Source organism: Oncorhynchus masou, chromosome 3 (genome assembly GCF_036934945.1).
Source record: "Oncorhynchus masou masou isolate Uvic2021 chromosome 3, UVic_Omas_1.1, whole genome shotgun sequence".
Lineage (NCBI taxonomy): Eukaryota > Metazoa > Chordata > Actinopteri > Salmoniformes > Salmonidae > Oncorhynchus > Oncorhynchus masou.
The window spans coordinates 16,675,980-16,820,158 of record NC_088214.1 but is presented as its reverse complement, the minus strand read 5'-3'; the positions used below and the strand labels follow the sequence as shown (position 1 = coordinate 16,820,158).

General features: G+C 45.0%; 1 protein-coding gene across 1 annotated transcript; it reads left to right on the top strand.

The window, feature by feature from the left end:
• The first annotated feature begins 27,889 nt into the window (after window positions 1-27,889).
• LOC135506809 (cadherin-24-like) lies at window positions 27,890-138,162 on the top strand. Its single transcript, XM_064926192.1, has 13 exons — window positions 27,890-27,967; window positions 65,100-65,394; window positions 67,447-67,566; window positions 69,286-69,453; window positions 103,178-103,359; window positions 121,493-121,749; window positions 122,321-122,457; window positions 132,553-132,674; window positions 133,602-133,719; window positions 134,327-134,650; window positions 135,023-135,227; window positions 135,564-136,032; window positions 137,057-138,162. Exons 2-13 carry the CDS (start codon window positions 65,112-65,114, stop codon window positions 138,029-138,031), a joined length of 3,360 nt encoding a protein of 1,119 aa, XP_064782264.1. The 5' UTR covers window positions 27,890-27,967; window positions 65,100-65,111; the 3' UTR covers window positions 138,032-138,162.
• Window positions 138,163-144,179: the final 6,017 nt, after the last annotated feature.

The following is a 144,179-nucleotide window of genomic DNA, read 5'->3' as shown; positions in this document are numbered from 1 at the left end:
GATCACAGCAGTGATTGAATGAGGATATGAGGCATGAGTTGAGGTGTTCAGAGGCTTGACTTCAGTGCAGAACAGGCTCATCATGCATGGATGGTGTTGGAGAAGAGCTCAACTCTCACACTGAGGGCAGCACAGGATTTGCCTTGGAAGATAAAAAACAATAACACTACACAGTTAGACAAAAGAGATCAGAATGAGTTAGTCCAAGAAAGGAGTAAAATCATTGATGTGTATTAATGTGATTGTGTATGTGATGGACTCTACATACAATAAGGAGAGAAAATGTGCAGGGGTACTCCCAGTGCTAGGAGAGCAAACCTTCAATGTGCCAGTGGATGAGAGGGCACATGAGACATGGCTTCAGTTCATGTCAGGAGAGAGTTGACTCTGGTAGTGCGGTGGAGTTGTCATCACCCCTTAATCAGGGAACAGGAGGGGACTTAGCTGTAAATACAAATAGCAGGTACATTCCATTACAGCAGCGCCATCATAGGCTTTCCCAAGTTCCTCTCAGACATCTCAGAATTTAAAGTCAAACACAGACTGCGCATCTTGCCCACTTGACACTGAAAGTAGCCCAAGAAACATTCCTGAATAAAGCCAAGATCATCCACATATCTGATGATAATCGTCAATTGTGAGCAGACTGATGGCACCATAGGTCCCAGCGTGGTGGTAAAACTCCGGACCCTATAGGGTATGACAGTGATGAATCAGTTGTAAAAAGGTTAAAAGGTTTTATATGGGCTATGATGGGACCAGTGATGATGGGACCACTTTTCCTAAATCAAGTCTTTTTGTTTACTACTGGAGAAACTCCTGGCCCTGGGGAGGATGAAAACCCTGGCAAACAGCAGCAACCTTGCACGTTTTTCCATTTTAATTTGTAATTTGGACTTGTTCATCTGAATTATATTCAACTAGTCAAACAGGGGGGTGTCCTCTACACAGACACAGAGGCAACAACTGATGGACAAGAGAAGTCACAGGGCTGAGCTTGCTTTATACGTGTTTGCATCATGCAGGCCTTTGCAACTGTAACCCTAATAAAAAATGGACTCACAGTCTATGTCATCGCTATTGTGTTAATTGATTAATTCCAGTTAATAATTTTGGATTGAAAAGGTCTATGCAGCCTATCCAGCTCAAATTAAAAAATACATTCAAATTTGATTACATTCACATTTTCTCCTGACAAAAACAAATGGACTATAATTACATACCGTTACCAATTTGCTTACCCTGACCAGATGGACAGGGCACATAGGCTGTTTGCAGCTACTGTTGTTAGTAGCCTACATTTAATCAGACAGAAGAATTGTCTTGTTTTCATCCCATACTGCATGTCAGATCGCTAATGTTTAAGTGTAGCCTAGGTTGCTGCAACATTTATGTAAAGAGTTTTTGTTGGTGTCTGTTGGGAGTGATGATGCGTTATCACATTTGCTAAATAAATACCTGAGGAAAGTGGAAAGCGTAGCCTACTTGAGCGCGTTGTGCTAATAAATTGCTGTGTCATCTCACTGTTAATGGATGATGTGATGGAAGCTATCAAATCACTCTGAATTGAATTTGACATCCCAGAGAAGACAGTAGAAACATCCATATGCTCAACAAGTAAAGCATTGTAACGTGCAATTAACTCTGCATGCTCCTTGTAGTTCCCTCTAATTGTGTCCCTAAGTAAAAGTCAACTCTTGCATGCCCAAAAATGCAGTAGTGTCAATAAGCTGCTTGAGACCCTGTTTCTTCTTACCTTCTTGTTGTGTTACACAGTTTGAATACACAGATCTTCATCCATTAAATGATTGATGAGGATTTTCCCCAGAAGTTTGAATCTGATGTGGGCAATGAAAGGGGTTCTTCAACAAAAAATCCACTACATTGTCATTAGCGTTAGACATTCTGGCAGAGAAAATTGCACTCAGCTAGCTAACTAACTACCTGCGAGTGTAATTTATTTAAATTTGCCTTGCTAACTAACTTGACACAAAAAAGTTATAAAACCAAGAAAACAATATGCAATCTACCTCCTCCATCTCCCAAAGTTTGAAGAAACTAATTTGAAATTAATTATTAAAAAAATGCTCAACTATCAGTATTCACTCCCAGTCTCAGTTTATCCAACAATGTCACCAACTTACCAAGCTTCGAAATCACACGTGTCATACTACGTTCATTCTTTGATCCTTTGATTGGATGGACAACATGTCAGTTCATACTGCAACATCTTTTATTGGTGGGAAGATGTCCTCCGGAAGTCGTCATAATTACCATGTAGGTCTATGGAAGGGGGTGAGAACCATGAGCCTTCTCGGTTTTGTATTGAAGTCAATGTAGAGGAAGATGGAAAATAGCCGTCCTCCGGCTACACCATGGCGCTACACTAGAGGGTGCTGTTGAGACTACTGTAGACATTCATTGGAAAATAGTGTGTTTTATTCAGGTATTTGGTGATGAAAACATTAGGGATGCACATATAATCGGTGAACATATCGGAATTGGCCAATATTAGCTAAAAATGGCAACATCGGTATCGGTCCGATGTCTAGTAAAGGCCGATGTTAAAAACCGTGTCAAAGCTACCGTGCATAACTATATAACGTATAACATGGTGTAATGACTCCACTTAAAATTTTGCGCTAGACTTGCAACACAGCATTCCTAACCTAGCCCACAATGTCTGCTGTGTGGATCGAGCAGTCAACAAGTCGAGCAGTCATTTGAAAGAGTAAGAACATTTCAGCGAGACAACTCAAAGGCTAATCCATTAAAGCCAAGATAATGGAATTCATTGACCTTGACAAACAACCATTCTCTGTCGTGGGTGATGTTGGCTTTCGCCGACGGGTCGAGCACCGGTAAACACTACCAAGTGCGCTATTTTTCAGATGTTGCCCTACCGGAGTTACACAGTATAGCATCAATGCTATTATCTTCACGACATACATACTATGGAACACTGTTTGGGTCTTTGTCAAAGAAGATACAGTAGCACTGTTAAAGCTGTACAAAAAAGTCTGCAAATAAGCAAACATCGCCACGAACAATGTGCTTACAATACCGCGTTGGTAATAAAGCATCATTTGTTCGACTGCAACTTCTGGGGTAGCTAGCTTTAGCTTGGTACCTAGCTAGCACCAATACAACCAGCCTGAAAACAATGACCAGTAGAAACTGCAGTCATTTTCATTATTCTTAGCAATGATTTAGGAATCCTTGTGAGTAAGTATTAGCTAGGTTGCCACTTGTTGTTCGCCTATTGAAACTGAACTTCCGATCATAAAAATAAATAGCTAGCCAGCTACTTAACCCTGTTGCCCAAAGCTAATGTTAAAGCAGCCAGCTAGCTTCATCTGGCTAGTGAGGCTCGACCGGACCGGGTTATGTGTTGTGAAGCTAGGCACAATAGTGGAATTTGCGGTTTGCTTTCAAAATAAAGTATGCCATTGACAGTGATGCAAATGAATACAAATAGCAGAATTATGCCAAACCTTTATTTTGAAGGCTAAACGCAAAGTCCACGATTGTGGCTAATCCTTATTGTGGCTAGCTTCACATAGATGATTCCGACCACCATTAATCAAATAAGAACTGTCTTATGCATGAGGGTTATTTTAGATGATAACACCTAGCTATATAGTTAGCTAGCTAACTATAGCTACTGAAACAGATTATGCGTTAAATTATTATGAGACGTGCAGTCGTATTCAGGTCCTGATTGGTCATCAAGCTAATTTGACACGTCAAATAGTGTTATTTGACATGTATCTTTTTTGACACGCAAAGGCCCAAACGGCGTTCCATAGAAAACCTGTTGAGAATGAAACAACTGAACAAATGAACAAAGAAACAGCACAGCAAGTAAGTGAAATAAATAGGTTTTGATTCTGTTTTACTGATAATGGGGACATACGTAAATGCCAATATGGTATGTGTGTGTAAGCTTTATTTGATTATGCAAGTCAGTTAAAGAACAAATTCTTATTTACAATGACGGCCTGGATGACGCTAGGCCAATTGTACGCCTCCCTGTGGAACGCCCAATCACATCCGGATGGGATACAGCCTGGATTCGAACCAGGGACTGTAGTGACGCTCTTACACTGAGATGCAGGGCCTTAGACCGCTGCGTCCATGTGTGTGTGTGTTAACTATTTATGTCACGACTCCCACCGAAGGTGGCTCCCTGCCTGTTGGGGCGGCGCTCGGTGGTCGTTGTCGCCCGGTCTACTAGCCGCCACCGATCCCTTTTCCCTTTCTGTTTGTTTGGTCTTATTAGTTGCACCTGTCTCTTATTTTGTTTCTTGATTTATGTCTATTTAAGCCTGTTAGGCCCGCCTATTTTTGTGCAGGATGTTTTTCTGTTAGTCAGGTTGTGCGTGTTGTGTTCCTGCCCATTTGTGCCCTGTGGGCTATTTTCTGTCGATTTGTCACCCGTTGTTTTGGGCGTTCGTTTTGGGAATCCTAATCCTAAATTTGTTTCCCCAGTATCCTCTGCTCTCTGCATTTGACTCTGCACCCACCACTCCAGGCATTTGTGGCAATTTAGCTGTACTAGAACACTTAAAACGCTGCTAAAATCATAAATATCCATTATTGGTATAATTTTTTGGGCAAGGAAATATCGGACATCAGTATTGGCCAAAATGTCGTATCTGTGCATCACTAGTAAATATATATAAAAAAGATAACTTGTTTTAATGTTTCATTATTTATTTATTTTCTGAAATTCACTGAGTTGGATGGTCCTCCCCTTCCTTCTCTGAGGAGCCTCCACTGCTCAATATATACTCTATTACCACTGAAAACAATCTGCCGAGCAAATCCAATCATGATTAAACTACCTGACCCAGCATTCATCCACTACCTAATCAGCACCAAGCAGTTGATCCCCCTCTTCCTCTCCACTTATCCATCCTTCTCCTTCTTATCATTTAATTTTCTCTTCCTCCTGCAAGTGCAGCACATTCTGTACATTCCTTACTATAGCTGTATATTTTATACAATACAAACCTTGATTGAGGCCTCACTTCGGTCAATCTCAGAAAAAGGGAAAACCATGCTTGAGTATTTATGCTGTGTAGGAAGTGTTAACGGTGTTAAAACCAACACCTTCTGCAAGCTGTTCCTTCTTGGACACGTTGTCAGTGGATAATGACGCAAAACTACACCTGTCCTTGACATACAGCATAAACATTATCAGTGAACCTGTGATTTATGTTTTTTTTCTATTAAAAGCAATTAAATTGGGGTCAAAGTCTGAAAAAAAACAGTGCCGTGTTACAATTGCCCAATACAGTGACAGGTTTTAGTTGGAGAGCCTGGCATATTGTAAAAAACAGTATTTCCTGTGTGTGTGTCTCTGTCGTCTAAAGGCCCTCTGGAGTGGACATTATCTGGTTAGGACTTCTATTATTATTCTGTTCATTCTCTTTCATCACTGCTCCCTGGTAGCCTGGCAACAGAGGGTTTGTTTTGAGGACAGGTTAGCCCTTCCTAGTGCTTTTGTTCCTGTGCAGTGATTCACAATGGTGAATGGATGGAAGTCATCATGTCTTTACCCTCTGACTGGCTGGGGTCACACAACGGATGTGGATGGGTGACAGAGAAAGACACACTGCAGGGTTAACTGACTGGGTTAACACACTGATCAACTCTGCAGGGAGAAAGAGATGGAAGAAGAGAGAGAGACTGATAGAGAGAAGGAGGGGTGGAGATGGGAGAGAAGGAGAGGGGGAGGAATAGGGAGCGAGAGAGAGGTGTTGAGAGAATACGGGGAGAGAGAGAAGAAGTAAATGGAGACGAGAAATGGAATGAGCAAGAAAGATGAGGAGAGATTAGATGTGGGAGGGGGACAAGAAGAGAAAGAGGGAGATGGAGGAAGGGAGGGGAGGGTGCAAGAGATTGATGAGAGAGAGTGAGAAACAAATTCTCACTTCACTCTGAACTGGAAGATTAAGGAAGATTAGAGAGTTAGAGGGAGGGAGAGATGGACTGATAACTTCTACCACATGCCAGCCAGAGAGATATCTTTGAATGCCTCATACCCTGAGAGGGATAGAGAAACAGAGGGGGGGGGAGAATGGCGTTAGGGAGGGAGAGAATGGAAGATACAGAATGTGTGTCTGTGAAAGAGACAGAATTGGAGTGATAAAGGGATGGATGGATCAAAAGAAAGAGAGAAAAGCTGTCTCAGAGGAGTCCCTGTCTCAGAGGAGTCCCTGTCTCAGAGGAGTCCCTGTCTCAGAGGAGTCCCTGTCTCAGAGGAGTCCCTGTCTCAGAGGAGTCCCTGTCTCAGAGGAGTCCCTGTCTCAGAGGAGTCCCTGTCTCAGAGGAGTCTTAATGGTAGTGGTCCGTGAGAGTAATGTCCCTGTCTCAGAGGAGTCTTAATGGTAGTGGTCCGTGAGAGTAATGTCCCTGTCTCAGAGGAGTCTTAATGGTAGTTGTCCGTGAGAGTAATGTCCCTGTCTCAGAGGAGTCTTAATGGTAGTGGTCCGTGAGAGTAATGTCCCTGTCTCAGAGGAGTCTTAATGGTAGTGGTCCGTGAGAGTAATGTGCTTATATTAGTAGCCATTTATATGAGTGTGCAGTAATCCTGGCTTGTCTGAAGGGTGGAGATAATAACAGAGCTACAGTACCCATGTCCTCTATAGCTTCAGACCTCCCCACCCTCTCAGTCTAATACTATCTTCCAGTCCAGAGAATGCACACACACACACACACACTTGTCCAGTCAGATAGTGGACATTTCAACACCTACCTACGCCAAGAACCGACTGACCGTTCTCTTCTGTTGTCCTCTCCTCGTCTCCTCTTCACCATGCCCAAACAATTTCAAATTTATCGACACCGATAATCTGTACCAATCGCAGGCATTTTGCTGATATTGTTCATTATGATAAGTAGCCTACACTAGAGAAATGTGAAGTTTGAAATGAAACAAGTTGCTAATATGGGTGATTGTTAATGGGACAATTCATTGCTACAACCATCAAACTGGTAGTAGTGGTTAAAGGATAATAAAAAAAAAAACTTATACAGATTAATATTATAAATGTATCATTCTATTTATTGTTATGGCATTCATTCAGATATGGATTTTTATCCACATCGTCCAGCTCTACACCCATTCATGGGCTCCCTCTTACTGTCTCTTATTGTCTCCAGCTCCAGGTCAATCCCCAAGCTTAGACCTGGGCCCAATATTAGGGAAAGGGTTATACTGCACGCACACACATACTCCCAACTTTGTATCAGAGGGGAGCCTCAGAGAGGCCACTGCAGCAGACTCAATCCGTCATGGAGGATTACAACGTAAGCTTCTCCACGGAGAAGGATGCGGTTTTATGGAAAAACACCGGGCTTTCTAGAAGAGCGGCTCTGTACATTAGCAGAAAGGGGATTCTCCGGCTCTGCAGTATCCTCATTGCCTAGACCGTCATGATTTCTCTCCTATAAGTGCTGACCGTGGGCTACCGTTGGTCTTTGACCTTCCCACCCTACCCTCAGCCCCCTTGTCAATTGTCCCCTGGCCCCTGCCCTCGCAGTGTGTGGTTGGATGATTTCAACTGTGATGAGCAAGTTACCTCGGGGTAGAGGAGGGATTGGTGGTGGTGTATGTGTGTATGTACAGTATGTGTGTGTGTTTGGACATCTTGAGCGGAGTTACAGCTGCTTGCTGGAAGCGAGCCAGATAACCCACACAACATCACCCAGCATGACAACACTCCCTGAAATACAACACCCAACAAACTGTGATGTCAGGAATCTCCACATAACGCAACACTGAGAAAACACAACTTGGAAATCTACTCTGACATTCAGCCCCACAACTCTGAACTAAAAACACAATATAAAACCGAATTCAACAACTAAAACAAAACCCAAGCCACAGAGGAAAGTGAAGTAGAACACACTGAACAAAGGTCATTCATCATTGTCACATTACATTTGAAATTTAGCAGACGCTCTAGCTATCTCTCCTTGGTTGCCTATCTGTTGGCACACAGTGCACATTCACTCCATATTACATACAGTAGAGAGGCTCACAGAGCCACCTGGCTGGCAGACAGCACAAGAACATACTTAACCGCTCCCTTCGTGAAAAGATAGAGAAAATAAACAAACAAACTGACCCATACAAAAACAAAATCAAAGTCATTAAAATTACAAAAATAACTGTCACCAGCAAAATAAAGTGGAAGAGGAGGGGAGATATATGCTAATAAGTTTGGGGCTTTGTGACTCCAAAATGGGGATTAAAAAGTGTGGCAGCAGAGAGAAAGAGGGAGAGAAGAGAGAGAGAAGAGAGAGGAGAGAGAGAGAAGAGAGAGAGAAGAGAGAGAGAAGAGAGAGAGAGAGAAGAGAGAGAGAGAAGAGAGAGAGAAGAGAGAGAAGAGAGAGAGAGGGAAGAGAGAGAGAGGGGAGAGAGAGAAGAGAGAGAGAGAAGAGAGAGAGAGAAGAGGGAGAGAGAGAAGAGAGAGAGAGAAGAGAGCGAGAGAGAAGAGAGAGAAAGAGAGAAGAGAGAGAGAAGAGAGAGAGAGAGAGAAGAGAGAGAGAGAGAAGAGAGAGAAGAGAGAGAGAGGGAAGAGAGAGAGAGAGAAGAGAGAGAGAGAAGAGAGAGAGAGAGAGAGAGAGAGATGGAAGAGAGAGAGAGAGAGAGAGAAGAGAGAGAGATATAGAGAGAGAGAGAGGGAAGAGAGAGAGAGAGAGAAGAGAGAGAGAGAGAGAGAGAGAGCGAGAGAGAGAGAGCGAGAGAGTGAGAGAAGAGAGAGAGAGAGAGAGAGAGAGTGACAGCGAGAGAGAAGAGAGATAGAGAGAGAGAGTGAGAGAGAGAGAGAGAGAGAGAGAGAGGGAAGAGAGAGAGAGAGGGAAGAGAGAGAGAGAGAGGGAAGAGAGAGAGAGAGAGAGAGAGAGAGAGAGAGAGAGAGAGGAAGAGAGAGAGAGAGAGAGATCGAGCGAGAGAGAGAGAGGCTCCAGGGCCTGAAGCACAACACAAAACTAGCTCAACTCAACATTACCATGCAAATAAAAGAACATAGTGCTACAGTAATATAGTATGACAACACCACAACCCTCCAGGCCTACTATAGCCTACTGACCACCACCAAACTAATTATACATTATACATCAGTTGTTCCTGTCACGACTTCCGCCGAAGTTGAACTCTCCTTGTTCGGGCGGCGTTCGGCGGTCGACGTCACCGGCTTTCTAGCCACCTCCGATCCACTTTTCATTTTCCATTTGTTCTGTCTTTGTCTTACACACCTGGCTTCACTCAACCAATTACTTTTTATTATTGAACCCTCTGTTCCCCATGTTGTGTTTGTGAGTAATTGTTTATTATGATTTGGTCCATCTTTGTGGGCTTGTGATGTTACTTTGTAAATGTAGTCTTTTTGAGTAAAATACATTGATTACTCGTATCTGCTGTCCTGCGCCTGACACTCTACACCAGCTACGCACAGGACCCTTAAAGTTACACTTTTAAAAAAAGTACCAAAGTAGGCCCTACATAGATCTCAAAGCTTACTACATGATATACAATTCATATCATGCTCAAGTCTAGATTGATGTAACATCACACACGATGTACAGACTGACATCAAACACTACCACTGAGCACAAGGCTCATTTGACCCCATGTCAGAGTAGCAATACATTATTATGTTACAAACCACCACTGTTTAACAATCAAAAAGACTAGCAGCTGAGGGAGTTCTTGAAGAAACCACCTATTGAACAGCGGTGGAAGACTATCGATCTGGATCAGGCGTCAGAAAACATTTCACTGTGCTGCCTGTGGAGATGAGCGTTTAGGGGTTTTAATGAAAGTGAGTTCTACCAAAAATTGATTTGAGCATTCGGAGCAATTAAAGAGAAGCAATAATATTGCCTCCTTCACGGCTGTAGCCTCGTCATCTTCTCTTTGTTTAGTGTCGTCTCCTGTCTGTATGTGCGGGATATATTCTCATTCCAACCTTGGGCATTTAAGTGTTTATTCATCTTGGAAATGTTCCCCCTCGAACAGCGTGGCCCACATGCTCCCCGGTAACTCCCTTGAAAGGTAAACAGGCGAGGAGGAAGCAGAGGGCATCAGTCTGTCAGGGTCTTGTCTATTTCTTAATAAAACTAAAATACATTGTAAGGGCCTCCCTTTTCCATGAGGAAGAACAAACTTTAATGTACATGTGTTTTAAAGTCAGAAGGTGGAGAGCTTCCTATTGCCTGAGCTATGTTGTTAGAAAGATTTAGGGAGTCCCATTGCTTTAGGACTTGGTCAGGTGGTTTAAGCATGTACCAGTTTAGGTCACCAAGCAGGACAAATTCAGACTTAGTGTAAGGGGCCAGGCGAGAGCTTGGGGCAGGTAGGGTACAGGCCGGTGATGATGGAGGACGATAGCACCCAGCAACAGTCAACAAAGAGGTATTTGAAAGTTTAATGCTTAAAACCAGCAAATCAAATTGTTTGGGGACAGACTTGGTGGAGACAACCGGGCACTGAAGGTGATCCATGGTAAAGATTGCCACTCTCCCACCTTTGGAAGATCCGTCTTGCCAAAAAAGGTTATAACCAGAAAGGTTAACAGTATTAAACAGTACAGGGAATTTAAAAGCCAATCCAATGTATCATTCCCATCCAAGTATTTTAAACGATACCCAACACATGCAAAGAAGTCGGGGTGACATAGAGGCAGGTATCCTAGCGTTAAGCGTGTTAACTGAAAGGTCGCTGGTTCGAATCCCTGAGCCGACTAGGTGAAAAATTGTCTGTACCCTTGTGTGTGTGTCTCCCTGTGTGTGTTATAGATGATACGTAATGGGTTGGAGATGCATCGAGGGGATTGTTAGACACATTCTCTGGTGCATTAGTAATATGCTGCTCGCACGCACACCCACACATGCACACGCACAACACTTCGCTGCAGGGAGTGTGTTCATGGATTCCGGGGGACGTTCTCTAAAATGTCAGGCAGCGTCTTGAGAAGATCAGATAGCTTTTTGATGTAGGAAGTCAGCCAGGCAGAAGAGCAAGAAAGGCCGTTTTGATGGGCATAAGGTGGTTTTCTCTAAGTGCCTCTGCAGACTGAATGACTCAACACTCCTCTGTGTCCATGGGGAGCATTTCTACCCAGGAGACCTTTACACAGACCAGCAGAGCTGTCTGTTACAAAAACACCCTCTCACCTTAGGTTATCATTGTGCCTGTGCTTAGTGAAGCAACTTTTGTTATTGAAAGTCAGGAGTGTGTTAAACTATGATGCCCAGTTGAAATGCTTGTCACTCAGTGTTTGTGTATAATGCTTGGTAAAAGCTTGGTAGCACATTCTACTGTGCAAACTACATATTTTCTCTATGTGTTAGAAACATAGAACTCGAGTCATACAGATTAATTAAGCTCGATAACACCACTTTTTTATTGAAATGTTTTAAGGAGCGTGTTAAGGTATGATATTCAGGCGTAATGCTTGTTAGTTGGCATCTGTATATACAGTGGGGCAAAAAAGTATTTAGTCAGCCACCAGTAGTGCAAATTCTCCCACTTAAAAAGATGTGAGAGGCCTGTAATTTTAATCATAGGTACACTTCAACTATGACAGACAAAATGAGAGAAGAAAATCAAGAAAATCACATTGTAGGATTGATTTTTAATGAATTTATTTGCAAATTATGGTGGAAAATAAGTATTTGGTCAATAACAAAAGTTTATCTCAATACTTTGTTATATACGCTTTGTTGGCAATGACAGAGGCCAAACGTTTTCTGTAAGTCTTCACAAGGTTTTCACACACTGTTGCTGGTATTTTGTCCCATTCCTCCATGCAGATCTCCTCTAGAGCAGTGATGTTTTGGGGCTGTTGCTGGGCAACACTGACTTTCAACTCCCTCCAAAGCTTTTCTATGGGGTTGAGATCTTGAGACTGGCTAGGCCACTCCAGGACCTTGAAATGCTTCTTACGAAGCCACTCCTTCGTTGCCCGGGCAGTGTGTTTGGGATCATTGTCATGCTGAAAGACCTAGCCACGTTTAATTGTCAATGCCCTTGCTGATGGAAGGAGGTTTTCACTCAAAATTTCACGATACATGGCCCCATTCATTCTTTCCTTTACACGAATCAGACGTCCTGGTCCATTTGCAGAAAAACAGCCCCAAAGCATGATGTTTCCACCCCCATGCTTCACAGTAGGTATGGTGTTCTTTGGATGCAACTCAGCATTCTTTGTCCAACAAACACGACGAGTTGAGTTTTTACCAAAAAGTTCTATTTTGATTTCATCTGACCATATGACATTCTCCCAATCTTCTTCTGGATCATCCAAATGCTCTCTAGCAAACTTCAGACGGGCCTGGACATGTACTGGCTTAAGCAGGGGGACACGTCTGGCACTGCAGGATTTGAGTCTCTGGCGGCGTAGTGTGTTACTGATGGTAGGCTTTGTTACTTTGGTCCCAGCTCTCTGCAGGTCATTCTCTAGGTCCCCCCGTGTGGTTCTGGGATTTTTGCTCACCGTTCCTGTGATCATTTTGACCCCATGGGGTGAGATCTTGCGTGGAGCCCCAGATCAAGGGAGATTATCAGTGGTCTTGTATGTCTTCCATTTCCTAATAATTGCTCCCACAGTTGATTTCTTCAAACCAAGCTGCTTACCTATTGCAGATTCAGTCTTCCCAGCCTGGTGCAGGTCTACAATTTTGTTTCTGGTTTCCTTTGACAGCTCTTTGGTCTTGGCAATAGTGGAGTTTGGAGTGTGACTATAGTGGAGTTTGGAGTCTGACTGTTTGATGTTGTGGACAGGTGTCTTTTGTACTGATAACAAGTTCAAACAGGTGCCATTAATGCAGGTAACGAGTGGAGGACAGAGGAGCCTCTTAAAGAAGAAGTCAGGTCTGTGAGAGCCAGAAATCTTGCTTGTTTGTAGGTGACCAAATACTTATTTTCCACCACAATTTGCAAATACATTTATTAAAATTCCTACAATGTGATTTTCTAGATTTTTTTTCTCATTTTGTCTGTCATAGTTGAAGTGTACCTATGATGAAAATTACAGGCCTCCCTCATCTTTTTAAGTGGGAGAACTTGCACAATTGGTGGCTGACTAAATACTTTTTTGCCCCACTGTTGAGGTATATTATGAGCGGTAAAAGCTTGGTAGCACGTTCTACCTTGCAAATTCCATATTTTCTGTTAAATCAAATCACATTTATTTATATAGCCCTTCGTACATCAGCTGATATCTCAAAGTGCTGTACAGAAACCCAGCCTAAAACCCCAAACAGCAAGCAATGCAGGTGTGAAAAACTCCCTAGAAAAGCCAAAACCTAGAGAGGAACCAGGCTATGAGGGGTGGCCAGTCCTCTTCTGGCTGTGCCGGGTGGAGATTATAACAGAACATGGCCAAGATGTTCAAATGTTCATAAATTACCAGCATGGTCAAATAATAATAATCACAGTAGTTGTCGAGGGTGCAGCAAGTCAGCACCTCAGAAGTAAATGTCAGTTGGCTTTTCATAGCCGATCATTAAGAGCATCTCTACCACTCCTGCTGTCTCTAGAGAGTTGAAAACAGCAGGTCTGGGACAGGTAGTACGTCCGGTGAACAGGTCAGGATTCCATAGCCGCAGGCAGAACAGTTGAAACTGGAGCAGCAGCACGGCCAGTTGGACTGGGAACAGCAAGGAGTCATCATGCCAGGTAGTCCTGAGGCATTGTCCTAGGGCTCAGGTCCTCCGAGAGAAAGAGAGAATTAGAGAGAGCATACATAAATTCACACAGGACACCGGATAAGACAGGACAAGTACTCCAGATATAATAAACTAACCGTAGCCCCGACACAGAAACTACTGCAGCATAAATACTGGAGGCTGAGACAGGAGGGGACAGGAGACACCGTGGCCCCATCCGATGATACCCCCGGACAGGGCCAAACAGGAAGGATATAACCCCACCCACTTTGCCAAAGCACAGCCCCCACACCACTAGAGGGATATCTTAAACCACCAACTTACCATCCTGAGACAAGGCCGAGTATAGCCCACAAATATCTCCGCCACGGCACAACCAAAGGGGGGGCGCCAACCGAGACAGGAAGATCACGTCAGTGACTCAACCCACTCAAGTGACGCACCCCTCCTAGAGACGGCATGAAAGAGCACCAGTAAGCCAGTGACTCAGCCCCTGTAATAGGGTTAGAGGCAGAGAATCCCAGTGGAGAGAGGGGAACCGGCCAGGGAGAGACAGCAAGGGCGGTTCGTTGCTCCAGAGCCTTTCCGTTCACCTTCACACTCCTGGGCCAGACTACACTAAATCATATGACCCACTGAAGAGATGAGTCTTCAGTAAAGACTGCCGGGCGGCCGTATTTAGCACGAACTGAAGTTTTATTTAGTGCTTTATCCGGGTAGCCGGAAAGTAGAGCATTGCAGTAGTCTAACCTGGAAGTAACAAAAGAATGGATTAATTTTTCTGCATCGTTTTTCGTCAGAAAGTTTCTGATTTTGCAATGTTATGTAGATGGAAAAAAGCTGTCCTTGAAACAGTCTTGATATGTTCATCAAAAAAAGAGATCAGGGTCCAGAGTAACGCCAAGGTCCTTCACAGTTTTATTTGAGACGACTGTACAACCATCAAGATTGTCAGATTCAACAGAAGATCTCTTTGTTTCTTGGGACCTAGAACAAGCATCTCTGTTTTGTCCTAGTTTAAAAGTAGAAATTTGCAGCCATCCACTTCCTTATGTCTGAAACACAGGCTTCTAGCGAGGGTAATTTTGGGGCTTCACCATATTTCATTGAAATGTACAGCTGTGTGTTATCCGCATAGCAGTGAAAGTTAACATTATGTTTTCGAATGACATTCCCAAGAGTTAAATATATAGTGAAAACAATAGTGGTCCTAAAACGGAACCTTGAGGAACACTGAAATTTACAGTTGATTTGTCAGATGACAAACCATTCACAGAGACAAACTGATATCTTTCCGACAGATAAGATCTAAACCAGGCAAGAACTTGTCCGTGTAGACCAATTTCGGTTTCCAATCTCTCCAAGGTGGTGATCAATGGTATCAAAAGCAGCACTAAGGTCTAGGAGCACGAGGACAGATGCAGTCTCGGTCTGATGCCATTAAAGGTCATTTACCACCTTCACAAGTGCAGTCTCAGTGCTATGATGGGGTCTAAAACCAGACTGAAGCATTTCGTATACATTGTTTGTCTTCAGGAAGGCAGTGAGTTGCTGCGCAACAGCTTTTTCTCTAATGTTTGAGAGGAATGGAAGATTCGATATAGGCCGATAGTGTTTTATATTTTCTGGGTCAAGGTTTGGCTTTTTCAAGAGAGGCTTTATTACTGACACTTTTAATGAGTTTGGGACACATCTGGTGGATAGAGAGCCGTTTATTATGTTCAACATAGGATGGCCAAGCACAGGAAGTAGCTCTTTCAGTAGTTTAGTTGAAATAGGGTCCAGTATGCAGATTGAAGGTTTAGAGGCCATGATTATTTTCATCATTGTGTCAAAAGATATAGTACTAAAACACTTGAGTGTCTCTGTTGATCCTCAGTCCTGGCAGTGTTGTGCAGACTCAGGACAACTGAGCCTTGAAGGAATACGCAGATATAAAGAGGAGTCTGTAATTTGCTTTCTAATGATCATGATCTTTTCCTCAAAGAAGTTCATGAATTTATTACTGCTGAAGTGAAAGCCATCCTCACTTGGGAAATGCTGCTTTTTAGTTAGCTGTGCGACAGTATCAAAAATACATTTAGGATTGTTCTTATTTTCCTCAATTAAGTTGGAAAAATAGGATGATCGAGCAGCAGTGAGGGCTCTTCGATACTGCATGGTACCGTCTTTCCAAGCTCGTCGGAAGACTTCCAGTTTGGTATGGCTCCATTTCCGTTCCAATTTTCTGGAATCTTGCTTCAGAGTATGGGTATTTTCTGTATATCAGGGAGCTAGTGTCTTATGACAAATGTTTTTAGTTTTTAGGGTTGCAACTACATCTAGGTTATTGCGCAAGGTTAAATTGAGTTAGTTAGGTGGTTAACTGATTTTTGTCCTCTTACGTCCTTGGGTAGGCAGAGGGAGTCTGGAAGGTTATCAAGGAATTTTTGTATTGTCTGGGAATTTATAGTACGACTTTTGATGCTCCTTGGTTGGGGTCTGAGCAGATTCTTTGTTGCATTTGCAAACGTAATAAAATGGTGGTCCGATAGTCCAGGATTATGAGGAAAAACATTAAGATCCACAACATTTATTCCATGGGACAAAACGAGGTCCAGAATACTCTGGCAGTGAGTCGGTCCAGAGACATGTTGGACAAAACCCACTGAGTCGATGATGGCTCCGAAAGCCTTTTGGAGTGGTTCTGTGGACTTTTCCATGTGAATATTAAAGTCACCAAAAATGAGAATATACTCTGCTATGACTACAAGGTCCAATAGGATTTCAGGGAACTCAATGAGGAACGCTGTATATGGCCCAGGAGGCCTGTAAACAGTAGCTATAAAAAGTGATTGAGTAGGCTGCATAGATTTCATGACTAGAAGCTCAAAAGACTAAACGTTTTTGTTTTTTTGTAAATTGATATTTGCTATCGTAAATGTTAGCAACATCTCTGCCTTTGCGGGATACACATGGGATATGGTCACTAGTGTAACCAGGAGGTGAGGCCTCATTTTAACACAGTAAATTCATCAGGCTTAAGCCATGTTTCAGTCAGGCCAATCACATCAAGATTATGATCAGTGATTAGTTCATTGACTATAACTGCCTTTGAAGTAAGGGATCTAACATTAAGTAGCCCTATTTTGAGATGTGAGGTATCACGATCTCTTTCAATAATGGCAGGAATGCAGGAGGTCTTTATCTTAGTGAGAGTGCTAAGGCGAACACCGCCATGTTTAGTATTGCCCAACCTAGGTCGAGGCACAGATAAGGACGGTTTCAATGGGGATAGCTGAGCTGACTACACTGACTGTGCTAGTGGCAGATTCCACTAAGCAGGCAGAGTGACTAACAGCCTGCTGCCTGGCCTGCACTCTATCTCATTGTGAAGCTAGAGGAGTTAGAGCCCTGTCTATGTTGGTATATAAGATGAGACCCCTCCAGCTAGGATGGAGTTCGTCACTCCTCAGCAGGTCAGGCTTGGTCCTGTTTGTGGGTGAGTCCCAGAAAAAGGGACAATTATCTACAAATTCTATCTTTTGGGAGGGGCAGAAAACAGTTTTCAACCAGCGATTGGGTTGTGAGACTCTTTTGTAGAGCTCATCACTCCCCTAACTGGGAGGGGGCCAGAGACAATTACTCGATGCCGACACATCTTTCTAGCTGATTTACACGCTGAAGCTATGTTGCGCTTGGTGACCTCTGACTGTTTCATCGTTGGTGCCGACGTGGATAACAATATCTCTATACACTCGCCAGTTTTAGCCTTAGCCAGCACCATCTTCAGATTAGCCTTAACGCCGGTAGCGATGCCCCCTGGTAAACAGTGTATGATCGCTGGATGATTTGTTTTAAGTCTAATACTGTGGGGTGTTAGAGTCACCAATGACTAGGGTTTTCAATTTGTCAGAGCTACACCGGTTGAGCGTTCCTACAGCATTTCCCTCCAGAAGCCATGAGAAAATTGTCCGGCTGCGGGAACTGTGCATTGGGATTTATACTAATGTTACTATCTGTACTTACTGGTGGCACAGACGCTGTTTCATCCTTTCCTACACTGAAATTACCCTGCCTAACGATTGTGTCTGAAGATGGGCTTGCAGCACAGCTATCCTCGCCATAAGGCGATCGTTCTCCTGTATATTATGAGAACAGCGACTGCAATTAGAAGGCATCATGTTAATGTTACTACGTAGCTTCGGCTGTTGGAGGTCCTGACAAACCATGTCCAGATAAAGCGTCTGGAGTGAAACAGTTGAATGAAAAAAAAGTGGAATGAGGGAAAAACTAAAAATATAAACGGTAATTAAAAAGTATAAACCGTAAAGTTGTCAGGTAGCAAAGTAAGGTTGGCAACAAAACGCACAGCAACACGTAAACAAGTCTGCACGTTGTGACCGGGAAATATGAGTCAAGTCGTTGCCTTGTTTCTAACAAAATGGCCGTAGAACCTTCACCACTGGTATCCTAATGTTAGGTGCTGTTAAAAACATAGCTCTCTGATGGTTTCCAGTGAGAATGAACTTGAGCAGTGCAGGGAGGGAATCAGTCTATGAATGATTTAACACTTGAGTGGATGTGAATGCCGAGAGGGGTCAGGGTTATAGTAGTAGTATATCCCTATACTTACACACTCAGCGCTAAACATGTTCAATTCATAGTAATCAGATTGGTCGTTTTTTGATTGTGCCATTGGGCTGTAGTAGTGAAGGAATGGATGGTGAATGAATTATATTTTCCCTTGAGGAAATGATGATTACATTGTGATGATTGTTAGACATGTTCTCTGGTGCATAAACAACATGCTGCTTGTACTCACCCCCCCCCCCCCCTCCTCCTCCCCTGCGCACACACCTAGGCACACACACACCCGCTATTCCTTGTACTGTATACCGTCTCCACAAACAGTTTCACTTGAACCCAGGACACTCTGACCTTTAACCCAGCTATAGACCACTCTGACCTTTAACCCAGCTACTGTATAGACCCCTCTGACCTTTAACCCAGCCATAGACCCCTCTGACCTGTATCCCAGCCATAGACCCCTCTGACCTTTAACCCAGCCATAGACCCCTCTGACCTTTAACCCAGCCATAGACCCCTCTGACCTTTATCCCAGCCATAGACCCCTCTGACCTTTAACCCAGCTATAGACCACTGAGGTTCAATCCAGCTACAAACCACTCTGACTGATCTGGGACCCTGTGGATCATTAGGCCCTGTTTGTCTTTGTGTTACAATGATCCTTTTTTATTCTAAGCTCTTGGAAGGGTGCTGCCCTGAAGTGGTCTTATCCTTCTGCACTAGAACAAGGATTACATCCCTCTTCCTGGTTCTCTCCTTTTGTTTGTTCTCTGTCTTTCTGTGCTGACAGACCCTCCCATCTCAGGGTATGTACCTCTTCAGGCCTGGCAGGGAATGGCAGGTGACTGGTGCCCAATGCCCATGCAGCCATATTCCTCACCGCTTACATTACCGTCTTCTGACGGGTTTCACCTGCAGCCCAGACTCAGTCAGTGTGAGGATGTATGAATTCCATCTGATTTATCCTAAAGGTCTTCAGTGAGAAGAAGCGAGGAGGAATGACCACTCATCCTCCAGGTCTGCTGATACAGTTGAAGTCAGAAGTTTACTTACACTTAGGTTGGAGTCATAAAAAATGTGTTTTTCAACCACTCCACAAATTTCTTGTTAACAAACTATAGTTTTGGCAAGTCGGTTAGGACTTCTACTTTGTGCATGACACAAGTAATTTTTACAGAGAGATTATTTTACATGCGGGTCAGATGTTTACATACACTAAGTTGACTGTGCCTTTAAACAGCTTGGAAAATTCCAGAAAATTATGTCATGGCTTTAGAAGCTTCTGATGGGCTAATTAACATAATTTCAGGCAATTGGAAATGTACCTGTGGATGTATTTCAAGGCCTACCTTCAAACTCAGTGCCTCTTTGCTTGACATCATGGGAAAATACAAAGAATTCAGCCAAGACCTCAGAAAAAATGTATACCTCCACAAGTCTAGTTCATCCTTGGGAGCAATTTCCAAACACCTGAAGGTACCACGTTCATCTGTACAAACAATAGTACACAAGTATAAACACCATGGAACCACACAGCCGTCATACCGCTCAGGAAGGAGACGTGTTCTGTCTCTTAGAGATGAATGTACTTTGGTGCGAAAAGTGCCAATTAATCCCAGAACTGCAGAAAATGACCTTGTGAAGATGCTGGAGGAAACCGGTACAAAATTATCTATATCGACAGTAAAACGAGTCCTATAATCGACATAACCTGAAAGGCCGCTCTGCAAGGAAGAAGCCACTGCTCCAAAACCGCCATAAAAAAGCCAGACTACAGTTTGCAACTGCACATGGGGACAAAGTTGGTACTTTTTGGAGAAATGTTCTCTGGTCTGATGAAACAAAAATAGAACTGTTTGGCCATAATGACCATCGTTATGTTTGGAGGAAAAAGGGGGTGGCTTGCAAGCCGAAGAACAACATCCCAACCATGACTCACGGGGGTGGCAGTATCATGTTGTGGGGGTGGCAGTATCATGTTGTGGGGGTGCTTTGCTGCAGGAGGGACTGGTGCACTTCACAAAGTAGATGGCATCATGAGAATGGAAAATGATGTGGATATATTGACGCATCATCTCAAGACATCAAGACATCAAGCATTTGCGACCAAGCTTGGTTGCAAATGGTTCTTCCAAATGGACAATGACCACAAGCATACTTCCAAAGGTGTGACAAATGGCTTTAGGACAACAAGTCAAGGTATTGGAGTCGCCATCACAAAGCACTGACCTCAATCCTATAGAACATTTGTGGGCAGAACTAAAAAAGCATGTGCGAGGAAGGAAGCTTACAAACCTGACTCAGTTACACCAGCTCTGTCAGGAGGACTGGGCCACAATTCACCCAATTTATTGTGGGAAGCTTGTGGAAGGCTACCCAAAACTTTGACCCAAGATCAACAATTTAACGGCAATGCTACCAAATACTAATTGAGTGTATGTAAACTTCTGACCCACTGGGAATGTGATGAAAGAAATAAAAGCTGAAATAAATCTCTCTACTGTTATTATGACATTTCAAATACTTAAAATAAAGTGTTGATCCTGACTGACCTAAGACAGGGAATTTTTACTAGGACTCAATATCAGGAATTGTGAAAAACTGAATTTATATGTATTTGGCTAAGGTGAATGTAAACTTCCGACTTCAACTGTGTCTGCTGAGGTTCAAGACGAGGACTGGGCTGTGTGTTCAATGGCTTTACGCTATTAAAGCGTAGTGAGGGTCTCCCAAGACGGACTGGTTCTGTTTGTGGCCGCCTCTTCTCTCTGTTCTTTGTTTCTCCATGCAGAATTCTAAGGACGACTGTTCTTTCACTGCCTTTACTGTTCTTTCACTGCCTTTACTGTTCTTTCACTGCCTTCCTTAGAAGGGAACGTTTTCTTTTTCTTCTTTTTGACTTTTGTGGGACCGGAGGCGGTCCCCTGAGCTTTTTACCAGGAATCGTTCAACAGGAAAACATACACATTAGTGTCATGAAGAGGTTGTATTTGTGTTTTTTGTGTGGGGGTGTAGGCGGGGTGTGTCGGGGTGATGCACTGTAACATTGCTATAAAAATATGCGTGTGTGTGTCTGAGTTGAGAGAGTGTGTTTGTATGTATTTTATACAAGGGGTCTAATCCTGAATGCTTATTAATGGTAAAAAAACACATTCCAGTTATTACCTGCGAAATCTTTGACTTTGAAATGCCTATTTACTCTGTTCCATCTGACTGCGCAACCCCCTGTCTCATCAGCCCAGCCAGGCAATTTATAAACTTGATCTCCACTATAAAATCTCCTCACATTTCTTTTAGACGAACAGCTGTAGTCCCATCTGACCTTTAACCCAGCTACAGACCCCTCCTCTAAAAGAAATGTGAGATAATGTCTCAATACTTTTTACAGTGGAGATCTCTCCGACATTTGCATCATTGTTTCAATACCCAAATTTGATCTCCAGCTGTCCCATAGTAATCAACATGTCCGGAGTCGGGACGAGACAGGCAGGCAGCACTTCTCAGCCAGTCGAATTCATGAATCAGCTGGCATAAGTTTTATAGATACATACAAAGAAATGTCAATTGAAAAAAGGTAAAATGAAACAAATTGCAGCTACTTTGCAGTCTTTCCAGCTTCAGTTTGAAATGATTGCTAGCCGATAACACAGCTTACACACTCTAACAACAGTGTCTTGATGAGAGCACATTTTCTATGCCAGGTGAAATCGCGCTTCATTAGCTCATTGTTATGGATGTATCTAAGTAAATGTCACTAGAAAAGATGCTTATACAAATGCAGCTACTTTGCTGTTATTTTGGCTGCACTATTCTGTCTGCACGTGATTCTTTTTGACGTGACTAAGTTAGCCATAGTTGGCAAGCTAGCAAGCAAGGGATAAGAACGCTGCCAGCCAGTATGGCAATAGAACATTTAGAATGAATGACTGGGTCGCGTCCATAGATACAGAACAAAAAGACTGACCAACTGGGTCGCGTCTCTGGCAACCAGACCGATGGAACGAATGACCAGTCGGCTTGGGTAGCAACCCTAGATTTGTGTCGTGACTATTTTGAGGAAGGATGAAATAGTATGACTAAATTCATCAAAATAATGTTCTTAATGAAAATATGTCAATCATTATTTGAATACGTTGGTAACACGTTGTATAAAAGAGATAATGACCTTGAAGTTGGTGTTTGGATGATATATTGGCACGGTTTGCCAGCACTCGACATTGTCTCGGGCCTAACACCTGTGCCAATATATCCTCCAAACACCGGCTTCTCGGGCATTATCACTTAAATGAATTTGGACTAAAACATGTTGTACACAGTGTCTTGAATAATGAAAGAATGGCTGTTTTAGTTTTTTGATTTTGTTTGTGTTTTGGAGACTGTCTGTCCTGGTGTACTGCTGTGATAATATGTTTGTGTAAGAGAGGAAGGAGAGACAGACAGTGCGGATGGAGGTGAATCGTAATTTTAATTTTCAGTCTCGTTAAGTTGGCGACAGCCTTCACTGCACCGCGGCTCCTTGCGATCGATGGTGGAGATCTGCCTCTAATACTAACGAACCAAAAGATCATTTGAGTTTGGTGCCCAAGGAAGGGAAAAATGTATTAAGATATTTATGGCTCCAATTAATCAGTTCAGTGAGAAACTCACCCGGGGGGTGAACACGGCAGGAAGCAGAGGGAAGTTAAAAGATGAGGGGGTGTTCCACCGTCCACGTACCATATGCCCCTTAATCACCTTTACCCCACAGTGAGGAGCCTCCTGGGGATAGGATAGCTCATCAGTTTCTGGATGAGGAAGCCTAGAGGAGACAGGGCTGGTTGTCACACAGGTTGGTTGTCACAATGCTTATAACTAAAAACCTGGACAGTGCTCTGAATTGAGTTGAATGTACAAATGTGTGACAAATTAAGGGAATTGTTCACAAACATTGGCACATCCTAAAATCCGATGATAGTCTTGGTAATGTGTTTTCGGACCTTCCCTTGGTCGTATTCTCGCGGGGCAGAAATCTCAGAGACCAATTGGTAAACTCTGATTTACCACCCCAAGATATTCCTGAGCAACGTCTATTTGCGCCCCTACTGGATGGAAATTACAAATGTAATGGCTGTGCTCAATGCAATGGCACTTATAAATGTAGATCCTTCAAACACCCACAAACAGGGAAATCGATCCCAATAAAAGGTGTTATTACGTGCTCCACTAAGGCAGTTATTTATCTTATAACTTGTCCTTGTGGTAAAAATTATGTAGGTAAAACAAAGCGCGAATTAAAAGTACGTATCTCAGAGCACCGTAGCACCATTAGGTGTAAAAACTTGACTTATCCAGTTGCGGCCCACTTCTTGGAGGCAGGCCACTCGATTTCGTCACTGCGTTATATTGGCATCGAACATGTCACCCTCCCTAGGAGAGGGGGTGACCTTGATAATTTATTGTTAAAACGAGAGGCTGCCTGGATCTTTAATTTAAAGACCCTTGCGCCCTTCGGTCTCAACGTAGACTTTGATCTGAAGCCATTCTTGTGATTATTGTGATTTTGCCATTGTAATTGTGTGTAAACTTGTATAGTCAAATTAATCTATGATCATATGCTATCCATTTGTTTGTATGCTGTTCTTTGTATGACATTTTAATATTTGATTATTAACCAATGATATTAGGCCACTCCTGGCCATGATTACAGACACCTGTGTCCTTTGACACTATATAAACGAGTCATCCCGCAGTGTTTGTGATTATACCCTGATGAAGACAGCTTGGCTGTCGAAACGTTGGTATTAAATTTTTGCATCTGAGCTCCAAGAGTGTGCGGCTCTCTTTTATTTTTATTGTCACAATGCTTATAACTAAAAACCTGGACAGTGCTCTGAATTGAGTTGAATGTACAAATGTGTTTATTAGAGATTAGTTTAGTAGAGATCCATGTTGTTCACACATGTCAACATCACAAAACATTAAGATTAGGAAAATACCATTTCTATGCTCCAGATTAGTAGTTATGAGCAATGTGATAACCAACCCGTCTCCTCTACCTTATATCATGTGGGATCTAAAGCTCGTCACCAGAGGCAGAATGAGGACAATTATTGACTGGTATATTTCAATAGACACAGCATGTGTAACACATGCAACCTGTTACCAACCTGCCATGTTCCCAACCCTACCAATGTATGGTCCTATAGGTTACATCATCCTCTCATTAAAACATAGAGTCACACCCTCTAGACCAGTCTAAGCCACTCTGTTCAACAGCAGAATACAGTCCAGGTACCTACCTGGATCAGCTGAAGGACTGCACTGACCCTGTTAAATCACTGGGAAAAAACAGTCTCTGACACAATATCACAAATTGACACCAGTAATGAACCCCTCATCCAACCACACGTCCATATTCCGACCGGTTTAACGTTACCCTGGAAATTTGTGTTGTGGTACCTTAGTCAGTAAATGTTCCACTTGATATAAGAGTACTGTATAGGTTTTATAGTGGTATCGTGTGTCATTTTCAATGTCACTGGGCTGTCAATAGGAAGGGATTGGCTGATTGATTACGGAGAGCATAGAGTGTGACGGACGCTACGACAGCACCTTGATTGACACGGAAGGAGGAAAGGAGATGAAAGACGAGCAGAGGAAGGGATAGAATATGAAAACATACCTGAGGCAGAGAAAGATAGTGAGACAGCCATGGACAGATAGAGAGAGGTGGTGAGACAGCCATGGATAGATAGGCTGAGATAGAGAGAGGTGGTGAGACAGCCATGGATAGATAGGCTGAGATAGAGAGAGGTGGTGAGACAGCCATGGATAGATAGGCTGAGATAGAGAGGTGGTGAGACAGCCATGGATAGATAGGCTGAGATAGAGAGAGGTGGTGAGACAGCCATGGATAGATAGGCTGAGATAGAGAGAGGTGGTGAGACAGCCATGGATAGATAGGCTGAGATAGAGAGAGGTGGTGAGACAGCCATGGATAGATAGGCTGAGATAGAGAGAGGTGGTGAGACAGCCATGGATAGATAGGCTGAGATAGAGAGAGGTGGTGAGACAGCCATGGATAGATAGGCTGAGATAGAGAGAGGTGGTGAGACAGCCATGGATAGATAGGCTGAGATAGAGAGAGGTGGTGAGACAGCCATGGATAGATAGGCTGAGATAGAGAGAGGTGGTGAGACAGCCATGGATAGATAGGCTGAGATAGAGAGAGGTGGTGAGACAGCCATGGATAGATAGGCTGAGATAGAGAGAGGTGGTGAGACAGCCATGGATAGATAGGCTGAGATAGAGAGAGGTGGTGAGACAGCCATGGATAGATAGGCTGAGATAGAGAGAGGTGGTGAGTGGGAGAGGTGGGAAGAGAAAAAGACAAGGAGGAGGAGGGGGAGGAGGAGGTGGCGGGGGTAGTGCAAGGTTTTTTCTAAGAAAACTAGTTGTTTAAATGGAGAGTGAAGTAAGGAAAGAATCAAGATGGGGAGGGAGTAGGACAAAGGGTGAAGGAGGAATCTTTTGGGAATATTCAGACCTCAGCCATGCCCCAATGACTGTACTGACAGGGCCGGTCTGTAACACAACACTGCTCAAATGTTACACACCAACACACTACACTGCACAAGACAAGACAGCACATAGTTAAACAAAAACACTACACAACTCACAAAGTAACTGCAAATACTACAAGAAAGTACACACAATTAAGAGCATGGATCAGTATTGCGAGTGACAACACAGGGCGACCTACTGAATACTATGGTCACAGCGTGTAACAACAGCCATCTGACTTCACCGGGCAATGCACCAGTGCTTGTGTTAATGTGATTGCCGCTCCATTAGTGGATCTGTCCTGCTTGTTCATCTGTCAGTTCTCCTACTTACCTTGCTGTGTTTCTCCGCTTTTAATTAACATTAAAGTTTTAACTTAATTATCTTTATCTTTTCTCTCAGGTTGTTCAACCCTACGTGGAACACTGAATGAGACGTTCTGCAAGAGGGGAAAAAACAGCAGAGAGGAGCCGTGAATAGATAGAGATTTTTTTGTGGGAAGGGCACCTGCCCTCCAGCTTAGTGTGAAGGGCATGTAATGGAAGAGTGAGAGGAGGATACAAGGAAAGAGAAATAGAGGAGAGAATGAAGACAACTGGAAAACAAGTACTTCCTCACAGCAAGTGTCACTTAAATTAGCTCTTCTCACCACAAGCCAAGATGATTACCAGGAATCTGCTCCTATTGGTCTCCCTATGTCTGTGGGAGGGGCTTATGAGAGAAGGTTCAGCCACTAAGATCATCAGGAGAAGAGGGGTGGGCGGGGTTCACTTGCTGAAGTTCGGGGAGAACAGAGTAGCCGACCAATGGGATTCAAGTGTGGATTCAAATGTGATGCCAATGGTGACTCTTAGAAACTTGATTGGTCATGACCATGGTGTTGAGAGTGGCTCCAAAATACCCCAGAATAATGCAGCCATAACAGCTAATAAGAAGAGGGAGACTTTAAAACCTAATCCCGTGTTAGACTTGGAAGAAGACCCTGTCAAAAAAGGGGAGTCAACTTTGTCTGTGTCACTCAATGACAGGGAAGCCATCCAGGAGAAAGGGCTTAGAAAGAGTAGGAACAGCACCAAAAATGCTGAAAATCCCACCAAGACAGGGAAGATGGAGAAAGTATTCTTAGTCCACCACAGGCTAGACATGCACTCCAATAAAACCAGATTCAAATCCCTTCCCCGATCCAGAGTCAGATCAGATCTGAGCGTTCACACCACAGGGCTGCCAGGCAGAGGACTCACTAAGGATTCAACAAGGAACTTAAACCCAACCGGCAGCTACGGTGTCCTGAAACTACTGTCAAAAGAGAACCTGGTGAGGATTGTGAACTCACAGATTCAGAGCAAGAGCAAGAGCAGCCGAAGCAGAAAGAGAGATTTGATTGATGTGGATCGCAGCCAGTTGGAGGCCCTGAAATTACCGAAGCAAGATATGGCTGTCACTCAAAACCATTTCACATTGGATAACCAAACTGCTCTGCCACATGTAAGCGCTATCACAAATGCTGATTTCAGTCCAGAAGAGGCTGTTCACACTTTAAGTGTAGCCACTCCAGATTCTGGTGTGGGAAACAACTCTGAGATGATGGGTTCAGATAGCACAGACACCTGGATGAACAAGCACATCTCTCACCCTCTGTCACTGCCTATGAATGAGGTCAGTCACAACACTGAGAGGGAGGTGACCAACAGTCAGACTGACCCTCCAGCCACAACCAAGCATCTCCCCTCAAACGTCCCTTCTCAGACAGATGCTGGCCATCCATCAGTGTTCACCCTGCAGCCCCAGAGAAAGGGGACTCAAGATTTCGAGGAGAGCCTTCTTCACACAGCCGGACCACGACTCAAGATCCTGAGTCCAAGTGCCACTCAAGACCCTGTAGTTGGCGCTTCAGAGTTAATTAACAGCAGCCATGTCCTCAAACTCCGCCCAGACCCATACTGGGGGGTCAGCCAGGACAAGGCAGCCAGTGGGGTGATGACAATCGAGTCCGAGCCCAGTAATGGCTGGGGCCTGGTGTTCCAAGAGGCGGGGTCAGATGAGGAGGAGGAAGAGGGGCCTGGTCAGACGGGGGGAGGGGACTCGGTCCCGCAGCAGAAGGAGTTGGATCTGGAACCAGTTCTTTGTAATTGAGGAGTACAGCGGGCCGGAACCTGTGCTCATCGGAAGGGTAAGAGGAAACATTATTAACTTGTTCATTAGTTCTATGAAGCATTTTTTGTGTCTTATTCTGTACCAGGGGTCTTCAACTCCAACCCTGAACCCTACAACTGGCAAACCTGATCCAAGTAACCTTGGTCAAGATGGAAGACCATGATTAGTTGAATCAGGTTTACTGCACCATAAACAGTATACAGTCTATTGGGAAAGTATTCAGACTCCTTGACTTTTTCCACATTTTGTTATGTTACAGCCTTATTCTAAAATGGATTACATTTTTCTCATCAATCTACACACAATACCTCATAATGACAAAGCAAAAACAGGTTTACATTTTTTTTGCAAATGTATTAAAAATAAAAACCTGCAATATGCCTAGTTAAATTAAGGTTAAAAAAAATGTTATTTCGTTGTTGTGATGTCTTCACTATTATTCTACAATGTAGAAAATAGTAAAAATAAAGAAAAACCCTGGAATGAGTAGGTGTGTCCAAACTTTTGACTGGTACTTGCTTAATTAATTTCATTAATGGTTATGGTGTTCCTATTCCAAGAAAAATGAAAAACCCTCTGCGTCTCCGTTAGGATGGAACAGAAAATATGGCTTTGTACAACGTGACGGTTGGGAGTACAGTATAGTGCTATTTAGCTAAAGTATCCCCGTGTCATGCAGGAACGTGGGAGACCTGGGTTCAATTCCCCAACAGGGAGGAAGGAGTTGGCTGTCCTTGTAAATAAGAATTTGTTCTTGACTTGCCCAGTAAAATAAAGGTTACACTAAGAGCATAACATTTCTACAATTCTAGTCTAACCAATACCCAAATGGAGATTCAGTGAAAATAAAAATCTCATTAATTTATCAAGACCAGTCCCCATGCTTGTCTCAGAGCAGTGCGAAATGGTGCTAAAATAGTTGTAGACTATTGCTTCTAACTTCAATGTGCTCTTTAAATACATAAAACCTACACCCATTTTAACAGCACATTACTCAGTACTTGTGAGACTCATGTCGCCTACGGTAGGCCTACAGTATATAAAAAAATATGACGTGACTCTCAGCCAATAATTACATACAGAGGATTGGAGGATATTTCTGTAATTCAGTGAAATTTATTCCCATAGTAATTCATTATGGATCCACAACTAAATAAACATCAGCATTTTGAAAGAGTATTTTTATCATTATTTTATTAATGAAAGCATAAAGATGCCATTATTAGTTACATTGTTTTAGTTTGAATGTATAGACTGGCACTAAGAACAGAACAATGGGAACATCTCCCTAGTCAGTGCCATTATTAATGCAATTCCCCTTAAAGTGTTGCCAGCATGACTGGGTGGGGGTCCACCCCCCCTCCTCCTTCCTGGTCCTCCCTTCCCCATGGGCTAGGACAGTCTTCTGTGTGCGGCTCTGCGGCCCATCCCGTGCCCCCTGTCCTCGTGCCTTGTACCTCACGCACTTTCAGTGGATACAGCTGGAAAACTGCAAGGCAATCCCATTGTGCGCCACTCGGGATCCATGACCAATAAGACCAATATATATTGTCCTGCTAATAACAGGGTTAATAATATATCTGTGAGAATATCCAATGGGCTTTTCTATAATTCTAAAAAGAATAATAGCTTTGTTTAAAAAATAACAATATTTTGGAGATCATTTTGTTTTCAAATAACGTAAAATGAGCAAGAAAAAGGCCATTCTTGAACATGGGTGAGACATTGTTACTAATTTGTAAATAAAGCCAGTTTGTTATTTAGAATGATTTATTTCTGTTTTTAGAGGGAGAGAAACCAAAAACCTGCAATAATTTCATGGGTCCCCCAGTCGAGGCCGGCACAAGTATTGAACCAGCATCTGTAGCAACAAAGCTTGCACTGCTGTGCAGTGTCTTAGAACGTTGCGCCACTCAGGCGCTGTACAACGTGACTGGCCGGGAGTGGGCTACAGTACTACAGTAAGAGCAAAATAATCCTAATAAAATGAAATAATAAAAACCTTAGTGTAACAACAGTTTTAGTAAGTAATACTGAAGTCGTGCACAATTATCAGTTTATGTCGCCCATTCATTGTCAATTAGAGACACAGTAGGACCCAAAAGCATAATCAGTGATCTAACTCCTCCTTGCGCTGGTCTGACGCAATGAAGTGGTGACGCAGGGTACCGTACTAAACCACAAATGACCTCTAAATACCACAGCATAATCACAAAACCTTTAGTGGAGCAACCATAGTACTTTGCTATGAACATAGTACTTTGCTATGTTCATCTTTCCCTCGATCTCCCAGTCCCTGCTGCTGAAAAACATCCAGACAGCATGCCACCACCATGCCTCACAGTAGGGATGGTGCCAGGTTTCCTCCAGATGTGACGCTTGGCTTTCAGGCCAAAGAGTTCGATCTTAGTTTCAGCAGAGCAGAGAAGATTGTTTCTCATGGTCTGAGAGTCCTTTAGGTGCCTTTTGGCAAAATCCAAGCGGGCTGTTATGTTCCTTACTGTGAAGTGACTTCCGTCTGGCCACTCTACCTTAAAGGCCTGATTGATGGAGCGCAGCAGAGATGGTTGTCCTTCTGGAAGGTTCTCCCTTCTCCACAGAGAAACTCTATCAGAGTGACCATCGGGTTCTTGGTCACCTCCCTGACAAAGGCTCTTCTCCCCCAATTGCTCAGTTTGGCTGGGCGGTCAGCTCTAGGAAGAGTCTTGGTGGCATTGAAGAGTCTTGGTGGTTCCAAATTCTTCTTAAGAATGAGGGAGTCCACTGTGTACTTGGGGACCTTCAATGCTTCAGAATGTTTTGGTACCCTTTCCCAGATCTGTGCCTCAACAAAGAAGACACAAACCGACCGTGAAGCTTACGAGGGCTATAGTGCCACTAACAAAGATAACTACCCACAACTAAGGTGGAAAAACAGGCTGCCTAAGTATGACTCCCAATCAGAGACAATGATAGACAGCTGTCCCTGATTGAGAACCATACCTGGCCAAAACATAGAAACAAAAAAACATAGAAATAAAGAAACAAGAATGCCCACCCTAGTCACACCCTGGCCTAACCAAAATAGAGAATAAAAGCCTCTCTATGGCCAGGGCGTGACAAAAATAAACAATTGTATGGGGTCATTATGAGGAATTGTGTGTAGACAACCTCTTCTTAATCCATTTTAGAATAAGGCTGTAATGTAACAAAATGTGGAAAAGGTCAAAGGGTCTGAGTACTTTCCAATGCACTGTAGCTCCCCAGGAACACAGTTGGAGACCCCTGTACTAAACTGTCCTAATTCAACCCTAACCTGTATTCCCTTTATATATACCAGTGGTACTATTTCATTGTCATTAGGAGCTGCGGGTTTGTATTGTATGTGAAATAAATCTTCAATTGGAATTGATTTACATCAGCCCAGTCTACTCTGGTGCCTTCCAATCCCCATGAACACTTATATTAATCAATGAGGCACTGAGGCTCAACTAAAGCTCTTGAACCATACAGGCCCCTGGGACCAGTCATAACTAGCACCAATCCACACACCAATGGGAATTGACATCTTCATGAGAATGAATGTAGTCAAAGTTATATCTCATTTCACTCCAGGTCAGGACCTGTCAATGTCCACTGTCTCGTGGCCAGCATTCCAGTAGGTCCGGTAGAATGATATTGCAATCTGGGTGATTTACATCTTACGAGCATAAATTTATCACTATTACATTTACCACCTCAAAACACTAACAGCGGCTATATTTCTCCCCCTTCACTCTGATAATTCATTATAGCAGTCGTGTAGCCTTATTCATCCTGCTCCTTTGGTTTTCAGAGACTTACTGTGGATGTGTGGGTTAGGTCACGTTGACTAGACATGAGCGTACTCAAGCTCTCCCTCTACTTAGCCTTAGAGTAGTGTGTTGTATACGCTGCTGTGTGTAGATGGCTACTGTTTAAGTCAGTGTGGCCAGTCTGCTGAGTAAATGAATAGTAATGATCCTGTGTGAGTGCTGCGGACTGTCAGACAGCACTGCGAGAAAAAGATATATGGGGAAAAAAGCCCCGCTCTGTAGGAAATGTCTCACTGTCTGCAGATCCTATTTTATAAACGCTTAGGCCAAATTGCTTCACGTTTTATATCCAGCTGAACAGACAGCCAGGCATGGGGCCCTCTCCGACCGAGAGAAGTCTGTAAGTAGCCTACTGACTATTAGGAAATGCTTAATTTGGGCACTTCAGGCAGGCCTTATAGGTACATGATGTATGATAGATGAAAAATTGCCCAAATTGATGCAGAATGGGCAAGGACAAGATGCATGAACTGAGCTGAATGTCCAGTGGTACAGATGGCCAGCATTGTAAGTCATTAGTGCAAACATGCACTGGGGAGCAGGTATTTATGCCTGCAGATTGTATTGAGCTCTATGAGGGAACACAGCCAGACCACACACACGCCATATGATATTGCTGACACTTGGAGTCCTCCCAGAACACCAATTGTGTTTGTGTGCGTACTGGTGTGTGTGTGTGTGCACGGGTGTGGGTATGTGTGTGTGCGTAATTTGTATCAGAGTGTATCAGCGATGTACATACATGGATAATGCTCTTGTACATCTTAATGCTCTTATGCATTTTTAATCTTCCGTCTCTGGCCCAGTACAGGCTACAGGCTACAGGCTACAGGCTACAGGCTACAGGCTACAGGCTACAGGCTACAGGCTACAGGCTTAGCTGGAACACACTGAAGATCAATGGGAACATGATGTTTTGCTTCTCCTTATTAGAGACATGATTATGGATAGAGAGAACTCAGATGGAGGAGCATGATGAATACTATACAGACTCCCCGTGCTTGTACACTGCAGTTCAAGGTCTTAGCCAACAGACACAGAGACATGGACACGCACATGAACACACGCACACGGACACACACACACACACACACACACACACATGACACACACGCACACGGACACACACACACACACACACACACACACACACACACACACACACACACACACACACACACACACACACACACACACACACACACACACACACACACACACACACACAGACACACACACACACACACACACACACACACACACGCACACAGATTACAACGCTATAAATAACCCTGACCCTAAACATTGATTGTACATTAAACATGGTTAATACCAAAGTTCCCTGGTGGAAGACAGTCTGTGCCCAGCACTGTACTGGATGTCTATGTTATCTACTGATGGAGCCAGCATCTCAGCCTGGTGATAATTATGAATGTAACTTCTGTTGTTATCACATGTTCTGTAATGGGGCTTTCAGATTCTAACAGAGACAGTGTGAAATGGAATACTGATAGAATACAGAGTAGAGAGGAGAGGAGCTGGAGTAAACGCACGACTCCAGCCGCAGGGGACGCCGGCAAGGGGGATGGCTCCGAGGGTGAGGAGGGGCCGGGCTGCGAAGGTGGAAATCACGGATCATGTTGGGATCCAGAATGGGCTGCGAAGGTGGAAATCACGGATCATGTTGGGATCCAGAATGGGCTGCGAAGGTGGAAATGGGCTGCGAAGGTGGAAATCCCAGATGATTTTGGGATCCAGAATGTCCTCCACCGGATCCCAACACCGCTCCTCTGGACCGTAACCCTCTCAGTCCACTACGTATTGGAGCCGCCCCCCACGATATCGGGAGTCCAGTAGGGATCTGACGGTATAGGCGTGCCACCTTTGCCATCCAGGGGATGAGGAGTGGTGTCGTGGGGGACAGCCTCAGCCAGGGGACCAGGAACCACTGGCCTGAGAAGGGAGACATGAAAGGAAGGTGAGATACGGTAGTCACTGGGGAGCTGTAATCTATATGTCACCTTGTTGACCCTCCGGAGATCCTTGAACGGCCCCACAAACCCGGGCTCAGCTTCTTGCAGGGCAGGTGGACTGGGAAGTTTCTGGTGGAGAGCCAGACGCGATCACCAGGATGGAACACGGGAGCCTCCCTTGGTGGCGATCTGCCTGCTCCTTCTGTTGGTGGATGGCACGCTGGAGTCTTACATGGGCATCGCCCCACACTTCTTATGTGTGCCTGAAACACTCATCCACTGCAGGAGCTTTGGTCTGGCCAGGGGTCCAGGGCCGAGTGATGACCCAGAACACACTGGAAGGGAGTCAGCCTGGTTGGGGAGTGACGTAACAAATTCTGGGCGTACTCCGCCCAGGGAAGGAATTGGGCCCACTCTCCCTGCCGGTCCTGCAGTGGCTCCTCAGGAACCTCCCCAGCTCCTGGTTCATTCTCTAAATCAATCAAATGTATTTATAAAGCCCTTTTTACATCAGCCAATGTCACAAAATGCTATTCAGAAACCCAGCCTGGAGAGGAACCAGGCTCTGAGGGGTGGCCAGTCCTCTTCTGGCTGTGGCTGGTGGAGAAGAACCAGGCTCTGAGGGGTGGCCAGTCCTCTTCTGGCTGTGGCCGGTGTAGAGGAACCAGGCTATGAGGGGTGGCCAGTCCTCTTCTGGCTGTGGCTGGTGGAGAAGAACCAGGCTCTGAGGGGTGGCCAGTCCTCTTCTGGCTGTGCCGGGTGGAGATGATAACAGTACATGGCCAAGATGTTTAAACGTTCATAGATGACCAGGCAGGGTCAAATACTAATAAACACAGTGGTTGTTGAGGTTGCAACAGGTCAGCACCTCAGGAGTAAATATCAATTGGCTTTTCATAGCCAATCATTCAGAGACAGCAGGTGCGGTAGAGAGAGAGAGTCGAAAACAGCAGGTCCGGGACAAGGTAACACGTCCAGTGAACAGGTTAGGGTTCCATAGCCGCAGGCAGAACAGTTGAAACTGAAGCAGCAGCAGGTGGACTGGGGATAGCAGGTGGACTGGGGACAACAAGGAGTCATCAGCCCAGGTAGTCCTGAGGCATGGTCCTGTGGCTCAGGTCCTCCGGGAGAAGAGAGAAAAGAGAAATAGAGAGAGAGAGTTAGAGGGAGCATACTTAAATTCACACAGGACACTGGATAAGACAGGAGAAATACTCCAGATATAACAGACTGATCCTAGCCCCCCGACACATGAACTATTGCAGCATAATTTCTGGAGGCTGAGACAGGAGGGGTCGGGAGACACTGTTGCCCTGTCCGACGATGCCCACGGACAGGGCCAACTAGGCAGGATATAACCCCACCCACTTTGCCAAAGCAAAGCCCCAACACCATTAAAGGGATATCTTCAAACCATCAACTAACTTCCCTGAGAGAGTATAGCCCACAAAGATCTCCCCCACAGCATGAACCCGATGGGGGTGCCAACCCGGACAAGCCCAAATCAAGTGACGCACCCCTCCTAGGGATGGCATGGAAGAGCACCAGTAAGCCAGTGACTCAGACCCCGTAATAGGGTTAGAGGCCCAGTGGAGAGGGGAACCGGCCAGGGAGAGACAGCAACGGCGGTTTGTCACTCCAGTGCCTTTCCGTTCACCTTCACACCCCTGGGCCAGACTACACTCAATCATATGACCCACTGAAGAGATGAGTCTTCAATAAAGACTTAAAGGTCAAGACCGAGTCTGCGTCTCTCAAATGGATAGGCAGACCATTCCATAAAATGGAGCTCTCTAGGAGAAAGCCCTTTCTCCAGCTGTTTGCTTAGAAATTCTAGGGACAATAAGGAGGCCTACGTCTTGTGACCGTAGCGTACGTGTAGGTATGTACGGCAGGACCAAATCGGATTGATAGGTAGGAGCAAGCCCATGTAATGCCTTATAGGTTTGTAGTAAAACCTTGAAATCAGCCCTGGCAATATGATACAATGTTTTGGTTCTTGTCAAGATTCTAGCAGCCGTGTTTAGCACTAACTGGTGTTTATTTAATGTTTTATCCGGGTAGCCGGAAAGTAGAGCATTGCAGTAGTCTATTCCAGAAGTGACTAAAGCATGGATACATTTTTCTGCATAATTTTTGGTCAGAAAGTTTCAGATTTTTTAAATGTTATGCAGATGGAAAAAAGCTGTACTTGAAATGTTAGTCAAAAGAGAGTGCAGGGTCCAGAGTAACGCCGAGGTCCTTCACAGTTTTATTTGAGACAACTGTACAATCATTGAGATTAACTGTCATATCCAACATAAGATCTCTTTGTTTCTTGGGACCTAGAACGAGCATCTCTGTTTTGTCCGAGTTTAAAAGTAAAACATTTCCCGACATCCACTTCCTTATGTCTGAAACACAGGCTTCCAGGGACGGCAATTTTGGAGCTTCACCATGTTTCATCGGAATGTACAGCTGTGTATCATCCGCATAGCAGTACAAGTTAACATTATGTTTCTGAATGACATCACCAAGAGGCAGAATATATAGTGAAAACACTAGTTGTTCAAAAATGGAACCTTTAGGAACACCGAAATGTACAGTTGATTTGTCAGAGGACAAACCATCCACAGAGACAAAAGAATCTCTCCAAAAGAATGTGGTGATCGATGGTAACAAAAGCACTTTTACTGAGTTTGGTACACATCCGGTGGATAGGGAGGCGTTTATTATGTTCAACATAGGAGGGCGGAGCGCAGGAAGCAGCTCTTTCAGTAGTTTGTTTGGAATAGGGTCCAGTATGCAGCTTGAAGGTTTAGAGGCCGGGACTATTTTCATCTCTGTGTCAAGATATATAGTATTAAAAAACTTGGTCCTCGCAGTGTTGTGCAGAATCAGGACAACTGAGATTTGGAGAAATACACAGATGTAATTTGCTTTCTAATGATCATGATCTTTTTTCAAAAAAGTTAATGAATTCATAACTGCTGAAGTGAAAGACATCCTCTCTTGGGGAATGCTGCTTTTTAGTTAGCTTTGCGATAGTATCAAAAATAAATGTTGGATTGTTCTCATTCTCCTCAATTAAGTTGGAGAAATAGGATGATTGAGCAGCAGTGAGGGCTCTTCGATACTGCACGGTGTTGTCTTTCCAAGCTAATTGGAAGACTTCCAGTTTGGTGTAGCGCCACTTCCGTTCCAATTTTCTGGAAGTTTGCTTCATTGCTCAGGTATTTTCTGTATACCAGGGAGCTCGTTTCTTATGAGAAGTGTTTTTTGATTTTAGGGGTGTGACTGCATCTAGGGTATTACGCAATGTTACATTTATTTCCTCAGTTAGGTGGTTAACTGATTTTTGCACTCTGACATCCTTGGGTAGGTGGAGGGAGTCTGGAGGGGTATTTAGGAATCTTTGAGTTGTCAGAGAATTTATAGCGCAGCTTTTGATGGTCCTTGGTTGGGGTTTGAGCAGATTATTTGTTGCGATTGCAAACGTAATAAAACGGTGGTCTGATAGTCCAGGATTAGGAGAAACAACATTAAGATCCACAATATTTATTGCACGGGACAAAACTAGGTCCAGAGTATGACTGTGGCAGTGAGTAGGTCCGGAAACATTATTATCTGCCATGACTACAAGGTCCGATAGGAATTTAGGGAACTCAGCGAGGAAAGCTGTATATGGCCTAGGAGGTCTGTAAACAGTAGCTATAAAAAGTGATTGAGTAGGCTGCATAGAGTTAATGACTAGAAGCTCAAAAGACGAAAATGCAGTCCTTTTTTTATTGAAATTTGCTATCATAGATGTTAGCAACACCTCCGCCTCATTTAACACAGTAAATTCAGTTTAGACACCTGTCTATTTTCGTATATAAGTTGAGACCCCTCCAGCTAGGATGGAGTTCGTCACTCCTCAGCAGGCCAGGCTTGGTCCCAGAAAGAGGGCCAATTATCAACAAATTGTATCTTTTGGTAGGGGCAGAAAACAACCAGTTTTCAACCAGCGATTGAGTTGTGAGAGACCACTGTAGAGCTCATCACTCCCCTGAACTGGGAGGGGGCCAGAGACAATTACTTGATGCCGACACATCTTTCTAGCTGATTTACACGCTGAAGCTTTGTTGCGCTTGGTGACATCTGACTGTTTCATCCAACATCGTTGGTGCCGACGTGGATAACAAAATCTCTATACTCTCTACACTCGCCAGTTTTAGCCTTAGCCAGCACCGTCTTCAGATTAGCCTTAACGTCGGTAGCCCTGCCCCCTGGTAAACAGTGTATGATCGCTGGATGATTCGTTTTAAGTCTAATACTGCGGGTAATGGAGTCGCCAATGACTAGGGTTTTCAATTTGTCAGAGCTAATGGTGGGAGACTTCCGCATCTCAGACCCTGTAACGGGTGGATGAGAGACCAGAGAAGGCTCGGCCTCTGACTCCAACCCGCTGCTTAATGGGGAGAACCGGTTGAATGTTTCTGTCGGCTGAATGAGCGACACCGGTTGAGAATTCCTACAATATTTCCTTCCAGAAGCCATGAGAAAACTGTCCAGCTGCGGTGACTGTGCAAAGGGGATTTATACTACTAAACTCAGCAAAAAAAAAACGTCCTCTCTCTGTCAGCTGCGTTTATTTTCAGCAAACTTAACGTGTAAATATTTGTATGAACTTAACAAGATTCAACAACTGAGACATAAACTGAACAAGTTCCACAGACATGTGACTAACATAAATTGAATAATGTGTCCCTGAACAAAAGGGGGTCAAAATTAAAAGTAATAGTCATTATCTGGTGTCACCACCAGCTGCGTTATGTCCTCATGGACTGTACCAGATTTTACAGTTCTTGCTGTGAGATGTTACCCCACTCTTCCACCAAGGCACTTGCAAGTTCCCGGACATTTCTGTGGGAAATGGCCCTAGCCCTCACCCTCCAATCCAACAGGTCCCAGGCCTGCTCAATGGGATTGAGATCTGGGCTCTTTGCTGGCCATGGCAGAACACTGACATTCCTGTCTTGCAGGAAGTCATGCACAGAATGAGCAGTATGGCTGGTGGCATTGTCATGCTGGAGGATCATGTCTGGATGAGCCTGCAGGAAGGGTACCACATGAGGGAGGAGGATGTCTTCCCTGTAACGCACAGTGTTGAGATGGCCTGCAATGACAACAAGCTCAGTCTGATGATGTTGTGACACACCGCCCCAGGACCATGACAGACCCTCCACCTCCAAATCGATCCCGCTCCAGAGTACAGGCCTTGGTGTAACGCTCTTTCCTTCGATGATAAACGCGAATCCGACCATCACCCCTGGTGAAACAAAACTGCGACTCGTCAGTGAAGAGCACTTTTTACAAGTCCTTTCTGGTCCAGCAAGGGTGGGTTTGTGCCCATAGCTAATGTTGTTGCCGGTGATGTCTGGTGAGGACCTGCCTTACAACAGGCCTACAAGTCCTCAGTCTAGATTCTCTCAGCCTATTTTGGACAGTCTGGGCACTGATGGAGGGAATGTGCGTTCCTGGTGTAACTCTGGCAGTTGTTGTTGACATCCAGTACCTGTCCCGCAGGTGTGATGTTCGGATGTACCAATCCTGTGCAGGTGTTGTTACACGTGGTCTGCAAATGCGAGGACGATCAGCTGTCCACCCTGTCTCCCTGTAGCACTGTCTTAGGCGTCTCACAGTACGGACATTGCAATTTATTGCCCTGGTCACATCTGCAGTCCTCATGCCTCCTTGCAGCATGCCTAAGGCACGTTCACACAGATGAGCAGGGACCCTGGGCATATTTCTTTTGGTGTTTTTCAGAGTCAGTAGAAAGGCCTCTTTAGTGTCTTAAGTTTTCATAACTGTGACCTTAATTGCCTACCGTCTGTAAGCTGTTAGTGTTCGGCCGTTCCACAGGTGCATGTTCATTAATTGCTTATGGTTCATTGAACAAGCATGGGAAACAGTGTTTAAACCCTTTACAATGAAGATCTGTTAAAGTTATTTTGATTTTTACGAATTATCATTGAAAGACAGAGTCCTGAAAAAAGGTCTGTTTCTTTTTTTGCTGAGTTTATCATGTCATTCCTCCTTCCAAAACATGATTTCACTGCCAAATTCACAGAATAATTTATAGAAATTGAGCAGAGGGTAATGCTCCTAGTCTTACTACCACTTTATTCTAAATAAATTGGCAGCGAAACAATGTTGTGGGAAGGGAGCAGGATTGAGAATAGACTTGAGTCACCGTGTAACACCTGGGGGTCTTTAAGGTTGTCACTGATACTGGGGGCCTTTAAGGTTGTCAAGAATACTGCACTTATAGTACACCCTGTATTAGTTATTTTGGGAGTCTTGATGATGGTTATTTTAGCTTGGAGTTATTCTACCTCCATCCTGGATGTTTTGGTTTGGCCTAATTGGCTTGCACAGTCAGCTGGCCAAGATCACCAGAAGAGAAGATTCCTCACTCAGGATTCTTAACCAAGGGTCATTAATGACCGATCCTTAATGACGTGGCTTAACGGGGGGATTTAACGAGGCCCTTAATGAAGCTCCTGCCACCATTACCACAGTGCTGTCTGACATGATGAAAGGCCAGCCAATCTCTGGGCTGGGAGGTCCTTGTCTGAGGAGAAGTGTCCTCTCAAGACATGCGTTGTAACCTGGCCATCACTGATCAGCACACAGTATATCGTACAACACAGGGACCTCCATAACATCCTGTAACCTGGCCGCCGCTGATCAACACCAATGAATGTGATCAACACAAAACCAAGAGGTAAAGTGTATCCTACTACAACACTGGGAAGCTTCATATTTTTGAACATTAGCACATTTTATATGACCTCACTTTTAACACACACATTTCACCAATAACATCATCAGATAACTGCAGTAGTTTATATACAACCAATGGCTAGTGTCGGTAAACGTCTGCCAAAAAAGCGTAATGAAATTGTATCCAGCAGCACAGTTTTAGTCACCACCGCTCTGGATAACATGAAAACAGCCTAACCAGCTCTGCTAGTGCAGTAAAATGGTCAGAGTGAGGTGTTCTCTCAATTGTGTCTGGAAGTAGCTAGCAAGCTAGCCAATGTTAGCCAGTTAGCTTGGGTGCTTGACTGCCGTTGTGAGGTTAGAACGCTTGGATCAACCCTTCTCCTCGGCCAGAGCGTCCAGTGTGCGCTCTGAACACTAGGAATGTCCAGAGAGCACTCTGAGCACACTCTGGCACTCCAGATTGAATTGACGAACACACCCATAATGAATTCACATTTACCACAAATATGGTAATACGGTTTCCCTTAACTATACCAACAGCCTATAACAGTCAGATACATCATCAAATCCATTGAACAAAGACCATTCACCACAGACCACAATAAATGACCAACTTTACCACAGTACTGCCACCTCCCCTTTCTCTCCAGCCAGTCAGAGTGATGGGACTCAGACCTCAGCAGTGGCAGTCTACTCTGCTAGAGTATTGTCACCCTACCCCCCTTCTCTCTCTCTCTCTCTCTCTCTCCAGCCAGTCAGAGTGATGGGACTCAGACCTCAGCTGTGGCAGTCTGCTCTGCTACAGTATTGTCACCCTACCCCCCCTTCTCTCTCTCTCTCCAGCCAGTCAGAGTGATGGGACTCAGACCTCAGCAGTGGCAGTCTGCTCTGCTACAGTATTGTCACCCTACCCCCCTTCTCTCTCTCTCTCCAGCCAGTCAGAGTGATGGGACTCACACCTCAGCAGTGGCAGTCTGCTCTGCTACAGTATTGTCACCCTACCCCCTTCTCTCTCTCTCCAGCCAGTCAGAGTGATGGGACTCAGACCTCAGCTGTGGCAGTCTGCTCTGCTAGAGTATTGTCACCCTACCCCCCTAGGGTATTGTCACCCTACCCCCCTAGGGTATTGTCACCCTCTTCTCTCTCTCCAGCCAGTCAGAGTGATGGGACTCAGACCTCAGCAGTGGCAGTCTGCTCTGCTAGAGTATTGTCACCCTACCCCCCTAGAGTATTTCACCCTCTCTCTCTCTCCAGCCAGTCAGAGTGATGGGACTCAGACCTCAGCTGTGGCAGTCTGCTCTGCTAGAGTATTGTCACCCTACCCCCCCTTCTCTCTCTCTCTCCAGCCAGTCAGAGTGATGGGACTCAGACCTCAGCAGTGGCAGTCTGCTCTGCTACAGTGCTGAACCTGAGGAGCCTGCTACTGTGTATGCAAGCATTGGCTTCCAGATCCCTACATCACTTAAATTACTTATATTATCATAAGGTAATATGCTTATACTCATATAATCAATTTCACATAAATCATAAACCACAAAAAAATCAGTCTGTGTCAACCTCTAAATCACTTAAATAACGTATAGCCATATACTCAATTTCACATTTGTGCCGCGCTATAAATCATAAAAACACGAAGTAAGAAAATACATTTTGCATCTGTGCATTAGGCTAATGAATATGTTTTCCTTAGCACATATTCTGGAGGGCCTGGAATATAAGGGGAAAACATGGTTATGGGAAAGGATACTTTGAAATTGATGTTTACTGAAGTAAAAGAGCAATAGCCTGCAGTGGCATTAGGGACCAAAGGCATCGTTCCACCACACAGGGACTACTGTGCTGTGACTGAGCTTCAATCCCATCACACCAGGGAGAAGTATCAAAGGCTTTGGAGACGGCTTGAGGGAGGATATCCCTTGATCTCTAACTCCCCTGTGGAGAATGGTCTCCTCGTGCTCTGTTTGGTGGACTACCACTGTACACATCATGACTTCAAAGAGCCAGGGTCACATGATCAATGTATACCATGGCTTCACAGAATGAGTGTCTAAAGGTCTAGGGCTGTTTCCATACCCTTCATACCAACCCACTGCTTTCATGTCTGCGGGGGGGAGTCAACAAGGGCATAGGGGAGGAGGAGAGAAGGGCATAGTATTGATTTGGAATGGGGCCAACAACAATTTCACTTCAGAACCAACTTTATAAACTAGCCTTGTGGCTAAATACAGTATGTGCTCAGAGACATGTTTTAGACAGCCTCTCAGTGTGTCTTTCTTAGCCCAACAGCAGCATACCTCCCTGCATCCCACTGCTGCCTTGCTTCTGAAGCTAAGCAAGGTTAGTCCCTGGTTGGGAGGCCAGATGCTGCTGGAAGTAATGTTGGAGGGCCAGTAGGAGGCACTCTTTCCACTGGTCTAAAAAATATCCCAATGCCACAGGTCAGTGATTGGGGACATTGCCCTGTGTAGGGTGCTGTCTTTCAGATTAGATGTTAAACGGGATGTTAAACGAGATGAGATGTAAGAGTAGGGGTGTTAACACCAGTGTCCTAGCTAAATTCACAATCTGGTCCTCATATGGTCACTTACCTGGCAAAATAAGGGTTAAATAAAACTTCATGCCAGGAAGGAAACACTGTGTTCCTGCTCCAGTGTGTTGTGTGACCTGACTGGCAAGAGCACTCATCTTGAAGACAGTTGTCTAATGACAGAGGGTTGTGTGGGTCTTCACCCAGACTCACCCTCCAGTTGGAAAGGGCTGGGACTGGGAGCCATGTCTGTGACCAGAGCCTCCCCCTCCACTCCCCAGCACCTGCAGCCTGAGGAAACAGCTGAGAGCAGGTCAGGGCTCTTGAGCCGTGACAGGGGCTTAGACAGAAGGGGCCTAATCTACTCAGTGACATAATTACAGTCAACACGATGAGAGAGTCTGATCATCATCAAATGCTTAATTGAAGTATTTGAGAACCAAACTTTTACCTATGGTCTAATAATATCATATTGTAGTTTTGGGTTCAGTAAAAATACCAAGCAGACTCCCCCGAGTTACACTTGGCTTCTGTGATTGTTTGGTCCAAATAAAGATCTGTTTTTTTTCTGTTTGGTCCAGGTTAAGATCTGGTTTCTATTTGGTCCAGGTAAAGATCTGGTTTCTATATATTGTTTCTCTATGAGTGTAAACAGAACAGCAGGTATGGGTCAGTCATGTACTTCGTATCGATCCAACAGCCAGATGGATTCAAGGGCCTGTGTTTGGGCTCTATTGGTGCCCTTCTATAATGCAGTTGTCACGCCCTGACCTTAGAGAGTCTTTTTATTCTCTATTTGGTTAGGTCAGGGTGTTGGCCGGGTATGTTTCCCAATCAGAGGCAGCTGTCTATCGTTGTCTCTGATTGGGGATCATACTTAGGCAGCCTTTTTCCACCTGTAGTTTGTGGGATCTTGATTTGGTACTGTGCTGTTTAGCCCTACTAGACATTACGTTTTGTATTTGTTGTTTTTTCAGTGTTCATTTAATAAATTAAAATGTACGCCTACCACGCTGCACCTTGGTCCGATCCTTCCATCGACAAGCGCAACAGCAGTTGTGTTGTGGAAAGTCCTGATCTCTTGTGATCTAATTCAGACATGTTTCAGTAGGTTTAGACCCACTTGTCCCCCGCCTGACAACCTCCTCCCGACCCCGCAAATATATTATACATCAGTATTATTGCCAGGCCTTATCAACACAAGGCTCTTTAATATATACCAGTACTATTCCATTCCTCCATGATACATTATTCAGAACAAAACTGCTGCTTTTAGCCCGAGAGTATGCAAATCCTGCTTTTGATGATCGTAATCAGCTGATGTTTAATAGGGGACCGTGTGTTGCTTAGTGGAGCTTGTTGTTTTTTTATTCCTAATTCCCACTCTGATGATGTCTACTTCACATCATATTTTTAGCAGCAGGGCAGGTGGCAACATGGGAAAAGGCCACCGGAGGCCTACTGTAATTCACGTCTGTACATTTAAAGGGTAAATCGATCACATGCCACCGTGTGTCACTGCCAAGAGGACTGCTCCTTGCCAATGGGATTTTAGAGAGAGAGAGTGGAGAGAAATAAAAAAGTGGATTCCGAAGCAACGTTTGAATGTTTCCCTGTTCATTTTGCATGAATTTGTTTGTGTGCGTTTGAGCATTTGTGTATTTTTTCCGTGTGTATTCCATGTGTGTGTGTGTGTACGTGTGTGTCTGTATGTGTGTGTCTGCGTATGCATTTCACTACACTTGCGATAACATCTGCTAAACACATGTGTGACCAAAAACACTTGATTTGATTTGATGCGCGTGTGCATATGTGTGTTTGTGTTTACCTGTGTGCGTGTGCATGCGTGTGCATGTGTGTGTTCCTGTAGAGAGGGGCACAGCGCCGTACCCTCATCCCTCTCCCTTCCATCCCTGACTCACTTTGTCCTCCTTCAGGGCCACTGGGGGAAGTGGAGCGGACGGCCATGCAATCTCAGCTTAGAGACCAGTGAATAAATATTAGCTCAAGGTCACGAGCTGTACTCACACTGGGCTATGCATAATCATGAGTTCACCCCAGCTAGGACAGTCACTTCATATAATCAGGACTTTACCCATGTGGAGTGTTTCACTTGATAAACTCATTGGGTTTAACCTGTATATCTTTTAGCTCCAGAATAGCACAATTAACCCCTGTGTGGGTTCAACTGGATAATAGCACGATTCACCTGGGTAATAAACCAGATCCTACTGTAGGGATATTGTATACATCTGTTTTACATAATAATATTCAATTATAATATATGCCATTTATTAGATGCTTTTATCCAAAGTGACTTAAGGTCGTCTCATACTATCCAGTTGAAACGTGTACCGCCATTTCATGTATATATTATGACGACATTTGGGGCCGTTTTGTTTGTTTGGTAGACAAAGTCAAAGTTTGGAAGCAAGGTTCAGCTAAATAACTAGCTAGCTATTATTATGCAAGTGTGTGAGCACAGTTGTGAGCTTAACTTAAGCCTAGCCGATTTCTGCTAGAAGCAAACAGAACCTAGTCTGCAAGTTGCCTTTACAGTCATTTGTGCATTACATGTGGGTGGCCCTAGTAGGAGCAATTTACATGTGGGTGGCCCCAGTAGTAGCAATTTGCATGTGAGTGGCCCCAGTAGGGACAATTTAAATGTGGGTGGCCCGGGTGGGTACATATATTTCATACTGTACATTTTGTAATGGTACAAAATTCTGGTCATAGATTAAATGTATGTAATCAGTGGGTTATCTTGGGGTAGAATAGTGGTACACCATGACTGGTACCATTGTGAGTTTCGGCAAGTAAAACACTCCCTCTCCACATTGGCAACGTATCTATGGTAATGCTTTAAATTCATACAGTCACATTTCAGATTTGCTCGACATTATTCTGAGATTAAAGCAGAAAGGAAGGCAGGAGAAAGTGAGAGAAAGAATTTCACCTTTAATATACTCGTTTTTCCTCACTCCCTCTCTCTTTCTTCTTCTCTCACACACTCCTCTCTCTCTCCCTCTCTCTTTCTCTCTGTCTCTCGCTTTCTGTCTTGCTCTTACACACACTCCTCTCTCTCCCTCCCTATCTCTTTTTCTCTGTCTCTCACTTTCTGTCTCTCTCTCTTACACACACTCCTCTCTCTCTCCTTCTCTCTTTCTCCCTCTCTCTTTCTCTCTCTCTTACACACACTCATCTCCCTCTCACACACTCTCTCTCTCTCTTTCTCCCTCTCTCTTTCTCTCTGTCTTTTCTCACACACTCCTCTTTATCTCCCTCTCTTTCTCCCTCTCTCACACTCTTCTCTCTCTTTCTCCCTCTCTCTCACACACACTCCTCTTTATCTCCCTCTCTCTTTCTCCCTCTCTCTGTCTCTTTCTCACAGTCTTCTCTCTCTTACACACACTCCTCTCTCTCAGCTCCCACTCAGCACAGAAACACGTTTGAATTTGCTTTCCATAGGGGTCTGGAATAAAATGGTATCCACACTCTCTCTCTCATTTGCTCCAGTCCCTCTTCCCTCTCAACCTTCTTCCTTCCTTTTGTTTCTCCACTGCCTCTTTCTCCACCACCCTCTCTCTCTCTTTTTCTGCATCCCTCCTTGCACACCAATCTCCCTCCCTCACTCTCTTCTCTGGTCTCTCCTCTCTCTCTCTCCTTGCTGTCCTTCCTCTCTCTGTATCTCTCCCCCTCCCTCTCTGTATCTCTCCCCTCCCTCTCTTTATCCCCCCTCCCTCTCTTTATCCCCCCCCCGCCCTCTCTCCCTCCCCTCTCTTCTCTGGTCTCCTCTCTCTTCGTTTTGCTGAGTAGGCTTGATGGACTCTGAGGTCAACTCTAAAATGTACGTTCTCCTCCACATTACCTCTCTCTTTTACCATCACATTCTCTTCTGCTCTGTTAGTTGTAAGACATTAACCTTTACCCTCTTTCTTCCCTCATTTTCCTTCTCTGCATCTACTCCGACCATAAACGCTTCCCCTGTTCCCTCCTATCTAGCCCTCTTCTTTCCTTCTACTCATCCCATTTCACCTCTTCTGCTCTCCTTTAAATCTGTCTTCACCCCAGCCTCAATCCATCGTCCCTTGATCCCCCCCTCCTTTCTCTATCTCTCTCAGCTATCGCTCTCTCCTTCCCTCCTTCCTTGCTCCGTCTCTCTCCTCTGTCTCTAATTGCTCTCTCGCCCCTGCTGTACTCCAGCCCGGAGGCCAAATGACTTTCCCAGGGAGAGAGGAAACGTAAGAAAACACAAAGCAGTTTGGAATTAGACATGTTCGGATTAATATTGATGAGCTTCCTGCCAGCAGGTGTGTGTGTAACTGTTGTCTCCCTTCAAGCTCCTCTTGTTTTTAACTCCCCTGTTTTCTCTCTGTATTTTTCTTGCTCTTTCAGCCTCATGACTTCCTGGTACATGTGTATATTGGTGTTTCGTGATTTTGTGGGGTCATTCGTAACTTTGTTGTTTGTGGATGTTTGTGTGTGTGTGTGTGTGTGTGTGCCCGTGTAACAGTATAATTTTAAACCGTCCCTTCACCCATACCCGGGCGAGAACCAGGGACCTTCTGCACACATCAACAACAGTCACCCACGAAGCATCGTTACCCATCGCTCCACAAAAGCCGCGGCTTTTATAATTATACTGTTACACCCGCATTTGCATTTGAGCAGGAGTCAATCTGTGTGTGTGTGAGTGAGTGTGTTTGTGTACACAGTGGACACTGAGTTAAAACAACATGTCAGTTTTCATTTAAGAGACAAGGAGGAGTTGCTCCTCTCTTCACAGCCAAGGAGCTGTGGAACACTTAGGTCCATAGAAACACACAGCCCTGTGACAGCCACGTACTACCCCTGCCAACACAACAAACACTATTACCCCTGCCAACACAACGAACACTACTACCCCTGCCAACACAACGAACACTATTACCCCTGCCAACACAACAAACACTATTACCCCTGCCAACACAACAAACACTATTACCCCTGCCAACACAACGAACACTATTACCCCTGCCAACACAACGAACACTATTACCCCTGCCAACACAACGAACACTATTACCCCTGCCAACACAACGAACACTATTACCCCTGCCAACACAACGAACACTATTACCCCTGCCAACACAACGAACACTATTACCCCTGCCAACACAACGAACACTATTACCCCTGCCAACACAACGAACACTATTACCCCTGCCAACACAACGAACACTATTACCCCTGCCAACACAACAAACACTATTACCCCTGCCAACACAACGAACACTATTACCCCTGCCAACACAACGAACACTATTACCCCTGCCAACACACAACACTATTACCCCTGCCAACACAAAACACTATTACCCCTGCCAACACAACGAACACTATTACCCCTGCCAACACAACAAACACTATTACCCCTGCCAACACAACGAACACTATTACCCCTGCCAACACAACGAACACTATTACCCCTGCCAACACAACGAACACTATTACCCCTGCCAACACAACAAACACTATTACCCCTGCCAACACAACGAACACATTACCCCTGCCAACACAACGAACACTATTACCCCTGCCAACACAACAAACACTATTACCCCTGCCAACACAACGAACACTACTACCCCTGCCAACACAACGAACACTATTACCCCTGCCAACACAACAAACACTATTACCCCTGCCAACACAACGAACACTATTACCCCTGCCAACACAACAAACACTATTACCCCTGCCAACACAACAAACACTATTACCCCTGCCAACACAACAAACACTATTACCCCTGCCAACACAACGAACACTATTACCCCTGCCAACACAACGAACACTATTACCCCTGCCAACACAACGAACACTATTACCCCTGCCAACACAACGAACACTATTACCCCTGCCAACACAACAAACACTATTACCCCTGCCAACACAACGAACACTATTACCCCTGCCAACACAACGAACACTATTACCCCTGCCAACACAACGAACACTATTACCCCTGCCAACACAACAAACACTATTACCCCTGCCAACACAACGAACACTATTACCCCTGCCAACACAACGAACACTATTACCCCTGCCAACACAACAAACACTATTACCCCTGCCAACACAACGAACACTATTACCCCTGCCAACACAACAAACACTATTACCCCTGCCAACACAACGAACACTATTACCCCTGCCAACACAACGAACACTATTACCCCTGCCAACACAACGAACACTATTACCCCTGCCAACACAACAAACACTATTACCCCTGCCAACACAATAAACACTATTACCACTGCCAACACAACCAACACAATATATTACCCCTGCCAACACAACAAAACACTACTACCAGCAAAAACACAAAATATACTAAACACTACAACTACCACAATACATACTAAACACTACTACCACCACCAACACCACAATATATACTAAACACTACTACCAGTACACTAAACACTACTACTACCACAAACACAATACATACTAAATACTACGACCACCACCAACACAAGATATACTAAACACTACTACCACCACCAACACAAGATATACTAAACACTACCACCACCACCAACACAAGATATACTAAACACTACCATCAACACAAGGTATACTAAACACTAAAACCACTGCCAACACAAGATATACTAAACACTACCACCAACACAAGATATACTAAACACTACTACCACCACCAACACAAGATATACTAAACACTACCACCAACACAATATATACTAAACACCACCACCAACACAAGATATACTAAACACTACCACCACCACCAACACAAGATATACTAAACACTACCACCACCACAATATATACTAAACACTACCACCACCAACACAAGATATACTAAACACTGCCACCACCAACACAAGATATACTAAACACTACCACCAACACAAGATATACTAAACACTACCACCACCACCAACACAAGATACACTAAACACTACTACCACCACCAACACAAGATATACTAAACACTACCACCACCACCAACACAATATATACAAAACACAACTACAACTATACTAAACCCTGCCACCAACACACTATATACTAAACACTACTACCACCGCCAACACAATATATACTAAACACTACCACCACCACAAGATATACTAAACACTACCACCACCACCAACACAAGATATACTAAACACTACTTCCAAAGTCAACACAATATGTACAAAACACAACTACAACTATACTAAACACTTCTACCACCACCAACACACTATATACTAAACACTACCACCACCACAAACACAAGATATACTAAACACTACCAACACACTATATACTAAACACTACTACCAGCACCCCCACCACCATATATACTAAACACTTCTACCACCACCAACACACTATATACTAAACACTACTTCTACCGTCAAAACAAGATATACTAAACACTGCTACCAGTGTACTAAACACTACTTCCACCTCAACACAAGATATACTAAACACTACTACCAAAACCAACACAATATATACTATACACTACAACCACAGCCAACACAATATATACTAAATACTACTACCACCGCCAACACAAGACATACTAAACACTACTAACACTGCCAACACAAGATACACTAAACACTATCAGTATACTAAACACTACTGCCACCACCAACACAATATATACTAAACACTACTACCGCCACCAACACAAGATACACTAAACACTACCAGCACCCCCAAACAATATACTACACACTACTTCCACCGCCAACACAATATATACAAAACACTACAACCACTATACTAAACACTACTAACACCGTCAATACAAGATATACTAAACTCTACTACCACCACCAACACAAGATATACTAAACTCTACTAACAACAACACATTCTAAACACTACTACCACCACCAACCCAACAAATACATTACACTACTACCACAGCCAACACAATATTAAACACTACTACCACCACCAACACAAGATTTACTGAGCATTACTACCACCACCAACACAAGATATACTAAACACTAATACCACCAACACAAGATTTACTGAATATTAGTATCACCACCAACACAAGATATACTAAACTCTACTACCACCGCCAACACACGATATACTAAACACAACTACCACCAAAACCACAATATACACTAAACTCTGCTACCAGTATGCTAAACACAACTACCACCACCACCACAATATATATATACTAAACACTACTTCCAACACAAGACATACTAAATGCTACTACCACCACCAACACAAGACATACTAAACACTACTAACACCGCCAACACAAGATATACTAAACACTATCAGTATACTAAACACTACTACCACCACCATCACAACACATACTTTACACTACTACCACAGCCAACACAATATATACTAAACACTACTTCCACCACCAACACAAGATATTCTAAACATAACTACCACTATACTAAACACTACTACCATCATAAACACAAGAAATACTAAACACTACAACCACCACCAACACAATATATGCTAAACACTACTACCACCACCACAATATATACTAAAGTCTGCTACTGTCACGCCCTGGCCTTAGTTGTCTTTGTTTTCAAGGGTGTGACATGGGTGATATGTCTCATCTAGGGTGGTTCTAAAGGCAGCTGTCTATCGTTGTCTCTGGGAACCACCATATTCTTTGGGTATTTTGTGGGTGACTGTGTCAGTATTTGTTCCACAAGGGACTGTTTTGTTGCCAGTTCACTTTATTATTTTGTGTATGTGTTCATGTTCAGATTCTCTAATTAAAAACCATGGACACCGACCACGCTGCATATTGGTCCGATCCTTGTTTCAAGAGGAGGACACTACTACAGCACCAGCATGCTACACAACTACCACCACCACCACAGTATATACTAAACACTACTACCACCACCAACACAAGACATGCTAAATGCTACTACCAACACAAGATATACTAAACACTACAACCAACGCCAACACACGATATACTAAACACTACTACCACCACCAACACAATATATACCAAACTCTACTACCAGTATAGTAAACACAACTACCACCACCACCACAATATATACTAAGCTCAACTACCAGTATGCTAAACACAACTACCACCACGACCACAATATATAATATATACTAAACTCTACTACCAGTATGCTCAACACAACTACGACCAACAGAACCACAATATATACTATACACTACTACCACCACCAACACAAGATATACTAAACACTACTACCATCATAAACACAAGAAATACTAAACACTACTACCAGTATACTAAACACTACTTCCACCACCAACACAATATATACTAATCACTACTACCATTATACTAAACACTACTTCCACAGCCAACACAATATATACTAAACGCTACTACCACCACCAACACACGATATAAGATACACTACTTCCACAGCCAACACAATATATACTAAACACTACTACCACCACCAACACAATATATACTAATCACTACTACCATTATACTAAACACTACTTCCACAGCCAACACAATATATACTAAACACCACTAACCACCACACACTACCACTTCCACAGCCAGCACAATATATACTAAATGCTACTACCAGTAGACTTAACAGTACTACCACCACAAACACAAGACATACTAAACACTACAACCACTATACTAAACACTACCACAATATATACTAAACACTACTTCCACAATATATTTTTATTTTATAGTCAGTTACGAACACTATTTTCTACTAGGAACAGTTATGCCTTGTTAACAGATTTACTTGTCAGCTCGGGGATTACCAACCTTCCGGTTATAGGTCCAACACTCTAACCACTAGGCTACCCTGCTGATAAGACACACTACTTCCACAGCCAACACAATATATACTAAATGCTACTACCAGTATACTAAACAGTACTACCACCGTAAACACAAGACATACTAAACACTACAACCACTATAGTAAACACTTCTACCACCACCAACACAAGATTTACTAAACATTTCTACCACCACCAACCCAATATATAGTGTACAATACTTTCACAACCATCACAAGATATACTAAACACTACTACCAGTATACTAAACATTACTACAACCGCCAGCACAAGATATACTATACACTACTTCCACAGCCAACACAATATCTACTAAACTCTACCAGTATACTAAACACTACTACCCCCGCCAACACAAGCTATACTAAACACTACAACCACTATAGTGGTTGTATAACAATATTTACTAAACATTTCTTTCACCACAAACCCAATAGATACTTAAACACTTTCACAACCATCACAAGATATATGAAACACTACTTCCAGTATACTAATCAACTATTCCACCACCAGCACATGATATACTAAACACTACTTCCACCACCAACACAATATGTATTAAACACCACTACCACCACCAACACAATATGTATTACTACCACCACCAACACAATATATACTATACACTGCTACCACCACCATCACAATATATACTATACACTACTACCAGTATACTAAACACTACTACCACCACCAACAGAAGATATGCTAAACACTACTACCACCACCAACAGAAGATATACTATACACTGCTACCACCACCATCACAATATATACTATACACTACTACCAGTATACTAAACACTACTACCACCACCAACAGAAGATATGCTAAACACTACTACCACCACCAACAGAAGATATACTATACACTGCTACCACCACCATCAAAATATATACTATACACTACTACCAGTATACTAAACACTACTACCAGTATACCAACAGAACCATATGCTAAACACTACTACCACCACCAACAGAAGATATACTATACACTGCTACCACCACCATCACAATATATACTATACACTACTACCAGTATACTAAACACTACTACCACCACCAACAGAAGATATGCTAAACACTACTACCATCTCCAACACAAAATATTATAAACACCACTACCACTATACTAAACACTACTACCAGTATAATTAACACTACTACCAGTATACTTAACACCACTACCACTATACTAAACACTACTACCAGTATAATTAACATTACTACCAGCATACTTAACACTACTACCAGTATACTTAACACTACTACCACCACCAACACAATATATACTAAACACTACTACCAGTATACTAAACACTACTACCAGTATACTTAACACTACTACCACCACCAACACAATATATACTAAACACTACTACCACTATACTTAACACGACTACCACCACCAACACAATATATACTAAACACTACTACCAGTATACTAAACACTACTACCAGTATACTTAACACTACTACCACCACCAACACAATATATTATAAACACCACTACCCCTACACTAAACACTACTACCAGTATACTTAACACTACTACCAGTATACTAAACACAACTACCACCACCAACACAATATATACTAAACACTATTTCCACTATACTAAACACTACTACCAGTATACTTAACACTACTACCAGTATACTTAACACTACTACCACCACCAACAGAAGATATGCTAAACACTACTACCATCTCCAACACAAAATATTATAAACACCACTACCACTATACTAAACACTACTACCAGTATAATTAAAACACCAGTATACTTAACACCACTACCACTATACACACACAAGTATATTAACATTAAACACATACTTAACACTACTACCAGTATACTTAACACTACTACCACCACCAACACAATATATACTAAACACTACTACCAGTATACTAAACACTACTACCAGTATACTTAACACTACTACCACCACCAACACAATATATACTAAACACTACTACCACTATACTTAACACTACTACCACCACCAACACAATATATACTAAACACTACTACCAGTATACTTAACACTACTACCACCACCAACACAATATATTATAAACAAACACTACACTAAACACTACTACCAGTATACTTAACACTACTACCAGTATATAAACACAACTACCACCACCAACACAATATATACTAAACACTACCACTATACACACTACTACCAGTATACTTAACACTACTACCAGTATACTTAACACTACTACCACCACCAACACAATATATTATAAACACCACTACCACTATACTAAACACTACTACCACTATACCAACACTAAGTATACTAAACACAACTACCACCACCAACACAATATATACTGAACACTACTACCACTATACTAAACACACTACAGTATACTAAACACAACTACCACCACCAACACAATATATACTAAACACTACTACCACCACAAGATATACTAAACACTACTACCACTATACTAAACACTACTACCAGTATACTAAACACAACTACCACCACCAACACAAGATAAACTAAACACTACTACCACTATACTATACACTACTACCACCACCAACACAATATATGTTTAACACTGCTACCAGTATACTAAACACTACTACGACCACCAACACAAGATATACTAAACACTACTAACACCACCAACACAAGATATACTAGACACTACCACCACCACCAACACAAGATATACTAAACACTACTACCACCACCAACACAAGATATACTAAACACTACCACCAACACAAGAAATACTAAACACTAATACGACCGCCAACACAAGATATACTAAACACTACTAACACCACCAACACAAGATATGCTAACCACTTCTACCACCACCACACAAGATATACCAAACACTTCTACCACCACCAACATAAGATATACTAAACACTACTACCACTATACACTACTTCCACCACCAACACAATATATGTCTAACACTACTAACAGTATTCTAAACACTACTTTCACAGCCAACACAATATATACTATTCACTACTACCACCACCAACGCAATATGTAAGATACACTACTTCCACAGCCAACACAAGATATACTAAACACAACAACCACCGCCAACACAAGATATACTAAACACTACTACCACCGCCAACATAAGATATAAGAAACACTACAACCACCACCAGCACAAGATATGCTAATCACTACTACCACCGCCAACACAAGATATACTAAATACTTCTACCATTAAGGTAAGCACTACTAAAACCAACAACACAATATATACTAAACACTACTACCACCGCCAACACAAGATATACTATAAGATGTACTAAACACTACTTCCACCACCAACACAAGATATACTAAACTCTACTACCACTATACCAAACACTTCTACCACCACCAACACATGATATACTAAACACTACTACCACCACCAACACACAATATAGTAAACACTACTACCATTATACTAAACACTACTACCACCACCATTTCACAATATGCTCAACACTACTACCACCACCAACACAATGTATACTAAACTCTACTACCAGTATACTAAACACTACTACCACAATCACCACACGATATACCAAACACTACTACCACCACCAACACACGATATACTAAACACTACTACCACAACCAACACAAGATATACTAAACACTACTACCCCCACCTACACAAAATATACTAAACAATTCTACCACCGCCAACACAAGATATACTAAATACTACTTTCCTGTATACTCAGCACTCAACTCTACTACCAGAATACTAAACACTACTACCACCACCAACACAAGATGTACTAAACACTACTATCACCACCAACACAAGATATACTAAACACTACTACCAGTATGCTAAACACTACCTCAACCGCCAAGATATAGTAAACACTACTTCCACCACCAACACATGATAAACTAAACACTACTACCAGTATAGAAAACCCTTTTACAATTATGTTAGAACAGCTGAAACTGTTGTGCTGGTTAAGAAGCTAAGAAGCAATAAAACTGGCCTTCTTTAGACTAGTTGATTGTCTGCATAATCTGCATTTGTGGGTTTGATTACAGGCTTAAAATTACTATAAACAAAGTACTTTCTTCCGATTCTCATCAGTCTATTCTTGTTCTGAGAAATTAAGGCTATTCCATGAGAGAAATTGCCAAACTGAAGATCTCGTACAACGCTGTCGACTACTCCCTTCATAGAACAGAGCAAACATGCTCTAACCAGAAGAGCAGTGGGAGGCCCCGGTGCACAATTGAGCAAGAGGACAAGTACATTAAGAGTGATTAGTTTGAGAAACAGACACCTCACAAGTCCTCAACTGGCAGCTTCATAAACAGTACCCGCAAAGCACCAGTCTGAATGCCAACAGTGAAGAGGCGACTTCAAGGCAGAGTTGCGTAGAAAAAGCCATGTTTCAGACTGGCCAATAAAAAGAAAAGATTAAGATGGGCAAAAGAACACAGACACTGGACAGAGGAACTCTACCTAGAAGGCAGCATCCCAGAGTCGCCTCTTCACTGTTGATATAAAGACTGGTGTTTTGCAAAACTGTATGAATATATCATGACACAAGGCGAGACCCAGATGCAGACACAAGAGGCAGATGGTTGGAGTCTTATAATGTTTATTAATTCATCCAAAGGGGTAGGCAAGAGAATGGTCATGGACAGGCAAAAAGGTCAACACCAGATCAGAGTCCAGGAGGTACAGAATTGCAGACAGGCTCGTGGTCAAGGCAGGCAGAATGGTCATGCAGGCGTGTACAAAATCCAGAGAACAGGGGCAAGGATCAAAACCGAGAAGACTAGAAAAAGGAGAATAGCAAAAGGAGTACGGGAAAAACACGCTGGTTGACTTGATTTAAACATACAAGACGAACTGGCACAGAGAGACAGGAAACACAGGGATAAATAAGTGACACCTGGAGGGGATGGAGACAATTACAGGAACAGATGAATCAGATCAGGGTGTGACATTATCCCCCCCCCCCCGGGACACCACCTGGGGTCCTACTTGGGCGCATACCTGGCTGACCGGGGTGTCGGCGGTGGAAATCGGCAATGAGGGCCGGGTCCAAAATGTCTTTCACAGGGACCCAGAATCTCTCCACCGGGCAATAGCCCTCCCCGTGGTCAAACCTTCTGGAGGTGTCTCACCGCATACGCTGGCTGGCCATCAATAACCCTGGGGTGGGATGGGCCTGGAGACAGAAGACAAAGGACAGTGAGAGACGGGCTTAATCCTAGACACATGGTAGGGTGAATAAGGGGGGTATGGGGTAACACAAGATGATCAGCAGTGGAAATCAGGACTCTGGAGATGGGAAAAGGACCAATGAACTGGGGAGGCAGCTTGCGGACAAACATCTGGGCCGAGGGTACGCTGACCTCCTGCTCTTGTTCTGGAAAGAGTGGAGGCTGATACCCCATGGAGCACTCGAAAGGGGAGAGTCCCGTGGCAGAACTGGAAAGGGTGTTCCGGGCATACTCCACCTAGACCAGTTGACTGCTCCAGGTAGTGGGGTTGGTTGAGACTAGGCACATTAAGGTGGTCTCCAGGTCTGGGTTGGCTTGCTCTGACTGACTGTTAGTTTGGGGATGGTTTTTGATGACAGGCTGGCCGACGACCCAATAAGGGTGCAGAATGCCTTCCAGAACTCAGACGAGAACTGAGGATCCTGATCAGAGACCATGTCTACCGGGAGTCCATGGATCTGGAAGACATGCTGCACCATAAGCTGGGTCGTCTCCTTGGCAGAAGGTAGTTTGGGGAGAGGGATGAAATGGGTGGCCTTGGAGAACCGATCGACTACCGTCAGAATGACAGTATTGCCATCAGAGGTAGGAAGCCCAGTGACAAAGTCCAGAGATGTATGAGACCAGGGACGATGAGGGACCGGGAGTGACTGAAGGAGCTTGCCGTGGAGTCTTGTTCTGAGCACACACTGTGCATGCGGTGACGAAGGCAGAGATGTCAGGAACCATTGTGGGCCACCAGAAACGTTGTCGGAGGAAGTGCTAGTGTACTACGGGACCCTGGAGGAATGAGCTCATTCCAGGACCCGGGACCGGACTGGATTAGGGACAAACAGTCGGTTAGCCTGGCCCCCTTCACGTCCAGGCTGGGAGTGTTGTGCCTCACGGAACAGGTTCTCAATACCCCAATCCACAGTGACATCAAGGCATGAGGTAGAGAGAATGCTTTCAGAGGTCGAGGGTGTGGCAGAGGAACTGTATAGGCGGGGGAGGGTGTCAGGCTTCACATTCTTTGATCCTGGGAGGTAGGAGATGGTTAAGTTAAATCTGGTGAACAGGAGGGCCCACCGGGCCTGCCTGGAGTTGAGGCCTGCCTTGAGTTTTTATGGTCAGTCCAGACTAGGAATGGCTGCTCTGCTCCTTCCTGCCATTGCCTCCACTCTTCCAATGCCATCTTGACTGCCAGGAGTTCTCGGATGCCAACATCGTAGTTCCTTTCCTTTCAGCACTCCAACATCTGAAGCATCCACTTTCACCACCAATTTACGCAAGGGGTCCGGATGGATGAGGATGGGTGCTGTTGTGAACCGATGCTTCAGGTCCACAAAGGCTTTGTCGACAGCTGGAGACCATTTGAACGGTACCTTGGGAGAGGTGAGTGCCGAGACGGGGGCCGCAAGGGTGCTGTAGTCCTGAATGAAACGGCGGTAGAAGTTTGCAAAACCAAGAAACCGTTGCAACTGCACCTTGGATATTGGTTGAGGCCAATCCAACACTGCATTCACCTTTCCAGGATCCATCTGAACATTGCCCTCAGCAATAACATATCCCAGAAAGGTGATTGTAGAGCAGTGGAACTCACACTTGTCGGCTTTCACGAACAGTTGGTTCTCCAGGAGGCGCTCAAGGACCTGTCTACATGAAGAACATGTTATTGTGCAGAAGAGGGCCGTGCTGCCTCAGAGTCAATGAGCACTCGGAGAGACTGTGATTGGTCTCCCCCACAGGACAAGAGCAAAAAAGGGTGTGCGGGTGATGGAACTCCTAATCTGAACTCCCAGGCCTCCTTTCTGCCGGAAACCCGGAGACTCAATTACCTTTCTCACTTCTGCCATGAATTCCTCCAGATGACCACAAATGGTAGATTGTTGCTCCCAAACTGCCGTAGCCCAGGAGAGCGCCCTTCCCGACATTAGCGTAATAATATACTCTATCTTCGATCTGTCTGAAAGAAACAAAGATGGCTGTAGCGAGCACTGAGAAAAAAAATCTGTCAGGTACCAGGATTTCCCGAATACCGCTCCGGAGGAGGGAAGCGGGGTTCTCGGGGAGCCGGGATAGGCTGTACAGAAAATTACTGGGTGATTGCAGTTTTTCAGAGGTAGCAGGCAGCCTCTGAGCTAACTCCTTGATTTGCTCCATAATAGCCTTTAACCCATGGTCGTGGCATTCTGTCAAGGATCTGAGCCCTTCCAGAAGGTCCTGTACCAACTCCTCATGTCTCCTAATGGTGGCTCCCTGCAGGGAGACAGCATGGCAGAGCTGGTCCAAGTCTGCTGGGTCTGGCATGGCCAGTTCGTACTATCATGACACAAGGCGAAACTCAGGAGGCATTTGGTTGGAGTCTTAAAATGTTTATTAATCCATAGGGGTCCAAAGGGTAAAATAAGCGACACCTGGAGGGGGTGGAGACAAACACAAGAACAGGTGAATCAGATCAGGGCATGACAGAATAAGCCTTGAAATGACTTATGTTCTTTCTAAATAAACTAAAATCAAATTATAAAACGACTAACTATAAGATTTCACATTCCTTAAAACTAAGTGTAAAATACATATTTGTATGTTTAGTGTGCAAATTGTCTACATGTCTCTCTTGATCAAAGTGTCTACTCCTGCTTCCCCACTACGGAGCTTAACATTGCCGGTTTACTAATCACTGGCTCTGTCTACCATCATTACGCACACATGGCACAATTGTTACGCGCACCTGCGCCTCATTATGACACTCTCCTGTACTCCATCAATTCACTGAGGCAGTATTGACTATGTGTTTCATGTCCAGACGCTACTATTGTCTTGTATTGTTCCATGTTCACTATATTATTAAACTCACCACCTGCACTTGCTTCTCAACTCCCAGCATCTGCGTTACAGCATACTGCCTCGACAAATGAGGCAGCAGGAAATCAGGACATCTCCTAGAGGGTCGACGAATAGGGATACCTACTTCGTCAACACCACGACAAGCTGGCACAACTAGAGAAGGCTATGGAAGTGGTTCTTCACAGTCTTCAACATCTCAATCATACCCAAGAGGCGTTGCCTTCAACTAGCGGAGGATACTCTGCCACCAGTCGACCCAGCGAGCCATCACACCAGTTTATTCAGCAGTCCGCCCAGGGCAGCAATGCCCGTTTGTCCCTCCCGTAAAATATGACGGAACACCATCTAAATGCTGTGGCTTTCTACTCCAGTGTTCCCTCTATTTTGCGCACCAGATGGGAGCACCCACCACCGAGAGGTCCAAGGTTGCCACAGTAATTTCTCTAATGACTGGATGGGCGTTGGAGTGGGCTACGGCTGTCTGGGAGAGAGGAGAGGAGGAGCTGGCTTTGTATGAGGGGTTCATGGCTTAGTTCATAGGTATCTTTGATCATCAACCGGAGGGCAGAGGAGGGGTGAGAGCCTACTCCAACTATGGCAGTATGACCAGACCACTGCCAAATAAGCGCTCACCTTCCGGACTGTAGCAGCATCCAGAGGATGGAATGAGCCGGCATACGCTATTCCGAAGAGCACTGCGCAAGGAGGTCCAGACTAAACTGGCAAGTCGAGACAACAACCTCTCCTTGGACACACTCATCGCGATGGCCATCCATTTGGATAACCTACTTTGGGAGCGTCAGTACCCACATCTCTTCTCTTCCTCCCTCAGTGAACACTGTATCAGAGCCTGAACCTATGGAGGTAGGGGTCACACGCCTCTCCGCGGTGGAGTTACGTAATCTAGACGGAGATAGCTGGGGCTCTGTCTCTATTGTGGTCAAGGGGGACACAAGCTTCAGCAGTGTCTGGTACATCCCAACTCGGGATCCACGAGAGCAGAGGGACGGTCATGTGATCTTCCACCTCCTGGAGCAGGTGTGAGTATCCCATCCTAAACAATATTTTTGTGCCGATCACACTAGCTGGCTGTCCCACATGTACTGTTTCTACAGCACTATTGGATTCTGGTGCCATGGTACCTTTATTGACCAGATCCTTGCCTCCTCTCTGAGCATCACCTTATACCTGCTCTCCTCTCCGTTTCCCGGTTCAAGCCCTTAATAATCAGCCACTAGGATCCGGAACCATCACACACATCACCACACCACTCACCCTCACCGTGGAGTCCATTCCTCAGGAAAATATTCCCTTCTTCATCACTAGTGCACCTGCTCACAAGATCTTTCTCGGCCTCCTATGGCTCCAACGCCATTTGACCCCCCTTTGTTCAGGGACACATTATTCCATTTCTGTTAGTCACATGTCTGTGGAACTTGTTTAGTTTATGTCTCAGTTGTTGAATCTTGTTATGTTCAAACAAATATTTACACGTTAAACTTCCTGAAAATAAAGGCAGTTGACAGTGATAGGACGTTTCTTTTTTTGCTGAGTTTATGTATTAACATAATGCATACAGAATTGTTTAGCTAAACTCAGCAGACACTCAGAGTGTAAACTTATAAAAATGTTATATTTAGGTGCAAACACACATCCATGTGAATCGTTTACTCCCTGGGAGGGGGCATACATCTATTTTTCCCATTGAAATGGGGATCTGTAAAATGAATGAATATTTTGATTCAGAGTATCCTTTTTCATTTCATTTAGCGAATGAGCTTAGCTGTTGCCATGCAACAATGCTTTCAAGCGACCCCCACTCGCACTTTTCTTCTGAATTCACAATGTCACACTCTCTTGGAGTGGGGCTAACTTTGCACTCTTTTGTCAGGGTTCCTATTCCGTCCACGTTTGAGCTGTAATGAGAATGAATGCTGATGTGCGGAGCGCATCCCCTGAGCAGGGCCATGGAGAGGCAGATGGGGGGAGGCGGATCCCCTGAGCAGGGCCATGGAGAGGCAGATGGGGGAGGCGGATCCCTGGAGCAGGGCCATGGAGAGGCAGATGGGGGAGGCGGATGAGCAGGGCCATGGAGAGGCAGATGGGGAGGCGGATCCCTGAGCAGGGCCATGGAGAGGCAGATGGGGGAGGCGGATCCCTGAGCAGGGCCAGATGGGGAGGCGGAGGCAGGGATGGAGAGGCAGGGGGAGGCGGATCCCTGAGCAGGGCCATGGAGAGGCAGATGGGGGAGGCGGGGCAGGGCCATGGAGAGGCAGATGGGGGGAGGCGGATCCCTGAGCAGGGCATGGAGAGGCAGATGGGGAGGCGGAGGCAGGGCCATGGAGGGGATGGGGGCGGATCCCCTGAGCAGGGCCATGGAGAGGCAGATGGGGAGGCGGATCCCTGAGAGCAGGGCCATGAGCAGGGAGAGGCAGATGGGGAGGGGAGGCAGGGCCATGGAGAGGCAGATGGGGAGGCGGATCCTGAGCAGGGCCATGGAGAGGCAGAGAGAGCAGGGCCATGGAGAGGCAGATGGGGAGGCGGATGAGCAGGGCCATGGAGAGGCAGATGGGGGGAGATCCCCTGGAGGGCCATGGAGAGGCAGATGGGGGGAGGCGGATCCCTGAGCAGGGCCATGGAGAGGCAGAGAGGCAGGGATGGGGGGAGGCGGATCCCTGAGCAGGGCCATGGAGAGGCAGATGGGGAGGCGGATCCCCTGAGCAGGGCCATGGAGAGGCAGATGGGGAGGCGGATCCCCTGAGCAGGGCCATGGAGAGGCAGATGGGGAGGCGGGAGCAGGGCCATGGAGAGGCAGATGGAGAGGCAGATGGGGGAGGCGGATCCTGAGCAGGGCCATGGAGAGGCAGATGGGGGAGGCCGGATGGGGGGAGGCCCCTGAGCAGGGCCAGAGGCAGATGGGGGGAGGCGGATCCCCTGAGCAGGGCCATGGAGAGGCAGAGGCGGGGATGGAGAGGCGGATCCCTGAGCAGGGCCATGGAGAGGCAGATGGGGGAGGCGGATGGAGAGGCCCCTGAGCAGGGCCATGGAGAGGCAGATGGGGGAGGCGGATCCTGAGCAGGGCCATGGAGAGGCAGATGGGGGGAGGCGGATCCCTGAGCAGGGCCATCCCCTGAGCAGGGCCATGGAGAGGCAGATGGGGGAGGGCCATGGAGAGGCAGATGGGGGGAGGCGGATCCCTGAGCAGGGCCATGGAGAGGCAGATGGGGAGGCGGATCCCCTGAGCAGGGGGGAGGCGGATCCTGAGCAGGGCCATGGAGAGGCAGATGGGGGAGGCGGATTGAGCAGGGCCATGGAGAGGCAGATGGGGAGGCGGATCCCCTGAGCAGGGCCATGGAGAGGCAGATGGGGGGAGGCGGATCCTTCTTTTACTATCCCGCTCCGCTTGAGAGCCCTAGCCACCAGCCAGCCAGCCAGCCAGCCAGGGCTAAGCCAGCCAGCAGCAGTCAGGATCAAGACTGCATGTACCCTGCCTTCCTTAATACACTCTCAGTAGTTGGGAAATAATTGATTAGGCCTCAACTTATTACGTGTTAAATTTTCTACTTTCATTAATCGTTGCAGCAGTAGGGAAGTGTATTTCACAGATTGATGAGCTTTCAGAGACAACTGTTTGTGAGAATAGCAGGCCGAGTTAAGCTGGTGCATTGCTATGGATATTGCGATTATGATGATCCTAGTTCAGGGTCATTGCCCCATAGATGGATCTGGAAAGATCAGAGGGTGTTGGTTTGTAAGTGTTTCAGTGTTCTTGTCCTTAGTCCTCAAGCACTGTGTATAATCACAGTGTATAATCACTTTGTATAGTCACAGGGTATAATCACAGTGTATAACCACAGTGTATAACCACAGTGTATAATCACTGTGTAGAATCACTGTGTAAATTCACTGTGTAGAATCACAGTGTTGCATCACAGTGTAGAATCACAGTGTATAATCACTATGTAGAATCACTGTGTATTATCACTGTGTATAATCACTGTGTACAATCACCTTTATTTCTCTTTGATTCATTCTCTTTTATTTGATAAATTATAGCTCTTCCTCTATATATCTCTTTCGCTCTCCCTCTCTCTTTTTTTCTCTCACTCTCTCTCAGCTGCACACTGACATGGACAGAGGTGATGGACGCACCAAGTACTTGCTACGTGGTGAGGGGGCGGGGTCTGTGTTTGTGATTGACGAGAAGACAGGCAACATCCATGTCACCAAGCCCCTGGATCGTGAGGAGAAGGACGAGTACCGCCTCATCGCTACAGCAACCGACCGGCAGACCGACCGGGCCCTGGAGCCATCATCCACGTTCATCATCAGAGTACAGGACATCAACGACAACCCCCCTCTGTTTGAAGAAGGGCCCTACAGTGCCACCGTGCCTGAGATGGCCAACATAGGTACTGAAGCCGAGGAGCCGTTGTCTGTTTAATCTGCTGTTTTATCAGCTACTGTCTGCTTCCATTTTATTAATACTATCATCCATTTTGATGTGGGCTTGCTTTCCAAAGCTCGGTCCCAGACTGAGTTGTTCAGTCAATCATGGTTTCAATATTTCCCCGGGATGAAATATTTACCTAGGTACGGTGGGTTGCTCTGAGACTAATAGATAGCGGAGCCATGAAAGTCTTTTTAAAGAGCTGTTACATAAAACTGGTCATATCTTCCACCATCAATGCAACAGTGGTAATAAGATAATGTTAGTAGTCACAATAACACACATCATCTCACTTTCACTATGATTTCAGTTTTCTTCCCTTGATTGCTCTAAACAACTTGTGTGATGTGAATTTCATCCCCACGGTTAGTTTTAAGTGGATACTAGGATATGGTTTCTATAGCTACTATAGCCTTACATTATTTCACATGGAAAGAAATCACTATGGTATTCACCCAGGGTATGAACGTCTCTGTGCCAGGCAGTGTGAATAGAATTTTGCTCCATTCACTGGTAATACATCTGTCTGAATGTATGATCACTACAAATTGTGACTGTGCTATATCACCAAGGCAGACTGTAAATCAATAGATGTCTCTCTCTCGTGCTTGTTGCGTCAACCCTAGTCAACCTGGTTTGATCTGTCTGTCTGATCATTATTTTACTGCCTCATGCATCAAAACATTTGCTTCTCTCACTCTCCCTTTCTCTCTCCATCTTCCATGTGACTTGTTTTTTTTTTGCACATGTATAACTCGTTATTTCTGTTGGGACAAAGCTATCTCCATACTTCCATTTGTTTGTATGGGTTACCTTCAGACGAGTCCCATGACACATGTGGGGGCCATAGAGAAAAACGGAACACCTTTGTGTTCGAGAGAGTCTCCCCTTTCTATCGTGGGGTCATATTAGTTACAGCAACAAAGAAAAACGCTACAGATGATTTTCGGGATGTTTCATGGTCTGATAAACACAGCTGGAGCTCGGTCACCTTCCATCGCAGTTGTGGAAGGCCAACATCATCGGATGTGGTGGATTGAGATGCAGCCCATGCAGAAAACTGATATCTCTAGCTGAAACTGATGGATTTTGATGGAGATTTTTATATTATGTTACTTAGACTGATGCACGGGTGCATCACTATGGTCTTTTTAACTACCTGTGATAGATCAGTAATCAGACCCAGTCTCTCTCACTCCTCTCTCCCTCCATCCTCCCTCTCTCCCTCCCTCCCTTGCTTTCTCTCTCGGTGACACTGTCGGGGCTTTGATGTCAGAAAACAGCAACAGCTGCTCCCACAAATCCCCTCTTCCCTCAAAGCTTGTCAGCCCAGTGCCCCATGGGAAACATAGTTCTTCTTTCCAAACTATATATATATATTTTTTTTTTGCTACAATTTCAATATCACACATAAAGCTGACGGTCTTTGATTTATTTGGTGGGAAAAAGTGTCCATATCTGTCAGGAGAGGCAGGGATTCATGACATGAGGGAGTCAGGGGGAGACAAGGGGGGCAACCGACAGACAGAGAGATTGAGAGGGAGCCAAAGGGAATTGTGAAAGAGATGAAGAGAAATGAAGTGAGACAGACAGAATGGAGAGAGAAAGAAGGTGTGCAGCAGGGGAGAAGGAAAGTGAATAAAATATTTGTCACACTGCTGCCGAAGGAGAGTGAATGGGGTGAAAAGAGAGAGAGAGAAAGAGAGAGGGAGATAGAGAGGGAGAGGGAGAAAGAGAGGTGGGGGTTGTCAGCGAGCCAGTCAATCAGTCAGTCAGTCAGCCAGTGTGTATTTGGCTCTCTGGCAGTGCTGAGTTAATGTACTGCTGTGTCCAGTCAGTGTGTGTGTGTGTGTGTGTGTGTGTGTGTGTGTGTGTGTGTGTGTGTGTGTGTGTGTGTGTGTGTGTGTGTGTGTGTGTGTGTGTGTGTGTGTGTGTGTGTGTGTGTGTGTGTGTGTGTGTGTGTGCGGTATTCTGTTTTATTAACATTCCTCTGCTCTCTCCCCTCCTCCCTCAGGTACTTCTATAATCCAGGTGACAGCGACAGATGCTGACGACCCAACCTATGGGAACAGTGCCAGGCTGGTGTATACACTTGTGCAGGGACAGCAGTTCTTCTCTGTGGACCCACAGACAGGTGAGTGCCTCTTGTTCTCCACTTAGTGTGCATGCATTCCCTCCCTGCCTCTCTGCTCCCTCCCTCTCTGCTCCCTCCCTCCCTCCCCTCCTCCCTCTCTGCTACCCCCTTCCCTCCCTCTCTACTCTCTCCCTCTCTGCTCCCTCTCTGCTCCCTCCCTCCCTCCCCTCCTCCCTCTCTGCTACCCCCTTCCCTCCCTCTCTCCCTCCCTCCCTCCCTCCGTCCCTCCCTCCCTCCCTCGCTACTCTCTCCCTCTCTCCCTACTCCCTCCCTCTGCCCTCCCTCTCTGCTTCCTCTCCAGCCAACCATTTTCTTCCTTTACAAGTCTCTTTGCAGTGTTTATCCCCACAGCTCTGTATTTCTCGCCCTTCTCTATCCCTATCCCTCCTTCAACCTCTCTCTCAGTCCCTCACACTGTCTGTCAGACTTGCCCATTCCTCTCTATCTACCCCCTCCCCATATCCCTTTCTCTTACCTCCCTGCCATTTGCCCCACGTCTCGTTTCCCCTATTCCCTCTCTCTGTGTGCCCTCCTGCTCCTTCTCAGTTAATCCAGTTCAAGCTGGCAGAAATGTATTCAGACTGCCAGAGTCTATGTGCATCCAACAAACTGCAGCAACCGCCTTAAATTATATTTTTTTGAAGGCGGAAAAACAAAAAGATGTCTGCTCAAAGGGAGATGTCAGGAAAGGTTTGGGAAAGATTAAAAAGGCTCAAAGGACCTGTCTCTTCACTAAAATATACTGTGTGTTTCGGGGGGCTTTGGTGTCAACCCAGGCAGATGGGAAGGTCTTCTGCACACTGCCTGAGAGAAAACCGTGGGCATTTCAAACATCACATTTCGTCCTCTGTTGCCTCACTAGGTGATTGACAGCCTGCAAGCTAGTAAACACTGCATTTTATACCATATGTTTACTGTACGAGTGTGTCGCCTAGTTAGGCATTTTGAAGTCTGTTTGCTGAGTGAGTGTGTATGAGCATATGTGTGTACTAGTTGGATTTACTCTATTTGTCGACAAGGGGATATTATAGGTAGACAGCGTCTGCGATGCCGTTATTGAATTCTGATGCAATGTAATTACTTGTTGGAGGCACCTCTGGTATGAGTGAAGAGGGTTCTGCTTGTGGGGTTTTGTATGCTAATTGGGTATATTATCCTAATTCTGCACAGCGTATGTTAACTGAAGCTCTCGTCCATTAGCAGGGTTTGCATGCAGAGCCGGTCCACTCTGTTCCCTCTCTTCATTTAAAAAGGTCTCATTCTACACACACACACACACACACACACACACACACACACACACACACACACACACACACACACACACACACACACACACACACACACACACAAACACACACACACACACACACACACACACACACACACACACACACACACACACACACACACACACACACACACACACACACACACATCATCCCAGAGCCACATCACATTTGCTCAGATATTGATGCTGGTTGATTGTTAATTCCGTTCATATACCCCATCAAAGCCTCATATTTTCACTAGCTTTACAAGAGTATACATTTTTTCAAGGTGATTTAGCTACCTTGGCTACCATTCTCCTGGTTTGGCTGGGTTTGGTGAGCACAGCTAGAGGCAGCCTCTGTATGTGAAGCTGAATCAGGTCATTCTGCATAGTGGAAATGATTGATCTTGAACTACTGTATGTCTTTGGTGTGTGTGTTTTTCCAGGTATCCTGCGTACAGCAGTGCCTGATATGGACAGAGAAACCCAGGACCAATACCTGGTTGTCCTGCAGGCCAAGGACATGGGGGGCCATCTGGGAGGTCTTTCAGGGACCACTACTGTCACTGTCAGGCTGAGTGACGTCAACGACAACCCTCCTCGCTTCACCCAGAGTGAGTGACACTTACACACATATCACATGCACACATGCACACACACACCCACAAATCCACTCACAAATCCACCCACTGGGACGTGGTGAGGTTGGACCCAGGTGCAGAGAAGAGACCAGACGAGGAATCAGTGGTTAACGATTAACATAATACTTTACTGAGAAACAGTAGCCACAGGATCACAGGACTCTTGTAAAAACAACAAACACTATGTCTCGAAAACGCACTCATGAAACGACCGCACACGTTAAACAATTCAAGCTTCTGCAAAGGACAACAGAAAATACACCTCTTTTAACAGGGAAATCATAATGAGTAAATTTGACTCACCTGAGTGACGTTAACGTCTCTGGGACGGTCTGTGCCGCCCTCTGATGACAGGTGGATCCATGACACACACACACACACACACACACACACACACACACACACACACACACACACACACACACACACACACACACACACACACACACACACACACACACACACACACACACACACACACACACACACACACACACACACACACACACACACACACACACACACACACCTGTCCCTCCCACACACACTCTAAGAGATTTACTTTATCAATCAATCGCTCTGAGCTAGAAACACATTGGGCAGTTCCGGTGGCAATGGGCAGGGTTCTATACGGACCACATGTACACTCAGGCTCCTTTTAAGCATCCTAGGAGAAGGGGATAGGAGAGAGGAGAGAGGGGAGGGGAGAGAGAGGAGAGGAGAAGAGGGGAGGGGAGAGAAGAGAGAGGAGAAGAGGGGAGGGGAGGAGAAGAGGGGAGGGGAGAGAGGAGAGAGGAGAAGAGGGGAGGGGAGGAGAGAGGAAGGGAGAGGAGAGGAGGGGAGGAGAGGAGAGAGGAGGGGAGGGGAGGAGAGAGGAGGGGAGAGGAGGAGAGAGGAGAGGAGAGAGAGGAGAGATTAAATAAGAGGAGGCGAACCAATGGGGAAGTGCTGCCATTAAACCAGACTCATTCTTCCAGCCTGTTCATCGCAGTTAGTACCCCTGCCGCTGCAGTGTGACAGTTGGGGGTTAGGACACTACCAAAGCCAGGCTCCCCGCCGCTTTGCTCAATTACATACCAGGGCCTAAAAGACACTCACAATCCAACCTCTTTCTCCCAAAGTCAGTGCTGCTTACTATATTTCACATGGCATTTACCATTGGGGGAGAATTAAATAGGAATGAATGAACCAGATGTTGGTGAATAGTATTATATTCCCTAACAAGTTGTAATGGGATGGTTTGCGGGCAGCAACACAAATGTATTCTCAGACATCACGAGACTCATCACAAGCCTCCTGGGTTTTGCCTCCAATCCCTCCGTTCATGACTTTCTTCAAGGAGCCAAACGGTACTGTAGCGTTGTTACCATATGGCAGCTTTGATAGCTGTCAAGGTATGTCCTAACACCAAAACCTGACAACCTGTGGAGCTTGTGAACCCAGATGGATATCGAGATCCACTGTATAAATTACACCCCTACAATGTTCTAGGAACCATATGTGGGCTGCTCCTTAGCCAGGGCAGAACATTGATTCATAGCTCAGGGGCAGTTGGCTGGGAAGATGTTCCACTTGCGGACACAGGTGCTCCATATCCAATCTGGAGTTTTATGCACTTTTAAAAGCCTTGGCTGCCAAGAGGAGTGGAGACGCAGCCTGCGCCCGGGTGATGGATGGAGGGGTAGATTGTCTGACGGATGACTACATAGGTAGGCCTGATAACATCAGTGTCTTTTTTATGCAACAACGAGATGAGGGACAGCGGTACAGAGAGGGTTTCATCATAAATATGACTCATTTATTTCCCCAGAGTGTGTGGCCGTTAATGAGAATATTGGACTTGGGAAGAGTTAGAGGGATGGGGGGATGGTGAAAGACGGGAGGAAGAGAGAGAGAGGGGGAGGTAGAGAAAGACATAAAATGAAGAGGACGAGGAAGAGATAAAGAGAGTCCTCCTTAGGGAAGGAGAAAGAGATAAAGACCAGAATGATAGTTTGACTGGAGATATGAAAGGACAGAGGGAATGGGCAGAACAGTAAGATGGAGGAGGTGAAAGAAAGAATGGAACAGGGCACACAAAGACAGCCAGAAGGAGAGAAATACTTACACTGTGAAATCTATGAAATAAGGAGCGAGGGAGCGAGAGAATGGAGCAGAGGGAGGTAGGATGGTAATCACGGTAATTTGTCCTCTGAGGAAATGAGCGAGAGGAAAAGAAGAGAAGTATGAGTGGGTGAGGTGATGAAGTTGCAGGGGATTGAGAATGGCAATGCATAACAGCTTAACCCTTTTGTGCGCGCACGCGTGTGTGTGCGTGTGTGTGTTTTTGAGTATGTAGCCTATTTGTGCCGTATATTACACAAGTACCTGTAAGCACTCCATCGGTCTTGCTCAACCTTGCTCTCCACTCTTTCTCCTCTTGACACACAGGCACATGTGCGCACACACTGTATCTCAAATATGACTCACTAGCTAGCTTACCGCTATTGTATACATTGTACACAAATGTATAAGAAGAATATCTACACGCACACATACACACTCATGCTGATGTTTGGCAGCTCATCAAGTTGAGAGAAGGAGACCGGGAGAGTGAGAGGTGACAGGCTTTGTCATCTTCCTTCAGTGCCAACCTCATCCCCTGCTTTTCTTCTCTTTCCTCTCTCTCTCTCTCTCCCTTTCACTGTCTTTCTCTCTCTCCCTTTCACTGTCTTTCACTTTCTCTCCCTTTCACTGTCTTTCTCTCTCTCCCTTTCACTGTCTTTCACTCTCTCTCCCTTTCACTGTCTTTCACTCTCTCTCCCTTTCACTGTCTTTCACTCTCTCTCCCTTTCACTGTCTTTCACTCTCTCTCCCTTTCACTGTCTTTCACTCTCTCTCCCTTTCACTGTCTTTCTCTCTCTCCCTTTCACTGTCTTTCACTCTCTCTCCCTTTCACTGTCTTTCTCTCTCTCCCTTTCACTGTCTTTCACTCTCTCTCCCTTTCACTGTCTTTCTCTCTCTCCCTTTCACTGTCTTTCACTCTCTCTCCTTTCACTTCACTGTCTTTCACTCTCTCCCTTTCACTGTCTTTTCTCTCTCCCTTTCACTGTCTTTTCTCTCTCTCCCTTTCACTGTCTTTCACTCTCTCTCCCTTTCACTGTCTTTCACTCTCTCTCCCTTTCACTGTCTTTCTCTCTCTCTCCCTTTCACTGTCTTTCACTCTCTCTCCCTTTCACTGTCTTTCACTCTCTCTCCCTTTCACTGTCTTTCACTCTCTCTCCCTTTCACTGTCTTTCACTCTCTCTCCCTTTCACTGTCTTTCACTCTCTCTCCCTTTCACTGTCTTTCACTCTTCTCCCTTTCACTGTCTCTCTCTCCCTTTCACTGTCTTTCACTCTCTCTCCCTTTCACTGTCTTTTCTCCCTTTCTGTCTTTCCCTTTCACTGTCTTTTCTCTCTCCCTTTCACTGTCTTTCACTGTCTCTCCCTTTCACTCTCTCTCCCTTTCACTGTCTTTCTCTCTCTCCCTTTCACTGTCTTTCACTCTCTCTACCTTTCACTGTCTTTCACTGTCTCTCTCTCCCTTTCACTGTCTTTCTCTCTCTCCCTTTCACTGTCTTTCTCTCTCTCCCTTTCACTGTCTTTCACTCTCTCTCCCTTTCACTGTCTTTCACTCTCTGTCCCTTTCACTGTCTTTCTCTCTCCCTTTCACTGTCTTTCACTCTCTCTCCCTTTCACTGTCTTTTCTCTCTCTCCCTTTCACTGTCTTTCACTCTCTCTCCCTTTCACTGTCTTTCACTGTCTTTCACTCTCTCCCTTTCACTGTCTTTCTCTCTCTCCCTTTCACTGTCTTTCACTCTCTCTCCCTTTCACTGTCTTTCACTCTCTCTCCCTTTCACTGTCTTTCACTCTCTCTCCCTTTCACTGTCTTTCACTCTCTCTCCCTTTCACTGTCTTTCACTCTCTCCCCTTTCACTGTCTTTCCCTTTCACTGTCTTTCACTCTCTCTCCCTTTCACTGTCTTTCACTCTCTCTCCCTTTCACTGTCTTTCACTCTCTCTCCCTTTCACTGTCTTTCTCTCTCTCCCTTTCACTGTCTTTCTCTCTCTCCCTTTCACTGTCTTTCACTCTCTCTCCCTTTCACTGTCTTTCACTCTCTCTCCCTTTCACTGTCTTTCACTCTCTCTCCCTTTCACTGTCTTTCTCTCTCTCCCTTTCACTGTCTTTCCTCTTCTCCCTTTCACTGTCTTTCACTCTCTCTCCCTATCACTGTCTTTCACTCTCTCCCTTTCACTGTCTTTCTCTCTCTCCCTTTCACTGTCTTTCTCTCTCTCCCTTTCACTGTCTTTCACTCTCTCTCCCTTTCACTGTCTTTCACTCTCTCTCCCTTTCACTGTCTTTCTCTCTCTCCCTTTCACTGTCTTTCACTCTCTCTCCCTTTCACTGTCTTTCACTGTCTTTCTCTCTCCCTTTCACTGTCTTTCACTCTCTCTCCCTTTCACTGTCTTTCACTGTCTTTCTCTCTCCCTTTCACTGTCTTTCTCTCTCTCCCTTTCACTGTCTTTCACTCTCTCTCCCTTTCACTGTCTTTCACTCTCTCTCCCTTTCACTGTCTTTCTCTCTCTCCCTTTCACTGTCTTTCACTCTCTCTCCCTTTCACTGTCTTTCTCTCTCTCCCTTTCACTGTCTCCCTTTCACTGTCTTTCACTCTCTCTCCCTTTCACTGTCTTTCACTCTCTCTCCCTTTCACTGTCTTTCACTCTCTCTCCCTTTCACTGTCTTTCACTCTCTCTCCCTTTCACTGTCCCTTTCACTGTCTTTCTCTCTCTCCCTTTCACTGTCTTTCACTCTCTCTCCCTTTCACTGTCTTTCACTCTCTCTCCCTTTCACTGTCTTTCACTCTCTCTCCCTTTCACTGTCTTTCACTCTCTCTCCCTTTCACTGTCTTTCTCTCTCTCCCTTTCACTGTCTTTCACTCTCTCTCCCTTTCACTGTCTTTCTCTCTCTCCCTTTCACTGTCTTTCACTCTCTCTCCCTTTCACTGTCTTTCACTCTCTCTCCCTTTCACTGTCTTTCACTCTCTCTCCCTTTCACTGTCTTTCTCTCTCTCCCTTTCACTGTCTTTCACTCTCTCTCCCTTTCACTGTCTTTCTCTCTCTCCCTTTCACTGTCTTTCACTCTCTCTCCCTTTCACTGTCTTTCTCTCTCTCCCTTTCACTGTCTTTCTCTCTCTCCCTTTCACTGTCTTTCACTCTCTCTCCCTTTCACTGTCTTTCTCTCTCTCCCTTTCACTGTCTTTCTCTCTCTCCCTTTCACTGTCTTTCACTCTCTCTCCCTTTCACTGTCTTTCACTCTCTCTCCCTTTCACTGTCTTTCACTCTCTCTTTCTGTCCTTTCTCCCTTTCACTGTCTTTCACTCTCTCTCCCTTTCACTGTCTTTCTCTCTCTCCCTTTCACTGTCTTTCACTCTCTCTCCCTTTCACTGTCTTTCTCTCTCTCCCTTTCACTGTCTTTCACTCTCTCTCCCTTTCACTGTCTTTCACTCTCTCTCCCTTTCACTGTCTTTCTCTCTCTCCCTTTCACTGTCTGTTTTCTCTCTCCCTTTCACTGTCTTTCTCTCTCCCTTTCACTGTCTTTCTCTCTCTCCCTTTCACTGTCTTTCACTCTCTCTCCCTTTCACTGTCTTTCTCTCTCTCCCTTTCACTGTCTTTCACTCTCTCTCCCTTTCACTGTCTTTCACTCTCTCTCCCTTTCACTGTCTTTCTCTCTCTCCCTTTCACTGTCTTTCACTCTCTCTCCCTTTCACTGTCTTTCACTGTCTCTCTCTCCCTTTCACTGTCTTTCACTCTCTCTCCCTTTCACTGTCTTTCACTCTCTCTCCCTTTCACTGTCTTTCACTCTCTCTCCCTTTCACTGTCTTTCTCTCTCTCCCTTTCACTGTCTTTCACTCTCTCTCCCTTTCACTGTCTTTCACTCTCTCTCCCTTTCACCTTTCACTGTCTTTCACTGTCTTTCTCTCTCCCTTTCACTGTCTTTCACTCTCTCTCCCTTTCACTGTCTTTCACTCTCTCTCCCTTTCACTGTCTTTCTCTCTCTCCCTTTCACTGTCTTTCACTCACTGTCCTCTTTCCCTTTCACTTTCTCTCTCTCCCTTTCACTGTCTTTCTCTCTCTCCCTTTCACTGTCTTTCTCTCTCTCCCTTTCACTGTCTTTCTCTCTCTCCCTTTCACTGTCTTTCACTCTCTCTCCCTTTCACTGTCTTTCTCTCTCTCCCTTTCACTGTCTTTCACTCTCTCTCCCTTTCACTGTCTTTCACTCTCTCCCTTTCCCTTTCACTGTCTTTCACTCTCTCTCCCTTTCACTGTCTTTCACTCTCTCTCCCTTTCACTGTCTTTCACTCTCTCTCCCTTTCACTGTCTTTCACTCTCACTCTCCCTTTCACTGTCTTTCTCTCTCTCCCTTTCACTGTCTTTCACTCTCTCTCCCTTTCACTGTCTTTCACTCTCTCTCCCTTTCACTGTCTTTCACTCTCTCTCCCTTTCACTGTCTTTCTCTCTCTCCCTTTCACTGTCTTTCACTCTCTCTCCCTTTCACTGTCTTTCACTCTCTCTCCCTTTCACTGTCTTTCACTCTCTCTCCCTTTCACTGTCTTTCACTCTCTCTCCCTTTCACTGTCCCTTTCACTGTCTTTCACTCTCTCTCCCTTTCACTGTCTCTCCCTTTCACTGTCTCTCTCCCCTTTCACTGTCTTTCACTCTCTCTCCCTTTCACTGTCTTTCACTCTCTCTCCCTTTCACTGTCTTTCTCTCTCTCCCTTTCACTGTCTTTCACTCTCTCTCCCTTTCACTGTCTTTCTCTCTCTCCCTTTCACTGTCTTTCACTCTCTCTCCCTTTCACTGTCTTTCACTCTCTCTCCCTTTCACTGTCTTTCACTCTCTCTCCCTTTCACTGTCTTTCACTCTCTCTCCCTTTCACTGTCTTTCTCTCTCTCCCTTTCACTGTCTTTCACTCTCTCTCCCTTTCACTGTCTTTCACTCTCTCTCCCTTTCACTGTCTTTTCTCTCTCTCCCTTTCACTGTCTTTCACTCTCTCTCCCTTTCACTGTCTTTCACTCTCTCTCCCTTTCACTGTCTTTCACTCTCTCTCCCTTTCACTGTCTTTCACTCTCTCTCCTTTCCCTTTCACTCTCTCTCCCTTTCACTGTCTTTCTCTCTCTCCCTTTCACTGTCTTTCTCTCTCTCCCTTTCACTGTCTTTCTCTCTCTCCCTTTCACTGTCTTTTCTCTCTCTCCCTTTCACTGTCTCTTCACTGTCTTTCTCTCTCCCTTTCACTGTCTTTCACTCTCTCTCCCTTTCACTGTCTTTCACTCTCTCTCCCTTTCACTGTCTTTCACTCTCTCTCCCTTTCACTGTCTTTCACTCTCTCTCCCTTTCACTGTCTTTCACTCTCTCTCCCTTTCACTGTCTTTCTCTCTCTCCCTTTCACTGTCTTTCTCTCTCTTTCACCTTTCACTGTCCCTTTCACTGTCTTTCTCTCTTTCACTGTCTTTCTCTCTCTCTCCCTTTCACTGTCTTTCTCTCTCTCCCTTTCACTGTCTTTCACTCTCTCTCCCTTTCACTGTCTTTCACTGTCTTTCACTCTCTCCCTTTCACTGTCTTTCACTGTCTTTCACTGTCTTTCTCTCCCTTTCACTGTCTTTCACTGTCTTTCTCTCTCTCCCTTTCACTGTCTTTCACTCTCTCTCCCTTTCACTGTCTTTCTCTCTCTCCCTTTCACTGTCTTTCACTCTCTCTCCCTTTCACTGTCTTTCTCTCTCTCCCTTTCACTGTCTTTCACTCTCTCTCCCTTTCACTGTCTTTCACTCTCTCTCCCTTTCACTGTCTTTCACTCTCTCTCCCTTTCACTGTCTTTCACTCTCTCTCCCTTTCACTGTCTTTCACTCTCTCTCCCTTTCACTGTCTTTCACTCTCTCTCCCTTTCACTGTCTTTCTCTCTCTCTCCCTTTCACTGTCTTCCCTTTCACTGTCTTTCTCTCCCTTTCACTGTCTTTCACTCTCTCTCCCTTTCACTGTCTTTCACTCTCTCTTTCACCTTTTCACTGTCTTTCTCTCTCTCCCTTTCACTGTCTTTCTCTCTCTCCCTTTCACTGTCTTTCTCTCTCTCTCCCTTTCACTGTCTTTCACTCTCTCTCCCTTTCACTGTCTTTCTCTCTCTCTCCATTTCACTGTCTTTCACTCTCTCTCCCTTTCACTGTCTTTCACTCTCTCTCTTTCTCCCTTTCACTGTCTTTCTCTCTCTTCCTTTCACTGTCTTTCTCTCTCTCTCCCTTTCACTGTCTTTCACTCTCTCTCCCTTTCACTGTCTTTCTCTCTCTCTCCCTTTCACTGTCATTCACTCTCTCTCCCTTTCACTGTCTTTCTCTCTCTCCCTTTCACTGTCTTTCACTCTCTCTCCCTTTCACTGTCTTTCACTCTCTCTCCCTTGCACTCTCTTTCACTATCTCCCCAATCTCTTCCCCTGCATCTCTCTCTTTATCTCTCTTTGTCTCTCTCTCTCGTCTCCCTTTCTCTGCCCCCCGCTCTCCCTCTCCCCCCCTCTCTCTCTCTCTCTCCCCCAACCCCCTATCTCTCCCTCTGTTTGTCTCCCCCACATAAAACCCCAATGCCCTAGTCACCCCCTTCACACTGTCCTTTCACACTCCCCCATCTGTTCCTGTTTTAGAGCACCACAGAGAGCCAATCGCTCTCTCTGATTGTTAAATAGAAGCATCCATGCGAGAATTCTCCCCTCTGTCCTAACAATCCGTCACGATACCCTCCAGTCTGACCATAAACCTGCATGTATTAACCAACACTAATGCTCCCATCACACCATATATGTATTTTAGTCGCCAAGCTTGATGAGGGCCACAGAATGCTTCAGAGCGGTCTCAGTAAGTCTTCTTGCTTGTTCGTACAGCGCTGTAAAACTTATGACCGCAGATATCCTTTGTATGACACTAATGCTGCATAGGGAGACACTTGAGTTTTGAGTGTTGGTATTTCAAACCATGTGCAGGGAACTGTCATTTAGTAGTTGGGTCAGTAAACCCATAGAAAATGTGTCCATATCAGTAAACATCATATATAGCAACTCAATTATCGACTAATGTGGTGGTGGCCACCATTGGTAGAATTTCCATCTCATCAGTGCTATACAATAGCAAATAGCAACCCTTTGCTGTACAGTATACAACATTGCATCAACTGTCTTGTTCAATGTGACATTGAAAAGGCATTTGTGATTTGCCTGATCATAGACTATGTTGTATGGCATTGACAATGTAATCTGACTTAAAAATAAGCTGATTAATGTATGTTTATGAAGCTGCAATGATCTGAGGAGACGCTACATTTAGCTGACTAGTCCTTTTTTATGTGAACATCCTCTTCCCATGTTCTTCTGCGTCAACCAACTCCCATCTCTCTGCATCTTTCCAATGTGACCACCCAACTCCCATCTCTCTGCATCTTTCCAATGTGACCACCCAACTCCCATCTCTACTCTGCATCTTTCCAATGTGATCAACCAACTCCCATCTCTACTCTGCATCTTTCCAATGAGACCACCCAACTCCCATCTCTAGATCTTTCCAATGTGACCCCAACTCCCATCTCTCTCTGCATCTTTCCAATGAGACCACCCAACTCCCATCTCTCTGCATCTTTCCAATGTGACCACCCAACTCCCATCTCTACTCTGCATCTTTCCAATGAGACCACCCAACTCCCATCTCTCTGCATCTTTCCAATGTGACCACCCAACTCCCATCTCTACTCTGCATCTTTCCAATGTGACCACCCAACTCCCATCTCTACTCTGCATCTTTCCAATGTGATCACCCAACTCCCATCTCTCTGTAACCGTTCCAATGTGACCACCCAACTCCCATCTCTACTCTGCATCTTTCCAATGTGACCACCCAACTCCCATCTCTACTCTGCATCTTTCCAATGTGACCACCCAACTCCCATCTCTACTCTGCATCTTTCCAATGTGACCACCCAACTCCCATCTCTACTCTGAATCTTTCCAATGTGACCACACCCAATCTCTCCCATCTCTACTCTGCATCTTTCCAATGTGACCACCCAACTCCCATCTCTACTCTGCATCTTTCCAATGTGACCACCCAACTCCCATCTGTAATCTGCATCTTTCCATTGTGACCACCCAACTCCCATCTCTACTCTGTACCTTTCCAATGTGACCACCCAACTCCCATCTCTCCTCATCTTTCCAATGTGACCACCCAACTCCCATCTCTACTCTGCATCTTTCCAATGTGACCACCCAACTCCCAATCTCTACTCTACATCTTTCCAATGTGACCACACAACTCCCATCTCTACTCTGCATCTTTCCAATGTGACCACCCAACTCCCATCTCTCTGCATCTTTCCAATGTGACCACCCAACTCCCATCTCTACTCTGCATCTTTCCAATGTGACCACCCAACTCCCATCTCTACACTGCATCTTTCCAATGGGTGCTTGCCACCCATTGACGTTACTTATCACTGTTGTCCCTCTATATGACATGATGAAGATGAGAAGCTTGTTTGAAGGCATGAAAATGATTCCGGAGGGCAAGTTCACTGAGTGTGAAGGAGGGATGGAGGAAGGATGGGAAGAGGAGATAAGGAGGGATGGATAATATAGAGTGAGAGAATAAGAACTAAGCAAACTGCCTTGTTGCAGTTGCAATCATGTGAGCCGAAATAATTTAATCTCATTCTGCGTGTGGAAACAGTGCATTGAAACGTTGCTAGTCTTATCTCTGGTTCAGGGCTAGATTGCAGGGCTCTGGGGCTGTGAAGCGGTGATGGGCCTTGTCATGTGACTGTAGAGACCTGGCTGACTGCTTGGAGGACAATTTATGGACAGCTGATTGGTGTCGGCTGGGAGAATGCAAACACGCACACAGCACAGTACACACACACATACACACACACAGTACACACATACATATACATACACAGTACACACAGTACACATACAAACAGTTTAAACACAGGGATCCCTCCTGATAGAGAACCCCTCAGGGGGCTATAGTTAACAGTGGGCCATGAAAACGTCCCTGAAATCGCTCCATTGTATCGCAACGCACAATTAGGCCCGGGATTGGATTGCATTGCACCAGAGTTTGTAATGTGGCATGGTGCTGCTTGGATATGCACCTTTGGGGGTGCTACCTGCCTGCTCTGCTCTGCTCTGCCCTGCCTGCTCTGCCCTGCCTGCGTGCTTTTGACTGTTACTGCAGCGGTGGCCCAGAGATTTGACCTGGCACACGGGGGTGTGAGGGAGAGAGGCGTTGGGTTGTTAGGGTCGCAGTGCCACTGCCTCCTGGGTACTGGCTGTTGGTTGTGATTACAGGCCTGGGCAGTGAACATTCAGACTGGGCTACATATTGTTTGTTGTGATTATAGGCCTGGGCAGTGAACACTCAGACTGGGCTACATACTGTTTGTTGTGATTATAGGCCTGGGCAGTGAACACTCAGACTGGGCTACATACTGTTTGTTGTGATTATAGGCCTGGGCAGTGAACACTCAGACTGGGCTACATACTGTTTGTTGTGATTATAGGCCTGGGCAGTGAACACTCAGACTGGGCTACATACTGTTTGTTGTGATTATAGGCCTGGGCAGTGGCCTTATAGGCCTTAATCAGAAGAGGAAGAGGGGTGAGTTTGAAACCAGAAGCCAGAAGTGGCTATTTGTTCCAGTTTTCAGGAACAACCTTAGGCCATCGTCATCGTCTCGTCATCAGTGGTGAGATGAAATCCATCAAGATGTGTCCCTCCATTTTTGAGAGTGTGACCTGGGAAAAAATGGCATCCGATTTTTTGCCTCTCTTGTCATCTAACCTGGCAGTGTGCCCTGACGCAGAATAATAGCAGTTAAAGCCATTCTCATTGTGCAGAGCCATCAGTGGAAGGAAGGCAGAGCGGAGGGGGAGAGCGAAGTGATTTCCATGCTAATGGGAATGTTCCCCATTTTTGAGAGTGTGCTGGGAAAAAATGGCATCCGATTTTTTCTCTCCCTCTCAGTGTCTCCCTAAAGCCATTCTCTGTGCAGAGCCATCTCTCTCCCTCTCTCTCTCCCTCTCTCTCCCTCTCACTCCCTCTCGCTCTCTCTCGCTCTGGCTCTCTCTCCCTCTCTCTCTCCCCTCTCTCTCCCCTCTCTCTCCTCTCGCTCTCTCTCCCTCTCGCTCTCTCTCGCTCTCTCTCCCTCTCTCTCCTCTCTCTCTCCCTCTCGCTCTCCCTCTCTCTCTCCCTCTCTCTCCCTCTCGCTCTCGCTCTCTCTGTCGGCGTCGATGTAGACGCCTGCCTGATGAATGTAGCTGCTGGACTGTGAGCACCACGGGGGGCTTGCCCATCCACGGCTCGGGTGGTGCTTCTGCTGCTGGCTGGCTGGCTCATGTAGACACTGCCACTCACAGAGGGGGGTAAAGTTAAATTGGGGTGGGTGGTGATGGTTCCGGAAAGAGGAGGTAGGGTTAAAATAGAGCCTAGCTTGAAAATGGAACACAGAGAGGATATTAAATGCCCCGGGGGAAGTGTCTAGTTGGTCGAACTTTTGCATTTGCCACTCTTGCCACTGAGGGGTTCAGCAGAGGTTTGGGTGGCTGCCTGGTCATGTCCAACCGAACACGTTCCCTGGGTTCCGCTGCTCAAGTAGCAAGAAGTGGAAATGTGTCAGTGATCTCCCAGCAGATATGCTAAGTGGTGGGTAATAAGGTGCTTTTCAAAGAAACAATCCTGTCACCGACAACGGTAGTAGAGGTGAAATGGCCTCAGTCCGCCCGGCGTCTGCTCTCATCTCTTATGTATGAGCCTGACTGGAATACTGGTTCAACATTATGTAGGTAATACTCAGCGCATAAATCCACATCAACATCCCCCTGAATGCTTGTTTTCTTAAACAAATGCTCACCACTTCAATGTGTATATAGTAGAGTATATTGTCAAATATGGAACTAGCAAATTAATCTGCAACTGAAGGGCTGTTCTGCTGTGGCTCTAAATCCAGCTGTTTCAGTGGGCTACAGATGAGTGGTGATGTGAAGTAGTTAGTGGTGAATAAACACAGCCATTAGACTGTTATTATTGGACATGTGGGGAACAGACCTCAGTTGCCCTGCAGTTGCTGAGGAGAGGAGGCCTGGAACATTGCGCTATAGTCCTGTCCAGATCTGTATGTGCCAACTCCTCTGACCCTCGTTGTCAGTTGGCTAAAGCACATACTCTGTCCTGGAATGGGCTATGATGAACAGTGCCTCCAAGGCCAAGATGAAGCCAGCAGAGAGGAAAGGTCAGGGTCATGTTCATGTTCAGTTGGCAGGAAAATGAGAGAAAATATTTTGAACTCGACCCTGGACTTAACCTTTGACTCTCCCTCCACGGTCCTGAAGAACTCACAGAGATCATCAGAACATCTCTGCCTTCCATTATCTCGTCTATACTGTAGTCTACAAAGACTTAGTGAACACGGTTCTGAACATTTGAACTGGACCAGCCTGTTCTGATTCTCCGCACCTTAGCACACAAAATATTTAAGTGTCTATGAACTGGGTATGGTAGTAAGGCGCACTGGTTTGTGTCAAAAACTGCAACTTGGCTGGGTTTTCATGCTCAACAGTTCTGCGTGTGTATCAAGAATGGTTCACCTCCCAAAGGCCATCCAGCCAACTTGACACAACTGTGGGATGCACTGGAGTCAATATGGGACAGTATCCTTGTGAAACGCTTTCGCCACCTTGTAGGTTTTGTACACTCGGTGTACATTGATGCTACACACACATCCCAACTGCTGCTACCAGACTGTTATTATACTGCTCAATTAATACACTTCTTATTGTTGTTTGCATTGTTGAGAAGGAAAGTGTAGTAAGCATTTAATTGAACGATGTATACCATGCGTATCCCGTACATACAACCAGTGGTTGGAACCTAAATAATTTTCCAATCTTTTCGAGCTGAACATAACCAGAATTTTTTGGTTCTGTTCCAATGTTCCAACTAGCAAAATAAAGTTCCGAACCGGTTCAAACCCCAAAAAGTACCAGTTGATATCGTTCCTCTCTGCTCGTTTTTGCAATCAACATTTTTTAAAACATTTTGCTCAACATTAAATGACTTCACCAATCATTGCCTTAATATTTTGCCTTAACAGCATGGTATAATCATAGTGAAAGACAAACACACAAACTGTGCTGCCAGTCACAGTGTAGGGCGCAAGATGCAACTTACATTTTGTGGGTGAGGAGAGGGTAAGAGAGGATGGAGGAATCTTTCCTTGAAGCGCTGGGCAACTTGTTATGACATGGATTATCTGAATTAGGCCTAGAAAAGTATACCTACCGTGGAGCGGCTTCTATGGAGGAACTTTGAATGTCTTTGAACTTCCGAGTTGGTTAAACGTTTGACCAGAGCAAACGTTAGCTAGCTAGCTACATCCAATGTGAAATGGAATAACTATAGTATCCCTAACTAGCATTGCAATAATGCAATAATGGTTCCCATGCGTTTAAAATAATGGTTCTGTATAGACCACTTTCGTTTCCGGTTTGGGTTTTGTTCCTCAAATAATTTAGATATTTTCCGGTTTTTGGTTCTGTTCCCTGAACCGGTTCCAACCCTTGCATATGATAAAAACTTGAAACTACGTACTCTTTCTATCTCATTCTCTCTATCCCCACAGCTCTCTCTTTCTAGTCTTAAGCAACCCAACCCACAGAACATTTTGTTTGAAACAAATGTTTTCCCTGTTTCCTTGTCAGCGTGTGAGCTTCCGCCCCAGCCTCTCTTTAGGGTACCATTGCAACCCAGAGTTAATTAAACCTGACCAAGGAATTAGACGGCTCTGCATCAATGAATTCTGGAAGTCTGGTGTTTGAGTTTGACTAATTTAGTCGGGCTTGGTTGCGTGGTTGCAATTGCAAAAGTAATAGCAATAATGAGGATAACAAAACAATTAAGTAATAGCAGTAATTTCAATATTGCTAATTAAGTTCCCTGTCCTCAGAATAAGATCTTATTAAAATATAGGTGCTTAATATTAGCCTCCTTTTTATCTCCCCATTTCTTTCCTCTTTATTAAAATTTCATCTAAAGTTCAGTGCTTTCTGCTTTAATTACACAGTAAAGGGTCATTCCATGAATTGGGTGCCTTTTTGCACCCCTTTGATATTATAAGTAGAAATTTTGCACCATGAAAAATAGCCTGTTATATTAAATGAAGTGCACTTTAAATGCACCCCTCTAGAGTCTATTGATGCACCGGTGTGTCATTCTATGTAGCATAATACAAAAATCCCCATCAAAATCCGTCAGTTTAAAGATGGACTCTTCAGAAATCGCTCCGGCATTTCCTGGTTGCAAAAATTCTAATAGTTTGCCTAATTTCAGTTTATGTGACAAAACAAGCAAGTATAGTGTACAGTAGATAATCATTGTACCATCTAAACTATCTAAACCACTATATATTTAAAATATATTTTCCATAACCAAAATATTGAGCTTTTAACTGTTTGAAGATAGTGTACAAAACCGAGAGTAAAAGATGCAAAAACTAAACTTAAGAATGGGAAACATAGAAATACACATAGAACATATCTACCACTTCTTGGACTTGATTTTATTGAGAATGACAGATCTGTAACACACATTCTATGTGAATTTGATTGCACCCCAAAAGTTACATATTGTTGTTTGTCAGACCAGGAGACAGCCTGAAAATCAGTTTTCTGACAAAAATATCTGCAGCATCCAAACGGCCTACAAACTAATATGACCACTCTATTCTCACAAATCCGATGATGTTCTCTGTTTTGCTCTACGAACCCCACAGGTGTCATGAGACTCGTCTAAAGGTAACCCATACAAATTAATGGAAGTATGGAGGTAATTTTGTGCCAACAAAAATAAGGGGTTAAATATGTGTATAAGAAACGAAATACAGTGCCTTGCGAAAGTATTCGGCCCCCTTGAACTTTGCGACCTTTTGCCACATTTCAGGCTTCAAACATAAAGATATAAAACTGTATTTTTTTGTGATGAATCAACAACAAGTGCGACACAATCATGAAGTGGAACGACATTTATTGGATATTTCAAACAACAAAAATTGGGCATGCAAAATTATTCAGCCCCTTTACTTTCAGTGCAGCAAACTCTCTCCAGAAGTTCAGTGAGGATCTCTGAATGATCCAATGTTGACCTAAATGACTAATGATGATAAATACAATCCACCTGTGTGTAATCAAGTCTCCGTATAAATGCACCTGCACTGTGATAGTCTCAGAGGTCCGTTAAAAGCGCAGAGAGCATCATGAAGAACAGGGAACACACCAGGCAGGTCCGAGATACTGCTGTGAAGAAGTTTAAAGCCGGATTTGGACACAGTGTTGTTAAGAAAAGGCTGCTTGAGAGCAAACGCATTATTTTAAAAAGATTTCCTAATGAGCCTGAGGCTTTAGTCACAAACCCGGATCCGGGTTGGGGCTTTAAACATCCCAAGGAGCACTGTGCAAGCGATAATATTGAAATGGAAGGAGTATCAGACCACTGCAAATCTACCAAGACCTGGCCGTCCCTCTAAACTTTCAGCTCATACAAGGAGAAGACTGATCAGAGATGCAGCCAAGAGGCCCACGATCACTCTGGATGAACTGCAGAGATCTACAGCTGAGGTGGGAGACTCTGTCCATAGGACAACAATCAGTCGTATATTGCACAAATCTGGCCTTTATGGAATAGTGGCAAGAAGAAAGCCATTTCTTAAAGATATCCATAAAAAGTGTTGTTTAAAGTTTGCCACAAGCCACCTGGGAGACACACCAAACATGTGGAAGAAGGTGCTCTGGTCAGATGAAACCAAAATTGAACTTTTTGGCAACAATGCAAAACGTTATGTTTGGCGTAAAAGCAACACAGCTCATCACCCTGACCATACCATCCCCACTGTCTAACATGGTGGTGGCAGCATCATGGTTTGGGCCTGCTTTTCTTCAGCAGGGACAGAGAAGATGGTTAAATTTGATGGGAAGATGGATGGAGCCAAGTACAGGACCATTCTGGAAGAAAACCTGATGGAGTCTGCAAAAGACCTGAGACTGGGACGGAGATTTGTCTTCCAACAAGACAATGATCCAAAACATAAAGCAAAATCTACAATGGAATGGTTCAAAAATAAACATATCCAGGTGTTAGAAAGTCAAAGTCCAGACCTGAATCCAATCGAGAATCTGTGGAAAGAACTGAAAACTGCTGTTCACAAATGCTCTCCATCCAACATCACTGAGCTCGAGCTGTTTTGCAAGGAGGAATGGGAAAAAATTTCAGTCTCTCGATGTGCAAAACTGATAGAGACATACCCCAAGCGACTTACAGCTGTAATCGCAGCAAAAGGTGGCGCTACAAAGTATTAACTTAAGGGGGCTGAATAATTTTGCACGCCCAATTTTTCAGTTTTTGATTTGTTTGAAATATCCAATAAATGTTGTTCCACTTCATGATTGTAAATTTTTGGGGCAGAAATCCCTTCTCGAACTTGTGAACTTTCATTTGCCATAACAAACGTGTATGCCATCTGTAAATATGAATAGAATTGTTAACTTCTTGGCGCCAAATTCAAATGAAATTACTACAAATATTTAATTTTCATGAAATCACAAGTGCAATACAGCAAACCACAGCTTAGCTTGTTGATAATCCACCTGGCGTTTCAGATAAAACATTTTTTTTAAAAGCTTTACAGCTAAAGCAAACCAAGCGTTTATGTAAGGACATCTCTCTCAGCAGACAAAACATTACAAACAGCTAGCAGCAAAGTAGATTGGTCACGAAAGTCAGAAAAGCAATAAAATTAATCGCTTACCTTTGATAATCTTCAGAGGTTTGCACTCACGAGACTCCCAGTTACACAATAAATGTTCCTTTTGTTCCATAAAGATTATTTTTATATCCAAAATACCTCCATTTGGTTCAAAATCAAATTTATTTATATAGCCCTTCGTACATCAGCTGATATCTCAAAGTGCTGGACAGAAACCCAGCCTAAAACCCCAAACAGCAAGCAATGCATGTGTAGAAGCACGGTGGCTAGGAAAAACTCCCTAGAAAGGCCAAAACCTAGGAAGAAACCTAGAGAGGAACCAGGCTATGTGGGGTGGCCAGTCCTCTTCTGGCTGTGCCAGGTGGAGATTATAACAGAACATGGCCAAGATGTAAATAAATGACCAGCATGGTCGAATAATAATAAGGCAGAACAGTTGAAACTGGAGCAGCAGCACGGTCAGGTGGACTGGGGACAGCAGGGAGTCATCATGTCAGGTAGTCCTGGGGCATGGTCCTAGGGCTCAGGTCCTCCGAGAGAGAGAGAGAAAGAAAGAGAGAATTAGAGAGAGCATATGTGGGGTGGCCAGTCCTCTTCTGGCTGTGCAGGGTGGAGATTATAACAGAACATGGCCAAGATGTTCAAATGTTCATAAATGACCAGCATGGTCGAATAATAATAAGGCAGAACAGTTGAAACTGGAGCAGCAGCACGGCCAGGTGGACTGGGAACAGCAAGGAGTCATCATGTCAGGTAGTCCTGGGGCATGGTCCTAGGGCTCAGGTCCTCCAAGAGAGAGAAAGAAAGAGAGAAGGAGAGAATTAGAGAACGCACACTTAGATTCACACAGGACACCGAATAGGACAGGAGAAGTACTCCAGATATAACAAACTGACCCTAGCCCCCCGACACATAAACTACTGCAGCATAAATACTGGGGGCTGAGACAGGAGGGGTCAGGAGACACTGTGGCCCCATCCGAGGACACCATCCTGAGACAAGGCTGAGTATAGCCCACAAAGATCTCTGCCACGGCACAACCCAAGGGGGGGTGCCAACCCAGACAGGATGACCACATCAGTGAATCAACCCACTCAGGTGACGCACCCCTTCCAGGGACGGGATGAGAGAGCCCCAGTAAGCCAGTGACTCAGCCCCTGTAATAGGGTTAGAGGCAGAGAATCCCAGTGGAACGAGGGGAACCGGCCAGGCAGAGACAGCAAGGGCGGTTCGTTGCTCCAGAGCCTTTCCGTTCACCTTCCCACTCCTGGGCCAGACTACACTCAATCATATGACCCACTGAAGAGATGAGTCTTCAGTAAAGACTTAAAGGTTGAGACTGAGTTTGCGTCTCTGACATGGGTAGGCAGACCGTTCCATAAAAATTGAGCTCTATAGGAGAAAGCCCTGCCTCCAGCTGTTTGCTTAGAAATTCTAGGGACAATTAGGAGGCTTGCGTCTTGTGACCGTAGCGTACGTGTAGCTATGTACGGCAGGACCAAATCAGAGAGATTGGTAGGAGCAAGCCCTTGTAATGCTTTGTAGGTTAGCAGTAAAACCTTGAAATCAGCCCTTGCTTTGACAGGAAGCCAGTGTAGAGACGCTAGCACTGTAGTAATATGATCAAATGTTTTGGTTCTAGTCAGAATTCTAGCAGCCGTATTTAGCACCAACTGAAGTTTATTTAGTGCTTTATCCGGGTAGCCGGAAAGTAGAGCATTGCAGTTGTCTAACCTAGAAGTGACAAAAGCATGGATTCATTTTTCTGCATCATTTTTGGACAGAAAGTTTCTGATTTTTGCAATGTTACGTAGATGGAAAAAAGCTGTCCTTGAAATGGTCGTGATATGTTCTTCAAAAGAGAGATCAGGGTCCAGAGTAACGCCGAGGTCCTTCACAGTTTTATTTGAGACGACTGTACAACCATTAAGATTAATTGTCAGATTCAACAGAAGGTCTCTTTGTTTCTTTTGACCTAGAACAAGCATCTCTGTTTTGTCCGAGTTTAAAAGTAGAAAGTTTGCAGCCATCCACTTCCTTATGTCTGAAACACATGCTTCTAGCAAGGGAAATTTTGGGGCTTCACCATGTTTCATTGAAATGTACAGCTGTGTGTCATCCGCATAGCAGTGACAGTTAACATTATGTTTTCGAATAACATCCCCAAGAGGTAAAATATATAGTGAAAACAATAGTGGTCCTAAAACGGAACCTTGAGGAACATCGAAATTTACAGTTGATTTGTCAGAGGACAAACCATTCACAGAGACAAACTGATATCTTTCAGACAGATAACATCTAAACCAGGCCAGAACTTGTCCGTGTAGACCAATATGGGTCTCCAATCTCTCTAAAAGAAGGTGGTGATCAATGGTATCAAAAGCAGCACTAAGGTCTCGGAGCACGAGGACAGATGCAGAGCCTCGGTCCGATGCCATTAAGATGTCATTTACCACCAGTGATATGATGGGGTCTAAAACCAGCATTTCGTATACATTCTTTGTCTTCAGGAAGGCAGTGAGTTGCTTTCATTTGGTTGGCGCGTTATGTTCAGTAATCCACAGGCTCAAGCGGTCACGACGGGGCAGACGAAAATTCCAAATAGTATCCGTAAAGTTCGTAGAAACATGTCAAACGTTTTTTATAATCAAACCTCAGGTTGTTTTTACAATAAATAATCTATAATATTTCAACCGGACCGTAGCTTTTTCAATAGGAGAGAGAGAAAATGTCTGCTCCAAGCTGTTGCTCATGCAAAACTCTGCTGGTACCCAGCCACCCACTGACGCGATGTGATCGTTCTCGCTCATTTTTCAGAATAAAAGGTTGAAGCTATGTCTAAAGACTGTTCACACCATGTGGAAGCCATAGGGAAAGGAATATGGTTGATATCCCTTTAAATGGAGGGAAGGCATGCAATGGAACAGGGAGCTTTCAAAATAAGAGGCACTTCCTAGTTGGATTTTCCTCAGGTTTTCGCCTGCGATATCAGTTCTGTTATACTCACATACAATATTTTGACAGTTTTGGAAACTTTAGAGTGTTTTCTATCCTAATCTGACAATTATATGCATATTCTAGCTTCTGGGCCTGAGAAATGGGCAGTTTAATTCGGGTATGTTTTTCATCCAAACATCAAAATACTGCCCCCTTCACTCAACAGGTTAAATTACGAGCCTATTTGGTTTAGACACAGAAAAAGTCAGCAACCTTCCCGCTAGCCATGATTGGCTGAGATAACGAGTGGGATGGACATGCCAAGAGATGGTCATGCCAAGAGTTTGGATTGGTCTGCCATAAAGCTATCTGTCTATTTGAGCTGGTCAGTATGTAGGTAATCCTGTCTAACAACGCTTTTTAAAACATGTATTGTGTATTAAAACTGCATAATTGTTTCTCTCCTCTATCTGGAGGACCGAGTTTTGAAATCAGTGGAATTCGAGTATGATAGCTAAGAAGATTGAGAAACCACCTGTCCCCGGATTACATCTTCAAACTAACGGCAACCATGAAATCTGACAGGAGACATGTCCATCCATGGTGTATATGGGTAAGATAGTCTAGCGAGCTGCATTTTCAGATATTACACATTTCTAATTGACAGAAAGTGGTTTCATTTCAAGTTAAAGTGTACTGTTAGCTAGCTAACGTTAGCTGACTGGCTTGCTAGCTAACATTACATGTATGATCTTATTATTCGTATCTCAGAGCCATTTGCTTGGCTACTTATAGCCTAATACTAGCTAACATTGAACCTGGTTGGTTCAATGCAGGGTAGTAATGTCATGAGTTTGGATTATGGTTCATTGTTTAGCTAGCGAATTAGCTACATGTCTCCACTATGCAAGTAACCATTTCAGGTGCGTTCAATTTCAGAGCACTCTCGTCTGAGTATGCCAGAGCGCAGAATAACTGATGAATTTACTAACACTCAACAGCGGTTGAATATGATCAATGTCGGCAAAAAAGCATAATTAAATTGTTGCCAGCAGCACAGTTACAGTCACCAATGCTCTGGATAAAATGAAAACAACCTAACCAGCACCGCTAGGGCGAGTAAAATTGTCAGAGTTTGAGTGGGGGCTAAAGCTTAAGAGCATGTGAACAATTCTGAATGGGTGTAGACAGAGAAGAGCTCTCCAGTAGGTACCAAAACATTCAAAGGCCATTTTTTCAAAAGTGAGGTTACAAGTTTATCAACTTTCAACGCAGAAATACCTCCCCATTGTTCCTCAAATGCAGTGTATGATATATTGTATAATTTTGTAGCTCTGTGTCCCTGCTTTTATCCAATGTTAAATATACCATTTCAAATTTTGCTACATAAGACCAAATCAATGTGGTCGGTCACATTTATGAATGTGTTATTCAATGCGTTTTTACGGGCTATAGTAGTAAAGGCCCCCAACGGCTTAGACTTTTAATATGGAAAATTAAATAAATCATATTTCTTTATTTGAATAATGGCTTGCTAAAGTGCCAAAATACATCATTTTGACATGTCCCTCAACCCTGTGTCACTTCTAGGAAGATTTCAACCCACTTAATCCAACAATTTCTCAAAGTTTCACCATCATTGTAAAAACCTAGCTATTTTACTGTTTTGACAAAGTTATTTCTGAATATTATTATTATATTCATATGATTAGTCAGTGATGCATTTATGTCTGTCCCTCATTTTATGTCCAACCCTGTTATGCAAACAAGTTCCTCCTGTAGAGTAGTGCCCCATTCCATTAAGTTAAATGATTCACAGCAGGTCACATAATTTGGGTCTTCTGATCAGCATGGTGGAAAAGTAAGTAAGTAATCTCTCTTTTTTTGGCCTATTCATAATTGTTTAATCATCTTTGACTGAGGTGGTCAAATTTAAGAGCTTAAAGGCCCAATGCAACCATTTTTTATTTCAATATCAGAACATTTCTGGGTAATATTTAGGTACCTTACCATGATTGTTTTCAACAAAAATAGTCAACAACAACAAGCGCCTTAGCAAGAGCAATTTCCCAAGCAATAATTTTGCTCGGACTGTCTGGGAGTGGTCTGAGTGGGGAGGGGAAAACTGAAAACTAGCATTTATTGGCAGACAGGTTTGGACCTCTCTTTCTTATATTAACTAATTGACCACCTGGTGATGTAACCAGGCACGCCAAAACTTCATCCCACCAAAGCAGCTAATTCAGGCGGTCTTCTCAAACACTGTTTACACTAAAATGGAATTTTTTAAACATTTTTTACAATATTTCAACCTCATAGTGTGGAAATATATGTAACACACCGGAAAATCACATTTCTGAACATGTCAAACCTGTTCGCTCAATTACTGTTTGGAAAACTTGAATTTGATTAAACTTTCATTGTGTGTGAACATACAGTACAGTACCAGTCAAAAGTTTGGACACACCTACTCATTCCAGGGATTTTCTTTGTTTGACTATTTTTTACATTGTAGAGTAATAGTGAAGACATCAAAACTATGAAATAACACATATGGAATCATGTAGTAACCAAAAAAGTGTTAAACGAATCAAAATATATTTTATATTCTTCAAAGTAGCCACCCTTTGCCTTGATGACAGCTTTGCAAACTCTTGGCATTCTCTCAACCAGCTTCATGAGGTAGTCAGCTGGAAACAAAAAGATGGCACTGATAGAGATTTTTTAACCTTTATTTATAAGGCAAGTCAGTTAATTAAGAACAAATTATTATTTTCAATGACGGCCTAGGAACAGTGAGTTTTTTTTATCTTGTCAGTTCTGAGATTTGATCTTGCAACCTTTCGGTTACAAGTCCAAATTCCTAACCACTGGGCTATCTGCTGCCCCATGCTTGGCTTCAGGTCCTTAGGAAATTGTGCAGTATTTTGTTTTTTTATGTATTATTTCTTACATTGTTAGCCCAGAAAACCTTAAGTGTTATTACACACAGCCGGGAAGAACTATTGGATATCAGAGAGCCATCAACTTACCAGCGCAACCAGTACTACGACCAGGAATACAACTTTCCCAAAGCGGATCCTTTGTCTGCACCTCCCAGATCATTTTAACTGATTCCTGAGGCCGAGTGTGCTGTCAGGAAAAGAACCTCTCACTCAATGTCAGCAAAACAAAGGAGATGATTGTGGACTTCAGGAAACAGCAAAGGGAGCACCCCCCTATCCACATTGACGGGAGAGTAGTGGAGGTGGTAAGTTTTAAGTTCCTTTTGTACATAGCACTGACAAACTGAAATGGTCCACGCACACAGACAGTGTGGTGAGGAAGGCGCAACAGCGCCTCTTCAACCTCAGGAGGCTGAAAAAATGTGGCTTGTCTTCGAAAACACTCACTAACTTTTACAGGTGCACAATTGAGAGCATCCTGTTGGGCTGTATCACCGCCTGCTACACTCGCAGTAACATCTGCTAACCGTGTGTATGTGACCAATAAAATTTGATTTCAAATAGCAGGTGTGCCTTGTTAAAAGTTAATTTGTGGAATTTATTTCCTTCATAATGCATTTGAGACAATCAGTTGTGTTGTGACAAGATAGGGGTGGTATACAGAAGACAGCCCTATTTGGTAAAATACAAAGTCCATATTATGGCAAGAACAGCTCAAATAAGCAAAGAGAAATGACAGTCCATCATTACTTTAAGACATAAATGTCAGTCAATCCGGAAAATCTGGGACTGGTCACCTCCCCCTATTCATTACAGCATTAATGTAGAGGTCCATCCATTCATGTAGAGGCCAATCCATTCATGTAGAGGCCAATCCATTCATGTAGAGGTCCATCCATTCATGTAGAGGTCCATCCATTTATGTAGAGGCCAATCCATTCATGTAGAGGCCAATCCATTCATGTAGAGGTCCATCCATTTATGTAGAGGTCCATCCATTTATGTAGAGGTCCATCCATTTATGTAGAGGTCCATCCATTCATGTAGAGGCCAATCCATTCATGTAGAGGTCCATCCATTTATGTAGAGGTCCATCCATTTATGTAGAGGTCCATCCATTTATGTAGAGGTCCATCCATTTATGTAGAGGTCCATCCATTTATGTAGAGGTCCATCCATTCATGTAGAGGTCCATCCATTCATGTAGAGGTCCATCCATTTATGTAGAGGTCCATCCATTTATGTAGAGGTCCATCCATTTATGTAGAGGTCCATCCATTTATGTAGAGGTCCATCCATTCATGTAGAGGTCCATCCATTCATGTAGAGGTCCATCCATTCATGAAGTAAATACAGTATGTAATATTAACCCTGTCTCTAAGTGTGGCAGTAATCTAGTGGAGGACTCATTCATCCTGCAGGCACTCTATTTTAATCCTTTGTTGTCTGGTCCTGCAGTGTTAGGGTGGTGCTGTGATGTCCAGTTAGTCTGTCAGATAGCCAAGTCTCTCTCTCTCTCTCTCTCTCTCTCTCTCTCTCTCTCTCTCTCTCTCTCTCTCTCTCTCTCTCTCTCTCTCTCTCTCTCTCTTTCTCTCTCTCTCTCATAGGCTACTAATGTTTATGCCTAAATCTCTTCTCGCGCTCACCCAACCCTTCTCTGTCTCACTGTCCTCTTCCCTTAAGCCTCATCCACTATAAGTGCTTGTGTGATGGAATAACTAAATGGATGCAGATTTTATTCAGGCTATTTTCAACCAGTGCATGTGCTTCAGCCAGCTAGACACTTTTTTAATGACTCTCCTAACTCAACGCATGCCACCCTTCAGAAGAAACAGAAAGCCTCGTCCTCAGATAAGACGGGTTTTACTCCTCTTTTTCTCCCCCTGTCTCTCGGACCTCTCCTCTCCAAGAGTTATTACTACCGTAGCCAGCCCTGCAGTCACTACTCCCCGCTGTCCTCTTCTCTCTTCTCTCTTTTTATTATTAGTGTATCCAGCCCTGCAGTGAGTCACTACTCCCCGCTGTCTCTCTTCTCTCTTTTTATTATTAGTGTATCCAGCCCTGCAGTGAGTCACTACTCCCCGCTGTCCTCTTCTCTCTTCTCTCTTTTTATTATTAGTGTATCCAGCCCTGCAGTGAGTCACTACTCCCCGAAGGTCCTCTTCTCTCTTCTCTCTTTTTATTATTAGTGTATCCAGCCCTGCAGTGAGTCACTACTTTCCTCTTCTCTCTTTTTTTATAATTAGTGTCACTATCCTCCTCTTCCTCTTCCCTGCAGTGAGTCACTACTCCCCGCTGTCCTGTTCTCTCTTCTCTCTTTTTATTATTAGTGTATCCAGCCCTGCAGTGAGTCACTAGTCCCCGCTGTCCTCTTCTCTCTTCTCTCTTTTTATTATTAGTGCATCCAGCCCTGCAGTGAGTCACTACTCCCCACTGTCCTCTTCTCTCTTCTCTCTTTTTATTATTAGTGTATCCAGCCCTGCAGTGAGTCATTACTCCCCGCCTCTCCTCTCTCCTTATCTTTCTTTCACTCCCATTCCTCATCCTCTTCCCTCCATCCTCCTCGTCTTCCTGTGTCAGTGTGATGTCACTCTTGAGGTCTTATTTACAGGAATAAACCTGTATTAAACTACATCTGCCCCTAATTAACTCCCACTGGCTGTCACTTCACTAATCTCCCCATCAACTGTTGCTCGTTTCCACCAATCACCACGCTTTACCCGGGAACCATAACCAATCGCGGTGTCCGTAAGTGAACCATGGAACAGTGAAGTAGTCTGAGAAAAAAAAAAGTTCTCCTGTGAGGTGAGGGGGATGATGGTGAGGAGCAGAAGGTGTCTGTTAGAAGTGGGTTTGAGCAGAGCACAGTGAAGGACTTCGATTCTCTTTCCTGAGCACAATTACCAGGGCCTGGTGGGGAGCGCTTTATCAGAGAGGCATAGAACATTGAGCCTGTGTCCCCATCCCCGGAGGCTGCTGAGGTGAGAGCGGCTCATAATAAAGGCCGGAACGAAGCAAATTGAATGGCATCAAACACCTGAAACCCATGTGTTTGATGTATTTGATACCATTCCACTAATTCCGCTCCAGTCATTACCACGAGCCTGTTCTCCCCAATTAAGGTGCCACCAACCTCCTTTGGTCCCCATGCTGTTTCACCACATCACACCATAATGGCCAGAGCCAGGAGAATAGAGACCAGGGGAGATCACATGTTCTGTTCCTTCCTGTCTTTAAGAGGGCTTGATTTTCCTGTTTCAAGTGATGTGTAATTATTGTTGCGTTGGCATCCTGTACTTGTATAATTTGGAGCTTTTATTTCCACTCTGTGTCCCTCTCGCCTGGTCCAGTGAATATGATGAATGATTTCCGTTGCCAGTTTCACTATACATGGTGAGAGGAAAGCTGATAATGACTACTTTACCATTGCCACCACACCTCCCCCCATTCACTCAAGCACTTCTACAGCTGTGTGTGTGTGTGTGTGTGTGTGTGTGTGTGTGTGTGTGTGTGTGTGTGTGTGTGTGTGTGTGTGTGTGTGTGTGTGTGTGTGTGTGTGTGTGTGTGTGTGTGTGTGTGTGTGTGTGTGTGTGTGTGTCACTGCTCTTGTGTAACATAGCTTTTCTGAGATGTACGATTGCCTTCAAGTAGTATATCAACATACAGACTACTGTTCAAGTTTTGTATGTTAATGACAGAGAGAGATTTTCTCATCTGTAGAATGGATCTATTTTGGGGTGTCATTAGTAATAGGATTTTTTGTGGGCTGGTTTTTTCATTCTGGTGCCCAGTGTCCCAGACGGTTGATTCATAGTCATGGCACATAAGCTGATATGTAATGTTGATTCACTGGCACATGTCCACTTCAGTAGGCAGGCCCATGCCTTGGCCCAGAGTCTTGTGGGCATAAGCATGCTGAGTTTCATGTTTCACTGCCTTAGAAGATGAAATGTACATTATATACATGGTTTGTTCTTTCTCTATTACAATACAACAAATAGGTATTTATTATTCATAGCCTGTATCTTTTTGCTGACATAGTGCCCAGCCAACCCCATAGGACACCACACCCACACACAGAAGGGACAGACGTTTTTCATGACCAACATGATGAGGAAACTGTTAAAGGAATTTAATTCCTATATGTTCATTAACCAATTCAATTAAAACACTCTGTCCATTTCTAAGAATTTGTAAGATACTTATTTGCATAAAATGGACAGAGACCAGTCTCAAAATCAATTTGTAGCGTTTATTCTCGAGAGTACTGAACATAAGTACCTCAGTTTATATATCCCACATTGTGTCATGTCTTACAGAAATGTCTCTCCTCCTCCTGGACCATGACAAAGCTGTTTTTCAATTCCATTCCAACACATACATTGCTTATCGTCTGCTACCATATGTTACACAATCTACTCCACACCCAACGGTTTCTCCCCACCTTGGTTGGGGACTGTCAGGACCGGGTTACGAACCTGGGTCTCCGGAGTGAGAAACAGTCACTTAACCAACTGAGCCACGAATAGTCAGCAGAACCCAGAAGATGAGGCAGACACAGCAGTACTTAAGACGGTGTATTTAATTAGTTTCACTGCCTCAAGAGGAATTCACAAGAGCATTCGACAGGAAAACACAGAACACTCTGGGTGCTAACATACAAACACAGAGCACAGAACCTAAGGGTTTAAATACAATCCTCAGGTTTGAACCTATGTACCAACACATTCCTTAACAGACAACTGTTGTTATAACTCTGTGAGTTATAACTCTTATAACTCTGTGAGTTATAACTCTATGGCTAATGTATACATTATTTAGTCAACATTGACAAAATTCCTTCAACAGAAACATGACCAGCAAAAAACATGGGGTTTTGTGGTCAGGAAAAATGATAGAATTGGGATAGGACAAGCTGTTCCTACATCAGTTGTTAAGCAAAGACAGCTGCTAGAGTGCATGAGGATGGTGGTCATTGCATGGACCATATGATCAAAGAGCAAGTGAAGGACCGAGAGAGTAGTTTTCTCTCAAGGGCCACTACAGTCCCCTGAAGGACCACTAAGGGCCCCAGCTGATGCTCTTGGATGTTGTACTGCCCCCCCCCCATTGTCCTCATGTTTGAAGTAGAACATAAACACGATTCTTGCTTTCGCCTAATCTTTAAAGTGATGGCTAACATCATATTCTCCCATAAATCATCCTTTGTATCGATTGGATTGAACCTTTTTCCTGTGTTTTGTTGAGAGGGATAACGTCCTTATCTAAAGAACATAAACAGGACAGCACTCTGTTGAATAAACTTACATTTACATATTTTATTGCCGCTCGAACGCTTTGCGTATGAGCCCTTCTTCAGCATGCAAAGGCAATGGCAATCAATGTCACGACAACAATACCACACAGGTTAAAATCATAATTATGACTTCTCAGTCAGTATTGGCCCAATCAAGAGATCCCAGCAGAGGGACAAAACAGAGATGCTTGTTCTAGGTCCCAAGAAACAAAGAGATCTTCTGTTGAATCTGACAATTAATCTTAATGGTTGTACAGTCGTCTCAAATAAACCTGTGAAGGACCTCTGCGTTACTCTGGACCCTGATCTCTCTTTTGACGAACATATCAAGAATGTTTCAAGGACAGCTTTTTTCCATCTACGTAACATTGCAAAAATCAGAAACTTTCTGTCCAAAAATGATGCAGAAAAATGAATCTATGCTTTTGTTACTTCTAGGTTAGACCACTGCAATGCTCTACTTTCCGGCTAACCAGATAAAGCACTAAATAAACTTCAGTTGGTGCTAAATATGGCTGCTAGAATCCTGATTAGAACCAAAAAAATTGATCATATTACTCCAGTGCTAGCCTCCCTACACTGGCTTCCTGTCAAGGCAAGGGCTGATTTCAAAATTTTACTGCTAACCTACAAAGCATTACATGGGCTTGCTCCTACCTATCTCTCTGATTTGGTCCTGCCGTACATACCTACATGTACGCTACGGTCACAAGACGCAGGCCTCCTAATTGTCCCTAGAATTTCTAAGCAAACAGCTGGAGGCAGGGCTTTCTCCTACAGAGCTCCATTTTTATGGAATGGTCTGCCTACCCATGTGAGAGAGGAAAACTTGGTCTCAACCTTTAAGTCTTTACTGAAGACTCATCTCTTCAGTAGGTCATATGTTTGAGTGTAGTCTGGCCAGGAGTGTGAAGGTGAACGGAAAGGCTCTGGAGCAACGAACTGCCCTTGCTGTCTCTGCCTGACCGGTTCCCCTCTTTCCACTGGGATTCTCTGCCTCTAACCCTATTACAGGGACTGAGTCAGTCACTGGCTTATTGGTGGTCTTTCTTGCCGTCCCTAGGAGGGGTGTGTCACTTGAGTGGGTTGAGTCACTGATGTGATCTTCCTGTCTGGGTTAGCGCCCCCCCTTGGGTTGTGCCAGATCTTTGTGGGCTATACTCGGCCTTGTCTCAGGATGGTGGTTGGTGGTTGAAGATATCCCTCTAGTGGTGTGGGGGCTGTGCTTTGGCGCAGTGGGTGGGGTTATAGCCTTCCTGTTTGGCCCTGTCCAGGGGTATCATCAGATGGGGCCACAGGATCTCCTGACCCCTCCTGTCTCAGCCTCCAGTATTTATGCTGCAGTAGTTTATATGTCGGGCGGCTAGGGTCAGTTTCTTATATCTGGAGTACTTCTCCTGTTTTATCCGGTGTCCTGTGTGAATTTAAGTATGCTCTCTCTAATTCTCTCTTTCTTTCTCTCTCTCGGAGGACCTGAGCCCTAGGACCATGCCTCAGGACTACCTGGCATGATGACTCCTTGCTGTCCCCAGTCCACCTGGCTGTGCTGCTGCTCCAGTTTCAACTGTTCTGCCTGCGGCTATGGAATCCTGACCTGTTCACCTGACGGGCTTACCTGCCCCAAACCTATTATTTGACCATGCTGATCTTTTATGAACATTTGAACATCTTGGCCATGTTCTGTTATAATCTCCACCCGGCACAGCCAGAAGCGGACTGGCCACCCCTCATAGCCTGGTTCCGCTCTAGGTTTCTTCCTAGGTTTTGGACATTCTAGGGAGTTTTTCCTAGCCAATGTGCTTCTACACCTGCATTGCTTGCTGTTTGGGGTTTTAGGCTGGGTTTCTGTCCAGCACTTTGAGATATCAGCTGATGTGTGAAGGGCTATATAAATACATTTGATTTGATTTGATTTGGGGGAGCTGTGGGGGAAATTAACAATATATAAAAAATAACAATATACTGTAGCCAGAAACACACAATACAGACACATTATGATGTCATTGCCTAAATGTTTGGCCTACATATTTATAACCTACCACAAAAAAAAATACGTACATGGCGCCTACCCCAATTCAATGCTCATATAACGCAAAGCACTTAGTTTATGATTATGGCTATTGAAATGCCAGGCAAAGGGGATTTTTCATCATGGTTGCAAATGGAGCACTTACAGTTGAAGTTGGAAGTTTACATACACTTAGGTTGGAGTCATTAAAAATTGTTGTTCAACCATTCCAGAAATGTCTTGTTAACAAACTATAGATTAGTCAGTTAGGACATCTACTTTGTGCATGACACAAGTCATTTTACCCAACAATGTTTTACAGACAGATGATTTAACTTATAATTCACTGCATCACAATTCCAGTGGGTTAGAAGTTTACATACACTAAGTTGACTGTGCCTTTAAACAGCTTGGAAAATTTTAGAAGCTTCTGATAGGCTAATTGATATAATTTGAGTCAATTTGAGGTGTACCTGTGGATGTATTTCAAGGCCTACCTTCAAACTCAGTGCCTCTTTGCGTGACATCATGGGAAAATCCAAAGAAATCAGCCAAGACCCCAGAAAGAAAATTGTAGACCAATTTCCAAATGCCTTAAGGTACCACGTTAATCTGTACAAACAATAGTACGCAAGTATAAACACCATGAGACCACGCAGCCGTCATACTGCTCAGGAAGGAGATGCGTTCTGTCTCCTAGAGATGAACGTACTTTGGTGCGAAAAGTGCAAATCAATCCCAGAACAACAGCAAAGAACCTTGTGAAGATGCTGGAGGAAACAGGTACAAAAGTATCTTTATCTACAGTTAAACAAGTCCTATATCGACATAACCTGAAAGGCCGCTCAGCGAGGAAGAAGCCATTGCTCCAAAACCTCCATAAAAAAGCCAGACTACGGTTTGCAACTGCACATGGGGACAAAGATCGTACTTTTTGGAGAAATGTCCTCTGGTCTGATGAAACAAAATTTAACTGTTTGGCCATAATGACCAGGGACTGGTGCACTTCTCAAAATAGATGGCATTATGAGGTAGGAAAATGATGTGGATATATTGAAGCAACATCTCAAGACATCATCAGTAAGGAAGTTAAAGCTTGGTCGCAAATGGGTCTTCCAAACGGACAATGACCCCAAGCATACTTCCAAAGTTGTGGCAAAATGGCGTAAGGACAACAAAGTCAAGGTATTGGAGTGGCCATCACAAAGACCTGACCTCAATCCTATAGAAAATGTGTGGGCAGAACTGATAAAGTGTGTGCGAGCAAGGATGCCTACAAAACTGACTCAGTTACACCAGCTCTGTCAGGAGGAATGGGTCAAAATTCACCCAACTTATTGTGGGAAGCTTGTGGAAGGCGACCGAAATGTTTGACCAAAGTTAAACTATTTAAAGGCAATGCTATCAAATACTAATTGAGGGTATGTAAACTTCTGAACTATTGGGAATGTGATGAAAGAAATAAAAGCTGAAATAAATCACTCTCTACTATTATTCTGACATGTCACATTCTTAAAATAAATTGATGATCCTAACTGACCTAAAACAGGGAATTTTTATTCAAATTAAATGTCAGGAATTGTGAAAAACTGAGTTGAAATGTATTTGGCTAAGGTGTATGTTAACTTCCGACTTCAACTGTATGCTCACATATCCTTGTCTTAAGTCCACGTTTGGTCTTACCCACATTAAGTCGAGCACATTGCTTATCTTTTCATAACGTCCTTACCTACCATTTGTCTTATTCTGATGTGGGTGGATAAATCCTTTATCTTACTCCTTGTGTGTTTGACGTAGTCGTGATGTTGTCTGGCTGAAGTGCTGGCTTTTATTTTTACTTTACAAAGCGCCGCTTACAATGTTATTCTGTCTGAGCCCCGGTTTTTATCTGATTTTTCCACCAATAACTAGTTGTACTGTACATAGCTGCTCTGCTGAATGGGCACGTACATTTTGTGCGTGTAAGGCAAAAAAAAATATCTTTCTTTCTTTCTCCCCACCTCCCTCGAACCTCATGTCACTTGAGTCAATGGTCCGTATGCAGTAAGCGACTGAAATGAAGTTTAAGGAATGGACTGTGTGTGAGCAATGCCGAGTTGTGACTGAGTTAGCTCCTGTACTGCTCTTTTCCAGACAGAGAGTGAGTCATGGGATCGGTGTATTTCACGGTAATATAAACTGTAGCTCCAACAAAAGGCTATTTTAATGTGGTGATTTAATGTGAAGAGCACTAAAAGGTAAATGCCCCTGCATGTTTAAACATGACTGAGTGGAGAGGAACCACAGGCTTACTATCTGTCCTTGATGAATAGTTAAGCTTGTTAGCGGAGAAGAAATAACAGCAGGAGACAGACACAGTCATTGACATTTGATGAGTCCTCTCTATCTCGCCTCACCAAACACAAACAACATAAACAAGATAAATAAGTGCTGTGTAACCTTCAGCGCCTGTGATGTCGCTGTCTCCTACCACGCCCTCATTTCACTCTCTATCACCCTTTTTCTCCCTCAGCCCCTCCTCCCTGTTGTACAGTACATCAAATCCCTTGTCTAAATCTCTCTTTTTCCTTCCTTTTCCTTCCTTCCTTCCTTCCTTCCTTCCTTCCTTCCTTCCTTCCTTCCTTCCTTCCTTCCTGCCTCCCTCTCTCCAGGTATGTGGTCCTTCTCTGTGTCAGAGCTGGCTGTTCTGGGGGCGGAGGTGGGCCGTATCTCAGCAACAGACGCTGACCTAGGCGACAATGCCAAGCTGGAATATACCGTCCTGGATGGAGAGACGGGGGACACCTTCAACATCAGCGGAACGAACCAAGAGGCCGTGATCACCCTGAACAAGGTGAGAGGGAAGAGGTATGTAGGAGTGAGCGATAGAGCATGTTGGGTGTCAGCCGACAGAGAGGGATGGAGGGAATGAGGGAGGTCAGAACAGGATGGAATAATGGAACAGATGATGAGAAGGAGGAGAGGAGGACACAGGTGAGCCTGTTGATTTGGCCTGTTCTCCCTCAAAACGCTCCAGAGAAGCTGTGCAGTCACTGCTATGCTGGATAGATATATATCTAGTGTTTTCTCTGTGAGTCAGATGGCCATATCTGTGTGTGTGCTTATTGAATCAGCTCATTTCCGTTGATGCTGTCTGATTCTAGATGATTCCCACTAGAACTGACTGTCACTCTGGGTAATCACACAAGCAACTCCAATAATGAAGTGTGGTTGGTGTTAAACATATACACTGCTCTTTAATATAGCCTGCCACTTAGATCTGAGATAAGAGTGTCTGCCGCACCTCTGGTGGTCATCCAGTGTGAATGCTGAGTGAGTGTGTGGATTTGTGTTTTTTGTCTTTGAGTAGTTTAACCTGTCTGTGTGTGTGTGTGTGTGTGTGTGTGTGTGTGTGTGTGTGTGTGTGTGTGTGTGTGTGTGTGTGTGTGTGTGTGTGTGTGTGTGTGTGTGTGTGTGTGTGTGTGTGTGTGTGTGTGTGTGTGTTTGTCAGTAAGGGAGAGTGAAATTAGCGAGGCAGCCAGAACAAAAACACCAGGAAGAGAGAGAGTGAGAGAGAGTGAGTGAAAGAGAGAGACAATGAGGCAGAACAAGACATCCAAAGGAAGACAGGCAGGCTGAAAAAAGAGGTTTGTTTGAGCTGCAGAGAGTTGGAGAGGGAGAGAGAAAACAACATGGAGAGAACGTCTAACCAGCATCCTGCAGAAAGAGATAGAAGTGATCAATTCACTGTGTGCTCAGTGACTGGAGAAATGACAGGGAAAATGACATGAAAACAAATCAACACCTCCTCTCACCTCCCTCACCTATCTCCCCTCGGATTCAGACGCCAAACAAAACCTACAATTACTCTTCCAACATGGAGCTTTTATCTCACTTCTCCCCCCAAAATATTATTATAGCATGAAATAGAAGAGATTGAACAAAAATTATTTTAGGGCTGTCATCTCTTGGGCTCTTCAGGTAAGTAGGTAGGTAGGTAGATAGGTAGGTAGGTGGGTGGGTGGGTAGGTGGGTCTACAGTAGGTAGGTGGGTAGGTAGGTATACAGTAGGTATGTGGGTATACAGGAGGTAGGTGGCTATAAAGTAGGTAGGTTGCTATACAATAAGTAGGTGGCTATACAGTAGGCAGGTGGGTATACAGTAGGTAGGTGGCTATACCGTAGGTAGGTAGTTATACAGTAGGTAGGTTGCTATACAGTAGGTAGGTGGCTATACAGTAGGTAGGTAGGTATACAGTAGGTAGGTGGCTATACAGTAGGTAGGTGGGTATACCGTAGGTAGGTGTCGATACAGTAGGTAGGTAGGTATACTGTAGGTAGGTGGCTATACAGTAGGTAGGTAGTTATACAGTAGGTAGGTGGCTATACAGTAGGCAGGTAGTTATACTGTAGGTAGGTGGCTATACAGTAGGTAGGTAGTTATACAGTAGGTAGGTGGCTATACAGTAGGCAGGTAGTTATACCGTAGGTAGGTTGCTATACAGTAGGTAGGTAGGTATACAGTAGGTAGGTGGCTATACCGTAGGTAGGTAGTTATACCGTAGGTAGGTTGCTATACAGTAGGTAGGTAGGTATACAGTAGGTAGGTGGGTATACCGTAGGTAGGTGTTGATACAGTAGGTAGGTAGGTATACAGTAGGTAGGTGGCTATACAGTAGGCAGGTGGGTATACAGTAGGTAGGTGGCTATACAGTAGGTATGTAGTTATACAGTAGGTAGGTTGCTATACAGTAGGTAGGTGGCTATACAGTAGGTATGTAGTTATACAGTAGGTAGGTTGCTATACAGTAGGTAGGTGGCTATACAGTAGGTAGGTAGGTATACAGTAGGTAGGTGGCTATACAGTAGGTAGGTGGCTATACCGTAGGTAGGTAGTTATACAGTAGGTAGGTTGCTATACAGTAGTTAGGTGGCTATACAGTAGGTAGGTAGGTATACAGTAGGTAGGTGGCTATACAGTAGGTAGGTGGGTATACCGTAGGTAGGTGTCGATACAGTAGGTAGGTAGGTATACAGTAGGTAGGTGGCTATACAGTAGGTAGGTAGTTATACAGTAGGTAGGTGGGTATACCGTAGGTAGGTGTTGATACAGTCGGTAGGTAGGTATACAGTAGGTAGGTGGCTATACAGTAGGCAGGTGGGTATACAGTAGGTAGGTGGCTATACAGTAGGTAGGTAGTTATACAGTAGGTAGGTTGCTATACAGTAGATAGGTGGCTATACAGTAGGTAGGTAGTTATACAGTAGGTAGGTTGCTATACAGTAAGTAGGTGGCTATACAGTAGGTAGGTAGGTATACAGTAGGTAGGTGGCTATACAGTAGGTAGGTGGCTATACAGTAGGTAGGTGGCTATACCGTAGGTAGGTTACTATACAGTAGGTAGGTTGCTATACAGTAGGTAGGTGGCTATACAGTAGGTAGGTAGGTATACAGTAGGTAGGTGGCTATACAGTAGGTAGGTGGGTATACCGTAGGTAGGTGTCGATACAGTAGGTAGGTAGGTATACAGTAGGTAGGTGGGTGTAGCCGAGAAGAAGATTTGAGGAGGTTAAAAGCGATTTAGCCTTTCAGGGCATCCATGCGTAGGTAATTGAATACATGAAAGATACGACTCTAACAGAATTAAAATAAACAAAGCATAAAATTAGAGCTATGCTTCCTCCATGATTTACACCCTGTTCAACAAAAATAAACCATGCAGTATGTTGGGGTATGTGTTGTAGGGGTGGGTGTGTGTGTGTTAAGTGTGTGTTTACTGACTCACTCACTGTCTCCATGGCCAGACTGTGTGTGTGTGTGTGTGTGTGTGTGTGTGTGTGTGTGTGTGTGTGTGTGTGTGTGTGTGTGTGTGTGTGTGTGTGTGTGTGTGTGTGTGTGTGTGTGTGGCGCAGTGGAAATGATTTTTTTGTGGAAAGAGATGATCTTTTTACCCTTAAGAGGAAAGTGTTTTAAACTGGAACATTTTCTGCTACCACTCAGTCTGACCTCCCTGCTCCTCTCACAGCTGTGGGCAGTATCTTTTTACCATTGAACTTACAGACACACACCCAGCCACACAGGAACACACACATACACTCTGTTGATCTTGCAGCTCTCTCTGTTAACACTCGGTGGAATGAGTAAACAGGTGTGAAGGAATACAGTGATTCATTTAAAAAAGGGACAAACTGTGGCGCCTAAAAGACTGAAGTTCAGCATTGTGTGATGTGACAGGAGACAGAGAGGCAGGTGGGGAGGAAGGCAGAAGGAGAAAGAGAGAGTGCGTGTGTGCGTGTGTGTGTGCATGCGCGCTTATGTGCACGTGTGTGTGTATGTGTTCATGCATGCATGTGCGTGTGTGTATGTATCTGTCAGAGAGAGACAGGGACAGGCCCATGGGCAGTGGTGGAGAGGTGGGGTGAGGTGAGGGTGGTGGAGAGGTGGGGTGAGGTGAAGGTGGTGGAGAGGTGGGGTGAGGTGAGGGTGGTGGAGGGGTGGGGTGAGGTGAGGGGGTGGAGGTGAGGGTGGTGGAGAGGTGGGGTGAGGGTGGTGGAGAGGTGGGGTGAGGTGATGGTGGTGGAGGGGTTGGGTGGTGGTGGGAGGTGAGGTGAGGGTGGTGGGAGGTGGGGTGAGGGGGGTGGTGGAGAGGTGGGGGGGTGAGGGTGGTGGGAGAGGTGGGGTGAGGTGGAGAGGTGGGGTGGTGGTGGGAGGTGGGGGGGTGAGGGTGGTGGAGAGGTGGGGTGAGGGTGGTGGAGAGGTGGGGTGAGGTGAGGGTGGTGGAGAGGTGGGGTGAGGTGAGGGTGGTGGAGAGGTGGGGTGAGGTGAGGGTGGTGGAGAGGGTGAGGTGGGTGGTGGAGGTGGGTGAGGTGAGGGTGGTGGTGGAGGTGAGGGTGGTGGAGAGGTGGGGTGAGGTGAGGGTGGTGGAGAGGTGGGGTGAGGTGAGGGTGGTGGAGGGTGGGGTGAGGTGAGGGTGGTGGAGGGTTAGCCAGAGACGTGCAAGGGAAGCTGGGTCGTTAACACTCTGGCAGTCAGTCTGGGTAAAGACTGCCCGTCTCTTATCACTGCTTATTTGCAGACAATCTCATAGGACCACAAAAAACTGTCTATCTCCCCTCTCTCTCATCAGTCTCTCTTTTTGTATCCCTCTCTCTCCCTCGGTCACCCCCTCACTCCTCCTTCTCCTCTCCTCTTTTCTCCGGGGCCATTTTGTAGGATACTAGCTGTTTTTTGTCTCAGTCTGACTCATTGTTGTGATGATTTCTCTAAATTGCCTGGGCTCAAGTCACTGTAATTCAACCACTAAACGGTGGCTGGGGATTTGAACACAGACAACTATCCATTTATCAGCTTATATGAGCAAACTGGGAGTCAATTTTTATTTTTTTTACGTTATGGGGTTTTCTGAGGGCAGTGGTTTGAGATGAGATCTAGTCCCTCTACACACAGGCCTAACACAGACAAAGTGAACGTTCAGAACCATTACAATGTGGCTGGAATTGAGAAATACATTTTGGTTTCCAATCTCTCAAGGCTTAAATAAGACCACTGCATCAGTCTAAAGTACAGGTCAACAGGGTCAGCAAGACAATCCCACTAATGTACTTGAAGCATCAAGTGAACTGAGTTACTCCAGAGATAGAGATGGTCTAGTGTCTACCCTAATAATGGGAGTTGTTGTCTGTGAGAAGGCTAGCCGATGCCTTTCACATAAAAAGATTTTCACTAAAAGCAGTTTCTTTTTTTGATGAATACAAATAGGCTAGAAAATGTCAGAGTTGAAATTGCTAGGTTAAAACAAGGATTAAAGATTGACACCTAAAACAAACAGGTCTTTCCTTGCTCACCTCCCACTCAAACTGGGAGTCTCCAATAAACATTTAAACATCTGCAGCTCATTAGCTTAGTTAGTGGGAGGAGCCTACAATAAACAATTAACCAACCTGCCGACATACAAACATTCCTCACACACATTCAATTAAAGACAATCAACTGGTTCAGGTGAAATGGTGGAAAAGATTTGACTACTATGGCAAGATGAAATGGTAATAGAAAACAGGGCCCTATACAGTTCATTCGGAAAGTATTCAGACCCCTTCACTTTTTCCATATTTTGTTACGTTACAGCCTTATTCTAAAATGGTTTAAATAAAAATGTTCCTCATCAATCTACACACAATACCCCATAATGACAAAGTCAAAAAACAGGTTTTTAGAAATGTTAGCAAATGTATTACAAAAAAAAAAGATACCTTATTTACATAAGAAATCAGACCCTTTGCTGTGAGACTCGAAATTGAGCTCAGGTGCATCCTGTTTCCATTGATTATTCTTGAGATGTTTCTACGACTTGATTGGAGTCCACCTGTGTTATATTCAATTGATTGGACATGATTTGGAAAGGCACACACCTGTCTATTGTTACGGTTTTCTGTAAGCGAAGGAGAGTCGGACCAAAATGTGACGTGTAGAGTGCGATCCATGTTTAATAAACAAAAGTAAACACGAATCAAATACAAAACAACAAACGTAACAAGAAAACCGAAAACAGCCTATACTGGTGTAAACTAACACAGAACAGGAACAAGGACAGGAAAAGGACAAAAGGACAAATCAACCACGAAACACTCAAAGAATATGGCTGCCTAAATATGGTTCCCAATCAGAGACAACGATAAACACCTGCCTCTGATTGAGAACCACTTCAGACAGCCATAGATTCACCTACAACACCCCACTAAGCTACCATACATGTGAAAAAAAACAAGACAAAACACACCACATACAAAAACCCATGTCACACCCTGGCCTGACCAAATAGATAAAGAAAACACAAAATACTAAGACCAGGGCGTGCCATCTATATAAGGTCACACAGTTGACAGTGCATGTCAGAGGAAAAACCAAGCCATGAGGTCAGAGGAATTGTCCGTAGAGAGCCAAGACAGGATTTTGTTGAGGCACAGATCTGGGGAAGGGTGCCAAAACATTTCTGCAGCATTCAAGCTCCCCAAGAACAGAGTGGCCTCCATCATTCCTAAATAGAAGAATTTTGGAACCACCAAGACTCTTCCTGGAGCTGGCCGCCCAGCCAAACTGAGCAATCGGAGGAGAAGGGACTTGGTCAGGGAGGTTACCAAGAACCTGATGGCCACTCTGACAGAGTTAATCTGTGGAGATGGGAGAACCTTCCAGAAGGACAACTATCTCTGCAGCACTCCACCAATCAGGCCTTTATGGTAGAGTGGCCAGACGGAAGCCACTCCTCAGTAAAAGGCACATGACAGCCTGATTGGAGTTTGTCAAAAGGCACCTAAAGGACTCTCAGACCATGAGAAACAAGGTTCTCTGGTCTGATGAAACCAAGATTGAACTATTTGGCCTGAATGTCAAGCATCATGTCTGAAGGAAACCAGGCACAGCTCATCACCTGGCCAATACCATCCCTACAGTGAAGCATGGTGGTGGCAGCATCATGCTACGGGGATGTTTTTCAACGGCAGGGACTGGGAAACTAGTCAGTATTGAGACAAAGATGAACGGAGAAAAGTACAGAGATCTAATGGCAACCTGCTCCAGACTGCTCAGGACCTCAGACTGAGGGAGAATGTTCACATTCCAACAGGACACCGACCCTCAGCACACAGCCAAGACAACGCAGGAGTGGCATCAGGATAAGTCTCTGACTGTCCTTGAGTGGCCCAGCCAGAGCCTGGACTTGAACCCAGTCAAACTTCTCTGAAGAGACCTGAAAATAGCTGTGCAGCGATGCTCCCTATCCAGCCTGACAGAGCTTGAGAGGATCTGCAGAGAAGAATGGGACAAACATGGAGACAACGATAAACACCTGCCTCTGATTGAGAACCACTTCAGACAGCCATAGATTCACCTAGAACACCCCACTAAGCTACCATACATGTGAAAAAAACCCAAGACAAAACACACCACATACAAAAACCCATGTCACACCCTGGCCACACCAAATATAGGTGTGCCAAGCATGTAGCATCATAACCAAGAAGACTCGAGGCTGTAATCGCTGCCAAAGGTGCTTCAACAAAGTACTAAGTAAATAGTCTGTATACTTACTAAAATGTTTTAGTGTTTTTATTTGTAATACATTCGCCACCAAAAAATGCAACCTGTTTTCGCTTTGTCATTATGGGGTATTGTGTGTAGACTGATGGGGGGGGGGCTATTTAATCCATTTTAGAATACGGTTGTAACGTAATAAAATTTGGAAAAAGTGAAGGGGTCTGAAAACATTCCAAATGCACTGTACAAAGAGTTACTCAGAAATATACATACAGTTCCTTCAGAAAGTATTCACACCCCTTGACACTCCACATTTTGTTGTGTTACAGCCTGTATTAAAAATATAGTAATATAGTATAAAAAATATTGTCACTGGTCTACACACAATACACCATAATGTCAAAGTGGAAATAAATTTTAAGAAAAAACATACATTGAATATTCCTTTGAGCATGGTGAAGTTATTAATTACCCTTTGGCTGGTGTAATCAATATACCCAGTCACTACAATGATACAGGCATCCTTCCTAACTCAGTTACCGGAGAGGAAGGAACCCACTCAGGGATTTCACCATTAGGCAAATGGTGACTTTTTAAAATACGTACAGAGTTTAATGGCTGTGATATGAGAAAATTGAGGATGGATCAACAACATTGTAGTTACAGTGGCTTGTGAAAGTATTCACCCCCAATGCCTTACAACCTGGAATTAAAATTGATTTTTTTGGGGGGGGGTTGTGTCATTTGATTTACACAACATGACTACCACTTTGAAGATGCAAAATATTTTGTATTATGAAACAAATAAGAAATAAGACAGAAAAACTGAACTTGAGCATCATAACTATTCATCCCCCCAAAGTCAATACTTTGTTGAGCCACCTTTTGCAGCAATTACAGCTGCAAGTCTCTTGGGGTATGTCTTTATAAGCTTGGCACATCTAGCCACTGGGATGTTTTCCCATTCTTCAAGGCAAAACTGTTCCAGCTCTTTCAAGTTGGATGGGTTCCGCTGGTGTACAGCAATCTTTAATACCACAGATTCTCAATTGGATTGAGGTCTGGGCTTTGACTAGGCCATTCCAAAACATTTAAATGTTTATCCTTAAACTACCCGAGTGTTGCTTTAGCAGTATGCTTAGGGTCATTGTCCTGTTGGAAGGTGAACCTCCGTCCCAGTCTCAAAGACTGAAACGGGTTTCCCTCAAGAATTTCCCTGTATTTAGCGCCATCCATCATTCCTTCAATTCTGACCAGTTTCCCAGTCCCAGCCAAATGAAAAACATCCCCCCCCCCCAGCATGATGCTGCCACCACCATGCTTCACTGTGGGGATAGTCTTCTCGGGGTGATGAGAGGGGCTGGGTTTGCGCCAGACATAGTGTTTTCCTTGATGGCCGAAAAGCTCAATTTAAGTCTCATCTGAGAGTACCTTCTTCCATATGTTTGGGGAGTCTCCCACATGCCCTTTGTTGAACACCAAACATGTTTGCTTATTTTTTTCTGGACACTCTTCCTTAAACCCCAGCTCTGTGGAGTGTAATGGTGCTCCGTGGGATTAGATTAATTTTTTTCTTGAGCGGATGTTCTGCCTGGGGGCTGGAACATAATTACAAATAGTTTATAGACTGCAAATTCACCGCAATAAACCCAAACAGATATAATGTTTGACTAAAGCGTAAGAATTTTAAACGTAGCTTACATTTGTATACGATCATGTGTTTCTCTATTATGTGTGAAAATACTTGGGAAACAAATTTCTTAAATCCAAATCACTTGGAGCTGATTTCTTGGTGTTTTTACAGTCTTATGTCCAAATCCCCAAAATATTGATTTATTTGCTCAGAAAGGGGGGCCAGGTTGGAGCGAGCGGTCGCATCTACACTTCGGTCCGCAGGTAGTATAACTTTTCATTACATTTCATTATAGTACAACGGTTTGATTTGTCTAATCTTAGCAATTTCTTCTTAGCTAGCTACATAGCCGTCTTTGTATCAAAGATAATTGCGTAATTATCGTATTTCGTCGTCCTAACGTAGTCTACACTGCTTTCTGCCCAGCAGCTAGCTAACGTCCACTAGCACAGCAGCTAGCTAACGTCCACTAGCACTGTAGAAACTATTACACTCAACGACTCGATTAGTGTAGTGTTAGCTAGCTACATAGTTGTCTTTGCTGTCCTTGTATCCAAGGTAGTTGTGTAGTTTAGAGTGTGTAGACTTAGAGTGGTTATCTTAATTTACCGAGGTTAGCTAGCCAGCTATTTGTCGTCCTTAACGTAGGAGTCACTGCTAGCTAGCTAGCCAACAGCTAGCCAACGTCTTCCGAATTGAACTTCAACAACCCGGTCAACATTCCGCCTCGCTCCACAGGTAGTATCACATTTTCATTTCACTTCATTACAGTACAACGGTTTGATTTGTTTGATCGTAGCTAGCTAGCTACATAGCCGTCTTTGTATCTAAGACAATTGTGTAGTCTGGAGCGATTTTCTAGGTTAGCTAGCCAGCTATTGTCGTTCTTTTAACGTAACGTTGCGTAATCAACACTGCTAGCTAGCCAGCTAGCCCCCGAATAGCAGCACTGTAGAAACTATTACACTCGACGGAACGACTTGATTAGTGTAGTGTCAACAACGTAGCCACTGCCAGCTAGCCTACTCCAGCAGTACTGTATCATTTCAATCATTTTAGTCAATAAGATTCTTGCTACGTAAGCTTAACGTTCTGAACATTCGATAAGTGTAGTCCACTTGTCATTCCAATCTCCTTTGCATTAGCGTAGCCTCTTCTGTAGCCTGTCAACTATGTGTCAATCTATCCCTGTTCTCTCCTCTCTGCACAGACCATACAAACGCTCCACACCGCGTGGCCGCGGCCACCTAATCTGGTGGTCCCAGCGCGCACGACCCACGTGGAGTTCCAGGTCTCCGGTAGCCTCTGGAACTGCCGATCTGCGGCCAACAAGGCAGAGTTCATCTCAGCCTATGCCTCCCTCCAGTCCCTCGACTTCTTGGCACTGACGGAAACATGGATCACCACAGACAACACTGCTACTCCTACTGCTCTCTCTTCGTCCGCCCACGTGTTCTCGCACACCCGAGAGCTTCTGGTCAGCGGGGTGGTGGCACCGGGATCCTCATCTCTCCCAAGTGGTCATTCTCTCTTTCTCCCCTTACACATCTGTCTATCGCCTCCTTTGAATTCCATGCTGTCACAGTTACCAGCCCTTTCAAGCTTAACATCCTTATCATTTATCGCCCTCCAGGTTCCCTCGGAGAGTTCATCAATGAGCTTGATGCCTTGATAAGCTCCTTTCCTGAGGACGGCTCACCTCTCACAGTCCTGGGCGACTTTAACCTCCCCACGTCTACCTTTGACTCATTCCTCTCTGCCTCCTTCTTTCCACTCCTCTCCTCTTTTGACCTCACCCTCTCACCTTCCCCCCTACTCACAAGGCAGGCAATACGCTCGACCTCATCTTTACTAGATGCTGTTCTTCCACTAACCTCATTGCAACTCCCCTCCAAGTCTCCGACCACTACCTTGTATCCTTTTCCCTCTCGCTCTCATCCAACACTTCCCACACTGCCCCTACTCGGATGGTATCGCGCCGTCCCAACCTTCGCTCTCTCTCCCCCGCTACTCTCTCCTCTTCCATCCTATCATCTCTTCCCTCTGCTCATACCTTCTCCAACCTATCTCCTGATTCTGCCTCCTCAACCCTCCTCTCTTCCCTTTCTGCATCCTTTGACTCTCTATGTCCCCTATCCTCCAGGCCGGCTCGGTCCTCCCCTCCCGCTCCGTGGCTCGACGACTCATTGCGAGCTCACAGAACAGTGCTCCGGGCAGCCGAGCGGAAATGGAGGAAAACTCGCCTCCCTGCGGACCTGGCATCCTTTCACTCCCTCCTCTCTACATTTTCCTCCTCTGTCTCTGCTGCTAAAGCCACTTTCTTCCACTCTAAATTCCAAGCATCTGCCTCTAACCCTAGGAAGCTCTTTGCCACCTTCTCCTCCCTCCTGAATCCTCCTCCCCCTCCCCCCCTCCTCCCTCTCTGCAGATGACTTCGTCAACCATTTTGAAAAGAAGGTCGACGACATCCGATCCTCGTTTGCTAAGTCAAACGACACCGCTGGTTCTGCTCACACTGCCCTACCCTGTGCTCTGACCTCTTTCTCCCCTCTCTCTCCAGATGAAATCTCGCTTCTTGTGGCGGCCGGCCGCCCAACAACCTGCCCGCTTGACCCTATCCCCTCCTCTCTTCTCCAGACCATTTCCGGAGACCTTCTCCCTTACCTCACCTCGCTCATCAACTCATCCCTGACCGCTGGCTACGTCCCTTCCATCTTCAAGAGAGCGAGAGTTGCACCCCTTCTGAAAAAACCTACACTCGATCCCTCCGATGTCAACAACTACAGACCAGTATCCCTTCTTTCTTTTCTCTCCAAAACTCTTGAACGTGCCGTCCTTGGCCAGCTCTCCCGCTATCTCTCTCAGAATGACCTTCTTGATCCAAATCAGTCAGGTTTCAAGACTAGTCATTCAACTGAGACTGCTCTTCTCTGTATCACGGAGGCGCTCCGCACTGCTAAAGCTAACTCTCTCTCCTCTGCTCTCATCCTTCTAGACCTATCGGCTGCCTTCGACACTGTGAACCATCAGATCCTCCTCTCCACCCTCTCCGAGTTGGGCATCTCCGGTGCGGCCCACGCTTGGATTGCGTCCTACCTGACAGGTCGCTCCTACCAGGTGGCGTGGCGAGAATCTGTCTCCTCGCCACGCGCTCTCACCACTGGTGTCCCCCAGGGCTCTGTTCTAGGCCCTCTCCTATTCTCGCTATACACCAAGTCACTTGGCTCTGTCATAACCTCACATGGTCTCTCCTATCATTGCTATGCAGACGACACACAATTAATCTTCTCCTTTCCCCCTTCTGATGACCAGGTGGCGAATCGCATCTCTGCATGTCTGGCAGACATATCAGTGTGGATGACGGATCACCACCTCAAGCTGAACCTCGGCAAGACGGAGCTGCTCTTCCTCCCGGGGAAGGACTGCCCGTTCCATGATCTCGCCATCACGGTTGACAACTCCATTGTTTCCTCCTCCCAGAGCGCTAAGAACCTTGGCGTGATCCTGGACAACACCCTGTCGTTCTCAACTAACATCAAGGCGGTGGCCCGTTCCTGTAGGTTCATGCTCTACAACATCCGCAGAGTACGCCCCTGCCTCACACAGGAAGCGGCGCAGGTCCTAATCCAGGCACTTGTCATCTCCCGTCTGGATTACTGCAACTCGCTGTTGGCTGGGCTCCCTGCCTGTGCCATTAAACCCCTACAACTCATCCAGAACGCCGCAGCCCGTCTGGTGTTCAACCTTCCCAAGTTCTCTCACGTCACCCCGCTCCTCCGCTCTCTCCACTGGCTTCCAGTTGAAGCTCGCATCCGCTACAAGACCATGGTGCTTGCCTACGGAGCTGTGAGGGGAACGGCACCGCAGTACCTCCAGGCTCTGATCAGGCCCTACACCCAAACAAGGGCACTGCGTTCATCCACCTCTGGCCTGCTCGCCTCCCTACCACTGAGGAAGTACAGTTCCCGCTCAGCCCAGTCAAAACTGTTCGCTGCTCTGGCCCCCAATGGTGGAACAAACTCCCTCACGACGCCAGGACAGCGGAGTCAATCACCACCTTCCGGAGACACCTGAAACCCCACCTCTTCAAGGAATACCTAGGATAGGATAAAGCAATCCTTCTCACCCCCCCTTAAATGATTTAGATGCACTATTGTAAAGTGGCTGTTCCACTGATGTCAGAAGGTGAATTCACCAATTTGATAAGTCTGCTAAATGACTGGATAAGGGTTGGGGAACACTGATCTAAGGTTTACAGTATGGGTTTCTTCACTGTAAACATCAAGTCGTCTCTTGTTACTACTCTGCATTGCTGCCTCCCAGTGGTAACTATAACAGCTGTAATCAAAAAGAGTTCATTTACACGATACCCTGTACTTACACGTGATAGTGTGTGGTCAGGGAGAAAAAGACTGAAGGAAGCCTCAGCATAAATCACAAGCTGACCTTTAGAGCCCTTATCCCCCTAGGCAGTTTTAGGAATGTGTAACCTAGTCTGTTACCGGGCAGGGTGGAGCTATTACCATATTGTGTATACCTATCCAAGCCTTTAACATGTGCCTAAGGGAAGCGGCTAGCTGGCTCTATCCCAGAGTGTGCTGCCTACACAGCTGCATGCTACACAAGCCTATAACTCACGCTGATCCTGAGCAACATTTGGAGTTGAATGGGAAATATACAGAGTACTACATCGTATAGAAATGTCATTAACACATCTTCTCCCAATATCCCCATTCTCCCATTTGGGAGTATGAGTTGTGTAAGCCTGCTACTAGTGTGTCTGTGATTCCACCTGGGGACACTTTGATTCCATTGGTTAGACATTATTTCCATATGTTCTCACTTTAAATGGCTGGCTAATCCACGGTCACCGCTAGCAGCACTCTGAGGATTATCTGTGTTGTTTTCTCACTGAGAAGAGAGATGGTGCTAATCTCCTCAGAGAGAGGGAGAGCGAGGAAGACAGATAATGGGACATAGGATAGAAAGGAAAAGAGGGAAAGGGGGAATAGAGGAGAGAGAGAGAGAGAGAGAGAGAGAGAGAGAGAGAGAGAGAGAGAGAGAGAGAGAGAGAGAGAGTTAAAGAAATACAGTTGTCAACTACTCCACAAATTTCTTGTTAACAAACTATAGTTTTGGCAAGTCAGTTAGGACATCTATTTTGTGCATACCACAAGTAATTTTTCCAACAAGTGTTTAGGGACAGATTATTCACTGTATCACAATTCCAGTGCGTCAGAAGTTTACATACACTAAATTGACTGTGCCTTTAAACAGCTTATAAAATTCCATAAAATCATGTCATGGCTTTAGAAGCTTCTGATAGGCTAATTGACATCATTTGAGTCAATTGGAGGTGTACCTGTGGATGTATTTCAAGGCCTACCTCCAAACTCAGTGCCTATTTGCTTGACAACATGGGAAAATCAAAAGATATCAGCCATGACCTCAGAAAAAAATTGTAGACCTCCACAAGTCTGGGTCATCCTTGGGAGCAATTTCCAAACGCCTGAAGGTACCATGTTTATCTGTACAAACAATAGTACACAAGTATAAACACCATGGGACCACGCAGCCGTCATACCGCTCAGGAAGGAGACATTCTGGCACCTAGAGATGAACATACTTTGGTGTGAAAAGTGCAAATCAATCCCAGAACAACAGAAAACGACCTTGTGAAGATGCTGGAGGAAACAGGTACAAAAGTATCTATATCCACTGTAAAACGAGTCCAATATCAACATAACCTGAAAGGCTGCTCAGCAAGGTAGAAGCCATAAAAAAGCCAGACTACAGTTTGAAACTGCACATGGGGACAAAGATCATACCTTTTCGAGAAATGTCCTCTGGGCTGATGAAACAAAAATAGAACTGTTTGGCCATAATGACCATCGTTGTGTTTGGAGGAAAAGGGGGAGGCTTGCAAGCCAAAGAACACCATCCCAACCTTGAAGCATGGGGGTGGCAACATCATGTTGTGGGGGTGCTTTGCTGCAGGAGGGACTGGTGCACTTCACAAAATAGATGAGATCATAAGGTAATTATTTGGATATATTGAAGCAACATCTCAAGACATCAGTCAGGAAGTTAAAGCTTGGTTGCAAATGGGTCTTCCAAATGGACAATGACCCCAAGCATACTTCCAAAGTTGTGGAAAAATGGCTAAAGGACAACAAGGTCAAGGTATTGGAGTGACCATCACAAAGCACTGACCTCAATCCCATAGAAAATTTGTGGGCAGAACTGAAAAAGCGTGTGCGAGCAAAGAGGCCTACATACCTGACTCAGTTACACCAGCTCTGTCAGAAGGAATGGGCCAAAATTCATCCAACTTATTGTGGGAAACTTGTGGAAGGCTACCCAACATGTTTGACCCTAGTTAAACCATTTAAAGGCAATGCTACCAAATGCTAATTGAGTGTATGTAAACTTCTGATCCACTGGGAATGTGATGAAAGATATAAAAGCTGAAATAAATAATTCTCTCTACTATTATTCTGACATTTCACATTCTTAAAATAAAGTGGTGATCCTAACTGACCTAAAACAGGGATTTTTTACTAGGATTAAATGTCAGGAATTATGAAAAACTGAGTTAAAATGTATTTGGCTAAGGTGTATGTAAACTTCCGACTTCAACTGTATATAAAAAACAATGGGATGTGTAAACCTAGAGGGCAGAGGGAGAGAGAAGAGAAAGAGAGATGGAGGAAAGACACAAACAGCACGAGTGACAGAATCGACGTAGAGAGAGAACAAAGTGGTGGAGAGATTTAGGAGATACTCTGTTCCAACAGTACTGCAGCAACATGTCTGTCTGCAAAATTGCTCAGAGCTAAGTCTGTCATCTTAAATTAGTAGTCAGACGAAGACATTATTTTGATATAAAATGTAGATAGTCGAGTAGGACCTCACAAAGGCTAGGTCAGCAGGATAGAAAAGGCTCTTATACAACATCATGCAGTTGAAGAGATCATTTTTCATTTGCAGGGTGAACATATACAATGGCTGCAAAGGAGTCCGATTTAGATCATTTAAAGCTTCACTGATCGGGGTGGACATAAACACACACACCCACACACATGCGCATGAACCATATTTGATGCATGATGAGTTAACTATGACCATTTGACTACTGTACCATACTGTTTAGTTAATTAATTTCATACTGAGACTGAAGCAAAAGGCAATTGTTACAGATAAATAATTTGAATTTCAAAAAAAGAGTGTGAGTGTAGGGCAAGACAAGAGAGGGTTGTACTGAGAGATGGAGAGAGAGAGCAGCAGAGAGACAGAGAGAGAGACCAGCAGAAAGACAGAGAGAGAGACCAGCAGAGAGAGAGAGAGAGACCAGAGAGAGAGAGAGAGAGCAGCAGAGAGACAGAGAGAGAGAGATCAGCAGAGAGAGAGAGAGCAGCAGAGATACAGATATAGAGAGACGGAGAGAGAGGGCAGAAGAGAAAGACAGAGAGAGAGACCAGCAGAAAGACAGAGAGAGAGACCAGCAGAGAGAGAGAGAGAGAGCAGCAGAGAGACAGAGAGAGAGAGAGCAGCAGAGAGAGAGAGAGCAGCAGAGATACAGATATAGAGAGACGGAGAGAGAGGGCAGAAGAGAAAGACGGAGAGAGAGAGCAGCAGAGAGAGAGAGAGAGAGAAAGACAGAGCGAGAGAGAGAGCAGCAGAGGAAGTGAGAAAGAAAAAGGGAGGTGGTGATAAGTGCATTCTGTAAGCGTGAGCGAGGGAGAGAGATGAGTGTTTATTCTGGGTGTCAGAGATGGACCTCTGAACACTAGGTGGGGAGTGGAGAGGTTGAGAGAGAGAGAGAGAGAGAGAGAGAGAGAGAGAGAGAGAGAGAGAGGATGATGGAGTACTGGCTAGAGGAAGGGAGGAAGTGATGAGTGTGTGCTCACAGTATAAGTGACATCTCTCCTCCTCAGACAGATTGTCTCTCTTTCCCCCTAATGGGATCCTGTTATAGACCCCCCCCCCCGCTCTCTCTCCCTTCCTGCCTCCCTCTTTCTCTCTGACATTTCCTTTTTTCCCTACATAGAAATGTTCTGTTATTACCTATATTTCAATATCTGTGCCCTTCAATTGCCCTTTTCTCACTACATATTTTTTTTGCAGTCTATCCCCTGTTACGATTACAGATTTATTCTAAGAGAATACAGTTCTTTACAACTGTGAGAAAATGAAAAAGTGTGTGTGTGTGTGTGGGGGGGAGGGTCAGAAATAGGAGAAAAATATCAATATTTTTCTCCATGAGGGACCTTCAATGTTAGTTTTTGCTTTGAATATTGCTCATACCTAACCATGTGTGTGGGGGGGGGGGGTCAGAAATAGGAGAAAAATATCAATATTTTCCTCCATGAGGGACCTTCAATGTTAGTTTTTGCTTTGAATATTGCTCATACCTAACCAGTCTATTTATCCCCAATCCAGCCTGCATCTTTCTGCCAATCATACTGCCTTCATCCAATATTCGGCTCAGGAAGCCCATGTCATGTAGAAAAACCTCAGAAAGCTGTTTGGAACCAGACCCAGCCGTGTTGCTCACCAGTATGTAATCAAGGCAGGGCTTTGCCCTCGCTAGCAATCATCTGTCCTGATTTGATCAGAGACAGACTCATTCCTTCAGACTAGAAGAACCCTGCTGTGAAGAGATACCACAACCAGGAGACAGGCAGACAGACACCAGACAAACAGAGAGAGAGAGAGAGAGAGAGAGAGAGAGAGAGAGAGAGACAGAGAGAGAGATGGAGAGCCTTGCAGACAGATGTAGAGCCTTGCAGACAGATGGAAAGCCTTGCAGACAGATGGAGAGCCTTGCAGACAGATGGAGAGCCTTATAGACAGATGGAGAGCCAGGCAGACAGATAGATAGAGAGCCAGGCAGACAGATCGACCGACAGATAGACCGACAGACAGGCAGACACACACCTCAGCTAGCACTTATAGTGTTCATAACTTCTCAGTAGACGCCAGACTCAGACCAGACTGGAGCTATAGCATGAAACCCTCACAGTTTCCTGCTGAGTACGTACTGTATCGTGAATGTTATAGTTCAACAGATCAATGTTTATGTTTCTACCACTGAATTAAATAGAACCTTGTGAAATGTTCACTGTTAAGGTGAGCTTATTGCATTTGTATGGAAATGCATATGTTTTTACGCCATACCCACGACCACACACGAGAACGTGAATACATTAACTACCGGTGTTGTAAAGAGAAAGCATGATACAATACCACTTGGTAATGTTCACCTACAGAACCAGCATGTAGACACCTACTGTAACACGTCTCTCTCTCTCCCTGCAGGCTGTAGACTATGAGAGTCGTAGCTCCTACTCCTTCTCCGTGGAGGTGTTGAACCCTATGGTGGACTCTCGGTTCCTGCGCCGTGGGCCCTTTAAGGACCGTGCCTCCATCAGGGTGGCTGTGCTGGATGCTGACGAGCCGCCTCGTTTCTCCCGGACGCACTACCGGATGGACGTGTCCGAGAACTGCCCTCCCGCTTGTACTGTGGGAAGGGTTAGTGCTGTGGACCCTGATACTGGACTCACCAACAACATCAGGTGCTGGACTGGATCATAAACTCTCTTTCTCTTTCTCTTTCTCTCTCTCTCTCTCTCACACACACACACACACACACACACACACACACACACACACACACACACACACACACACACACACACACACACACACACACACACACACACACACACACACACACACACACACACTAAGGAAAGATCAAGGCAAAATTATCATTATATGTTCTCTAAAGAAAAAATGATCTAGTAAGTGCTGGCCCTGTTTTCACACAGCTATACAAAGGAGGAAAAGGGCAATGTGTGGTGGAACGGTAGTTACACCGTTCATTGAGATATTTAGATAAATCAGCTCTACTTCAAGTGAGCTCATATCGACTACGATTATCTGTGATATTAATTCCCTGGCCATTTATATCCTCTCATGCTTATCTTTCTCTCTCCCGCTCCCCCTCTCCTGTTTTCACTCTCTATCTTGGTCTCACTCTGTCCCTCTCTCTCTCAATCTCTCTCTCTCCCGCCGCCTCTTCTTAACCTATCCCTCCCCCACCCTCCTCTTTCTCTCCCTCCTCCCGTTCTCCATCTCTCCCAGATTCTCTATTGATCCCCAGTCAGACCAGGAGGCTCTGTTTCGTATTACTGCAGACAGCGGCCTCATCACCACGGTAATGGAGCTGGACCGTGAGCGCGAGCAGTGGCACAACATCACCATCATCGCCATGCAGAGAGGTCAGAGGGCACTATGTCATAATTTAGAGCTAGGCGTTTTGACCTTACCAGGAATAACTCTGCAGTAGTTATAGCATGACTCAGGCCTAGGATTGCAAAATTCCTGGAACTTTCAAAAAATTGCAATTTTTTTCTGAAATCCCGGTTAAAAGATTCCCAGAAAGATGGAATCAGGAAGGAATAAGCAGAAAATCCATAATCCTTCAACCAGGATTTCTGGAAAACCGGGACATTTATTGAAAGTTCCAGGAATTTTGCAACACTGCTCAGGCCCTTCGTTTTTCATGATCAGGACCATCTCCTGACCCCAGTCATTGCACATTCACTCTCCGCAAAAGCATGAAAAGCTGTAGAGAGTTGAAGTACAATACACTCCACAATGCAGCTTTACTTTATGTCTTGATGGCTTCTATATGTTCCACAGGACCAGCAGTAGTAGCACTGCTTTAACCACGCTGACAGTAGTAACGCTGCTTTAACCATGCTGACAGTAGTAACACTGCTTTAACCATGCTGACAGTAGTAGCACTGCTTTAACCATGCTGACAGTAGTAGCACTGCTTTAACCATGCTGACAGTAGTAGCACTGCTTTAACCACGCTGACAGTAGTAACACTGCTTTAACCATGCTGACAGTAGTAGCACTGCTTTAACCATGCTGACAGTAGTAGCACTGCTTTAACCATGCTGACAGTAGTAGCACTGCTTTAACCATGCTGACAGTAGTAGCACTGCTTTAACCATGCTGACAGTAGTAGCACTGCTTTAACCATGCTGACAGTAGTAGCACTGCTTTAACCATGCTGACAGTAGTAGCACTGCTTTAACCATGCTGACAGTAGTAACACTGCTTTAACCATGCTGACAGTAGTAGCACTGCTTTAACCATGCTGACAGTAGTAGCACTGCTTTAACCACGCTGACAGTAGTAACGCTGCTTTAACCATGCTGACAGTAGTAACACTGCTTTAACCATGCTGACAGTAGTAGCACTGCTTTAACCATGCTGACAGTAGTAGCACTGCTTTAACCATGCTGACAGTAGTAGCACTGCTTTAACCATGCTGACAGTAGTAGCACTGCTTTAACCATGCTGACAGTAGTAGCACTGCTTTAACCATGCTGACAGTAGTAGCACTGCTTTAACCATGCTGACAGTAGTAGCACTGCTTTAACCATGCTGACAGTAGTAGCACTGCTTTAACCATGCTGACAGTAGTAGCACTGCTTTAACCATGCTGACAGTAGTAGCACTGCTTTAACCATGCTGACAGTAGTAACACTGCTTTAACCATGCTGACAGTAGTAGCACTGCTTTAACCATGCTGACAGTAGTAGCACTGCTTTAACCATGCTGACAGTAGTAGCACTGCTTTAACCATGCTGACAGTAGTAGCACTGCTTTAACCATGCTGACAGTAGTAGCACTGCTTTAACCATGCTGACAGTAGTAGCACTGCTTTAACCATGCTGACAGTAGTAGCACTGCTTTAACCATGCTGACAGTAGTAGCACTGCTTTAACCATGCTGACAGTAGTAGCACTGCTTTACCATGCTGACAGTAGTAGCACTGCTTTAACCATGCTGACAGTAGTAGCACTGCTTTAACCATGCTGACAGTTAACTGCTTTAACCATGCTGACAGTAGTAGCACTGCTTTAACCATGCTGACAGTAGTAGCACTGCTTTAAACTGACACACTGCTTTAACCAGCTAGTAGCACTGCTTTAACCATGCTGACAGTAGTAGCACTGCTTTAACCATGCTGACAGTAGTAGCACTGCTTTAACCATGCTGACAGTAGTAGCACTGCTTTAACCATGCTGACAGTAGTAGCACTGCTTTAACCATGCTGACAGTAGTAGCACTGCTGCTGACAGTAGTAGCACTGCTTTAACCACGCTGACAGTAGTAGCACTGCTTTAACCAGTAGTAGCACTGCTGACAGTAGTAGCACTGCTTTAACCATGCTGACAGTAGTAGCACTGCTTTAACCATGCTGACAGTAGTAGCACTGCTTTAACCATGCTGACAGTAGTAACGCTGCTTTAACCATGCTGACAGTAGTAGCACTGCTTTAACCATGCTGACAGTAGTAGCACTGCTTTAACCATGCTGACAGTAGTAGCACTGACAGTAGTAGCACTGCTTTAACCATGCTGACAGTAGTAGCACTGCTTTAACCATGCTGACAGTAGTAGCACTGCTTTAACCATGATGACAGTAGTAACGCTGCTTTAACCATGCTGCTTTAACCATGCTGACAGTAGTAGCACTGCTTTAACCATGCTGACAGTAGTAGCACTGCTAAACGTGCTGACAGTAGTAACGCTGCTTTAACCATGCTGACAGTAGTAACGCTGCTTTAACCATGCTGACAGTAGTAGCACTGCTTTAACCATGCTGACAGTAGTAGCACTGCTTTAACCATGCTGACAGTAGTAGCACTGCTTTAACCATGCTGACAGTAGTAACGCTGCTTTAACCATGCTGACAGTAGTAACGCTGCTTTAACCATGCTGACAGTAGTAACACTGCTTTAACCATGCTGACAGTAGTAGCACTGCTTTAACCATGCTGACAGTAGTAGCACTGCTTTAACCATGCTGACAGTAGTAACGCTGCTTTAACCATGCTGACAGTAGTAACGCTGCTTTAACCATGCTGACAGTAGTAACGCTGCTTTAACCATGCTGACAATAGTAACGCTGCTTCATCCATGCTGACATTAGTAACGCTGCTTTAACTGTGCTAACAGTAACAGTGCTTATGGCAGTATTAGTACTATCTGTGAAATTGGGAGCAATCAAATGAAGTGCCACCACCTTGGGATGGTAAACTGCAGATCCTAATTAAACACATGACATTTTATATTGAGTGATCACAGAAAAGGAAACATCTTACATCCATTTCAACCAGCTAAAGAATCCTATATTAACCCTTTAACGTCATACCTATTAGCGTAACACAGTGGTAGCTAATAGCGGTGCGTGGGTAAAATCACTGGGGAAGCCAAGCCAGAAATCACTGGGGGAAGCCAAGCTAGCAATCACTGGGGAAGCCAAGCCAGAAATCACTGGGGGAAGCCAAGCCAGAAATCACTGGGGGAAGCCAAGCTAGCAATCACTGGGGGAAGCCAGGCCAGAAATCACTGGGGGAAGCCAAGCTAGCAATCACTGGGGGAAGCCAAGCCAGAAATCACTGGGGGAAGCCAAGCTAGCAATCACTGGGGAAACCAAGCCAGAAATCACTGGGGGAAGCCAAGCCAGCAATCACTGGGGGAAGCCAAGCCAGCAATCACTGGGGGAAGCCAAGCCAGCAATCACTGGGGGAAGCCAAGCCAGCAATCACTGGGGGAAGCCAAGCCAGAAATCACTGGGGAAGCCAAGCCAGAAATCACTGGGGAAGCCAAGCCAGAAATCACTGGGGGAAGCCAAGAAGAAGAAAATGCCATATTACATCCTGTGTTGTGATAATTGCGTTGTTTGCTTTATAACCTGATAGTTGATATGCCTTGACACCGTGCTATATAGGCATAAGGCAGAAACAATAAGAAGATATTTGTATTGGTATTTATTATGGATCCCCATTAGCTGCTCCCAAGGCATCCTCCTCTCTTTTATGTTGCTGAAACGACCTATTACTCTGTCGAACAGTACACACCTGTTGTCTTAGGCTACCTGGTTAAAATGCTTGCTCGCTAGTCTAACTTCCATTCATGGGCAATTTTATCTAGCTATCTAGCCCCCGGAGGACAAGAACACAACGAGATACAACAATTCAAGTTCTTCTCAATAACATTTTGCTTTTGATGTGACACTTTTTTTTGGTGCGCCAGGACCTTTCACAGTTGAGATCGCTCGGTTTAGCTCAATGCTGATTGGCTATTAGTCGCACTGACAGTAGTATTATTTTACACTTTTTTTATCAAGGTAAGCGAAATGCTCGCTGGCTTCCCTTGCATTCAATGCTATGAATGGCAACGATGTCATACTCTTTCTGACCAGACAGCATCAGATAGATGGGCAACACATACCGAGACAGAGGGGCGCTGTTTCACTCGCTAGGGTGAAATACATTCAGCCTCTTGTGAATTGAAGGAAAATTATGAAACACGGAGAGACTAAAAAAAATGTTTTCTTATTTTCTTGGGGAAGCTTCCCTTGGCATCCATGAATACACACCACTGGTGGTAGCAACAGTAGCGATTAGTGTGATGACAATGCTGGTCTTTATTTAAGCAGTGCTACTGGCCAGCGTTGCAGTGGGGCTTCAGTAGTGCGAATGGCGCTGCCAGAGTTGAATAATAAGCTCTAACAGTTAAACAGACCATTGGCGGCAGGATCAGTATTGTTATCTGACTCCACGAGGGCCGTTCTCATCTCAGTGGCCAGGGGAAGCCACTCTCCTCTCCTCTCAAATCAAAGTTTATTTGTCACGTGCGCCGAATAAAACAGGTGTAGTAGACCTTACAGTGAAATGCTTACTTACAGGCTCTAACCAATGGTGCGGAAAAAAGGCGTGTCTGTGTGTGTGTGTGTGTGTGTGTGTGTGTGTGTGTGTGTGTGTGTGGTGTGTGTGTGTGTGTGTGTGTGTGTGTGTGTGTGTGTGTGTGTGTGTGTGTGTAGGTAAGTAAAGAAATAAAACAACAGTAAAAGACATTTGTAAAAAGAGTAACAAGGCTATATACAGACACTTGTTAGTCAGGCTTATTGAGGTAGTATTTACATGTAGGTATCGTTAAAGTGACTATGCACTTATGATGAACAGAGAGTAGCAGAAGCGTAAAAAGAGGGGTTGGCGGGTGGTGGGACACAATGCAGATAGCCCGGTTAGCCAATGTGCGGAAGCATTGGTTGGTCGGGCCAATTTAGGTAGTATGTACATGAATGTATAGTTAAAGTGACTATGCATATATGATAAACAGAGAGTAGCAGCAGTGTAAACGAGGGGTTGGGGGTGGGCACAAAATGCAAATAGTCCAGGTAACCATTTGGTTAACTGTTCAAGAGTCTTAGGGCTTGGGGATAAAAACTGTTAAGAAGCCTTTTTGTCCTAGACTTGGCACTCCGGTACTGCTTGCCATGCGGTAGTAGAGAGAACAGTCTATGACTGGGGTGGCTGGGGTCTTTGACAATTTTTATGGCCTTCCTCTGACACCGCCTGGTGTAGAGGTCCTGAATGGCAGGCAGCTTTGTCCCAGTGATGTACTGGGCCGTATGCACTACCCGCTGAAGTGCCTTGCGGTCGGAGGCCAAGCAATCGCCATACCAGGCAGTGATGCAACCGGTCAAGATGCTCTCGATGTTGCAGCTGTAGAACCTTTTGAGGATCTCAGGACCCATGCCTACCACTGTTGTGTCATCAGCTAACTTAATGATGGTGTTGGAGTCGTGCCTAGCCATGCAGTCGTGGGTGAACAGAGAGTACAGGAGGGGACTGAGCACACACCCCTGCGGAGCTCCAGTGTTGAGGATCAGCGTGGCAGATGTGTTGCTACCTACCCTCACCACCTGGGGGCGGCCTGTCAGGAAGTCCAGGATCCAGTTGCAGAGGGAGGTGTTTAGTCCCAGATTCCTTAGCTTGGTGATGAGCTTTGAGGGTACTATGGTGTTGAACGCTGAGCTGTAGTCAATGAATAGCATTCTCGCATAGGTGTTCCTTTTGTCTAGGTGGGAAAGGGCAGTGTGGAGTGCAATAGAGATTGCATCATCTGTGGATCTGTTTGGGCGGTGTGCAAATTGGAGTGGGTCTAGGGTTTCTGGGATTACCAGCCTTTCAAAGCACTTCATGGCTACGGATGTGAGTACTACGGGTCTGTAGTCATTTAGGCAGGTTGCCTTTGTGTTCTTAGGCACAGGGACTATGATGGACTACTTGAAGCATGTTGGTATTACAGACTCAATCAGGGACATGTTGAAAATGTCAGTGAAGACACCTGCCAGTTGGTCAGCACATGCCCGGAGCACATGTCCTGGTAATCCGTCGGACCCCGCAGCCTTGTGTATGTTGACCTGTTTAAAGGTCTTACTCACGTCGGCTACGGAGAGCGTGATCACACAGTCATCCGGAACAGCTGATGCTCTCATGCATGCCTCAGTGTTGCTTGCCTCGAAGCTGGCATAGAAGTGATTTAGCTCGTCTGGTAGGCTTGTGTCACTGGGCATCTCGCGGCTGTGCTTCCCTTTGTAGACTGTAATAGTTTGCAAGCCCTGCCACATCCGACAAGCGTCAGACCCCATGTAGTATGATTCCGTCTTAGCCCTGTATTGACGCTTTGCCTGTTTGATGGTTTGTCACAGGGCATAGCGGGATTTTTTGTAAGCTTCCGGGTTAGAGTCCCGCACCTTGAAAGCGGAAGCTCGACCCTTTAGCTCAGTGCGAATGTTGCCTGTCATCCATGGCTTCTGGTTGGGGTATGTAAATACAGTCACTGTGGAGACGACGTCCTCAATGCACTTATTGATAAAGCCAGTGACTGATGTGGTGTATTCCTCAATGTCATCTGAAGAATCCCGGAACATGTTCCATTCTGTGATAGAAAAACAGTTCTGTAGTTTAGCAACTGCTTCATCTGACAATTTTTTTATAGACCGAGTCACTGGTGCTTCCTGCTTTAATTTTTGCTTGTAAGCAGGAATCAGGAGGATAGAGTTGTGGTCGGATTTACCAAATGGAGGGCGAGGGAGAGCTTTGTACGCTTCTCTGTGTGTGGAGTACAGGTGACCTAGACTTTTTTCCCTCTGGTTGCACATTTACAGTTTTTCTCAATTGCTAAAACACTATTTCTGAAACCTTGCTCCATTTCCTGAAAACATTAAACACAAAACCTCATCTTCAAGCACTATTTACATAACCTCTGACTCCTCTCGCAAAATGAAACATTCGCCTCAAAACACTTTTACCTGTGTTCAAAATCAAACACTGCTCTCAAATCATAAACAAAGTGATCAAAATGATGTACACTTGCAAGCAGTCAGTAAACTATACACCGAAAAATAGAAAAAATACAAAAACACATTTTAATCAAAACATACAATTTTTCTCATTGTCTTTTGGAAGAAAACATGTTCTATCATAGTTTTTAATCTAAAAAAATATTCATCACAAACTTGTCCTTTTCTCTGTGATACTGTAATTGTTCTTTTGATGAACCTGCAACAAGTCAAAACATGTTCTATCATATTTGTCCATTGTACAGTATCAAAATTGATCAATATTAAAAGACAAAAATTACTATGTGCTTCTTCTTGCTTTTTGCTCTTTGCAGTACTATTGTTTGAAGGGGTAACCAGCCCAATGTTCAGGCTAAAACTTGCACATTGATGTTAAACCATTCCAAGAGGAGAAAAACTCCTCAATCGGATTCAGGAAACAAGTTCATAAACTGCACATTGATGTTCCCTTACCTTACCTAAGGAGCTCGGTGGAAACTGACATTGTCCCACACTAGCACATAGGTGGGAATGGGATTCTCATTTAGCTCTTGACCCTGCTGCTCTTGAACCTGCTGCTCAAATCAAATATCTCTTAGATTGTCAATGAATCTTAGATGGCCCGAGTGTAACATGGTGATGTAGAACACCATGGTTGCTGATAGCAGCACATTGCCACCTCTTTGACCAGGGACTTCAACAATGGCCCGCTATCCAATCATGTTTCGGCCTCTCCTTCTCCTCTTTGTTAGATTGAAGTCTGCTTCATCGCCAAAGATGAACTCATGGGGTCTGTCCAAGGATTCCAAGTCAAATATTGTCTGTGTAGAAATACAATATACTGAATGTATGATTTTGTAAGTTGTACAGAGACAGTGCTATACTGTAGAGTACAATTAGGCTTCTGATTTACATACATTGTATGTACTGAAGAGTAATGTCATTCACATAGTATGTGTTAGTACTGTAGACAATCTGGATTACAGTAAATGTTTCTGAATGCACACTTACTTGCACATACTGAGCTCGCAGTTCTTTCACCCTTGGTGAGTTGTGCTCAAAAGGTTCTCTGTATACTTGTTTCATTCGCATCCTGTTACGATGGAGGACACGGTCAATTGTGGAAATGCTCACACGGTCGATTCCCTGGAAGTTTGTGTTGTCTTGTATCCCTCGTTCTTGGATTTCTCTGAGTCGTATTGCATTATCTTGAAGGGCCATGCCAACTATAACGGCCTCTTGCTCCCGAGTGAATATAGCTGTCCTTCCACTTGCATGTGGCAGCCTTGCAATTCCACAAAAAGTAGTTGCGCAGTTACAAAACTAACAGTGATTAACTTTACAAATGTCTATTAAAACAGCTGCATATAGTGTAGTACAGCAAATTTGCAATTACAACAATACAGTAGTATCCTGTACCTGTTCTCTTCTCTGAATGTCCTGACTTTGGTGGACACAGAACATCGGCTTAAATTGGGTTGCACTCTAAGTCCTGCTTCCCTCATTGTCAGTCCATGGACAAGAACATGGTCTATAACTGTTGCTCGAATTTCATCAGATATTTCCACTCTTTGTCTTCCCCTTCATCCTCCTCTTTCTCTTTCTTGCCCTCCTCCTCGGCGCCCACCTCGCATACACACTCGTCCTCTCACATTGTTTCTTCTATCCATTCTCAGACTTTCTCCTTCCCACCTTCAACAACCTGTTTGCTCTCTGAACTGGCTTATATTTGTTGTGTCGCATCATTTGAAACAGGTTAAATCAATTTTGAGTGGTTGTGTTCAATGAATGACATGTGTTCTCTATTTGTATTTGATTGTTGCCACTTGCGTTTACCAGTATGGATGACATGTGCATTAGAGTGCAGAATGAGTTTTGAGAATGAGAATGTGTTTAGAGTTTTGCTGAAAAGTCAAAGTGAGATCTGCAAATGGTGTTTTACCATGTGAAATGGTTTAAGGTATTGACAACAGACTGTGTTTTACCATGTGAAATGGTTTAAGGTATTGACAACAGACTGCATAATTAGCTAAATGAGTCCGGGCAACTGAGAACTTTGTTCAGCCAATGGGTTTTAGTGTTTTAGCAATTGAGAAAAACTGTAACATGTTGATAGAGATTTGGTAGAACTGATTTAAGTTTCCCTGCATTAAAGTCTCCGGCCACTAGGAGCGCCGCCTCTGGGTGAGTGGTTTCCTGTTTGCTTATTTCCTTATACAGCTGACTGAGTGCGGTCTTAGTGCCAGCATCTGTCTGTGGTGGTAAATAAACAGCCACGAAAGTATAGCTGAGAACTCTCTAGGCAAGTAGTGTGGCTTGCAGTTTATCACAATATACTCTACTTCTGGCGAGCAAAATCTAGAGACTTCCTTAGATTTCCACTCCTCTCCTCTCTTCTCCTCTCCTCTCCCCTATCCTCCTCTCCTCTCCTCTTCTCTATCCTCCTCTTCCTCTGCTCTCCCCCTCCCCACTCCCCTCCTCTCCCCTCTTCTACCCTGTCCCCTCCCCTCCTCTCTCCTATCCTCTCCACTCCCCTCCTGCCAATACACTGGGAGCTCATTGCAATGTGAACCCATGGCTCCAGTCCATAACATGTTGTTACTGAGTGTGAACACAGTCCAAAGAGAATGTATTGTGTGCTGCCAAAATGTGTGTGTGCGTGTGTGTGTGTGTGTGTGTGTGCATTTATGTGTGTGTGCAGAAATGTGTGTGTCGACTCGTGTGCAGTCCAAATTGTGAGCTGGTGTATTTCAAAGGGTGTGTGCGTATGGGTGCGTGAATGCAGCTTGGACTCTGTCCCAATCCATTTAAACTGCGCCCTGGTGTGACTGCTTTGCGTGCATGTCAGCTCACCTTACATATCGCCTTTGCTGGAGCTTTGAAAATACTGTTTGGTGTAGAAAGAGAGGGATGGAGGCACTAATTCCAACGCTCTATACTAAAACATACCAATCACCCACAGATTTAGCCTGATTTCTAAAACATCACCTAACAAATGCAATGTTTACTTCAGATTTGAACCTACTACAGGCAACCCTATAGGCTAGATCACGAGGACACACTAGTGGATTGAGCAGCAGAGTTGAGATGTGTTGGCCACTCTGCGGTCTTGGAATGCTCTCTGTTGAGACACAGCTGTTCCTGGTTCCTCTCCCTCAGACAACCCCAGCCAGGTGTCCAGAGTGGTGGTTGCCATAGAGACGCTGGACTTGAATGACAATGCGCCCGAGCTGGACAGACAGTACACAGCAGCCATGTGTGACTCATCAGCCACTGGACAGGTCAGAGTGGGTGTGTATGTATGTGTGTGGTGTGGTGTGGTGTGTGCTTACAGTATGTGAAAACTCTTTGAATATTCTTTCTGATTCCGTCTATCATTTTATCCACTCTTCCGTTCCTCCTTTGCTTTTACCATGTTGTCTCTTTCCATGAACGTGTTGTCTTTGTCTATCTGTGTCTGGGTTCATGCCCTCTTTTATGTTCACGTGTCTTTGTTTTTCTGTCTCAGCATTCGTCTTGCAGGGAAGAAACCCATCAGCCAATTGATGTATAATGCATCTGAAAAGAATACATTTTTTAATAAGGACATTAAAGCACACAAAATAATAAAGTGTTATAATTTAAAAACCCTTTCAAAGTGAAAGCCCTAGCTTCTGCATAACTCAGAAACGTCCTAACATCTTATTCTAGGTCTGAATCACTGTACTCTAAAGGCCATTAAAGAGGTGTTGTATTGCCTTTTTGCCACAGGCAGTGTTTAAGAGAGTCCCAGGGGTTTAAGCTGAGATAATATTCATTAGATAGAATATTAGGATTTATTTCATAAATTCTTCTCTACAGTCGGAAACCCAATCTTCATAGATGATATACTGAAAGCCAACCCAGGAATTCCCTTCACAGTTAAGGTTAGACATAATTACTTCCTTCTTGATTTGAGAGGTTTTATCTAACAGAGCCTATTTGTTTGTTTTGAGGTAAATGCTGAGGGCACACAGGGACGTGAACGGTAGTTAAAGTCATGCGTTGTTACAAAATAATCTTTCTTTTCTCTATTATTTTCTCTATTCCCTCTCCCTCCTATCTTGTCTCCGATGCTATCTTACTATTTTCTCTCTCCTCCTCTCTCACTCCTCTCCTCCTTCCTCCCCAATCCTCCCATCACACCTCCTTTTCTGTTTCTGGTCTCTCACTCTGTCTCTTCTTTTCAGGTGGTGCAGGTGTTGCGTGCCATTGATCGAGATGAGGGAGGGAATGACAGTGCTGTATATTTCAACATCCCTCAAGAGTCCATCTTCGCCCTCAACTTCAGCATTAGGGACAGTGGAGGTATAGTCTCTCTCTTTTTTTCTTTATGTTTCACTCTCTCCCCCAAACTTCATGTCACGCTCCCCCTCTCTCTGTCTCGCTCTCTCCCTCTACCTTCTCCTCTCTCTCTCTCTGTCTCTACCTCTCTCTCCCTACCTCTCTCCTCCCCTTCTCTCTCTGTCCCTCTACCTCTCTCCCCTACCTCTCTTTCCTCCCCTTCCCTGTCTGTCTCACTCTGTCCCCCTACCTCTCTTTCCTCCCCTTCTCTGTCTGTCTCACTCTCTCCCGTACCTCTCACTCCTCCCCTTCTCTGTCTGTCTCACTCTCTCCCGTACCTCTCTCTCCTCCCCTTCTCTGTCTGTCTCACTCTCTCCCTTACATCTCTCTCTCTCTCTTTACCTCTCTTCCCCTAACTCTGTTATCCTCATCCCTTTGTGTTTTCCTTGTTGTTTACCTTTTCCCCTACTGGAAATCCATCTTTTCCCAATGGACTCCGATACATCCTCTGAGGGAAGCTGTGGGAAGCTATGAGAATAACATTAAATGGTAGAGATTTCATTCAATTCAATTGAGTTTCTTTCTGTTTTTTTCTCATGTTGTGTTTTTCCCTCTCTCGCTCTTCCTCCAGGCCCCAGTGCCACCCTGTTGCTCCTGTCGCCCCTGCAGCCCCTCTCCCACTCCTTCTCCTCCTCCCTCACGCTACACGTACCCCTGGTGTTAAGGGATGGGACATCTGGCCTGACCTCCACCGGGACGGTCACTGTGTCCATCTGCCCCTGCCTGAGAGGAGGCGCCCGGGCTGGGGAGAAGGAGAGACAGGAGAGGCAGACGGACGGAGACTGGGAGTGGGAGAGAGAGACGGTGTGTGTCCCACAGCAGTCTACCTCCCCCTCCCCTGGGCTTAGCACTGCCGCCCTGCTGGCCATCTTGGCCTGTGTTGCCACTCTGCTGGGTAAATATACTGTACAGCAGTGTTACTTAATCCTGGTCTCAAAGACCCAGATCCACAGGGTGTGCAAGCTTTCATTACAACCCAACACTATCACATGTGATTTAAGACTTGATGATTAGTTGATTAGTAATTTTACTGGGAAACACAAACCCAACTAACATTTCATTAGCATTTGACTGGAAATGGCCCACTTTATTACCAATGTGACTGGTCTAGTCCAGTATGACTGTCTGGCTATGGCTCAAAGTCGATTTAAGCATGCAGGACAGACATATGATATACCAACACTCTCTCTCTCTCTCTCTCTCTCTCTCTCTCTCTCTCTCACTCTTTCTCTGACCCCCCCCCTCCCTCTGTTACTCGTCCCTCCAGCAGTCAGTGCCCTGTCCCTGTCCCTGCGTCGTCAGAAGCGGGACTCTCTGTCTCCCCTGGAGGAGGACGATGTTAGGGAGAACATCATCACCTACGATGACGAGGGAGGAGGCGAGGCTGACACGGCCGCCTTTGACATCGCAGCGCTCCAGAGCGCCCCCCACAGCTCACGCAGGGGATACCGCACTCTGGACAGCAGGAACATGTGAGTGTGTGTGGTGTGTGTGCAGTGTGTTTGTGTGTGTGTGTGTTTAATTGAAAGCTATTCTGAGCAAAAACGAACCCAAACAAAACTCCAGTCCTCAGGAGTTTTCTAAGACTGTATTGATCCACTTAGGTCATTGATTGCCTCAAAACTCCTTGCTCTAATCAGCCTCTTAGGTAAAAAAAATAAAGAGGAAAACTATTACACTTTATTAGACACTTTTTGGGCATCACCTACTTCCTCTATACTGTGCAATCCCTCATTGGTGTGTGCTCCTATGTAAAGCTGCTATAACATGTTGTCTAGCCTTGTCACACCCTATCTTCTGTCCCCCAGACGCTACTCCCAGCACGTCCAGGACAAGGCCCGTGCATACAACTGGGCCCAGAACCCAGCCCTGGACCCGGCCTACTCCGGCCCTGGGGGGCCCCTGTACGGCCGCCTCTGCTACAGCAGCCACACTCTGCCAGTTCTCCGACGTACTCCAGGGGGCCAGTTTGAGCCGGGCTTGGCTGAGCTGGCCTACCGCTTCCCTGGGGGCCACCCAGACCACTCTCTGGTCATCCAGAATCAGGGGGCCATGGTTGGGGCCCTGGAGCCAGGGGCCGTGTACGTAGGACCAGCTGAGATGAGCAGCAGAGAGTGTAGAGACGGAACAGGCCCACAGAGCGGGGTTAGCACCTCAGATGGAGGGACGCCACGGACCAATAACAGCCAGGAGAGGGGTGAAGGGGGAGGAGCTATGAGCAACTGTACAGAGAACAGTAGTGAGCAGCAGAGCCACAGTCAGGACTCGGTGGACTGGGTAAGAGACCGACACTGTACATGACAATAAGTGAATTAATGAACGAACCAATATGTTATCATTTGAAGTGGTTTTCACACTGCTGATTACTGAGAGCAGACAATAGTGAATATGTATTCGTTTTTATGTTTTGCTTTTAGAAGATTTCTGTCTCTTTCTTTAATTTTTAACATTTTGTCTGTTGATTTCCTCCTCCCTCTTCATCCCCCTCTCTGTCACAGTGTTAGCTCTTTTTAGTTATTAACCTGCTTCTCTTACCTTCTAAACTCTGTTTCTCTTTCACTCTCTCTATCTTGCTTGTTCATTGTGTGTCTATTCTCATCCTGTCTCTCTATCTTGCTTGTTCATTGTGTGTCTATTCTCATCCTGTCTCTCTATCTTGCTTGTTCATTGTGTGTCTATTCTCATCCTGTCTCTCTATCTTACTTGTCCATTTCTTACATTTGCCCTTTTCCTTACTCTCCGGATTTCTGCTTGAATTGTTTCCCCGATTCATCTCTCCATTCGCTCCTTTTACAATTCTCTCAACCTAAACATCACCTCTTGCTATCCTTTATCTTCTACATCCACCTAACAGCACCGTGCCCTGTCCTTGTCCCGGACTGACCCTCTTCCCCCTCCTCATTCCCCTGCCCTGTCCCTGTCCCGGACTGATCCTCCTCCTCGTTCCCCTGTCGTGTCCCTGTCCCGGACTGATCCTCCTCCTCATTCCCCTGCCCTGTCCCTGTCCCGGACTGACCCTCCTCCTCCTCCTCGTTCCCCTGCCCTGTCCCTGTCCCGGACTGATCCATCTCCTCGTTCCCCTGCCCTGTCCCTGTCCCGGACTGACCCTCCTCCTCCTCCTCGTTCCCCTGCCCTGTACCTGTCCCGGACTGACCCTCCTCCTCGTTCCCCTGCCCTGTCCCGGACTGACCCTCCTCCTCCTCCTCGTTCCCCTGCCCTGTACCTGTCCCGGACTGACCCTCCTCCTCGTCCCCCTGCCCTGTCCCGGATTGACCCTCCTCCTTCTCCCCGTCCCCTGCAGGTCCAGTCTGAGAACCCCCCCCGAGAAAGGGAGCACACCCTGGTCCTGACCCGTTCCGGCTCCATGGCTGGCCAGAGTCATGGTGGCGCCTGGGTGTGTGATTCAGCCACCCTGCCCATGGCGGGTCGCAGGGCCTTCCACGCCGGCCTGTCCCCCAAACGCACTGGCTCTGGTTCAGCTGAACCAGAATCCTCTGGTGGTGGATGTGTTGGTGGAGGGCCTGGAACCAACTGCCCAGATGGCCAGTCTCAGCAGTCAGCCGCCCACAACTACGCCAGCAGCCTGCAGGGGGAGGCAGCGGGACAGAGGCAGGATTACCCCGGGAGCCTGGGGAGGGGAGGGCTAGAGATGGGAAGCAACTTTGTGGTGGCCAGGCCGGACAGGGAGGGTGGAGGAATATCTCTGACTGGGACTTCTTGCGGGGGGATGTACCCAGAAGGGTTCATGGCTGACTGGCGGGACAGGGTGGGTATGGGGGCATACGTTTTAGGAAGGAGGGATATGACCCCCCAGATGCTGCCCTTCCCAGGTCACGCCAGGGGCGCATACGGGGGCATCATGGGGTACGGGGCAGGGTGGGTCCAAGGGATGGAGGCAGGGAGAGGGGGTCCAGTACCAGGTGGTCACTCCTTGGCCCTCAGGGTGGGTGAGTTCCTCCGCCTGCGTCTGGCTCAGGTCACCTTTGACCCCTCACAGCCGCCCTATGATTCAGTGCAGGTGTACGGGCTGGAGGGTACAGGGTCACGTGCAGGCTCCCTCAGCTCACTAGAGAGTGAGGGAGAGAAGAATGCAGAGAAGGAGGAGTGGGGAGGAGGGCTGGAGGAGTGGGGTCCGCAGTTTCAGGAACTAGCCAAGCTGTTCCATGATAGGGAGAAAGATCAAGTGGAGGAGAAGGAGGTAGAGAACAACAAAAAAGAGGATGCAAAAGAGGAGGGGGAGAAAGAGGAGCACTCTAGAGATGAGAAGAACGACTGAGAGGGAGAAGGAAAAGGGGAGAGAATGAAGGAGGGGTAAAAGGCAAGCAGAGCTAGAGTAATGGGAGGAGAAGTTAAAGGAGAGAGAGATGAAGAGAGAGAGTAATAAAGAGACAGAGAAAAATGTGCCCAGGGAAGGTGAGGGCATGGGAGGGAAGATGAGGGCATGGGAGGGTAGGGAGGGGAGGCCATGGGAGGGAAGGGGAGGCCATGGGAGGGTAGGGGAGGCCATGGGAGTGTAGGGGAGGCCATGGGAGGGAAGGTGAGGCCATGGGAGGGAAGGTGAGGGCATGGGAGGGAAGGTGAGGGCATGGGGGCATGGGAGGGAAGGTGAGGGCATGGGAGGGCGGGTGAGGGCATGGGAGGGTAGGGGAGGCCATTGGAGGGTAGGGAGTGATTGATGTAATTTAAAGCAATAATTGTTAAAAGGTACTGAGGCAATGTGCATGGTGTTTCTCCACTGAGCAGCAACAATTTGTTAATTGGTCTGGACAAAGAAAAACAACCTAAACATCCAAGAAAGGATTTCAAGCAAGACAATAAATACATTCAACTAGGGTACCACACAGAAGTGATATAATATGAACAAGACAGAGATGGAGAGGAAAGAGATCGAGAGGGAGAGAGAAACTGAGTGTACAGAAACTGTTGCATTTATTTGAACTGCAGAGGCAGAAAAGTAAATAATTCAACTCACTACTGAAAACTATGAATAATTTAAAACCTTTAAAAATATTATTTTCTCTCAAACGCATCACTGGAAAATAGACATTATGAAAAATTTAAATGATTTAGGGATATGATCGTCCCTGGCTTAGCTGAGAGTTATGTTGTTTACACACACACACACACACACACACACACACACACACACACACACACACACACACACACACACACACACACACACACACACACACACACACACACACACACACACACACACACACACACACACACAGAGTTATACTCACTCGTGTTATCAGGCATTGATTGTATAGTAAATCACTATTGGGGCCTATTGGTTATAGCGTTGGGCCAGTAACCAAAAGGTTCCTTGATCAAATCCCGAGCTGACAAGGTACAAATCTGTTGTTCTGCCCCTGAACAAGGCAGTTAACCCACTGTTCCCTGGTAGGCCGTCACTGAAAATAAGAATTTGTTCTTAACTGACTTGCCTTGAATAAAGGTTAAATAAAACTAAAGCAAAAGTATTACAAGATGTATTGATTCTGCGTATGAAGTGATGACAAAATAAATATCTTCTAAGTATGTATGTAGGGAGGAGAGGATAGACATTTGTAAATGTTTTATGCAAAACCTCGCCCTATTAAATCAACATTTCTTGAGGACCAAGTCTGCATGATTTTAGCACAATCTTAACCAAACGCCAACCAATTCACACTCTGAACATGTTTAACTGTCCAATCCATAACTTCCATTTATCAGTGAAGAGTTGTCAGAATGGAAACCAGCAAACCCAGTGAACAGAAATGACTGGGGTAGTGACTGGGGTAGTGATTGGGGTCGTGATTGGGATAGTGTTTGGGGTAGTGACTGGGGTCGTGATTGGGACCGTGATTGGGATAGTGTTTGGGGTAGTGACTGGGGTCGTGATTGGGGTCGTGATTGGGATAGTGTTTGGGGTAGTGACTGGGGTAGTGACTGGGGTAGTGATTGGGGTCGTGATTGGGATAGTGTTTGGGGTAGTGACTGGGGTCGTGATTGGGGTCGTGACTGGGGTCGTGATTGGGGTCGTGATTGGGGTCGTGATTGGGGTCGTGATTGGGGTCGTGATTGGGATAGTGTTTGGGATAGTGATTGGGGTAGTGACTGGGGTAGTGACTGGGGTAGTGATTGGGGTAGTGATTGGGATAGTGACTGGGGTAGTGATTGGGGTAGTGACTGGGGTAGTGATTGGGGTAGTGTTTGGGGTAGTGACTGGGGTAGTGATTGGGATAGTGTTTGGGGTAGTGACTGGGGTAGTGTTTGGGGTAGTTGGGATAGTGTTTGGGGTGAGTGACTGGGGTAGTGATTGGGATAGTGATTGGGGTAGTGACTGGGGTAGTGATTGGCGTAGTGATTGGGGTAGTGTTTGGGGTAGTGACTGGGGTAGTGATTGGGATAGTGTTTGGGGTAGTGACTGGGGTAGTGATTGGGATAGTGTTTGGGGTAGTGACTGGGGTAGTGACTGGGGTAGTGTTTGGGGTAGTGACTGGGATAGTGTTTGGGGTAGTGACTGGGGTAGTGACTGGGGTAGTGACTGGGGTAGTGATTGGGATAGTGTTTGGGGTAGTGACTGGGGTAGTGACTGGGGTAGTGACTGGGGTAGTGATTGGGATAGTGTTTGGGGTAGTGACTGGGGTAGTGACTGGGGTAGTGATTGGGATAGTGATTGGGTAGTGACTGGGGTAGTGTTTGGGGTAGTGATTGGGGTAGTGATTGGGATAGTGTTTGGGGTAGTGACTGGGGTAGTGATTGGGATAGTGTTTGGGGTAGTGACTGGGGTAGTGACTGGGGTAGTGACTGGGGTAGTGATTGGGAGTGTTTGGGGGTAGTGATTAGTGACTGGGGTAGTGACTGGGATAGTGTTTGGGGTAGTGATTGGGATAGTGTTTGGGGTAGTGACTGGGGTAGTGACTGGGGTAGTGACTGGGGTAGTGACTGGGGTAGTGATTGGCGTAGTGACTGGGGTAGTGTTTGGGGTAGTGATTGGGATAGTGTTTGGGGTAGTGACTGGGGTAGTGATTGGGGTAGTGATTGGGATAGTGATTGGGGTAGTGATTGGGGTAGTGACTGGGATAGTGATTGGGGTAGTGACTGGGGTAGTGATTGGGATAGTGATTGGGGTAGTGACTGGGGTAGTGACGGGTAGTGACTGGGGTAGTGACTGGGATAGTGATTGGGGTCGTGTTTGGGGTAGTGATTGGGATAGTGATTGGGGTCGTGATTGGGGTCGTGCTTGGGATAGTGTTTGGGGTAGTGACTGGGGTAGTGTTTGGGGTAGTGACTGGGGTAGTGACTGGGGTAGTGACTGGGGTAGTGACTGGGGTAGTGATTGGGGTAGTGACTGAGGTAGTGATTGGGGTAGTGATTGGGGTCGTGATTGGGGTCGTGATTGGGGTACTGATTGGGGTAGTGATTGGGGTAGTGATTGGGGTAGTGATTGGGGTCGTGATTGGGGTCGTGATTGGGGTCGTGATTGGGGTACTGATTGGGGACTGGGGTAGTGACTGGGGTCGTGAGGTCTGGATGAGGATGAGCTGGTTTTCAGCTGGAATGCACTTTTATACTGTGTGACGTTCAATACTAGACTATGAATAATGTCAAATAATAAAGTTGGTGTCTATGGGAAATAACTAATGTTCTACTCTATGTATATGCATTTGTAAATATCACCGAATACAATTGTTAAAAGAGAAGATACTTGTGTAAAAAAAAAATATGTGTAAAAAACTGTCACTTTCAAACGGAGCACTTTTGGGACTAGACGTGACCTGGATTCATTTCAGAACAGACCTGACCCGACTGGACAGCACCATGTATTTTACATTAGGGCAGACCATTCTATAGAGCTGTGTGCTAAACCCAGGTTCTCATGGAAAAGCCAAGTATTAAGTAAAATGCATTAATGCTCTGTCTTTAACCTGGCAAAAGTGTTGTAGCCTACAGAACATGCTCACTAGTTGTCCTCTTCAGCCATGCATCTGACTACAACCTAAAAGCCTTGCATGCAAGGATATGTGAGGTAGATTTCCAAGCCAGCATTTCAGCAGTAGACCAGCATTTAGATTAATTGCATTTCAATGGAACACCATTGAACTGGACCATGAAAACTCTCCTATGCAGTGTTCTATTCTCCAATTCAATTGTCACAATCCCTGAATTGACTGGAGTTGTAATGGAAATGACCCCAAAGAATATATTTATAGCTATTGCTCACAAAGAATATATATATAGCTATTGCTCACCCCAGAAATGTATGTGGAACATTTTACGGAGACACAAAGCAGCCCACAGAGACTGCTGTCAGCTTCTACTTTATGTACCATCTCCAAAAGTTTTGCACTGTTAACTTAACGTTGGCTCAGGTTGTGACAAACCCCCTGGTGAGAAGAGAAAGTCTACACAATCACCATAGAGACCACACTCACTTCCCCATACCTGAGCCACAATCTCTACAACCCTGACCCCATTCACACTGTGTAAGGTCCTGTTGGAATAGTCTAAAAAATACACCCTACCTTCATTAACATTTTAGACATTTAGCAGAGGCTCTTATCCAGAGTGACCTATAGTAATTAGTGCATACATCTTTCACACTTTTTCCTATTGTTGTCCATTCCTGAGCCTGATCTCTGATGAGTCAAGGCTTTGAAAGGGAACCCTTACTTTTACCTTTTGAAATTGTGTCAGATCAGTGATAATTTATTCAAGGATGGGAGGAAGAAAGGATGCATTTTGAATGTATTCAAACAGGGTCAAGGACATGACCAGACCCTGCCAGGAACACTGTCGTAGTGCACAATCACTGGAGGGGAGAGGGGAGCAGGACCCTGGGGGAACACAGGGTTTGACCAGAGTGAACATGGTTTAGCTGGTCAAACCCCAGTCCTGATATAGCTAGCCTCCATAGTATTGTATAGTCCAGACACCATAGTAGAGGCTATAAAAGTTAGCCATATCAGGGCTAGTCAAACCAGCCGAGGCTGCTGAGGGGAGGACTAAGGGGAGGACGGCTCATAATATTGTCCGGAATGGAGCGAATGGAATCAAACACATTGGGGGTTTTCATGTGTTTGATACCATTCCATTCACTCCATTCCAGCCATTATGTTGAGCTGTCCTCTCAGCAGCCTCCACCTGAGTCCAACCACTCAGGGAATAACCACACACCTGTAAAACACCTTCATACGCTGTGCAGTATGCTATGTAGTTCATGCCTCGCCGGCTAAGTTGCAAAAAATAAATGTACACATACATGTTATTCAACCTTTTCACCACACAGCTCGAGAGTGTGAATGGGCATCTGCATAGAACTCCACACGCTGCAAGTACCATCGTTATTGGATATCAGGATGACACAAACTCACGTGGTTTATTGAAAGATATTAATCAAAAATAACTAAAACCTAACTAGGTTTCCCTTTTTATCTGTGGATTAATTGTCGGTGTAGAGAAACACATGATTTTTGTATGATCTGGGTCAAAATTTTACAAAGAACCAGCTAAAAAGGGGACCATATGCATGATCAGGTTAAAATAACAACCATGTTCATCTCCCAGGACAAAACTGCCTGCAACAGCTATCTAGCTTAAAGTCCATGATCCTCTCATGTTTGTTTTGACCTGTCCCCAAGTTAATATAGTTGGTGCACAGTGGTTTTTGTTATTTTAACATGCGTGTTATGGTTGCATCTGGTGGGGATATACAAAATCAACATGTGTATGATGGCACACGTAGAATCTGGCGCGTGGCCGGTGTAGTCAGTATGTAAGTCAGAGTGATGCTTCCACTGATTGATCTAAATCTGGAGAGGCCTTGGCTTGGAGTGCTGCTGTCACTAAACTACTTGATTGAACTGATTGTCACCTCCGGAGAAAAGGGAAGGAATCACCAAATTGGTCCAATCAAGGCATGATTAGTTGAATCAGTCGCCTCCAGACGCAGCGGCACTCCAGGACCAGGGCTTACTATTCCTGGTGAAGTTTTTAAATATTCAGAGTCAGAGAGGAAAGTCAGATTGTCAGGAGATTTATCAAGCTGTTTACAAAGACCATTAAATCCTAGTGAAAATATAGTGCATTGGAATTGCAAGTCCTGACATAGCTACATGTAGTGTTTCAGGGGTGTGTGGTCCTACTCTGTGTGTGTTCTGGAGGGTGGAAGGTGAACTTTGAACCCCACCAGACAACCCCAGGTTTGTCTCCCTTTGGGGCTTCATCGCTCCTGCACGATGTTGATAAAATTCCACAATGGCGTGTTGAATAAAGTGTATTTATTACTCTGTTGTATTTTTCCTTTTCTTTTTTGTAAATTTTAATAAAAAAGGATGTGTTTCAAAGAGATGAGTTCTGCCTGGCAGCTGGTCTTTTCTTCATGTTCTCTCCAATGAAACAATCTCGCTAATCTTATTTGTATTACCTTC

Bases quoted from the DNA above. Each gene is read 5' to 3' on its own strand.
- LOC135506809 (XM_064926192.1), top strand. From the start codon at position 65,112: ATGGACAGAGGTGATGGACGCACCAAGTACTTGCTACGTGGTGAGGGG. The intron at 67,567-69,285 runs GTGAGTGCCTCT...GTGTTTTTCCAG, and splicing joins CTCTGTGGACCCACAGACAG to GTATCCTGCGTACAGCAGTG. The intron at 122,458-132,552 runs GTCAGAGGGCAC...CCTCTCCCTCAG, and splicing joins CATCATCGCCATGCAGAGAG to ACAACCCCAGCCAGGTGTCC.